The sequence below is a fragment of the Cupressus sempervirens genome, chromosome 10 (genome assembly GCF_028749045.1).
Source record: "Cupressus sempervirens isolate cs-2001-9-10 chromosome 10, ASM2874904v1, whole genome shotgun sequence".
Classification (NCBI taxonomy): Eukaryota; Viridiplantae; Streptophyta; class Pinopsida; order Cupressales; family Cupressaceae; genus Cupressus; species Cupressus sempervirens.
The window spans coordinates 522,301,154-522,445,332 of NC_143127.1; the positions used below are offsets into that span (position 1 = coordinate 522,301,154).

At 35.6% G+C, this 144,179-nt stretch overlaps 2 protein-coding genes across 2 annotated transcripts; one reads left to right on the plus strand and one right to left on the minus strand.

Annotated features, from left to right (window-relative positions):
• The first annotated feature begins 64,879 nt into the window (after positions 1 to 64,879).
• Positions 64,880 to 115,929, plus strand: LCR (Galactose oxidase/kelch repeat superfamily protein). The gene is made up of 2 exons (XM_089803728.1): positions 64,880 to 65,332; positions 114,379 to 115,929. The coding sequence occupies exons 1-2, from the start codon at positions 65,241 to 65,243 to the stop codon at positions 115,604 to 115,606; spliced, it is 1,320 nt and encodes a 439-aa protein (XP_089659854.1). The 5' UTR covers positions 64,880 to 65,240; the 3' UTR covers positions 115,607 to 115,929.
• Positions 80,798 to 86,010, minus strand: LOC149534945 (uncharacterized). Its single transcript, XM_089804728.1, has 2 exons — positions 85,684 to 86,010; positions 80,798 to 85,527 (listed from the first exon to the last, which is right to left on the minus strand). The coding sequence occupies exon 2, from the start codon at positions 84,269 to 84,271 to the stop codon at positions 83,801 to 83,803; it is 471 nt and encodes a 156-aa protein (XP_089660854.1). The 5' UTR covers positions 84,272 to 85,527; positions 85,684 to 86,010; the 3' UTR covers positions 80,798 to 83,800.
• Positions 115,930 to 144,179: the final 28,250 nt, after the last annotated feature.

Below are 144,179 nucleotides of genomic sequence, written 5' to 3' on the forward strand. Positions count from 1 at the left end.
TGTGTTTACCCAGCCACACAAAGCTAACAGAATAGATAGTTTGATCCCATGATGAAAGGTGAGAGAGATTTAGCATTTGGCAACTTTGTACTGGCCAACACTACAAGTTTCAGCATCACTCGAGATGGTGTCACAAAATTAAAATGGAATAAGATTTTCAAAAGTGAGAGATTATTGTAGGTCTCTACAACATGGTCCTACAACACCTAGAATTGCATCCATACCTCACACGAGCTCCAAGATATGCCCCGTCAAAGATCGTTTCCCTATGGCATTCAATAACTCTTAGGGACATTTTGGTTCGACGTGCTTGAGAATGTTTGAGTGCTCAATGGGATTGGATGAGCTTAGGGCTAAGGTTTACTTGGCCACTCAGAGCTAATAGAATAGATAGTTCAATCCCATGAAGAATGGTGAGGGAGATTTAAAATTTGGCAACTTTGTACTAGCCAACACTACAAGTTTCAACAGCACTCGAGATGGCATCGCAAAATCAAAATGGAATAAGATCTTTAAAAAGTGAGAGAGGTTATTATAGGTCTCCATAACATGGTCCTATAGCACCTAGAATCACATCCATACTTTGTACAAGCTCCAAGATATACCCCCTCAAAGATCACTACCATATGGCATTTAGTGACTCTTAGGGATGTTTCAGTTTGGTGTGCCTGAGAATGTTTGAGCACTCAATGGGACAAGAGAAGCTTGGGGCTAGGGTTTAGCTAATGGAATAGACATTTTGATCTCATAATGAATGGTGAGGGAGATTTGGTAGTTGGCAACTTTGTACTGGCCAACACTGCAAGTTTTAGCATCACCCGAGATGGCATTGCAAAATCAAAATGGAATAAAATCTCCAAAAAGAAAGAAAGGTTATTGTAGATCTCTGAAACATAGTCCTATAGCATCCAAAATCACATCCATACCTTGCATGAGCTTTGAGATATGCCCCATCAAAGATCACTACCCTATGGCATTTAGTGACTCTTAGGGAAATTTTAGTTTGGCATGCCCAAGAATGTTTGATCACTCAAAGGGATGGGAGGAGCTTGGGGCTAGGGTTTACGCAACCACTTAGAGCTAACAAAAAAAATAGTTCAATCCCATGACAAATGGTGAGGGAGATTTAGCAGTTGGCAACTTTGTACTGGCCAACACTACAAATTTTAGCATCACCCGAGATGGTGCCGCAAAATCAAAATAGAGTAAAATCTCCAAAAACCAATAGAGGTTATTATAGGTCTCTACGACATGGTCCTATGGCACCTAGAATTGCATCCATACCTTTCATGAGCTCTGAGATATGACCCATCAAAGATCATTGTCCTATGACATTTAGTGACTCTTTGGGACGTTTCAGTTCGACATGCTCGAGAACGTTTGAGTGCTCGATGGGATGGGACAAGCTTGGGGCTAGGGTTTACTCAACCACCTAGAGCTAACATAATAGATATTTTGACCCTGCGATGAATGGTGAGGGAGATTTGGCAGTTGACAACTTTGTACTGGCCAACATTACAAGTATCAACATCACCTGAAATGGCGTCACAAAATAAGATCTCCAGAAAGAAAGAGATATTATTGTAGGTCTCTACAACATGGTCCTATAGCACCCAGAATCACATCCATACCTCATACAAGCTCCAAGATATGCCCCATCAAAGATCACTGCCCTATGGCATTTAGTGACTAGGGACATTTTGGTTTGGCGTGCCTAAAAATGTTTGAGTGCTTAAAGGGATGGGAGGAGCTTGGGGCTAGGGTTTACCTAGACACCCAAAGCTAACAGAATAGACATTTTGATCCCACAACAAATGGTGAGGGAGATTTGGCAGTGGAAAACTTTATACTAGCCAACACTACAAGTTTCAGCATCACCTAAGATGGCATCATAAAATCAAAATGGAGTAAGATCTCCAAAAAGTGAGAGAGATTATTGTAGGTCTCCACAACATAGTCCTATAGCACCCAGAATCACATCCATACCTCACACGAGCTCCAAGATATGCCTCGTCAAAGATCGTTGCCCTATAACATTTAGTGACTCTTAGGGATGTTTCAGTTCAGCGTGCCTGAGAATGTTAAAGTACTCAATGAGATGAGAGGAGCTTGAGGCTAGTTTTTACCCAGCCATCTAGAGCTAATGGAATAGACGGTTTGATCCCACGATGAAAGGTGAGAGAGATTGGTAGTTGGCAACTTTGTACTGCCTAACACTACAAGTTTCAGCATCACCCGAGATGGTGTCACAAAATCAAAATGGAATAAGATCTCCAAAAAGAAAGAGATGTTATTGTAGGTCTTTGCAACACAGTCCTATAGCACCTAGAATCATATCCATACCTCACATGAGCTCCAAGATATGCCCTATCAAAGATTGCTGCCCTATGGCATTTAGTGACTCTTAGGAACGTTTTAGTTTGACATGCCTAAGAGAGTTCAAGCGCTCAATAGGATAGGACAATCTTGGGGCTAGGGTTTACCTAGCCACCTAGAGCTAAGAAAATAGATAGTTTGGTCCCACGACGAATGGTGAGGGAGATTTAGCAGTTGGTAACTTTGTACTGGCCAACACTACAAGTTTCAGCATCACCCGAGATGGCGTCACAAAATCAAATGGTATAAGATCTCCAAAAATTGAGAGATGTTATTATAAGTCTCTATAACATAGTCCTATACCACCTAGAATCTCATCCATATCTCACACAAGCTCCAAGATATGACCCATCAAAGATCGCTACCCAATGGCATTTAGTAATTCTTAGGGACGTTTTGGTTCAGCATGCTCGAGAATGTTTGAGTGCTCAAAGAGACAGGATGAGCTTGAGGCTAGGGTTTAACTGGCCACCCAGAGCTAATAGAATAGACAGTTTGATCCCACAATGAATGGTGAGAGATATTTGACAGTTGACAACTTTGTACTAGCCAACACTACAAGTTTCAGCATCACCCAAGATGGCATTGTAAAATCAAAATGGAAAAAGATCTCCAAAAAGTGAGAGAGGTTATTAAAGGCCTCTATAACATGGTCCTATAGCACCTAGAATCACATCCATACCTCGCATGAGCTTCAAGATATGCCCTATCAAAAATCACTGCCCTATGGCATTTAGTGACTCTTAGGGATGTTTTGGTTCGGCATGCCCAAGAACATTTAAGTGCTCAAAGGGACAAGATGAGCTTGGGGCTAGGGTTTACTCGTCCACCAAGAGCTAATGGAATAAATAGTTTGATCCCACAACAAATGCTGAGGGAGATTTGGCAGTTGGCAACTTTGTACTGGCCAACACTACAAGTTTCAGCATCACCCAAGATGGTGTCACAAAATCAAAATGGAGTAAGATCTCAAAAAAGTGAGAGAGGTTATTGTAGGTCTCCATAACATGGTCCTATAACACCTAGAATTGTATCCATACCTTGCACGAGCTCTGAGATATGCCCTGTCAAAGATCACTACCCTATGGCATTTAATGACTCTTAGGAATGTTTTGGTTTGGCATGCCCAAGAATATTCAAGCACTCAATGGGATGGAAAAAGCTTGGGGATAGGTTTTACTGGGCCACCTATGGCTAATGGAATTGACAATTCAATCTCACGACAAATGATGAGAGAGATATGAGCAAGATATGTATGCCTAGGCCACTTTGTATAAGATATGAGCAAGTCTTTTTGAGTTTTTGGTCAAGATAGCCCAAGATTAGGTGTTTTTTATTGTTTTTTAATAGTTTGGAACCTTTTCCAAGTCCTAGAATTGAAATCTAGTGAACTTTGCCAAAGTTACACTTTTTGTGCAAAATTGCAAAAGTTGTTTAAAAATGCAAATCTAACTAGAAACCTTCTAACCTTTGAAAAAATGTTTCACATGCTTATATACCCAAGCATGGATAGTTAAAACTTCCCAAACTTCCATTTGCAACTTTTTTGCAAAAATTGCAAAAGTTGCTCAATCAACTTTGTGAGCAAAATTGCAACTTTTGAGCAATTTTTGCTCTTTACATATTTAGGTCAAATGGGTCCATCTAGGACTATTCTAGAACCCTAGTTAAGATTCCTATGACCTATTAGATAACCAAATACCTTAGTTTCCCATGAATATTGAAAGACAATGAATAAGCAATTAGCTACCAGCTAAAAATATTTCAAAGACATTGAAAACAAAATATATTATTCTTTTAAGAAAAATGAGGTACTGATTCTAAAAATAAGATTGATATGATTCCCATCAGTCGCATGGCCAAGAACTACATTTTTAATATAGTGACCAATAGTTGACCTCACTTCCCATGCCTTCTCATTCCTATGGAGGAAAGCTTAATATATAGAGGAATTGTAGTTACATCTATTAAATATACAAAGGAAGATATAGAAAACCTACTTAATGGAGAGATTAATCTAAGAGAAAAGGACATTTCAGAAGAAAATGGTTATCTTAGTGCCATCCAGGGTATGCCAATTACTTAGAATGAAGAGAAAAAACCTACAGCTACTGGGAAAGAGTGCACATATACACAGACACAAAAATTTTAGATAGAGAAGTAACAAGTGCTATAGAATTGTCCATGGAGCAATGTGAAGTGAAGCCTCAAATTGGCTCATTAGTAGGTAAAGAATTTGGTCATGCACTTCATTCCAGCACCATAGATGTTTCAATTAGAAATGCCTATTCATCAACGGCCTTGCATTTATAGGACTTGGGAAGCCAAGATACTCAAGCTAGGCATAATCCCTCAAAGTTCTCATCAAAATATATTAATGATCTTAACAAAACAACAAAAAGATCATTGCCACCTTTAAATGGAGACTTGAGTTTAAATGGAGATTGTCAGTTCCCAAACATGTCCCAATCAAGTAGATGACTGGTGTAGGAGCACCCATTCTAGACTCATCAAAGAAGGCACCTAAGGATCCTAGATAGTTCACATAGGATAGGTTGTGATGCAATAGTGCACGATGGAAGCTTCTAAAAGGCAAGCCACTAAGCAATTAGACAAGGTTGGAATCCTTCAAATTTCCCAAAAAGATGGTTGAGTGCTAGGACACTTATCAAAAGCATCAATAATGAACTTATCATAGGTTATCACAACCCAAACAAGGCAGTGAACCTAATCACTAGGTTTGCCTAAGTTCAAAAGGACCAAAACAAAAGGATTCTCCAAAAGCCTAATAAGAGAACATACCCACAAACATGAATGAAAAGAGAAAAATGACCATGGAATGGAATACAAACACACCTTAGACCTATTAATGTCTATATACAACAGATAAAGTGATTTTATTGTGTTCAAACAACAATGATATACAGTTACATCAATTCGCCATTGAAAAGGCTAGAAGCCCTTCAAACTGTAAATTGAACATAATATAAAAAAACCCCACCTGAAGACATAGTTTAAAATGAGATTCAAACACCCTTTTAGGACATATAAAACATATGTAAACCTCACAAACTAGAAGATACTAGAAGCCATTGTTGTAACAACGTTTGGAAAGTGTTAATAGGCCTAATTAGGTTGTAGTTATACTACAGGTACCCTTTCACACATGCCAATCTATAAAAAAATTATCGAAACATCTAGGGGCATGTGAAACAAGTCCAAATCCAAAGCTATAGACCTTGGATCACTTTGGAGCAAAAATTATAGTGATTTTGGTGAAATGTTGAATGGTGCATGTATGCAGCAAAATTCATTCCTTGCTTGGCCATCTGTAAAACCTACAAAATCATGAAGTACACTGATAGGGCTTGCATTCCACTAAGGGGCATCAAATTCCCATGGTGGAAAGTGCTAAAACAACAAGGCCCTAGGTGAAACCCTTGGTTTAATGTTGATTTCTAGGCACCTTCAGCAAAACTTGAATAACTTGCAAACTACAAAGGATCAAAACATGAAACCAAGTGCAAATGAAATTTAATTCACCCCTCTAACTCTTGGGGTCATTGGTACATGTCACAATGTCCATGCCAGTTTGTACAATGCTATGAAACATGAAATTTTGTAGGAAAAATAGGTTATTTTATTGATTTCTTGCCAAAATAAGTACATCATACCTATCACCTACATGTAAAGGCTAATATAGGTTTTCCCCAATAGTTATAAGGTTTTGTTGAACCAACTAGCCCTTTGGGGAAGAGATTTTGAAAGTTTAACAACTTTTTAAGAAGTTGCTCAAAAGTTGTCAAGCAACTTTTTGAGCAACTATGAAAAGTAAGACAATCAAACTAAACTTCCTAAAACAAAATTGTTCTAAACAACCCAATCTACCATGGAAACTAGTACAATCTACAAAAACAATGTCAACAATGCCTTAAAACTCAGAAACTCAATAATTTTGGTTTCAAATATCATGTTATAGCATGTTGACCGTACACAATCATATTAACTTCTCTCATTTTAGGATTTGGAAAGTCTTTATATCTCCTCCTCCTAGGTCTTTCCCCTTCATCCTTATGGTTTGCATCGAACTCCTTCAAGTTTTAAAAGGCAAATCCATAATTTTTTGCAAAATTAGTACTTTCTAAAAAATGCAAAATTGCAATATAGCAACTTTTGGATTTTTCTTGCTTGCTCTTCTTAACACTTCTAACTTGTTACTTAGGCTATCCCTTAGCAATTTCATGCTAGGGACCCTTCCCTAAGTAATGACTCATCCCTTAGGTTACTCATTGCCCTATGGCAATGTATACTTTGATTTTTAGGCCAAAATAGTGACTCTTCTAAGGACATTAAATGACATCCAATACCCTAACTACCACACCTAGGCCCAATGACCCTTATTCTACTTACAAGGCTCACTTGGAGCATAACACAACAAAAATGAAAAGGTGAGGCCCATATGATTCAAGGTGCCCCTACACCACTCTCTCTCTCTCTCCCCCTCTCTCACTATTCAATCTAATGAACTAATTGGATCTACTCTACATTTTAATATCTCAAGTATTGCATCGTGGTCTAACTTGCGAACTTTCCAAAGAGATTTATTATGTGGTTTTTCACCATATTTTATCAAGTGGACATTTGACGCGACAACAAGATTCGAGTAATGAAGAATCTTCTTCTCTGTTTGTCAATTCTCGAATAACCACAAGTTAGGGTTCTTCATAGAATATCATCTAAGCCATGTGCCAGTTACAACCACCACACCAATATGGTACTCTAAACATTCACCATCTATAATCAAGTGATCCAATTTTTTTTTGGCTTGGACAAAATGACACAAATAATAATTTGTCCCTTTCTTCATTGTCTTTAGGTGCAATAATAGCAAAAACATGGCCTGTAGTGATAAATGTACAAAATGCGCAGTCAAAGTCAATGGATGAATCCATCTCTACCATTTCTAGTGCTTGTAGGTGACGATAGGTGTCAATTAGGTCCAAAACCTATATATCCCATTTTTCCACCCATTTAGTCGACTCATAGTCATCCCATTTTTCCTCTACACATGATGGACAATAGAATGTCATTTTTCGTATGTGGATACTCCATGAACCTACATCAAAGCTTCTAAAAGAATGCAACTCACTTGATCCTGTTAGTATGCAACAATCTTCATATGGTGCAATTTTAGTATTATCTATCAACCAAAAAAATCTATGAACCGTAGACTCACCTTCCTTACTTGGACCCATTGTAGCGTTACACAACTGGATGATGAATTTTTCATCTGTCAATATTGCTCCATCTTTGTACTTTAGCTCTTCACAAGCTAAGGCTCTTTTGATGCATGTGCCTGCACCATTGTGCTCTCCCTTTCCATGAATAGCCTCTCTGAAATTCTACATATATTAAAATCTAGACAACCTATGTATCCTGCTCAACCAATAGAACATCTATGCATTCTTGAATTTAGATGTGTAATTTTTTGACCAAATAATGTGCTGACGATATAGTATGCCCCTGTTAGCTAAATTTCCATAAAATAATTGAAAACAACTATGTACAAACTCTGTAGAATGTGATAAATCATTGCTGATGTAAAAATGGTACTCTGTCAAAATCTTCCTGTCATCCTCTGTACTTGTAGGTGAATGCATGAATGTTATGTGAACAAATATGGAAACCTATTGAGAAGTATAATACTTTTCTTGCACCTCATTTTTTGGTTGTAGTGTGTAGTTCTCTGTGAAGTCTACAATTAAAACAATGGTATCCAGTGGAAACGTATCCTTGCACAACTTGAATTGCAAATCCAACCATCGAACTCTATGTGTAATGCCTTGCATACTCGTAAATAATCTTTTCACGAAGAATCTTCATGAATTCATATACTGAAATCTTTTCAATGACTAAATCACATCTTTTACCCTGTCTCCCATCTTTTAGAGCATATGTCACTGTCTTATATTCTCCGTAATCTATTATTTCATTTCCAATTGCATGTGTACTATCCATATGTTCACAAGTTGATAAAAGTTGCAAAGAACCACAAAATAAGCATGTACCATCCAAGCATGATGTCTTGTAAAATTGTTGGCCATCTCCTATTTCACATAAAATGTTGGATATGAATTCCCTTAAATATTTAGGTGGCTCCTTCATGTCACAATCCTACAAAACAAACTTAGAATGCAAAAACACACATATATGCCTAAAAATATCAAAATGGTTAGAAAATTCAATATGTATCCTACAACAAGAAGTTGTGTGTGTGTGATTTATCTTCACATAAAAAGGTTTACCCATCTCAAAAAATCTTTTACTTATTCAAATTTGAGGATACATACCAATAAATTTTGCAAAAAATTTGTTGAGATAATAGGTGTTGCACACATTGCATAATATTGTTATTTTATTATTTTATTTTATTATGTAATGTTGTATCTAGATGGATGTGCAACATGTAAAGATTCTCATGAAATATTCTTGATGAGTTGTATTTTAACATTGTGATAATATTTCATGTAATTATTTAATATTGGGAGAAAAGGATTAAATGCCCAATATTAAATGTGGGGTCAGTGGGTTAGGTAGTACATGGTTCTAGCACATGGTTTATGTAATACCACTTGGTGGTTTTGTGGGACTTGCTACTATATAAGCAGCCACAAGGGTAGTTGTAGATAGAGTAAGAGTCACAAAGAGAAGACAAAAGGCAAGAGTCAAGCGGGACAAGGCTTGACAGGTTAGCCAAGGGAGCATTTGTGAAGGTTGAAAGCATGGCATGGGATGTGTGGATTCATGCTTGTTCACATAGTTTGCTCGGTTGTGGCTATGGCCATGAAGGCTTCCATGGTTGTATGGCAATGGTATTTTTTATTGAATAATACATGGTGATGGATGCTTTTGGAGGCTGGATTTTTTCTCTCAATGAGGGTTTCCCAGGGTATATCTTGTGTCACAAATTTGTGGGTATGTTGTCTACTCTCTTGCATGTGGATTTTAATTCTGTATTTATTTCATATCTATTATGGGTTATGTGGAAACGGTTATATTCTTTGTTACCAAGTTTCCTTACAAGTGGTATCAGAGCTATGGTTTTATTATTGTAACCCTAGATTGAATCCATAGGAATGCATGAGAGGATAAAAGGAAAGGGCAAGATATATGAATGTTTTATTGCAGATTTGAGGGTTTTGGATTTGCTGTTATGATGGGATGTTAAAATATTTGGGTATGTGAAATTGTTGGACAAGAGGATTTTTTCGGATGTTTCATTTAAATGAGGGTTTTTTGGGGGGTAGCTTGCAGAAATGACCTCCTAGGTAAAAACAGACCTCACCATTGGATCTGGGTCGACATTTCCATAAATTTTGATATATAATATGCCCTAGTTTGGCCATGTTCAGAGGAAATGAAAGAGTTTTTTGGTTTCAGTCTATGATGGCCATCAAATTTAATCCCGTCAGAATTTTCGTCACAAAAATAAAAAATAAAAAATGAAAAATCGTACTGAAAATGGTAAAAAGATTGTCTTAGTAAAATGGCCATAACTTTCTCTCAGAATATCGAATTTCAGAGTTCTTACAGGCGTTGGAAAGCTAATTCAGAGCACTACAAGATGGTGTAGGTTTGGTTCTATAATTTTGAAATTTTGTCAGGTTTTAAGAGCCCTAAATTCAGATGTTATTTATTTTGAGCACGGATTAGGGCATAACTTGGGCATATGGAGTTGAATTTTGGACTTCAAGTAGTCAACAAAAAGCTCTTGGAGAGCTCTACAGATTGGTTCAGATTTGGTGCAGGTTTGGCATGATTTATGTATTGATCTAAACTATTTATAGATATATTTTAACTACGGTAACATTGTGAGTTTATGGCATTGGAAATTTAAGATTTGATGTCATTGTATACTCAGTTCATATTTCAGATTGGTCTCATGATGATATGGTTATCAGTGTTTGGTTTGGATATGCATGATGACTTGTTGGCTCTACAAGTTGTGTAGTGTTGTAAGCGGTCTATACTTACAGGTTGCATTTATAGCTTGGTTATGGGTTGTCTTTGCCCATTGATCTTCATTATTGATGCATATTCAGATTGGTGGCTTGGATTTGGGTTGTCTATGCCCTAAGTCACATGATTTACTATTTTCTTCATATAGAAGGGATGAGATGTTGTTACTAGGGACAGACATGGTGGAGGATTGTGGTTGACTATTTTATGCTGACAGGTTGGACACTTTGAGAGACAGATGCTCGGTTCATGGATGTGATCATGGTGCCATGGATTTTGGCATGACATGATTGGATATAAAGGTACATCCTTGATGTTCATTAGCTTGGATTTTTTGATTCAATTATGGTGGTATATCTTCTTGGTTGAAGATCATGGTTATTTAGTTTCTTTTGAGGAGCTCATGATGTGCACTTTGAGTTCTTTGATGGTTTGATGCCTTGGTTGATTCTCATGATTAGAGGATGGTTTTTTCATCATGATGTCACAGATAGCTTGGATACACAGTTTAGTGAGAGCTTGTGACAGTGATGGGGTGACAGTGCAGGATTAGTTCCTGGTTTGGTTTGGATCTTCAAGTAGGAGATGGATTTTATGATGCCATAGGTGACTTAGTACCATGGTTGAGGGAGTTGTTGGCATTGATATATTCATTGAGTGTTTGCAGATGTTGGAGGTTTGTCTTAGATCCTGTTGCTGCAAAAGTGTCTTTGACATTTGCATGGTGCACTTGTTATCTTCATGGTGTGTGAAGATGGTTAGATCTTGAGGATTCATGGAGTTATTGGTTATCTTCATGGTGTGTGGAGATGGTTCTTCATGGTATGTGGAGATGGTTTTCTTCATGGTGTATGGAGATGGTTGCATCTTGAGGACTCACAAGGTTCTTGGTAAAGGTGTGGTTTATGCTTTTATTTGGCATGTTATCCTTAGTGTGAGGATGGTTTTATTATTATGTCATAGTATACTCTTGATACGCGTTTAGAGTTGTGACATGTTATAGTATGTTCATATGGAGCATGTTATCTCTTTAGTTGAGATGGTAAGATCATGTTGTCATGTTTATGTTCCTGAGGCCATGGTTGGAACTTGGACATTGATCTTGGTTTAGTTTTTTGGTATTGAGTACATTGATCATAAGCTGGATACTTCATGATATTGCTATGTTGCATTTGGAGTTGGCATGGATTGATTGGTTACAGATGCTCATGGATCCTTAGAGACGGTGGTGACACTGATTTCTCTTGGATTAGAGAAGTAATTGTTGGGACGGTTGATGGTTTCAACAGGAAGTCTGAGGGGCAGTCACCTAATATGGACTTGAGAGGAGATTGTTCTTAGATGAGTCTTGGTTGGAGAGTTGGGTATCTTGATGAGCATTCTCATTCCCCACTCTTGGTCTACTCGGCGGTTTGCTATTTGAGAGGTATAGCCCATTATTTTCTCTCAGTTGCATTATATTTATGCTTGTCTTTCATGGATATGGATCTTGAGCTATGGTACATGAGTTAGTTCTGGAGGGTTCATTTGAGAGATGGTTTAGCATTGGTTATCTCCATGTGCATATGTTGTTATGTTGGTTGAGTTTGGGAGATGGTTTTATATTGGGCATTTTTTTTGGATTAGGAATGGTTATTCCTTGGTTTAGGAATGGTTTATTGAGTTTGATCTTCTTTTAAGAGGCTTACATCCATGATTAGTTATATGGTATGGTTTGGGTGTTGTTGAGGCTTCTTGTTGGAGTTTTATGGAGGAGATCATACTCGCACAGTTTACATCTAGAGGTGTGTGTAGAAGGACATAATACAAGTTATGATTTGCATGGTTTCTCTGGTCTTGGTTATCTTCTTGGATGTTCAGTTTTGCCTACATTGGATTTGAGATTATTAGAGATTGTGATCACTGGTTTGTGTTCATGTATGTCATGTGAGAGATGACATGGTTATTACTTTATCTCTTTCCTATGTTGGTTGTGGAGAATTTGGGAGACTATTGGAGACTTGTTATGAGAGTTGTTCTTGTAGGATATTAGTTTATGTATTGTGGATGTCCTTGATGCTACATGGATTCACTTCTTTGAGATGTTGTGAGTGGATTGGTTATAGATTTGACATTATCTTTTGTAGTGGGAGCTTCTTGGTATATATGTGGCGGGTATTGCTGTTGAGGCTTGTGATTGCAGGTTATAGATTGGATATGTTGGTGATATAAGATTCACTTGTTATACCTTTGAGGTATGGATAGTTGGATGGGTTTGGCACTTATTGTGGGTGTTATTTCAGCTATGAATATTTTGACAACTACGGATACATGTGATTACCTTTGGATTATTTTATTTGTGCTTGGCATTTCAGTTGGTACATGATTTTATGATCTTCTAATGCGACAAGTTGGGTGGTTTTCTCTTTGGATGGCTTCGATCTATGTCCAATGGCAGTGGCATAATAGGAGGTGAGATCATTCATGTTCGAGATGCTGGATACTTTGATTTTGTTGTGGGTACCAGGATGGAGCACTTGATGTATTTTGATCCATGATGGTGGATGTGCTGGGAGGGATTGTTCCCTTGTTCATTTATGTGGCTACAAATTGACCCTATGCAATGTATACAACAAGTGGGAGATTGTTGAGATAATGAGTGTTGCACACATTGCATAATATTGTTATTTTATTATTTTATTTTATTATGTAATGTTGTATCTAGATGGACGTGCAACATGTAAAGATTCCCATGAAATATTCTTGATGAGTTGTATTGTAACATTGTGATAATATTTCATGTAATTATTTAATATTGGGGGAAAAGAATTAAATGCCCAATATTAAATGTGGGGTCAGTGGGTTAGGTAGCACATGGTTTATGTAATACCATTTGGTGGTTTTGTGGGACTTGCTACTATATAAGCAGCCACAAGGGTAGTAGTTGTAGATAGAGTAAGAGTGACAAGGAGAAGACAAAAGGCAAGAGTCAAGCGGGACAAGGCTTGACAGGTTAGCCAAGGGAGCATTTGTGAAGGTTGAAAGAATGGCATGGGATGTGTGGATTCATGCTTGTTCACATAGTTTGCTCGGTTGTGACTATGGCCATGAAGGCTTCCATGGTTGTATGGCAATGGTATTTTTTGTTGAATAATACATGGTGATGGATGCTTTTGGAGGCTGGGTTTTTTTCCCTCAATGAGAGTTTTCCAGGGTATATCTTGTGTCACAAATTTGTGGGTATGTTGTCTATTCTCTTGCATGTGGATTTTAATCCCATGTTTATTTCATATCTATTATGGGTTATGTGGAAATGGTTATATTCTTTGTTGCCAAGTTTCCTTACAAAATTGTGTCAAAGTTGAGTCCAAAAAATATTTCACATGTGGGTCACGATTTTGGCTACCAATCCTCCTTCCTATAACATCTCTTTGATTAGGGGAAACACATGTGTTATTTTTTCAAAAATCTTTGATCAATGATTTGAAAGCTTCACTAATTTCTTTATCCTTTTGTGGTAGTCTACTGCTAAATTTTTATAACTCATTTTTGGTTGGATATTCCAATCTTTCACACCTTAGCATGGCTCTCCTTAGAGTACCTCTACTGATTTTCAATGTTTTTCTTGTCTTTCTCATGAGTTGAGCTTTATTCATTTGGGTACTTACTATTGTCAATGTAAGTACTCATCTTGTGATATTACTATCTTTGATGTGTGATTTAGAACCTACTTTGTCATAAGCACTCATTAGATTCTCTACAATGTTTTTTTCATTTGAATTGTCCATCACTCTTAGCCCAAGAATCTTTATGGTAGGCCTAAATTTAAAATTTCTCATCATTTCAACAAATAATTGGTATTGATGTGTAATATTTAATTCTTCAAAGAATAATCTCCACATACGATTAACTTTTCATTGACAAGTACACTTGCTAATCTTGGCATTGATTTCAAAATGTTACTGTCAATATCAATCAAATATTTTGGTCTTCTAAAATGAATTCTAGAAGGTGTTATAATCTCTTTCATTCCCTCAACATTTTGAACATCAACATAAGGTTGAGTGTTTTGCATACCTTGAACCGAAGATGATGTGCCTTGGCAATAAGATGCAAAAGATGGAATATCACCTACTTGATATGTTGATGTTGTGCCTTTAACATGACATGATGGAGTGTGTACATCATCGGATATACAAATTAGTGTCTCTTCAACATGAGATGATGCTATGACTCCAACATTGGAAGATGGTGTAGCTTCACAATTCAATTGTTTTCTTGAGCATAACAGTCTCATTCGTTCTCTTTGTCTTTCCAATTCTTCCTCTTTGTTTCTTTGAATCAGTGGTTCTTGTTCCTCTTCAAAAGTCAATTCTTCATTATTGTTTTACAATTTTCTTTGTTCACATAGTAGTTTCATTTTATCTCTTTTAATTTCCAAATCTCTCTCCCTCTCTTCCATTGTTTGAGTTTTTGGTTTCTTCCTTGGCATGATGATGAATTCAATATGTCAAATTATTCAAACATTTGAATTACTTACAATTTATAAATTACAAATCATTCAAATACATATACAAATTACAATTATTTCAATGAATACACAATATATATTAAACAACTTGTCAAATTTCTAACCATTTCCAAATAACAATTCATTCAAACATACAAATTTCAATGAATTCACTATATATTAAACAACATGTCAAATTATAATCAAATTTGCCTCTATATAACAACAAAGAATATTTAAAAAGAACTGCACTAACCTTTTTTATAGAAAGAATATTAAAAAAGCCTTCAAATAGTGTTTGCTAACTTCCAACAGCATGAAACCCATGTTTTATGTCAGAACAATAGAATACACAACAGACAAAATGCAGAATACGGATCAGTAAGGACCCAAACTTGTGTTATGACTTTTTTTGGTGTTTTCATATAGTGCATACACACTATAAAGTGCGTACACACTATAGTGCATACACACTATGTGAAAAATAATCTCTCCCTATCCCACCATCCCCATCCCCTAGTCTCTCTCAACTCTCTCTCTTCTCTCATCCCCTCTATCGCTCTCTCTCTCCTCTCCCATCACCTACTCTCTCTCTATCTATCTCCCTCTCTCACTCCCTCTCCCACCGCCTACTCTCTCTCACTCTCTCTCTCCCATACCCTACTCTCTCTCTCACTCTCTCTCCTTTCCCATCCCCTGCTCTCTCTTGTTCTCTCTCTTCTCCCATCCCCTACTCTCTCTCTCTTAGGTTACTCTCTCTATTTATCTCCCTCTCCCACTCCATCTCCCACCGACTACTCTCTCTCACTCTCTCTCCCATCCCCTACTCTCTCTCTCTCTCTCTCTACCATCCCCTACTCTCTCTCTCTCTTACACACACTCCCATCCCCTCTCTCTCTCGCTCTCCCTCTCACGCTCCCTCTCCCACCACTACTCTCTATCTATCTATCTCCCTCTCCCACTCCCTCTCCTATCCCCTACTCTCTCTCTCTCTCACTCTCCCTCTCCCACAACCTACTCTCTCTCTCACTCTCTCTCCCATTCCCTACTCTTTCTCTCCTCTCCCATCCCATTCTCTCTCTCATAGACACACACTCCCATCCCCCCTCTCTCTCTCACTCTCCCTCTCCCATCACTTACTCTCTCTCTCTCACTCTCTCTCTCACTCTCTCTCTCCCATCCCCTGCTCTCTCTCTCTCTCTTACACACACTCCCATCCCCCCTCTCTCTTTCACTCTCCCTCTCCCACCACTACTCTCTCTATCCATCTCCCTCTCCCATTTCCTACTCTCTCTCCTATCCCCTACTCTCTCTCTCTTGCTCTTCGTCTCCCACTCCCTCTCCCACCACCTACTCTCTCTCCCATCCCCTACTCTCTCTCTCTCTCTCTCTTATACACACTCCCATCCCCCCTCTCTCTCTCGCTCTCCCTCTCCCACTGATACTCTCTCTATCTATCTATCTCCCTCTCCCACTGCCTCTCCCATCACCTACTCTCTCTCCCATCCCCTACTCTCCCTCTCTTGCTCTCCCTCTCCCACTCCCTCTCTCACTCTCTCTCTCCCATCCCCTATTCTCTCTCTCACTCTTCCTCTCCCATTGGCTATTCTCTCTCACTCTCTCTCTCTCCCACCATCTACTCTCTCTCTCACTCACTCTCTCTCATCCCCTACTCTCTCTCCCTCTCCCACCACCTACTCTCTCTCACTCTCTCTCCTATCCCCTACTCTCTCTCTCCTCTCCCATCCCCTACTCTCTCTCTCACAAACACATACTCCCATCCCCCCTCTCTCTTGCTCTCCCTCTTCCACTCCCTCTCCCACCACCTACTCTCTCTCTCACTGTCTCTCTCGCATCCCCTACTCTCTCTCTATTACACACATTCCCATCCCCCTCTCTCTCTCGCTCTCTCTCTCCAACTCCCTCTCCCACCACTACTGTCTCTCTATATCTCCCTCTCCCATCACCTACTCTCTCTCTCATCCCCTACTCTCTCTCTCGCTCTCCTTCTCCCACTCCCTCTTCCACTACCTACTTTCTCTCTCTCACTCTCTCTCTCCATCCCCTACTCTCTCTCTCTTGCTCTCCCTCTCCCACTACCTCTCTCACTACCTACTCTCACTCGAGTAAAAGCATAGATCTGTGTCACCATTTGTGATATCAAAACCTATTTTGGTCAAATTTCATTTTTCTATCAAAACTCAATTTTTTTCAAAAACTAAAAATACCCTTTTATAGATCTCAGATTCAATATCATTATTATATAATTTTTTGAGTGTTTTGATTAGTTATAATATGTTATAATCTCAAAGTATTATAAGTTGATATTTCAACATTTTAGAAGATGCTCCCTCAAAAAAGTAAATCATATCAAAAAAATTAAAAAATTATATTTATCTCTAGAGGAGAGAATCCTCTTCATGAATGTGTATTTTTTTTTCAAGAACGTATAGATTTGATAGGAAAGTTTTGACAAGAGGAAAAAACTATTGGATTCTGATAAGGTTGAACTTGAGTACTTATAACAAAGAAAATATACATAAAAAATAATTATTTCTTTTTTTGTGCACTAGCTATACATGTCATCTATAAGATATTTTTAAATCAGAGCAAAAAAATATGATTTGCATATACTTGTTTGACGGGAACTACACCCTATATTTTTTATAGTTAAAAAAGGGACTTCAAAAAAATAAAAATGAATAAATTCTTACTCAAAAAAATTATAAAAATTATAGGCATAAATTTCATCCAATTCTACACATTTCATCAGTTTACATCACCTTCATATTTTAAATACAAATACCATTTTTTTTGTCACTAATGTTGAACTGTCGCATTCTGATATCACGTTTCTTTATAAAAGGTGACACAAATTTGTGCTTTTACCCACTCACTCCCTCTCTCTCCCACTCCCTCTCCCACCGCCTACTCTCTCTCTCTCTCACTCCATCTCTCTCATCCCCTACTCTACTCTCTCTCTCTCTCTCTCACTCTTTCCCTCTCTATGCTCTCTCTCCCATCTCCTACTCTCACTCTCTCTCTCTCCCATCCCATACTCTCTTTGCCACCCCCTACTCTCTCTCACACTCTCACACTCTCTCCCATCCCCTACTCTCTCTCTTCACACACTCCCATCCCCCCTCTCTCCCCCTCTCCCACTCCCTCTCCCACTGCCTACTCTCTCTCTCTCTCTCTCTCTCCCATCCCCTACTCTCTATCTCTCTCTCTTGAGCTATACTCTCTCTCTTCTCTCCAATCCCCTACTCTCTCTTTCACATAGACACACACTCCCATCCCCCCTCTCTCTCTCCTCTCCCATCCCCTACTCTCTCTCACTCACACACTCTCATCCTCCTCTCTCTTTCTCTCCCTCTCCTTCTCTCTCCCATTGCTTACACTCTCTCTCCCATCCCCTACTCTCACTCTCTCTCTCCCATCCCTTACTCTCTCTCTACCACCCCCTACTCTCTCACACTCTCACACTCTCTCCCATCCCCTACTCTCTCTTACACACACTCCCATCCCCCTCTTTCTCTCTCTTCCTCTCCCACTCCCTCTCCTACCACCTACTCTCTCACTCTCTCTCTCCCATCCCCTAATCTCTCTCACTCAAGCTACTCTCTCTCTCTCCCCTCTCCCATCTCCTACTCTCTCTCTTTCATAGATACACACTCCCATCCCCCAACTCTCTCTCTCCTCTCCCATCCCCTACTCTCTAGATCTCTCACACACACTCCCATCCCCCCTCTCTCCCTCTCCCTCTCCCACTACCTACTCACTCTCTCTCCCCCTCTCTACTCTCCCTCTCTCCCATCCCCTACTCTCACTCTCTCTCCCATCCCCTATTCTCTCTCTCTACCACCCCTACTCTCTCTCACACTCTCTCCCATCTCCTACTCTCTCTCTTACACACACTCCCATCCCCCACTCTCTCTCCCTCTCCCACTCCCTCTCCCATCACCTACTCTCTCCCCCATCTCCTACTCTCTCTCTTTCACACACACACTCCTATCCCCCCCCCCTCTCTCTCTCTCTCTCTCTCTCTCTCTCTCTCTCTCTCTCTCTCTCTCTCTCTCCCATCCTCTACTCTCAATCTCTCTCTCCCATCCTGTACTCTCTCTGCCACCCCCTACTCTCTCTTACACACTCTCCCATCCCCTATCTCTCTCTTACACACATTCCCATCCCCCTCTCTCTCACACCCTCTTTCCCATCCCCTACTATCTCTCTCTCTCTTGGGCTACTCCCTCTCCCCTCTCCCATCCCCTACTCTCTCTCTTTCACACACACACACACACACACACACACACACACACACACACACACACACACACACACACACTCCCATCCCCCCTCTCTCTCCTCTCCCATCCCCTACTCTCTCTCTCTCTCTCACACACTCCCATCCCCCATCTCTCTCCCTTTCCCACTCCCACTCCCTCTCCCTCTCCCTCTCCCTCTCCCATCACCTACTTTCTCTCATTCTCTCTCTCCCCCTCTCTACTCTCTCCCATCCCCTACTCTCTCTCCCTTCTTCCATCCCCTGCTCTCTCTCTCTCTCTCTCTCTCTCTCTCTCTCTCTCTCACACACACACACACACACACACACACACACACACATACACACACACTCCCATCCCCCCCCTCCTCTCTCGCTCTCGCTCTACCTCTTTCCTTCCCTCTTTATTGAAATTTAGGTCTTAATAGTGTGTGCACACTAAAGAGCGCACATGCTATTAAGACCCAAATTTTAAAAAGCTTTAAATAGAGTGTGCATGCTATAGTGCACACATGCTATTTAAAGCTTTGCATTCTATCAAGCTTAAGGCTTGGTTTTGCCTTGGAGATCCAACCCAAAACTTTGGAGTCTCTAAATTGGTTTTAGATGTGTTTTTCTGCAAACATACAAAAAATGATTGATTTTTCTTATGTGCTCTCCTTCAAGTTTCCTCGTGGTTGAGCATCAATAAAATTAGGTTACATGACATTGTAGGTCTTTGTGTTAGCTATAAAACCATATAATTTTTTTTATTTGAACTATTTCAAGCCTTTCAACTATAATTTATTTTGAATGTATGTCCATTTTTTGTCAAAAACCAACATGTACTAATGGGGCTACAGATTTAAGCTCGTTCATCGAATATTGCAAAAACTTAGTTTTTTTAGAAACTAGACTCCATTCTACACACTTTGAAAAAAAGAAGTTTTGATTTTAAATTAGTTTTCAATCATTTCTAGTGGGAGCACATAGATATTTCATGTGTTTGGGATGTGTCCAATTAAAAAATTCATTAAAAAAATACACATTATAAAATTACCCAAAAAAATTGGGATAAACTACACAGTGTTAGGTAACTTTTGACAAGAGCAATTAAAGAATTTCAAAAAAAAAGTTAAAATTTTAGGGGGGCCACACTTTTTGATGTGTTATATTTTTTCTCAATAAACGATACCACTTTTAGTGGCCCCCTTTTTTGAGCATCTAAAACTAAACCATTTTGAAAAGAAATAGTAGTTTAGAAACTAGATTGAAAGGACTACTACTTTTGTTTTTGTCATATCTTAAAATTTTGAGCGTAACTATCTTCAAATTCTTGTTGAATTTCAGAAATTGCTAATTTCCGAAAAAAGGTGTCCACTTATACCCCCCTTTTGCACCACAACTTGGTGCATTTACCCCTAGTCTCTCTTTTCCTTTAGGTGATAAGCCTATATTATCCAAAGATTTCCACATCCAAATATTCTCTTTGTTTACTTTATTTATTCATTTACAGTCTTCTACCTTTATCCCCCATTCATTCACAAGTATGTTTTTAATATTAACTAAGATATTGAGTCTATCTAAAGGGTGGTAGCCATCCCATGAATCTTCCCAGAATAATGCTTTGTCTCCTTTCCTAAGTCCCAAGTAGCATATTTTCTAATCATTAAGTGAAATTTTAACATAAAATTTGAAGCCTCTAATCCTTTGGGTGGATTCCTTGTTCTCAAAAGTGATAATGGATTAGCTACATTCAACTATTTATCATATAAGATTTTGGCCCATTTACTATCTCTTTCTTGGTATATTCGCTAAACTTGTTTGGCTGCTAAAGCTTCATTTTTCCAATTGAGGTTCTTGATCCCTAATTTGCCAAATTATTTTGGTTTACAAATCTTCTCCAATTTGATCAAGGATTCTTTCTTTTTGTCTTTTGTTCCCTTCCAAAAGAAATTTCTGAGTTTCCCTACTACTTTTTTGTTAATGTTTTTAAGTAGTCAAAGACACGACATTTGATAAGTAGGTATAGTTGAGAGTATTGCTTTGATTTTTGTTACTCTACCAGCTTTAGTTGACCATTTCCCTTTCCAGGCCTTCGTGTGTTTGTCATTTCAATCTAAGATATTTTCTCATCCTTTATTTTTCTTCTCTCCTTTTTCTAGATGAATTCCTATACATGGGAATGAGCCTTTCTTATATCCCATATTATTACAAATATAGTCTTCCATTACTAATGATGTATTGAGGAAGAATATTTTTTATTTTTCAGTGTTTACTTTTTATCCTAATGCTTTTGTATATTCATTTATAATTTATTTAAATTTTCTAGCTTCTTCCCTTAAACTAACTCTTGGTAGAATTGTGTCATCAACAAATTGTTGGTGTGTAATATTGGGAATGTTTTATGTTACCATTATTCCTCTAATATTTCATTCTGCTTGATCTTTCTTTATTGATCTCCCAAATGCTTTAGCCATGATTATGAATAAGAAAGGGGAGATCGGGTCCCCTTGTCATATTCCTCTAGATATACTAAAGAAGCCTTCTGGTGTGTCATTGATAAGAAGTGAGATTTTAGGAGTTGATATACACCAAAATATGATACTAATCCATTAATTCAAAAGTCCAAAGACTTCTAGTGTTTTACAAAGAGGGTTGTAGATACACTTAGCCATAGGTTGTTGACTATACAAGAAGTGCAGATTAGGAGTGTGGGGATTGAGAACTTCAAGGAAATGTATCTTGATGATCCAGACTTTGCTAAGCCTTATAAGGTGTATACTGATTATAATAACCATGTTTATCATGAATACTTTGATTTTATATTGCAAGAAGGCCTCTTGTTCAAAAGCAAACTGTTATATGTCCCAAGGGGCTCTATAAGAGAAAATCTCATACAAGAGAAGCATAATGGTGCTTTGAGTGGGCATTTTGGAGTTCATAAAATGGTAGATTTGATCCAAAGGTTCTACTACTAACCTACATTAAGTAGTGATGTGAAGAAATACGTGGAGTGTTGCATTGTTTGTCAAAAATCCAAGGGAGTTTCTGCCAATACAGGGTTATACCAACCATTTCCCATTCCTCAAAGGCCTTGGGAATATTTGAGCATGGACTTTGTGGTGGGGCTACCTTAAAAAAAGAAAGGCTATGATAGTGTCTATGTCATTATGGACAGATTCAACAAAATGGCTCATTTTGTGCCATGTAAGAACACACATGATGCATGTGCTATTGCTAATTTTTTTTTTAGGGAGGTAGTAAGGACACATGGACTACTTGTTAGCATTGTGTCTGATAGGGACACTAAGTTTATGAGCCATTTTTGGAAGACTCTGTGGCATAAATTGGGTTCTAACCTTTCATTTGGATCTGCCTACTAACCTCAAATGGATGGGCAGACAAAAGTGGTCAACAAGAGCTTAGGGAACCTCTTAAGATGTTTGACCAAGGAGTATGGTCAGAGTTGGGACCACATTATTTCACAAGGAGAGTATGCTTACAATGATACTATTGATAGATCTACTAGGAAGAGTCCTTTTGAAGTGGTTTATGGAGTGCATCCTATAGGCATTCTTGAGGTAAGGGACATGATGGCAAGCGTAGAGGTCAGTATAGTGGTTGAAGACTTTGCTCTTTCCATGAAAGAGGTTCACGACATGGTCAAACAAAGCTTGGAGAAGAATACAAAAAACATGAAGCAAAGGATAGATGCCAAGAAGAGGGATGTGCAATTTGCATTTGGGACTATGTCATGGTCCATCTTAATAAGCATAGATTATCCAAAGGAGAATCACACAAATTACAAATGATGAAGGTGGGGCCATGCAAAATATGGTGCAGGAGCACCTAGGATAGGTCACTAAGAAGAAAATAAGGGTCTAGGAGTCTAGATAAGACATAATACCTAGTAGATAGAAATAAAGAGTCATGATTCATGAGTCATGACCAATGTAATGCATGAGCCGAGGAAATTAGATGTGATGAGGCATTTAATGTCAATTACGAGAAAAAGGTTGATTTAGAGGGAAAAGTACACATAAAAGGGTAGGTAGACATGGTAATGGTCTAAATATGGTCTAAATACCTTCCATGTATGTTTTGGAGTCATAAGGTATAGTCCTACCAAGTCTAAGATGCAAAAATGCAAAATTGTCAATTTTGCAAAAATTGTAAATTGACAATTTTGCAAAAATTGCATATTGACAATTTTGTAAAAAGTGCAACTTTTTTTTTCAAAGTTGCAAAGTTGGTTAAAAATTACTAGGAGGTTACGAATGAGTGAAATTTGGTTGAGTTATATATAAAATGAGTATGTAAGGCCCTCCAAGTCATTTTTGTACGATTGAAAATTTTGGCATTGTACAAAATCATACATTAGAACAACAAATTGATAGCAGTTGGAATGAAAGTTGGAGCTTTGGATTGATACATGATTGAATAAGTTTTTTTGTTTTTCAATCTAGTTTCTTCATTTTTTCTACTAGTATTTTTTTCTGGTTTGAAGTTATAAACAATCCATTGGTGTTCAAAATAAATGTTTTGCTAAACTATGTGCTAGGCAGACTTGGCAAAATGGTGTCTACCAGCATTCCCCATGGTTGAAACCTCATGAAACCTTGAGGAATTCTAGTAGACATATTGTATTATTTTTGTTAGAAAATATAGAACCAAAAGTGTAGGGCCAAGCCCATTCCTTGGAAGCCCTAGGCGAGACTATGATGTACTCGGCTAGAAATTGAGCCAAGGAAAGAAGAATTCTTGCAAGGGTACAATATTTTGGTTGGAATGGGTGTTATGGCATGATAGAGAATGGAGTGGAGTTAGTATGTGTGCAAGGACAAGCATCCAAGATCCCTAGGGATGGGGCAAGAGTGGTTTTGTTGTTGACTGGTCCAAAGGGCTATTAAACCCTAACAAACCCTTAAAAATAGGGATAGGGTGTCCAGTAGAAATTGGGAACCTAAGGCCCCAAGAATATTGAAGACCTTGGAAAAGGGTACTCCAATCTAGAATTTTTTTGGAGCATCCTTGAGGAAATTTTTTTAGAAATCTCAATTTTGTCCATTGGGAGGGCTAATTGAGAGCTATTGGGCCTAATAGAGAAATTGTTTGAGTTTGAAGGGATCATATAAAAACCAAATGAATGGATTATGGGATATGGTTGTGAAGAAGTCTAATACACCCTAGGAAGAGCCTCCAACCCTTTCAAAATAAAGTCACTCATTAGGGAGGCCTATAATGAAGTTTAAGTTAATGAGCAAGCTTGAATAGATAGGTTAGCCTAAGGGAAAGTTGGTCCTAGTTGATTAGGGGTAACTTGTGTAAGTAGGGAATATCTAAGGGTTTCTATTCACTATCTATGTTACCCTAGACTAGTCCTCTCAATCAGAATACATATCAAAATCACATGGAAACATAAAGACAAGTGTTGAAATACACATGAAACATCCATAACATGAGCCAAAAAGGAGAAAAGTGTACAATGCCATAAATCGAATCTAGTATCTCATATATAGTGATGAATCTTGTACATGTACAATATGGGATCCAAAATCTAGATAACTATCTCAAAATATACATCAAAAGTGCCACAAGGGCATCGACCTAGATCTAACCCAGACCTATGACTGAATCCCTCCCTCATGAGTAGCCTATACTAGCCATGGAGGGGGTGCTTATGTCTTATCTGGGGGTTGCACTACTCCTTATGATCTCCCTACTCTCTCTGAATAGAGAGTCACCTCCTACTAGAACTATAGCTATGTATACTCCCTGATAATGTACTCCCTATCTCTCAGACTCCTATTGAGCCTCTACCAGATCCTCTTGCAAGGATCTCTTTCACCTATCAACCTCTTCTCTAGCATCCACCAGCTGTTGATCCCTCACTATGATAGTCATTTGCAACTATTGAATCTTTGCCTCTAGATCCTTAAATTGAGCATCTTGAGGATTCCCTATATGAGCATCTTGAGGATTCTCTCTCCCTCCACCCGCAACTGCCTAATCAGTTTCTCCTCCTCCTACAAGGATGTCTTTGTTTTATGTTGCATAGATCCAACATGGTAATAAGGTGTTATATATTTTATGAATATTTTTAACCCCCTTGACACACAAAAATCATATCAACACTCATGGTAAAGAAAGAACAAAGTAAATCCAAACATCTAAACATACTCGGCATACTCACTGTGTCTCTGTGACATGGCACTCGAAGGATGCGATACACATCATTTAGTTTAATTATTGCCTGTTTGATGGGTAGGTGAAAGGTGTTATGCTCTTTATGGCACCTCTTTTCTAGCACTATTAGAATGTCATGGTTTTCCCACATATTGGGCATCTACAATAACTATACAAATTCCATGGTCGTCGATACTCTCCCCTGCTTAGCATCTTAAAAGCATACTAATCTCAACTCCATAACCTTGCGGGCCCTAATGATCAAACCCCCCAAAAAAATTCACAACCAAACCATGCAAAACACATCACTATGTACCATGATGTATCAAAACAAGATCATAAATGCTTCTACTCCACTGTACAAGTGTGAAATTTGAACTAAACAACCAACAACATGAGAAAAATGCTCAAAACAACACTATGTAATACTTTTTTCTATTAGTGTGTGATAATTATGGCTATATTGTAACATGTGATACTTTACAAAATATTTGTCTGATACTTTTCAATTCTGTAATACTTCACACCATATCATCTAATGGGTGGTGCTCATACAATAGTTTTTCCTATACTCGCACAATACTATATTGATACTAGAGGTATCAAATGATAGTTTAGGCAACTATCATGTGATACTTCTAAAGTATCACATGATATTTTACTAAAAACCTCTTAAACCTATGAAAAATTAACCACAAATGCTATAAAAAAAAAAAGATCCGAAATGCTCAAAAAATTGAACACTCACTAGGGCACCATACTCTGGAGGTTGGTTATGCAATTGACTATGCTCAAAATGGTGTCTATCCATTAGAATACCTCCATGCACCATTTTTGCACCATTTTTATCTCTCTTAAATGCTCAAAGTTCTCAAATTCACAAGAAGACAAAATGAATTGAAAATGAACCTCAGACCCCATATATAGTCTTCTAACCCAATTTTGACCTAATTTTTTAACTCCTCAAAATTGAACAAAAATTGCACCTTGCTTTACGGATCAAAACTGAAATCTGAGTTCATCTTGATGGTAAAAATTGTATATTAAAATTTCTTCCTTCCTCTATGTAGATGCTTGACCTTTTGAGGCCTAATTTTTTAATCTCGTTGGGGCATCATCATTTCTTCATTCCTTCCTTATTTCTCATTTCTTTCATTCTTCTCATTCATTCTATTTCATTTATATTTCATCATTCTTCTTGTTTTGACCTAATTTAAATGCTTTATCTCCTTGTTCAAACTTAGTCAAACTGGGGCATACTATCACTTCTTAGTGGTCACTTAGGTTTTTAATAACTTATCTATCATCACAGACCTTGACTTATCTTGATTTTATCATATTTTCCTCATTTTTGCATCTCCTCTACCTCATTTCAATTTTGATACTAAGGGGGCAAGAATATTCCATCATCACTACAAATTGTTTGCTATGGCTATCTATTTCTTAGGAGCATATGCTTAACCTTTCCATTTGCTCTTGATCTATTTTCTTACTTTTATCGACATCTTAGTCCTCATCTCAAGTTCTAATATTGTCTTTCTCTCTCCTAGTGTCCATTATTATCGCTAATAGACTGCACATTTAGGATTTGCTATCTCTCTACACTTCATTCTTTAGAGTCAGATTGCTTTACCACTTGCTTGGCTTCTTCATTCTTTGACATAATGTGTTCTTGGATCGATCACACATTAGTCAAAGGGGGGCAAATGTGATCACCCAAAAATGGTCATTTTGACTATTAGCTCCCTTCACAACATTTTTGCTAAAATTATTAAATCATGTATCTTGATCAAATCTTCAAAATTCAATTTATTTGATTTTATCCTATAGTTTAACCACTACATCCCATTTTAAAAATTAAATAAAAGTCTTTTTGTCTCACATGGAGACACAAAATTCAACTCCCCACCCTTGATTAGATCCTCTTGTCTCATGATCTCCACTATTTGTACTTCTTTAATAGGGAGAGCTCTCTCCTCATCTAAGGATCCACTCTTTGTGTACTATTGTTATGCCACAAGTTTTTCTAGGCACGCTTGGAGCTTTGGAAGATCTTGTGGCCTCATACTCATATTTGCATATCATAGTAGTTTAATATCATGTTTGATTAGTATAGTTTCTTTTATGCATTAAAATAGCACATCTAGTTTAATTAGATGGCTTGTAACACTCCCATTTTCTTGTTAGTTTAAATTTCTTGCATTCTATGTAGTTTAGTTGCATTTTGCATAGCATCTCATATTGGTTCTTGGACATTATTATCCTTTCTCTTGTCTTAGAATCTCACATCTCATGTTGTTTTTGCAAGGTGTTGTATTCTTATACTCATTTGAGAGCCATTGTATTTCTATTTGCATCCTTTTGCACGTCATGACTAGGGAGCTCTAGGTCAGCATTTGAGGCTCTCAATCCATGAGATCAAACTTAGAGAAATGCACTTTATAAGTGTACAATGACTATCATTGCCTCTATGATTTCAACACCAAAGCATAGTCTTCAATGCAAGTTTCTTGTTAAGAATCTCATTTGTCCTACGTATAAATGATGAAAATTTGAGCTTGTGTGTGATATTATTGGTCTCAAGTCTCTCTAGTACTTTGATATTTATGCCCATGTTTTCTACAAGATGATTCCCATCAACCTTTCAACCAATCAACACAAAACATTCATTCACCACACAAGCCCTTCAGACCACCATTACATGTTGGGCCTTCTTTGGCTAGGGTTTTGAACTTGTTCGCCAAATTTATCTAAATTCTTCAAAATGATCACAATTATATTATTTCTATCACTGAGTATTTTACAAATTTCTTCAAGGCTATTCCACTTAATTATACAATGGGAAAATATACTACATCATTTGTCGCTATGACATTCCTCAAGACATCCTAACTGATAAAAGATCCTCTTTTACAAATAAAGAGGTTCAAAATCACCCAAAATTTTCTCATCCAAAATTTTCCCCCACTAAAATAGTTAGACTAAGTCTACAAATAAGACTATCTTGAAAATCCTTAAAAAGAATGTCAATAATGTTGGTGGTGATTGACACCTTAAACTCACTCCTTCCCTTTGGGCCTATCAAACCTCCATCCATAATCCCATATGTGTCACTTGATTTCGCTTAATTTTTATGCTAATTATATCCTTCCCATCGAAATTGAAACCCCTTCCCTTAGAATCTCTTTGAAGAATTTGATGTCTGAAGAAGAATACAAAGTTTTCTTCTTGTAAGAGCTACAACTCCTCAATGAGAGGTTTTCAATGCCTTAAACTACCTTTATGCATATCAAAATTATCTACACTTTCAATTTCACAAGAAGGTAAAGCCTTGTGAGCTTGAGTTGGTGATCTAGTCCTATATCATAGAATGAAGAACCTCCAAAACCAAGAAAATAAAGGAAAGTTTGAGCCTAACTAGCTTGGACTATTTATTATTACAACTAAATTTTGCTTAGGAGTTGATCAAAATGCAACCTTAGAGGGATATACTCTCCCTGATCCTATTAATATTCAACACCTCAAGTGCTTTTGTGAGTGATTTACAATAATTTATATACAAAGAAAATCAACAAAATCCCTAAAATTAAAAAATAAAAATCTAAAAACATCAGAAATATTTTAAAAATTCAAAAATAGTATAGGAAATTATTGAAGAAAGTTTAAAAAGAAGAAAAAAATGCTGAAAAAATTATCAGTTTGGTGAAAACTTGGTAAATAGGAACCTTGGTGATATAAAAAGAAAATTGTAAAAATACCAAAAAAAAAAAAAAAATCAATGAAAAAGAAAAAGAAAAAGAAAAGTGAAGAGAAATACATTGTCCAGCAGTAAAAACTTGGAAATCAAGCTCTTTGGACCTACCTCAAGTATCATGTGGAACAAATTTAGATCCATTATCTATCAAGTACACTTATCCCTCTTACATATTCTTTCACTTGTCCTATGTTTATGTAAAAGTCATATCTAATTCACTTGTTTTAGCATTCACTTATCACTAGAGTCTATGAGCAACCACTCTCACTTTTTCCAAAAGACCTCTAGTCTATGGGATAATCATTCTATTAAACTTATATAATAAGGATCCCAAATTGAACCCATGAAATTGAGATCAACCCCTTTAAACTAAATTTTAATAGTGATTGCATAAGTTCTTAACAAAGTCAACATAGAGATTAAATGTTTGAGATGTTGTTGTTAGAGTGGGGTTGTTGTTACACCAAACAACTGATCTATCAATGCCCAATAGAACCACTCAACTTATAGCACACAAGAGGTGATTAAGCCCTTGTTACAAATCTTGAGGGGAGCACTAAACAAATTTCCAACATTCTCCCCATTAGCGTTACCTGAAGGTTTGAGGATTCAAACCTATGACTAAGTTTTGATATCAATTGTTATAGTGGGGTTTTTGATGCACCAAAAGACCGATCTATTAATGCCTAATACAACCACTCAACTTATAGAACACAAGAGGTAGTTAATCCCTTGGCACAAATTCCAAGGCAAGCACTAAACAAATTTACAACAATTGTTCCCTTCACAACAATAGCTAATGAATACCAACTTTGACAAAAATATATATAATAGCTTCCCTTCATGATGCTTCCTTCCTAAGAAGGCTTATGATAAACATCATCACAATACCATTAATAGAAAGAACTACAAACCAAATGATTTTTTTGTAATGAGGCCTTCTGTGTTAAAATATAATAACACCTAGATTCACCTTATCAAGACCTCTTTTGATTAGGAGAATATTGTTTGGGGCATTTCAACCCATAAAATTCTACATAAGGAGTTTCATTTCTTTCAAGAAGAGGGATAACCTCTTCCCGGTCTAAGTTTTCTTTGACCAGCTGCACTTCTAGCCTCCACAAATAGTCTTTTTTGATTTCCAACCACACTTTTGCTTCTCCCCCACTTTAACCTTTAGATCATTTGCATCTATTTGATGATAAAGATCTTTTTTTCACATAACATTGAATTATTTTAGTATATATTATAATTTTCTACACCAAATATGCAAGGAGATTAAGGATTTGTAGGGTACCTTAAAAGTTTGGTGGATTTGAGTGCTTGAAAAGTGAGGCTAGCCTATGACAGCAAAGGATATGCTTTAACAAGTCCATATTTTAATGATTTGAGAAGTTTCAAATGATCAAGGATAAGGTGGATGAACTTTCATTTGAGTTTGGAAGCATTGGTAAATCATTGTATTGAAAAACCCTTGTTTTTAAGGCTTGTGTGTGAGGGTGTTAGGGCTTTCACACAAATTGACATTTTGGGTTGAATTTGATTGTGGAATCCTTTGATTTGGGACCAAAAAAAGACTATAAAGAGTTTCATAAATTAAGGACAAATGTTGAGAGTATTTCCTTTCTAAAAGTGGGTGTTTTGGGGCTTAAAAATAGAGCCTATAGTGGAACAAGAAGGTATGGTCCAAAACAATCATATCTAAGTTTTTGATATGTTTTGTAGACCAAAATAGGTGTTTGAAAATTTAAAAAAATTATCAATTTTTTTGGGAGAGTTTTGAGAAAATGGTTTAAAATAGCTTTAGGAGGGTTAATTGGGGGCTACTAGGTCGAATAGGTGAGAGTTGGAGTTTTCTATCAAAATTAAGGGATAGGGTTATGAAACATATTGAATCACTTTGAAATAAGTCAAAATAAAAATTCTTAAGCATTTAGAACCTTGGGATAAGTTTGGTTTAATATTTGAGTTTCTTTAAGCAATTTAGTGCCTTAAGGACAATTAGACAAAACTAAGAATACATTACATTTTTTAGTTGAAAACCTAAGAAGCCCTATAACTCCTCATCAGATGCAATGATTGCAAAGAGGATACCAAAAGGTAAAGGTAAGTATGAAAGAAAAGTTTCCTTGAGATATTTTGCATGTAATAAGATTGGTCATTTTGCATCTAGATGCCTAGAGAGAGCTTCTAAACATGAACTAAGGAAGTACAAGCCTAGGTATAAGAAGAACTTTTATTGTGCTACTAGTGATGGTGTTACTGGTGATGAAATTGAAAAGATTGAGGAAGAGAATGTCTTTATTTATATCAAGGATTAAATCCCTATATTTGAAGAAGAAGCCTTGGTTACCTGAATTGAGAAGAAGGATGAATGGATAATAGGGAATGGATGTTCACACTATATCATAGGATATGTCAATACATTAATAAATTTTAATAAGCATGATGGTGGTGTTGTTAAATTCAGTGACAAAGCATAATTTTTTGAGTGGTGAATTTTTGGTTGATAAAGGTTACAATCTACAATTTAAGGATGGAATGTGCACTACTAGAACTGACTCCTAGATTGAGATTTCATTTGGAACAAAAATCGAAGTTAATGTATTTCATTTGAATTTAGCAAAGAATAGATGTTTGGTTGTGAAGATTGATGATAGTTGGTCATGACATAAAATATTTTGTCATGTAAATTTAGAGAACATTACGAAGACGAGTACTACTAATGATGTGAGAGATTTATCAAAGTTGATAGAATGGACTATGGAAAAATAGACAAGAACTACTTTCAAGAGAAAGACGTATACTTTAACTAGGATTTTAGATTTGGTTCATACAAATCTATGTGATCCTACTAAGATAAGGACTTTTTATGGTGAGAGATATCTCATTATATTCATTGATGATTATTCTAGAATGACATGTGTTTTATTTTTGAAGGAAAACTCAAAATCTTTTGATAAATTCAAGATATTTAAATCTAAAGTTGAGACTAAATCTAGAATAAAGCTAATATGTTTGAGATCTACCATGGTGAAGAGTTTACATATGGAGAATTGAATGCAGATTGTGAAGATCATAGAATAAGGAGACAAATTTCAACCATAAAACTCCTCAGAAAAATGGGATAGTAGAGTGAAGGAACGAAATAATACTTGACACTTGAGGGACTATGATGTTGGAAGAAAAAGTGCCTTAGATGTAGTGGAGAGAAGCTATTGCTATTGTATTCTACACATTGAACAAAGATCATACAAAAAATGGAAGCAGAAAGATACCTTATGAGCTATGGTATGGACATATACTTATAACTAAGTATTTTTAAAAATTGGAAGAAAGTGTTACATTGAGAGAGATGATGACATAGTGTATTTTGATCATGTAAGTGATTAAGGAATATTTCTTGGATTCTACTAAGAGAAGAGCCTACTAATACGATAATCAGAGGTTAACAAACTTGTTGAGGGTGCTAATGTGAAATTTTATGAAAGGTTTTAGATAAAGAGAGGTTATGCAGTAATGAATTAGATGACAATGAAGATAGTCTATTACATATAATAGAAGAGTAGAATTAGAAACATAATAGAGAACATGAAGGTTTGGTTGAAGAGACTGATAATGGAATTGAAGTTGATGAGTCTCATGCCCCTAAGAATCCAAGGTATGTAAAGCTTAATCATATTGAAGATCATATTATTGGTGATAAGAATCATGGAGTTATGACTAGATGAAAGATTGCTAGAGATGAGATTCATTTGATTTCACAAGTTGAACCTAAAAGTTTTAATGAAGCCTTCAAAGATAATAACTATATTAAAGCTATGTAAGAAGACTTATATTATATTAAGAAAAATAGAACATGGATTTTAGTTCCTAAACCTAATAATAATAAATGTTATTAGAACTAAATGGGTTTTCCAAAACAAGGTGAATGAAAATGGTGAAGTGATTAGAAACAAAGCTAGATTGGTTTGCAAAGGATGTTCACATATGGAAGATATAGATTTTGATGAGATGTGTGCACCCATTGTTGGAATTTGAGTTGTTAGAATATTTCTTGGTTATGCTACTTACAATTTTTTTAGGGTATACATTAGATGAATGTTAAATCAACATTTATAAATGAAGATCTTGAGAAAGAAGTCTACGTCGAACAACATGATGGATTTATTGTAGATAATTAGAAGGACATGTTTTACCAATAGAAGAAAGATTTATATGGATTAAAGTAAGTTCCTAGAGCCTGGTATGCAATATTAGATAAATGTTTATTAAAGTTTGGATTCAATAAAGGTATTTCCAATGGTAATTTTTACTTTAAAATTAATTCTAATTACATATTGATTATTGAAGTTTTTTTGAATGATATCATTTTTGGTAGTGATGATAAGATGAGTTTAGATTTTGTTACAGAGTTACAAAAGGAATTTGTAAAGTCTATTAGAGGAGAGATGCAATTCTTTCTTGGTTTACAAACTATATAAACTAACACAAGGATTATATACCATAAAGAAAATATTTGAAATAATCATCAAACAAATTTGGTATGTAAGACTCAAATCTTGTTGGAAGACTAATGGTTACAAGATGTAAATTGACAAGGATGATAGATCTCAAAGTACTATTCATACCATATAAATATCTATGATTGATGGATTGCATACCTAACTCATATAAGATCTGACATATCTAATGTAGTTGGAATTGTAGCTAGATTTAAATTTAAACCAAAGGAATCACATGTTTCTGCTATTAAATAATATCTAGATACCTAAAGGGATAACAAATTATAGTATGGTAAAGTTGATGATTTTGCACTTCACATATATACTAATGTAGATTGGGCAAGAAATAGTTAAGATAGGAAGACCACTAGTTGGGGATCACTCTTCTTAGAAAGAAGGTTAGTTTCTTGGTTTTAAAAAAAAGCATAATTGTATTTCACAATCTACTATCAAAGTTGAGCATGTTGTTGCTATTGTTAACTATACACAAGTTATTTGGATGAAGAAAATGTAGAAGAATATGAGTTATATATGATGAGCTAATAATTATTCATTATGATAGTTAAAGTACCATAAATATTTCAAAGAATCCTATGTTACATTCAAAGACAAAGTTTATTTCAATCAAGTCTCATTCCTTAAGAGAAGGTTAATGAGAAGAAAGTGGAGCTAGAGTATGTGATACTAAGGAATATATTGTTAACATCTTTAAAAAGCCCTTACTGAAGGATGCCTTTGAATATCTCAAAAGTATTCTTGGGGTGATGTAACCTCCTTTTTAGAATTAATTAATGCATGATGACATCAATCTAATGGTCTTAATTGACTATCCTACATCTAAACATTATGTTTTGGGAGTTGATCATAAAGGGGAATAGTTGAGTAGTTGAGCACAACTATGAAAAGGAAGAGTTAAACCTTTTCCATTGATGTCAAAGGGGAGGAGAGAGAGAGAGAGAGCATAATAATTATGTAATTATGAGAGAAATAGTTATTAGAGAGATATCTTGGACAAATATATTACTTTGTGCATAGAAAGATTTTCACATGACATGTTGTCATCAATGCCAAAGGGGGAGATTATTATTAACAATTTTTGTTGGGGATGTTTTTTCATTGATGTCAACATATATGTCTATTAGACACTATTTCGATTGATGAACAATACATAAAGAGTTTCAGTGAAGATATAGTTTATTGTACCCAAACCTATGAACCTTATGGGATGATTTTTTGTGAGCCTATATGCTATGTTTTCATCACATGTGTTTCAGAGTTGATCTAAGTTATGAATTTTTTTGTTGAAGACTAGTTGCAGACAGTATTTGCCAAGAACTATTCTAGAGAAAGGTCTTTGCTATAATTTCCAATGAGTTTCAAAGGATAAAACTTTTGGTCTGTGATTTAGGCTACATCACGAAGACTCAAATTTACATCCACCTATATATATTTTCTTGAGCATCTGAGAATCAAAAGTCAATTTTCTCATTGGACAGTGAAAAGGAAGTTATTTTGTGGCCAACTCAGTCAAGAATTTTTTTGATTAGATTATTATTCTATAAATTGTTGGATGATAGCATGCCATTTGAATTTGTCATGTATTATATATGTGTTCTAGCCAACACTTATAGAATCTCATTAGTTTTTGTAATTTATTTTGTAATTAGGTCCTATATTGAGCTTACCTAATATATGTTAAAGACTTGTATAAAAGACTAAATTTGTTGTAAATTCAAGAGTGGCAGAGCATACACATGGATGAGATCTAACAAAAAGAAAGTGATGATCTAAAGCCAATAATGGAAGTTTGGATTAGAGACAAAAATAAATAAATCAATTAAGAAGTGGTTTGAGAATAATATGATAATTTACTTCAAAGGAACTATATTGGCATAGTTGATGCTTTCAGTCAATTCATCTTAAGTGAATTATTATCAACACTGAATTATTATTTATCTATTTGGATTACTGTCTAATCACAATTGTTTCCCTTGTTGTAATAGAGTAATGAGCTCCAAGAAAGTGCTTGAATGCATTTGCATTCCTCATCTACCTTTAACATAATATTATATGTACTAGTACATCATTTAACAAGATCGACCCCCATTGTAGTCTTTCCCTTAACTAATTTTCCATGCAAAAAATCTCGCAATTTATGTTGTGGTGTTATTGCTTTGCTTTGCATTTAAGTTTAGAGATCTATTAAATGATGGATCATTTAATATTTTGATTTAGTCATGATCTATTCACCCCCTATTGGCATTATGATGGAATGATCGGTGAAAATAGAAAGGAGATATTTGGTTAGTTGTCATTGATTCATGGCAATCAAGGTATAGGTATAATTGTGTCATGCAATCACATGAAAACTATTATTATGGTTATCTTTCACTATAGTAATGACCACAACCTAATTGGTTGATCAGTAAGAAAGATTGGATTGTCACAATTACTAAGATAAATAAGAACACTTGAGTTCTTGGAGGTAGGTAAAAGACTCTAGATTGATGAGTGGTATAGTATGGGTGATCATGTTGGGTGGTGTGATTAAGATTATAGGTTATGGTAAAGATGACTTGGAATTATTTGAATCGTTGGGAAAGTGCAATACAGAATCAAAGCAGTGCACTAGAGGAAATAAAATATGTTTGACTACCTTGAACAATTGACAAGAAAGATCTTGATGAAGATTGACATGGTCATGATAAAATGTATTGGGACATCGAGATAAGTGTGAAGAAACATGCAAGTGGATTTAACCTAGGCAAACCTCAATAAACCCAAAAAAATCCTTACACTGCAATATACTACAACGCACTTCCAACACTAGGATTTAACCTAGGAAAACCTCAATAAACCCAAAAAATTCCTTACACTATAACATACTGTAACATGAAGGATACTTTATTATGGAAACATAATTCCAATGGGTTTTTCTTTGTTTCTTCTTTGTATGTCAAAGCTTTTAAGGAATATCATACGCCTTGCTAGGCTAAAGCTTGGTATAAAGGAATGACCCCTAAAGTTAATATTTTTTCTGGACTCTTTTGTAGGATAAAATTCTAACCACTGATAATTTGATGAAGAAAGGTTTGAATTTTGTCAACAAGTACTATCTTTGCAAGGAATCACAAGAGTTAGTTAATCATCTGACTATTCATTGTTCTTATACTAGAAGGATATGGGAAATGATATACGGTTTGCTAGATTTGGTTTGGGTCGCCCCTCTTACTATTCAAGAGTTCTTTAAAGAATGGAAATCTCCCACTTGTAATACGTTGATTATGAAGCTTTGGGATTTCATCCTCCCTTTTCTTTGCTGGGGAGTGTGGAAGGAAAAAAATGATAGGGTGTTTAGGGGTAAGGAGACTAACTCTGTCCAATTTTTCTATAAGATTAGGTATCTGGCACTTGAAAATATTAGGACTGTTGGGAAATGGAATCAACCTCAAACTAAATGGAAAGAAAAAGTGATAAAGAAATGGAATTTGGAAGGGTTAAGTGTTTCTCGAAATGGGAATAACCTTAGGAATCTGGCTAGGTGGGATTACCCTCCTTAAGGCTGTTGTAAGATTAATTTTGATGGGTCCTCTAATGGCAACCCAGGGATAGCAGTTGTAGTGTCATCATCAAAAATATGAATGGGGACAGTTTGGGTGTGATGATCATCCCTATTGGGGAACAAACGAATCATGTGGCGAAAGCTAGTGCTTCTCTCTATGGTTTTAGCTATGCCAAGAGTATGAATTCAGACAAGATTGGTTAGAGGGGGGCTCCCTCAATATTATTATTTGTCTTAATAAAATTAACAACCCTTATTGGACAATTCATAATATTATTTGTAAGGTCATTTGTTTAAGTAATTCATTTCAGACTTGTGTCATCACTCATAACTATAGAGAAACTAACCATGTTGTTGATTGTGATGCGAATGTGGCTTGAAAAAGTGATGAGAAGCTAATTTGGAATCAAGATGATAATATCCCTTTCGAGGTAATATCCTTGTTTGAGTATGATAAGATGAGAAGTAGGCAAAATGATTTTATTAATGATGAATAAGGCAATAAGGATTAAGTATGACTTGGGTAGAATTGGGGTGTTGCAGATTATGATTAGATTGGTAGGGACTCTTCATTCATTGCCACACAGATTGGGGAAACATTTATTTATCAATTTTCTTTGCTTTGATATCGACACCAGGCTTCTCTTTCTGAATGTGTACCCTAAGATTGTGAGAATCTACAACAGATTGAAGAAGATGGGAGGAAGAAGAAAGAGGATCGAACCAACTAGCTGTAAGGATTGGAAAAAGAAGATGAAGATTTGGGAAATTCTAGAGCAGGGGAAGTTTATGGGTTTTATGGAGAAGCTTAAGGGTAGAAACCCTTCTATTATCCACCAATTCATTAAAACCTAGAAGGATGGGAGCATTCTGGTGGATAATCAAAGAATGGAGGTTACTGAGGACATCATTACAGAAGCTACGGGCCTTGACACAAAGGGGACCAACTTTTACAAAAATAGGAAGCTTTCAGATCGGGTTGTGGAGGAATTTGCAGAAATAGCAAAGGAGTAGAACAGATTGGTTAAAATTGGTAATTCTTATTTTAGCCCTGGTTTTATATCTCACCCCTAGAGGTTTGTCATGTTCATGGTTATTGAATACTTAACTTTGGATGGCCGCTTTGCTAAGCTATTTAGGTACCATTTTATGTTGGTAAACCATTTTAGGCATAGGGTTAGGCTTAATCTTCCCTTCTACCTCAGGCAATCATTAGGTAATACAATATTAGCTATTTAGAATGATCCTAAGGGTGATCATGCTTGTCACGAGGGTTTAATGGTACTGGTTATGAACCTCCTTAAATAAAAAAAAGTGGATAGACCTCGTTGTAGTAAGAAAACTATGGAATATGAGACAAAGGGGAGTGAATAGGATGAGGGCTTTGATGAGGACACAAAGGATGAGGTTGTAGAGATTGAGGTTAAGAAGAGGAAAAAGCTTGAGCCTAGAAGCTTGTTTGGGAAGAAAAGGAAGCATAGGGAGATTGATTTTGAAATGGATACAGATTCTAAAGAGGAGCTGGAAGAGGGGAATGGGAAAAGTGGTATTGCTAGTAAGGTCTCTAAAAAAAAAGGGGAAGAATATGGCCAAGTTTCAAGCATACCTTCTAATGATGAACCTTTGATTAAGAGGATAGAGTGAAAAGGGAAAAGGTAGATGCAAAAGTGCTTGAGGAGACTAAGTAAGAAAGAGACAATGTAGGCGGGGATGAGGATGACCTTACTCATAACAAGGTCAATGATGACCAAGGGTTTTTGAAAGGGATCTTTGGAAATCCAAGGCTTATGAAGAAGGACGTTTATAGTTTGTAATAGTAGATGCAAGACATTTTAGGAGAATTTGACCAGCTCAACAAATCTACAAGAGGGGAGAGAACTCTGGGACAACATATTGATAAACTTCCCAAGGTGATTGGTAATGCTAAAGAGGTTAAGAATCTTATGAAATGTGTTCCATCCCTAGAAGCCAAGAATAGATCTTTGGATCAGCTGATTAAATATTTCCATAAAAAGTAGAATGGTCTGGATAATAGAGTGGTTAATATGGAAAAGACGGTTAAGAAACTGGCTAATCAAAATCGAGCTCTATTCTAAAGACTATGGCAGGCAACATTAACACTCTCCTAAATAAATTTGAACAAGGGAAGGTCAAGGTTCCAAAGAAGTGAAATATGACCAAGGACCTAGCAAGCGCACTAGGGACAACTCGAAAAAGACAGAGGGTGTTGAAGCCAAAGAAATGGATGATCTGAAGGCCTCTGGAGAAAACATGAATATCCTTGCAGACCAGGCAACGAATCTACTGAAGACCCTGTAGATGTTTTTGTGTTGTCTTTTTTCTTTCTTTTTTATGTCTTTTCCAACTTGTTGTTTTTAGCTACTTGTTTTAGTTTGTTCTGCTCTTTGTTGTTGATGCATAATTCTTCTAGGTTTCTAAGCTTTTATTTTCTTGCTCTTATGTAAAAGGTTTCAGGTCCTTTAAAACCTATTTTTAATCAATCAAAACACACTTCCAAAGCTAGGATTTATCCTAGGAAAACCTCAATAAACCCAAAAAAAATCCTTTCTTTTTTGTGTGTAAGTGGCAGGTCCAAAAGAAAAAAAAATAGAAGTAGGTTGAACAAACAAAGACTTATATATTTAACTTTAAAAGATTAAAAAGTAGGGTCTAATTCACCTTTAGTAAAATTGATAGAAATACTTATGACGACATTTTAATGGAAACATCTAATAGCATCCTGGTACCAAATATACCAAATCCATACGCTAATAGTGCTCTTAGGTCAAGGTCACCCCAAGCGACATAGTTTACTTGATTTTGGCTCATATTCTATAAATAGGTCTCTTCAAACCTCTCATTTCCATATTTATCTCAATTTTCACATACCTAATTTTTAATTGCACTACACATGTTGAAAACACTAGTTTTCTCATATTTCACCCTAGATCTAGAATTTGACTCACATAATTTTAGCATAATTTCCAATTCTCTATGAGGATGGGTGAATTGACCTTGTACTCAATCTTTTTAAGTTATAGTTGAGGTTGATCCCGATCCACTCTCCTAAAAAGTAATTAAAGTATGAATAGGCCTAGTTCCCTAGTTTGCATGCACAAGATAGTGAATCTTATTTTCCCACATTACAATTTCCTTTACTAATGACGTAAAAATGACTAGTTCACTTATTTTTTCAATCAACTTAAGTGAAAATAACCTCTAAACACCATCTATCCCATGTCACCACAAGCATTATTGTTAGAGCCTCTCATATAGTTCCTATCAAGATTTGTGGTGATCATAGAGAGCTAGGTGGTGACCATACAACTACTATTGTCTACCCATTTGTATTTTTTATTTTTCCTAGCCTTTCCATCAAGTTTGAGTATATTTATCTACCATAACATTGAATTTTAAAAATAATTAATCTTTTGAAATCAAATTCATTTTGTCTTTGAATTTCTTAAATGTTTAATATACTTGGAAGAATGTTGTTACCGATCATTATGATCTAACTGTTAATGTTTTAGCATCAGTAGAAGTAAAATGATGCTTATTTGATCTGTGTTTATGTTTTAGATAAATTGTTATTATTGATTCTTATATATATAATATATATTATATATGTGTAATATTATATATATATATATATGTGTGTGTGTGTGTGTGTGTGTGTGTAATATAATATGTATTATATATATTATACATTATATATAATAATATTATATTATATTACATATATGGTTAATATTATATATATGTTAAAGATGAGTTATGCATATAGTTATTTATAACATGGTGATTAACTATAGAGACATCTCTTGAAGAGACATGTCTCCTCCTCTCATATTATACATATATGAGAAATCTGCATTTGGAAATCATCAATTACAATGGCAATGTAAGTACATTTGCAGAAACGATCTCAGTTGCTTCAACATGGTATCAGTGCTTACTGCAAATGTATTAAAGCCTTAAAGAAATAATGAGATTATTCATAAAAGAATTATCCTGGATATAAAAGATCCTGCTAAGAGCTATTGTAGCTGTCAAATTTCCTAGCAGATTAATTTCCCTAGCTCGAATGATGTTGTTTAATCCCATGGAAGAAATATTTATTTTTGATGGATTTAAATTATACTAAATATAGTTGTACCAAAGGTATTTGTGTACACAAGTGTCACTTTTGTTGCTCACAATAGTTATTCGCATTATTTGTGTTGTTCATGACAATCACTCTGACATGGCAGCAGTTATCTTGAACCAACATGACAACTAGACAAGAAATTGCATCTTTCTAAATGAGAAATCACCTAGGATAATATCACTACTTCTCAAGTGTTTTCAAATTATAGGCTTGATATAATGAATTAGGTTTATCTTAAGCTAGACTAGTAGAGGTAATCATGGGTGGATTTGAAATTTGATAAATTCTTTGATGTTCTTTCTTATTCTCCATGATGTGCAACAGTGTGCATAATTCTCTTTCTCATGCATTCGATGACTATATTGTATCAAGTGTAGGAAGTGTGGATGAAAAGCATACTATGTTTTTTGTACTAAAAGAATCACAGTCAATTTATACTCCTACGAAAATTTCAAGAGAATTAAAATACTTTTAAAAAAAGGAGCAAAGGCATGCATTCATCAATTCACAGACCTATAGAGGCTTGTTGAGTAGAATCATTACTATGATCGTGAAGAATGGTTCAATCATTTTGGTACTAGATTGATAACTCATAACCCTTGATTGCAACATTAACTTTTCTATCTTCATTTGGGACTTGAAGGAAATTTAGCATGGGAGGTGAATCAGATCACTATTTTAAGGGAGAAGCACCCATTACAATTTCAAATACAAGGAGAAGCATTTAAACTTGTATCAGAGGAAATAAATGTGTTCATGTTTATAAGTCTGGCCAGAGTTATTCTTCTTTTTAAAGATAACCTATGCATGTCCTTCAATCCCCATTAATTTGCACCTAGTATAAAGAATCACATGAAGGAGTATTTAATAAGACCATGGCCACCATTCTGAATTAAACACTTCCATTTCATTGCCTCAAGATAAAAGAATGAGCCAGGTTGGGGAAATATGAAAGGGGGTGATGTTGGCAATTTGAAAATGAATGATAGGTTGTACCCACATTAATATAACCACACCCAAGTAGGTCAAAAACATCGTTGAAAATGAATGGTCAAACCTCTGAGGACCATATTTCAACATGACCTATTAGCATGGACAGTACACCAACATAGCATTGCACTCGAGCCTCGATTAAAGGTTTATGAAAGTTAAATTGAAAATTTGACGTGGTCCACACCACACTAAGGCAAAGAGAGTCATAATGAAACAATGTAGAAAAATCACTATCAGTCATAAATGAATACATTACGTGAGTGTCATCGAAGGGCAAAAGAAATTGGTATCGGTGGTGACAAAAATATACACTATCGTTAGAGGAGAAGCCATGTCAACACAGGCTGAACAGAAGAATGCAATAAGGGGTATGTGGTGTACCTCCAATGCCTTGAGATTCAGGCCTCAACCTCTACAAATCAAAACCTCTAATGACACATTTCCTCAAATGAGTAGAATGTTCTTTCAAATTTAAGAACAAATTATATTCTCTTAAAAAGGGAACTTTGTATGAGTATGAATCTCTTAATCTGCATGGCATTAAACAATAAATATACACCATCCAACAAGAGATCCTACTCTATAATGAGGACAATTAGTCAAGGTAAGTATACTTAGTCGAGGTAAGTATGATGGTAAATTAATTAAGGTTCTTTTCATATTATTATAAAGCATATACTTTAAGTCTTTTGTATAATTAATATGATATGGTTTTCTTTGGTAAGTAATTTTTTTATTATTATTTTAATATCCATATCATATGAGATGTTATAGTTGAAATATATATATATATAATTGGTAAAATATTATATTTTATAATTTGATATAATGTTTGTTAAATTTAAAGAGATTCATTATGAGAGAAATTAATATAATAATATAAAATATATATGAAATGTATTATTATGAAGTCTACTATTTTGGGATTTTATAGTTGAAAGCATATATAACATAGATGAGATATTAAAAGATGGAATATATGCATATTATAAATATATGTCTAGAATATATATTTAAGTTAGATATTATTTATCTATATTGGAATGATCTTATATTATTATGAAGAAATATTCTTGAGTATTATATTAATCTCTCTCTTATTTTTATATTATAAGAGTTATTTGCCTTGTTTTTATCCCTTCGAGAATGTTATTTCAGGAAAAAGAGGGAGGCTGATATTTTAGGCAACTTTGAAAGAGAAGGAGCAGATAGATCATATGATTCAGTCAATCTTCGGTGATCTCGATCATTTTGATTCAAAGGGAGTAAACCATGTTATGATGGAATCTTCAATGATCGATTAATTGTAACAATAAAGAGGACTATAATTCATTCAATTATGTGATCTTAATGGACCTACCCCTTGTGTACATAATATGAAAGTACAAGTTGGAACCTAAAAAGAAGTATTCGAATTTGATCTGATGTGAAAGTGTTCAATGATATACGAGTGGTAACTTTACATTGTGGGGGGAATAATAGGCAATGTTTCATTCCCACTTGAACCATCCTTACAAAAGGAGATATTCCATGATCCTCATGGGCAGATAAGTACTTGTATCTTTTACATTTATCTATTCATTTAATTATAATTCTTTACATACTATAAGGGTCATTTGCTTTGATCTTTTCCTTTATGTTGAGGATATTCTTACAGGAAAAGAAGGTCGGTACTTCAAATATGCTACCAAATATTGTGCAAACTAAATCTAATGATAGTAGCTCCAAAGACCCTGATAATCAAGAAGGATAAAGTGTGGCTCTTGATGCAAGTACCTTTGATGATTGAGATTATGAGATTCTTCTACATTAAGTAGGAGTATGACACTTCTTCAAAGACAATGCTAGAGCTTAGAAGATTAATACTCAGCGGGAGTCTATAAATCCATGTGGGTGACTACATGATGTTGATGGGCCTACTCCTACATATATCACGAGGGAGTGATGACTTTGACAGACATCCCTGGGAAAAGAGAGTTTTCGAGGAAGTAACAAGAGGATCTGACTTCTCAGGATCGATGTTCAGAGGGAGAAATTTTTGAGATGCAATTCTTTGTGGATGATATCGTCTCTATGAGGAGAAGTTTTAAAGAAAAACTTGGTATGATTAATTGTAATGACACATTTTTGAAATAAAATATTTATTTCATTTGAGTTTATGCCTCTATTGGTTACTTAGTAGTATTTGATATGTAATGAAAGGTGACAATCTTTCATGGACATATTCATTTGTAGAAAATTATTGACAAGGTGACGATCTTGTAAATAATAAACCTATTATGAGTATCTCTAGACATTGCTTAAGTATAAGTAGAGATTATATGGGCTTCTCTAGACATTGCTTAAGTGCAAGTAGAGATTATATGGACATCTCTAGACATTGCTTAAGTGCAAGTAGAGATCATGAGTAACATATTATCATGGACATCTCTAGACATTGCTTAAGTGCAATTAGAGATCATGAGTAACAAACTATCATGGACATCTCTAGACATTGCTTAAGTGCAAGTAGAGATCATGAGTAACAAATTTTCATGGACATCTCTAGACATTGACTAAGTGCAATTAGAGATCATGAAATTTTATATATTCACTATGGACATCTCTAAACATTGCTTGAGTGTAAGTAGAGATCATAGGAAATATTTTTTATGATACTGTTTCAAATGACTAGAGAATATAATGTACATTGTGATAGTATTCATAATGTGGTGATAACAAGATGAATTTTGTTATCTAACTATAACTGATTCATGTTGTGAAGATTATATAAAGTTATCAAGTGTTCTACTTTGAAATTCAAATGGTATTTTACTTCTCCCTTGCTAAAGAGGGAGTGTTAATGTTTTAGCATCAGTAGAAATAAAATGATGCTTATTTGATCTGTGTTTATGTTTTAGATAAACTGTTATTGTTGATTCTTATATATATAATATATAATATATATTTAATGTAATATGTATTATATATATTATACATTATATATAATAATATAATAATATTATATTATATTACATATATGGTTAATATTATATACATGTTAAAGATGAGTTATGCATATAGTTATTTATAACATGGTGATTAACTATAGAGACATGTCTCCTCCTCTCATATTATACATATATGAGAAATCTGCATTTGGAAATCATCAATTATAATGGCAATGTAAGTACATTTGCAGAAACGATCTCAATTGCTTCAACACTAACCAACATAAATGTTTTAGCCAAGATTTTATTTTATAAATATCAATTAAATATTGACCATAAATATATCCATATAACAATCATTGGATGAGCTACACAATTTTATTTTTGTATTTTGAAGGCTATAAAGGAGTACATTATCATTTTAGATGACCACGAGATTAGATTGACCATTAACTCATATAATATTGAGGAGTCTTGTACTATATGATCAAGTAAAACTCACATGAACCTTTGATTTCTTGACGAGGCTCATATATCATTAGTTATGAATTCTCAATCAAAGAGGAAAGCAAATAAAAGGCAAAAACTAGTGAGAATTAACAATCTTTTGGACTCATAAGATTAGAAGTGCTAAAACTTAGTAAATACAAAGAGAAATAATTAAAACAAATTATAAGTATGTGACTAGATATAAATACCAAATTCTAATAGTATAAAACGCACAAGCATAAAGTTGTCATTCAAATATACATCAATTGCTTATCGATTGTCATTTTAAACTAAGGTAGTTACATTCTATTGGTTCTAAAAATATTAGATTGGAAATCCAAGAGTTTTACCAATTCTCTAATAGGATTACTTAATTAGTTTAGGTCAACAATCAGGCATAACCTCATGATTCAATTTCCTTGACTTGGTTCTAAGTTTTTCTATAGCAAATTTAATCTTTTTGAGTTCTTAAGTTGGCAAAATCCTTAAACTCAATCAAAATAAAAGTTATATGGATGCTTTGGGATAACTAATTATAAAAATAAAATTTAGAATGAAGGAAAAAGTATTTATGAGTTATAGATGTGGCAAAATATTAAACTTGAAGACCTCAAACATTAACCCGCTTCCATGAAATTAAATGCAGGCCAAACCCTTATCTAGCCTTGGGAAAATTGAGTCGAACTTTCTCCAAACCTTTATATACAACCCTGAGAGATAGTGCTATACCATCCACTACTTTAGAAATTGAAGCTTCAATTGATAGTACAACCCTTAGTCTAATTGAATTTAATTTCTTTGGGAAAATCAATCAGACAACATTTCATATGCAAATTCTGATAGTCAAAGTCTTGTATGAAATTAACTTATTCACCGTTTGTAGTAATTCATTTTAAAACCAATAATTATAACCAATAGTCACAAGGGATGAGTCTGAAAATACTTTGAACTTCAACTTTCAAAATGAATAAAGAAAACACAGCCCTTACATTAAATTTGAAAATAATAACAATAAATATGTGCTTCAATTACAATATCCATTCTACCTAAAAACAGATAAACTTCTACTCATTTTCTCTGTGACCTACTATGCTTCTTTTTTTCACTGATCATATTGTTAATACTTCTCTCACTTGTAACTTGTATTTATATCCTCTTTATGTGGAAGATTTGTATTTATATCCTCTTTATGTGGAAGATGTGACTTTTCAAATGAAAAGTCATATTATGCTTCCTTATTAATCAATTGCACCTCTTGGTAAAATAATTTTAATTATTTTTGTTTGCAATGTTAATTATGTTAATTATCTAGGAACTTAATCTCCCAACGAGCTCTTCACAGGTGGATAAATAATTTATTTGACTCTTTGTAGACTGCAAATGCTTTAAATCATCTACCAAATCAAATTCATAAGCATAAGTAAATAGTGAAATCAACACTCTTTCTATCGTTAACTTCACACGTAACCTTAGAATTAATAGCTCCTCTTGTTACTATGTTCTTCGCATCTATAGATACACCGATGTCTTCTATGTAAGGATAAGTATTCATAGCTCATAGCGCACACAATTATAGAGTTGTAGCATCCATTAACATTAGATCATTTCTTCCTACATCTTCATGTGGAAGGATTAATCTGACAACATATGCATAGCCCTTGCAACACTTTAATGATATCACGACTTCTTGTTGGAATTCAAAAGTAATATTTTGTGAGGCTTAGATAGAGAGAGTGCTTATATTTCAGTACACTTCAAGTATGATTAGATATATCTAATGAATGAAGAGTTGAAGCATTTCTTCTGAAAAACATATAAGAGTAATTCAAGAATTTACGAGTTTGGAATCTAGACATAAACCTTTTCCAAGCACAATATGTAATTGTAGTTGTAATCACCTAAAAATGGTCATCTAGACTATTAGCCCTCTTTTCAACATTTTGGCTAAATTAATTTAATCATTTACCTAGACCAAATTGCTAATAATCAATTTATTTGATTATAACCTATAGTTTGACTATGCTATCCTAAGTTCATTATTTGATTAAAAGAACATGTCCCCTTTTAATTAAATAAAAGACCCCATTCTTCTAACCCACTTAAAGTGCACACATAAAGTCCTTTTTCTATTTTACAATTAAAAGAAAAGGCTTTGTGACTTTTGTCTTATATGACAAGTCAACTTATATTCTATTGGTTGATTTGTGTGTGCACATATCTTTTAAACCGCTTAGAATTTGGTTCTAAAATTTTGTTTGCAAGTTACGTATATGCTCAAAATGTCTCAGTCCAATTTTCAGAGCATTTTGACGTGATTTTCGGAAGTTATGATTTTTTCTTTATTTTTCATAAAAAGCCATTTTTGATCGCAAATCAGCGCGTTTTTTGGAAAAACTTACATTTTCAGAAAGCTTTTTGAATTCTAATGGGGGTTCTTTCTTTGTGTTTTGAATTTTGAGATCGTATTAAGGATAAAAAATTCGATTTGATAAATTTGGCCTGTTTTGACAAAATCAATCTCTAGGGAGCAAATGAAGAGATTTTTTAAAATTTCTTGCATTTTTGGAAAGCTCTCTGATTTTTAACAGGGGTCTCTTTTTTTAATTTTCATTTTTGGATACGAAATCATAGCAAAAAAGTCCAATCTTGTTGACTAGGTCAAAACCAAAGAGTAAAAATGAAAGCATTTGTGATTAACTTGCACTTTCTTTGCATGTACTTGGTTGGAGGATAAATTAGATTTTTGAAGCAACTCACCACTTTTTATTGCAGATTTTTATGTTATTTCACACTAACTTTTGTTGCTAACAAATTGTGATTTCAGGTTGCCATCCTTGTGAAAAAAATTGAAACATTGCATAAAAAGAACGCATGTCAAAGCTTCAAATGCACATGGGCTACTAACGATTGTTTGCAGGGCTGCCCAAAGCATAAAAACTCAAATTTCTTGCTTTTTTGTTTTCATGTGTGGCATTGAATAATTGTTCATTTTTCATAGGCACATAAAACTTGTGATTGGAGTCTTTTGGTAATAGGAGAGTATGCTCTTCACCCTTGTGGTGAATCAGAAATCTTGACTTGCCATTTGGTTTCAAAAGCAAGGGGTAACTAAATCTTCTTGGTGTGTTTGGGAGAAAATGATTGGAATAGGAGAGTATGCTCTTCACCCTTGTGGTGAACCATAAATCTTGACTTCCAAAATTTGATCCACTTTGTGTAGTTAGAATCCTTTAGAGGGCCTGCTCTCGGACAACCTGAGAGGAACGACCCAAGTGGGAACAAGCCGATTACCTGGCTCTTCCAACCCACTATAAACTCAAGGCTATCAAGGACATAAAACCTTGGTAGACGTAGTGTTTATCTTCGTCTAGTGTGATCGCTTATGGGATTTCAACCATAGGGAGATCACTAGGCAAGAATGCTTAAGGTACTCTTGTGATCGCGAGATCGGTTACTCATCGCAAGGTGAGGTGTCCCGTAATTGGGAGCAAGAGGAACACTATGAACGGAAGCCCGATCTAAAAAATCTAAGTTAGTAACTACCTTTTTTAGCTGCTCAACTTCTTGGTGCAAGGATTGATCCTAGTGGACTACCCGGATCACCCCAAGATTTTACACTCACCATATGTGTTCTCTTGGTTGTGCTTATGGCACTTCCATGACAAAGCCAATATCTCTTGTGGGAAACCACTTGGTGTGAGGCAAAGGAGCATCAAGTGTGGGCCAAGTTGTTGAGTAATGAACCATGACTTCTAGGTAGATATTGCTTGATGTGTTCTCGAATGTGCTAGACCTATGAAAATCTTTTGAACATACACATGACGATAGTTCTAGGGATTTCTTTTAAGACATCACATATGCTTGTATCGCGCAAGGTTGCTTTGTCCCTTGCTTGATTGTTTGAAGAATACTCCATGTGTCACTATCTTACTTGGAAAGAAATTGCTTTTGAACATCAAACTTGCTATGCTATCAACTATTGTCAAACTTTGTCAACCAAGTCAAAACATCAAATGCAAACATTTTCTTGTGTTGCTTGCTAAGGGTAGTCTCATAATTTGACTTGTATTTGCTATGTCTCTAGTGCTTAAACATGCTTAAAGTGGCTTTTTGGTCTTAGTGCTCTTGGTCTTTTTGTCTTCATGGTCTATGCATGCTTGCTAGTTATCCTTTTGCTAAAATGGTTGCCTTGATTTCTTGACTACACTCTTGGGTTGGAGAGTTGTTCACTTATCACCCCGCTTGCTCTATCTATTTGGCTATTTGGGCATCTTGCCTAGCTATTGACTTGAGTCATTCATGTCGTAAGTTTCTTGGACATATTATTTGACAAGTCACTTTAATCTCTCTCTACTATCTTGGCAAGTGAACACTCTACCTCCTATAGTTTCAACATCAAGTTATCTTCTAGGCTCTTTCATGCTTGATTATCTATCTATCACTATGGAATTCAAATCTTGTGCTACCAAACCTCAATTGAATCTAGATGATCATGATATCCTCCATGTCACTAAAGAGTTTCAAGATCTATATGTGCAATACAAAGAACTAGAAGAGACAAATGATCTTCCTTACCTTCATCTCTCTAAGCGCATGACGGAAATGAAGTTTAAACTTGAGAAAAGGTTAGAGGAGAAGATTGCATCACTACATGAATCTTCCTTAAGGTCTTTAAATGCATGTGAGTCACCTTCTTTGAAGTCATCCTCTTCTTCTAGGTCTACATGCTCTACTTCAAGACATCAAATGTCTTCATCTTCTAGATCTAAAGACCTCTTTAGAGAACAAGCAAGTGATACCTCCTTTGAGCCTATGCTAAAATTTCATGATGGACCTATCTTTGACCAAGATAATGATGAATACATGGATACATACCATTTACTTGAGAAACAACAAGAAGATCCTAGACATATTTTTGAGAGGACTTTTACTCCCTTGGAACATTCTTATGATGACATTTTGCAAACACTTCTTGAAACTAAGCTCATCATGTTGCCTAAGTCTAGCTCCTATGGGAATCCTTTCTTGGATGATTATTGTGCTTATCATCAATCTAATGACCATTCTACTTTTGATTGCATTGAGCTAAAACATAAAATCCAAGATCTTATGGATAATGGAATTATTGGAACCTCTAGTGACTCATGTGCTGAGGATACTTCTCTTGAGCAAGATTACGTTGATGAACCTATGTCTAGTAGTGGCTCCATTACATCTTCCACTTCTTCCAACACTCATGCATCTCCCAACACTTCAAAGCTTTCCAACATGCCTCCATCAATTAAAGAACCTAATGCTTTCCACATTGACTACGTGTATCCTCAAGGGCTATCTCTAAAAGAAACTCAAGCTAACCTTCACTTGGCTGCAAACCTTTTCCATGCTACTAATCCTAAACATCCTCAACCTTCATGCACTATTATGCCTAATCCAAGCACTACTCCATTCACTCTTCATTCTCCCTTGTCCTTCGAAGTGGCTCCATGTCAAGAGGACTCTGAAAAAGAAAAAGCTATAAATGTCAAGAAAGATCAAGATCAAGCACCCTTCCATCTCTTTCAAGATTTTTCCCCTCCATATTCTATATCTTGTCCACCTCCTAAGTATGATGAAGATACCACTTCCATCATCTCCCTTGAGCTTACTGAAAATTATGAGAAAAGTTCTCTTCATATGCTATCCAAAGCTACTTGTCAAGATCAAAGCATCCCCTCATGTTCTACTTCTCCATATCCACTTCAAAATTGTGCTCAAGATTCAAGTGCTCCTATTAAAAATGTTGCTCCTGTAAAAGCTACTCATGAGTCTATTGATGGCTTTGACCACGTTGCTCACTCTAAAGATGTTGATGTCCCTTTTCACTATCCATTTGCATCTCCTAAGTCTATCCTTGGTCCTTATCCATCAAAGCTAAAGCCTTCAAACCTTCCATCTATATTGGGACCTTATGTTCCATCATCTCCTACATTTTCCACTCCTAGCTCTCTCGTCATACCTCAAGATCAACAAAGACACTCATCCTTGATGACTTTTCACCCATCTATCCACCTAAACCAGTCATATCAGCCTTATTCATCCACAAATCCCAAGTTCTTTGGAAGTGAGAATAAACATAAGAATCCATTGAAAAAGAAATATCACTATGTCCCATCTAATCGACATGTGAATGCTAAGAAGGAGAATGCACAAAAGAGACCACAAAGGTCCACTACTCAAAGAGCTAAACCAAAGAAAATATGGGTTCCTAAACCCATTATTGAAGAAATGTGCTTTGAAGTATCCGAAGGAAAATCTAAAGCTATATGGATTCCCAAGTCTCTTTTAAAAGACTTGAATATTGAAAATACTTCAAAGTTGACATTCAATCTTTCAAAGGCTTCTATTCCATCTTCTTCCAAAAATCTTCCTAAAAATATCCCAAAGCCTTCCACTCCACTTTTTTCCAAATCTTTTCTACCACCTCATACATCTAAATCTCAAGCTATTTCATCCATGATTCCTCCATTATTCCAATACCCTTCAATGTGTGTGTCAATGTTGATCTTGTCCAATATTTCAACTACCTTCATGAAATCCTCTAAAGCTTACACTTACTTTCTATACATGAACTCTTATTCTCCATATACTCTTCCTACTACCATTTCTCTTTCATCACCCTATCAACATCTTTGAGCATACCTTTCTATGGTCTTGGCTTATCATGACTTATCTTTTCTATAGGATCACTATCTACATTCAAAAAGCTTGAGCTCTTTCTAAAAATTCAAAAAAAAAAAATGAAAAAATGAAAAAAATGAAAATATGCCTTGGTGAAAACCACTTCTTGTAGCACCTTGGTAGCAAAAGTAATGAGAAATAAATTTATCCTATGGTGAAAACTACTTCTTGTGGCGCCTTGGATAAGTACCATGATGAAAACTTGGCAAATAGGCATCATGCGTAATTCTTCCATCATCCATCTATCCCCTCTTCTCTCTTTGATCTTGACAATGTTGAGCTATCTTTGCATATTGGCTATCTTATCCACGAGATTTTCTATTGTGCTCTCCCATTCACTCATAGCCTCTATCTTGAGATTTATTCTTATTGCTCTATCCCATTGCTATCCTAGCTAGTTGACCCCTTGGTCTTGATCATAATAAATGAAACACGATTCTCATATGTCTCTTGACATGGCTACTCTTTTGGACTAGACACTTTATTCTATCTTTCTCATTACTTCCATTGCTTATCCAAAACATGCTTCATATGACTATTTCACCTCTTTCCCTAGCTTGGGTACTCTTGAGGAGTTAGTCCTTGAGGATCACTTTCACTTGCTTCACATTCCTTTCTTATGCATTATTGCTTATCCACTAGCTTGTTTCTCCATCGTGTCCTATACCTTGCTAGACATTGGGAGAAAATGATGTGATCTTGCTTAAGAACTAGTGATCTCTAAATTATTCTAAAAAATCCAAAAAATCATATATGATGCTGAAAAATCCTAAAAATCAAAAAATGTCCTGAAAAAAAGATCTTCTTAGAAAACCTAGCAATAGGCACTTTGATGTATCACCAAAAAAATCAAAAATTGAAAAATACAAAAAAATTGAAAAAGGTTCTGAAAAAATCTGTCAAGTGGTGAAAACCTAGAAATAGGCACTACTTGAAACCCTCGCACCTATGTCTATCAGTCTCAATCATCCACTTCGCTACATATTTCCTAGCTTGGAATTGTTTCTTGTCCTCATCTTGGGGGCATAGCTACTTAGCCTATTGAGGTATTCTTGTGCATTAGGGTTTCTTTGACAACTCACAAAATAGTGTTTCTCAACACTTCCCCCCACTTTGACATCAAGTGTTTTTTAACACTTTACAGATAGTTTACCTACGGTCTCCGATGTCGCGATATTTCACTATCAGAATCAAGTCTGGAAGAAATGGCCAAGTGACTTACACACACGCACTTTAACACTTAAACGACTGAGCTATGCTAACATTTATCTACTTTGTGTGCTGTCTATGATGATTTCTTTGCCATGTATTCCCTCCCTAATAGTCTTTCAAGGATGTCATTGACTAGAAGACTGGGGGCATGGGACATATTTTCTTGATTTCTGCTTGTGGGTATACTTTTGTTTGTCTATAGTGTTGTAAGCATTCATGCTTGTCCTATTCAACACTTTGACTTATAAATGTATCATCCTTGATTGTTTTGCAAGACCGCACTCAGGGTTTATCCTGGCGCTTATGCCTTGATACAGGTGTAATCTTGCTAAATTAAACTTAGGGAATCTAATCATGTCGTTATCTTGACTTACATGTCTCTGATGCTTAGATTGGATTTCCACATACCTATCTAATATCGATCATATTCATATCCTCATAGTTATACTAGTGATGGTTGTATGATCTCATGATGTCCCTAATAAATGCTCAATGATGAAATTAAGAGTCTAAATGTTATGCACTTCTTGCCAGTAAACCACTTTGCATATTAGCTTGCATTTTAGGTTCATTTTCTAGCTTAGTCTTGCATTCTTGCATATGGGGAGAGCTCTCTCTTCATCTTTTTGTGGACATATCAGCTAACTCCTTTCATATATTTCTTTACTTTCTTCTTGTTCATGTCTTTTCACCTTCTTAATCTTTCACTTCATCTCTTTTCTATCTTATCATCACATTATATAAATTTTTGACCTCTTCAATAATTTCAACATCCTAGATTCATTTTCGGGATCGAAATCTAAATTCGAGTTCATCTTAATGGTCAAAATCACATTTTAAAATTTTACCTTCTTCTGAGCAGTTAGCTGACCTTTTGAGGTCTAATCTCTGAATCATCACTGGGGCATCTTCATTTCTTCATGTCTTCATCATTTCCATACTTCATATCTACTTAAATTCACTATTTCATGTCTAAAATCACCTTTCTACTCATTTCGACCTTATTTTTATGCTATATCCTTCAAGGTCAACTCTAGTCAAACTGGGGCATTTTATCAATTTCTTATAGTCATTCTTGGGTTCTAATCATCTATCTGTCATCTTGGACATTGCTATATTCTAATTTTCTCATTTCTAGCCAGTTTTTGCATCCCCTTACCTCATTTCAATTTCGATCCCGAGGGGGCATAAATACTCTATCACTACTTAGGAGCATTTGTTTGATCTTCTCACTTGCTCTCACTCTATCTAATTTTCTAAGTGTTAGTATTCTTCTTGAATTCTAACATCATCTTCCTAATGTTCAGTACTACTGCTATCAGGCTGTGCATTTAAGACTTGCTATCTATTTCTGCATTTCATTCTTTGGAATCAGACGTCTATATCTATCACCGCCTACTTGGCTTTCTATTTTCTTTGACATAATGTGTTCCCAGATCGATCACACATTAGTCAAAGAGGGGCAAATGTAATCACCTAAAAATGGTCATCTAGACTATTAGCCCTCTTTTCAACATTTTGGCTAAATTAATTTAATCATTTACCTAGACCAAATTGCTAATAATCAATTTATTTGATTATAACCTATAGTTTGACTATGCTATCCTAAGTTCATTATTTGATTAAAAGAACATGTCCCCTTTTAATTAAATAAAAGACCCCATTCTTCTAACCCACTTAAAGTGCACACATAAAGTCCTTTTTCTATTTTACAATTAAAAGAAAAGGCTTTGTGACTTTTGTCTTATATGACAAGTCAACTTATATTCTATTGGTTGATTTGTGTGTGCACATGGATCACTCTTATTTTTGAATTCCACTGTTGATCATCCACCATCTTCATCTTGATCTCCACCATCCATACATCTTTAAAAGGGAGAGAGCTTTCCCCCTCAATAGATCCATCTTTTGAACATTGTTATGCTGCAGGTTTTCTAACAGGTTTTATTTGGAGCTTTGTGGAGAACTTCTCTTCCTTGTCTACATTCTCTCATCCATGGCATTTTAGCTTAGATTCATGTTGCATGTTAGTTTAGCTTCTATTTTGCAATAATCTCTCACATAGCTTAATATTTGGATTGTAACACTCTCATTCATATTCTAGCATAGCTGCATTTGACATTCTCATTCTAGCTTAATCTTCATTTGCATTGCATCCTTGAGGAACTCCTTGGGACATTTGCATTCTTGCATCTTGTCTTTGGAACCTCCCATTGCATGGTTTACTAGCAAGAAGAGTATCTCTAAGGCTCATCTGAGAGCCCTTGAATTTGAAATACACTCTCTTGCACTCCGTGGATAGGGAGCTCTAAGCCGGCATCCAAACATTCCAAACTCATGGAATCGTTTGGATAGAAGGGTTTAGAGTGGGACACTTTCGAGTGTACAGTAGTAAAATAGTACATAGACGTTTAGGTTGGAATAGATTTATGAGAAAGGAATTTCATCAGACCAATTCATTATGCCTGGAAACTTTATCTCAACCTTATGTATTAAGAATTGCAGCTTTGGTCCTTAAGGCTCATACTCATTATTTTAAAATACGTATAAGTGTAGACTAAAAATTGAGGATCCATAACATTGTCCAAGTGGAAGAAATTTCTAAATAAGAGTTCAATTGAGTGTATCAAACATTTTGTGTTGTAGCAAAGAAGCACTCATGCATGATCAACAATCCATTTCTTTTCCTTACCTTTATAGATAAGATTCTTGATCTCATTATTTAGGTCAAATTCAGCCTTGCAAAATCATGGTCATAAAACTATTGTATGCAAACTTTGCTTTATATTTATTTACTTATAAGCCTTGAAAGTTATCTTTATTTATGTGCTTGAGACTTCAATATTATTTTATAGAATATAAATTTATAAATTTCATGACTAAAACAATCAATATCATTTTCTGTAGGTATTCACTTTCAATATCTTTTATTTATTTTTCTCATTTGAGCTAGGTTCTAGATATAATGGATAAAATATTAACCTTCAAATCCAAGAAGTGATATTTCAATTCAATTGTCCCATGATTATCTAGTATTGTTCATGTTGATTCTTTCCTTGAGGCACTGATATTACAAGTATAGTTTAGTGTTGATAGTTTATGACACACTCAATCAACATGAGTTCTAGTCTAGTTGAGAATTTGGTGAAGAACTTAATGTACTAGCTTCTCAAAGCTTATAATAATTCACCACGTGATTTTGTGACAAGCAAGAATTCAACACAAGAATAGTTAGATGATTTTTGTAGGCAAATGTTATTGTAGAGGATAGCTCCCAATATAAATATGTAATAAAAGATCAGGTATGATTATAGATGATGGAATAAAAAGCTAATCTTGCCACTAATCTCAAAGATCCTCATATGCTGAACTAGGGTAAAGAGATCTTTGTTTTCAGTAACAAAAAAGCTCAACTATATTATTCTTGATGATCTCATTCTTAAATAGGGTCAAATGCTTTTTCCATTTTCCATTTTTTCCCTTTTGCTTCCAAATTAAATAGGTTTGCTAATTCTTTGGAGGGAGGCTTCACTTGAACATTACACACATTATTTTAAGTTTGTATATTTTGTTTTAATTTTGATTACATATATGCTTTTAAAACACAAAATATTTTACATACATATAAGACCTATTGCTCATGCAATTTGGGATCTCATTTTGGTCAACCTTGTGGGAAGCTTAGCGTTTAAAGGACTTTAATGTTTTGGGTTCAATGTTCATGTTAGCCCTAACTAATAATGCTATGAATGTGCATGAAAGAGTCATATCACTTGATTTATTATCATTGACGTCAAATCTTAGTTGATTAGACATTATGATAATTCAATAGAGTGTCATATCATTTGACTAATGAAGAGGATTTGAAGAAAAGTGTGTTAATGAGTTAGAGTATTGATACGTATAGTATTCAATGAGCACTTGAACGAGTTGGACAATGATAATGCAATATTGGTTGGATTGTTTTACAATCATGTAACGCAATGAGCTACACAAGGTGCACCGAGCATCAAGAAGGATTATAGTATTCACTGAGTGACTACAGCTGTTGCCGAGCTATTGGCAAAGTAAAACTGAATTTTAGTGTTAACTAAGCAAGTCTAGTGTTAATCGAGTGATATATTTCCTGAGTGAAATATTATGTTCAATGAGTAATTGTTGGAAGAACAAGTTGAGGAAAATAGAATATGAGACCGACTTATGATGAAAATAAAGAATGTTTGAGATGTTCAAAGGCTAAAGTTAAAGTTTGTTACAAGATCAATGATTGCAAAAATATAATAAAGATCTGATGATGAAGATTGATTGAATCAAGATATGGATGAGCACAAAGTTTTATGAAAGTTCTATTTTCTAAGTGTCCAAATACATGAATATGAGATAAAGGAATTGCGTTTAAGAAACAATAATTGGAAGGATCCGAAAGCATGAAGATTACTATTTAAGGAGATGTTTGAGGAAGTTTTTGGCTATTGATTGAATGTTGAATGGATGCAAACTATTGAAGGAGAAGAACATAGCAAGGTGAACCAAGTAAAGTAGAATGAAGAGTAGATAAAAAAGTTAAGTGAGAAAATGAAAGAGTGAATCGACCAGTAAGATATTAGAAGAAGGAGACCAAGTAAGAACATATATTTGAACCACAAAGATAGTGCTATACTTAACAGATCATTTAACTATTACTTTTTAACCATTGTAGCAGATAAAATCTTGTAATCGATAAACCTAATAAGTCTGTAAAATCCTATATGGTAACATCGATTAGTGGTGTTTATAAGTCCTTTAGAGCATGTCTCTCTTTAGACATGATCAAGGAGTGAACAAGGTCTAGATGATCTTTTGGTTAAAATCCCCTAACTAGGTCACATTAATAATGTGTACATAAACCTTGAACAGGGTTGGCTCCTAGCAGAGCTCACTTCATAAGAGTGAAAATTTTGGGTTGTCCATCCCAGGTAGTTTTTCCCTTTATAGGGTTTCCACGTTAAAAATCTTGGTGTCAAATGTGTGAATGCTTTTGTATTGCAAGTTTTTTATTTTTTGATCGGTAAATGGCCAAGGGCCTTGATGAATTTTATTAATTAAAAGAAAAGATTACAATAGCTTAATTCCATTCAAACGGGCACTGGTAGGAAAGAACGGAAAAGAAAACCTCCAGTGTAGCCCGAGATAGATGTCCTATATTATTACATTTTAAAAGGGGCATACCTCGGTGAACTCATTTTAAAAAAAAATAGATTACAATCAAAATAGGGGCATACCCTTGGTGAATTACATTGTTTTAGTGTATTTTAACATAACTTTTGACAAATAATGCAAATTTATTTGTCAATCCACCTGCTAGCCGACCGATCTTCCTAACTGAGAGATTCCTTCTTTTAATCTTATCACTTGAAGAGGTTAGTTAATCATATTGAGAAAATAAACCATCCAACCATGGACTTTGGAGAGATTATGATTAATAATTTAAGAGCTAGTTGTTAATATTCATAAAAATAATTCAAAACAGGAGAATAATCCTTAATTATTTTAATGAAGAATGCCATCAAAATAAATACTAAGATCCTACTACATGGCTAAACCAAAAGAATTTAGAAGAACACATAGTAAATTATAACCTTTGATTATAAATCCTACTCTCTATAAAGCCTAAACTAAAGATATCGGCCGCGGAGTCATAAAATATCAACATGACAAAATCCTCCATATATGATTAACTAAGAAAGCCACTCGATGAAGCATCTATGCAACAACCAGAGGGTGTTAGAGCAAATAATCGCCATAAAACATGAAGCCATCAAAACCCTGGAGAAGCATAGATCAATCTTAGACAATTTACTGGTCTACTGACGCTCTTAGAGATGGAGATAATAAGAAACCGCTCAAATCAATTAAAAATTTTGTTGAATTTTTATTGAAACAAGACAAAGAATAGGCTTCCCGCATCATCAGATTAACATAATAGAACGCTAGTCAATATGAAATTTATTATTAAAAAGGGGGAGACTAGAATTTAGCACGCTAGAGTACTATTAAACAAACATATATAGCCTAGTTTCAACCTGTAGGAGAGGCCACATATATCCTGAGAATTAAAAAAAAATCCAAAAACGAATTCCTGAATAAATCTAAAGCTATCTTTAACTAAGCATGGAAAGCAAACTAGTTGAGAGATAGAGCTAGTCTTAGGAAGCCAAACAAACCCAAATTTGATTGTTCATTAAACCCCATAGTTGATCCTGACAATCAACTAAAAATGAGAATGTGAGAAAATGCCCAGTCAAAATAGCATCCACTGGAGATAAAACCATTCTAAGTGGAAATGCAAGGCAACCTTGGCAATCCCAAGCCGCACCATGGCATAAATGAATCCACATTAAGGAGACTAAATATACCCTTCTTTAATTCAAATACAAATTAAAATTGAGCTTAAATTTGAACGAGAAGTAAACATAGATCCGGGCCATATTAAGAAACCCTACTTAAGATTAATGCATCTGTTCAAAGATATTAAACCATTGCTAATTTAGCTAAAAATTTGGAAACCTTATAAACATCCAAAATTAAACAGTGACCATAGAGGAAAAAGCAGAGAATAAACCCAAAAATAGAGTACTAAATATATAATTTTATTCACATATTAAAGAGAGTCTTAGGGTTTTAGACGTATGAAACAAGACCTATATACAAAAGATCTTAAACATAGAAAACTATGGAGACGCTTATGAGCTTAGGAAATTACAATACCAAAATCTATGATGCATTACTAATTGACCCAAAATACTAACCCTAAATAGAAAAAACCATCAATCATGCCAAGCCCCTTCCTCGCTTCTAGTAAACCATGATCACTTCTAGGCTATCATTAGGCTGTTCCACATAGTAGTTAGGAGGAAACTCAAAATCCACCTTGGCTTTGTTGGTTTTCTCTGCATTTAGAGTGCAAAAGTCGAGGTCGTCAAGGTTATCGAATGTCACGCCTGGCTGGATATAAGCATTGAAGATGTGAAGATAGTTGATAAGCCATTCCTTGCTTTCATCGGCAATTATCCCTCACCATCGAAGAAGAAAATGGAGGCTGGCCTCCATTTTAGGCCACTCAGGGTAGAATGCTAGGCCGTCATGAATTACCAAGGAAGGGCAACGATAATTGGTTTCCAAATTTGGATGACCCACGACCAGCTTCATGTATTTTTCTAGTAGTGGATTCTGAATTTTCCATCGATACTATGCACCACTTGTTCTAGACCCTTGCGCTAGGTCAGAAAAAAAAAAGATCCGGACACAATCTAATAATATCTCCCTCCTCCACTTTGGCTCGGACCAAGCAACCAATGAAGACCTAATGATATCACTATTGGTCCACCAAGTAACTGGTAATCTAATACTCCTTCCCCTAAAGCTTGGCTAATTACAATTTGGGAAATACCATCCACAGGGTAAAGGATTCTATTCCACCTCTCAGGTTTTACTGAGCCACAGAATGCCATGGTTCGACTTTCAAAGGTATGAAACAAGTAAATGTTCGAATCCATGCTTAGCGGGAGGGTGGAAAATGAAGAGAGCTAAAAATGACGCCCAGAAATAGGAGCTAGAATCATCTAGATGTAATAAGAAGTACTACTGGCGTGACGTCATCTGGGGGAAACCATGAGATGTCACTTAATTACAGAAAACCATGTCATGAGTGAATCCCTAAAACGGGTCATAATTACTTGACACTCAGAAAGGCCTAAAATGCTAAGACCATTACCTAATGATGATACTAAAGGGAGAATAGAACATGATTAAAATATACTAAGAAGAGAGTACTACCAAAGCTAGCCAAGTTTAGATAAAGACTATAGAGGGATAAGAACATAAACATAGCGTACTAATAAATAATAGTAAATACGCATACTAAGAGATAGATATACTAGTATAATTATATAGTCTAGTTAATTAAAGCGAGAAGATACAAACCATAGGATAAAAATAATACTATAGAGTCTAAGCACAAGAGAAATTAAATAGACTGAGATGCACCTTCATTGAATAGCAAGGAGTTGACTCCATCCACCTCGAAATTTGCTAATTGGTCTGTTGTTTGATTGCCTTCCTTATAGATGTGGCAGATCCTGTAATCTTCAAACTTGTCAATTAAGACAAGGACCTCCTCCAATTGAGAATTGAGAACCCAATTAGAAGTAGAACATTTTTTGATAACATTTAAGACAATTTGGGAGTCTCCTTCAAAGATGACTTTGTTTAAATTAAGCATGAGACATAGTTGAAGACCATGATAAAGAGCTTAAGCTCTGCTAGGTTGTTAGAAGTAGGTTTGATCGACATAGCTTTTTTTCTATCCAACACCTAGCTTCATCATTAATGATACATCCGATGCTAGCTATACTAGGATTACCACAAGCAGCTTCGTCAAAATTTAATTTGACCCAACTAGTTGGCGATGGCTCCCATCTGCAATTTTCCCTAGCCTCTTTACTCTTCTTCATGTAAAATAGGGGAGGATTGATCAAATTTGACCAATGCTTCTTCATTTTCCCATCCCAACTCCAGAAGGATCCTTCCTCTAACTGAATATTCCTAAGGTAAGAGTTAGAGGTTTCCACAATACTGGCTTCTATTTTGGTAATTAGTTCTTCAAGTTTGAATTCCAAATTGTGAAAAATGTGACTGTCCCTTTTCTTCCAAATTTCCCACATCATGATCGATAAAGAGATATTCCAAAGCTTGCTATAAACACCCTTAACCAAAGTCATGGGCCAACCGTTAAGAAGGTCAAATAGAGACTTTGGGAAAGGGGTAGACCAACCTAGCATGTGCTTGAACCATTCCCAACAATATTGGGAAAAGGGGCAATTAAATAGAATGTGATCTGCATCTTCGAAGTTTTGCTTATAGAGTACACATCTAGATGGCCCCTATATACTGAATTTTTATAGCCTATCCATAGTTAGGATCCTATTTTGGGTAGCTAACCATAGAAAGAAATCGGCTTTTGGAAGGCAAGACAGATCCCAACAAAGCTTTAGTGGAATATCCACTGATTCTGAATCTTGAGAATCTAAAATAACCCTATAACCATCTTTAACATTATAGTTACTATCCTTAGATGTTGCCCAAATTAATATACAACACTTTTCTCTATCTGCTTAAGTTTTCTTTCTCTAAGAAATTTTTTGAAAACATTAACTGACTCAACATCTAGGCCTAGACCATCTAGAGATTTCCACATCCATTTGGGAATCCCATCTATATACTCCAGAGTCTTATAATCCCTAACTTTGTTACCCCATAAGTTGCTTTTGTGTTGCAAGTTGATTTTTATGTTATTTACATATTCCTGCAACTCGGTAAAAGCTAAGTAAATGATAAGTTTTATTATTGATACTTGACAATGCGAAGAACAACAAGTTGATAGTTTGAAGTAATTAGTTTGAAAGAGCTGATTGCAAAGTTGAATGAGATCACCGAGTTATTGTTATCAATGTTTATGAAGTTTTAATTAGTATTAAAGTGTTAGAAGGGCATGTAGGATAACTGGACATAACTGATTCACCCCTCTCGACCTCTTAGTTATCTAATAGTTCATTGTTGTTTCCTTTAAGATTACAATTGAATAATTTATTTAAAAAGAATTTTGAAACATTTCACTATTATCAAAAAATGCCATTTATGTTACAAACGTTACATATTTGTTAGGAAAACAATGGTCTTAATGGCTTCTCCTTTAAAAACCTCATTTTTTCCACTTTGCAAAAATGAAAAAATAAAACATTACAACTATTCCATCGCCACACATTTTCATAGCCACATCAAAGAAGCTCACAAATAAATAAACGCATTCATAAAAAAATCTAACCAACAAATCCTTCACTTCATGCACTGTAAAATAAATGAAAAAAATGTTGCTTCCAAATGTTTTGGAGAATACCTTCTTTTCCTATATTTTTGGAGATTATTAAATGATTCAAATTTTTAGAGAGCATCGTCACTATAAATAGGACATTTCAATGGTAAAAAGTGGAATGAAATTTCAAATTAAATTTTAAAATATTTTGTTTCGTTGAGTCAAATAGTTGAGCATAGATACGAGGCCATTGCATTTATAGGGTAGATGCCATAGGGTAAATATGTGTTTCTTAGGAGGTAGAAAAGACGATGGAACAATCTTCACCATCTTCTGATGAATACCCCACAATGTATAATACACAGTTGATGTTATTCAAGTTGCTCGAGTAGTCTTGGTTGTATATCCTTAGCTTTGACCAAGAACCACACAGATGTTTGAGTCACTCAAGTAGACTTGGTCGTATATCCCTTGTTTCGACTCAAACTACAGTCACTTGAGCATTTTTGGTTGTATATTTCTTGTTTCAACTTAGAACCATACAATTATTCAATTCATTAGAGCAATCTTGGTTGGATTTAGGAACAATCTAGTAACAATTGAACCAAAAGTGCCTGATTTACTCTCCTTCATCAAAAGAGCAATAGTTCCTTTAGTACTTTTACCACTTTCTCAAGGTGTATCACATCTTTACAAATTCTACATCTCTATGCTAATGCATTGGAGGTTGCTGAGGAATCATTTGTTTCTCAAAGTGTTGAATTGGATGAGCATATCATTGTGTCAAAATTCCTAGGTGTTTAAATATTGAATATATGAGTATATGTGGCGGGATATAACACTCCAAAAGACTTCACTCTTGGAATTAAAGGGAAAAGAGTTACTCAAGGGTGGACAATTTGAAGAGTTCTTGTAGACTTGTATTAGTATAAGAAGAGTTTTGTTAGATACAAAACATTCATATAACCCTCATTTTAACTCAAAGCTGGCTGCACACATACTTTTGCCATGAGAAAATTTTTTTGTATACCTTTTCTTCACAACACAAATATATCTTCCTTAGATCATGATACACCTAGTATACTTTTAGACTTAAATAAAAGTTATTCAATACGAAAAAAAAACCTCTAAAATAACTACTTAACTTAAAAAAAAATAGAAATATTATTTATACACCAATTATTTGAAAAAACACAAAACAAAAACAAAAACAACATTAATAATAATAATAATAATAATATTTAGAAGAAATCACATGTAGATTTAAAATTGATCTTCTTTTTCAATGTTGGGGGTACTTAATGATTTTAATGATGGCATCCGCTTTTCCCCCACCTGACCCCATCCCATCCTCCTTTACTTTCCCTTGTTAATCATTCAATTCTTGCCCTCCACGATGTGGTGGTGTTGATTACTATCAAAAGAAAAATAGAATGCTACTCCCTCTCCCATCTTTCTTTGGGATTCTCCCAAATTTAAGCCGCTTCTAAAGAATGTGAAGGTATTAGATTAACATCAAAGTGGAGTTTGCTCTTCACCATCCCATCCACTTGGCCGTTTCGATCCCATTAGCAAAGCTCTTGGCGTATACGGTATACGAGGAGGCGAGAGGGGGCCTTTTCTGCGTTGTTAACAGGAGGATGAGAATGATTAGCCTGGAACCCCTGCCTCTCTGCCCTCAATATTCATGAATTTATAAAATGTAGGGTGTAGTGCAACAAAGATGAAATAGGAACACGGCATAAGCATGGAGAGCGTTGCCATACTCAGGCAGCTCCTTGGACAACTGCACGAGCTCTGGGATGTCTATGGTTCCGCCTCTGCCCCTCACAACCACAGGTAGATCTCCATTCTTCCTTCTTCACCTTTGCCAAACACCTCCTAGGTTTCCGGGAGGGGACCACTGCCTACTTTTATCATGCATAGATGAATTTTAAGGAAAATGACTTCTTCCTGAAAGGCAGCATTTTCTGGACAAGATCAGGTGATTTTGAGTTAGGAAACAACTTGTCTTCATAGTAACAGAGGGCATGTGGTTTTCTATTTGAACTTTTAAGATGTCTCAGACAACAAGCAATGTGTCGGCTGTTCAAGCTCTGGAGTCGGTGTACTGTAGTTTTGCTTTTGTGTAAAAACAATCCGATGTGGCATATGATAATTTGTTGGACGGTCGGCATGTTATTTGTTATTTGGGGCATCTAAAGCTCCTATGAACAACCAATATGCTGGCATATATTTTTGACCTGATGGAGCTTGGTGTAAGTTTGGTTAAAAGTTCCAGTTCAATCAAAAGAAAGCTTGTAACAAGTAACAGCGTTTCAAACTTTATTTGATTCATTTCAAGTCGATGCTGGAATATACTAATCTGTACTTAATAGTTGAAGTTATCGAACAAGCCTTTTTTTCATTCAGACGACGGGGAATTCATGGTCTGCTTGACGAGTTTGTGTTGAACTATGTGTGTTTTACTCTTCTGATCGAATGGTGGATTGATTACTTGGACGCCATCTCATTCACCACTTCTAACCGCTATCGATAATTACCGACAAATGCATTTACTAGTTGAGATTAAGACACTATGCTATGTAGCTAAGCTTGTAATTCGGCTATTAAGTTTGATAATTTCTTAACCTCAAAGATCTTCGTATTCCCTGAAACCAAAGAAATATTTAACCGGACATTATTGATCCAATACTCCAATAAATATAATTAGATTGATGTTCATCAATGGTTTATATTTTCACAGGTTTAATTTGCGTTCTAAACTAGTTTTAACTGGAGATTGCGGTGACAAAAAAAGTGCAGCGTATGACATTTCATTGCTGGTGCTGTGTTATCCTCAAGATTAGAATAACCTAGTGACCATGATAAGAGTGCGAAGCACAGTAAGTGCATAAATCCTTACAAAGCAAGCTCTATAAATGTTAAAAACTAGGCTAATAATTGTATTAGCAATGCACTCTTAAATAGAGTTTATAGATGCTATAATAGCATGAACTAAAGTAAACACTAAAAACTCCTTGGTCCTAAAATAGGATTTACTATAAAATAAAAATAATAATAAGATTAAAATATAAAAATAAACAAATGAATAATAATACTTTATAATATGATATAACTACAAGAGAGTTTATCAGTGAAGCCCGGAAACTCACACACACCCTTCCCCCCCCCCCCCCACCTCCAAAAAAAAAAACCAACTACTACTTGAAGTACCCGTCCCCGCATTGGGTACTTGGAGTACTGGAATATCCCCACTGCCATTCAGCAACCATGTTGTCACCGGGACGGGTACTTGAATACCCCTTTTCGAATTTTTATTTTTTAATGATACTATTGGGTATGTACTATGTTACTATGTTGAATGTTCAATTGTTCTGGTTCGTGTTGCAATTTCGCTATGTTCAAGTATTTCAATTTGGTATGTCATATTGAAACATCATTTCATAACTAGCATTTCAAGTTCTATTTGTAGAGTATACAACAGCCCTGCGTGCCCTGGCCCACCCCCCACCATACACCCACCATCCTGAAATGGAGGCCTTTTGTCCCCCCATCGTGGGAACTTGTCCCAGCATCCCAGCTTCCTCATGTACCGCAGCGCCGGTGTTACAATGGAGTTTATTGATTTCAGAAATAAGATACAAATTATCCATAATATTGTAATCATGAACTCAGGCCCTATCATTATCACTTACGGTAAATGATGAACGTAGGTTGTCTCCATATGTTGCTGATGTCCTTGACAACTGTTAACTCGAGATTACCGTGTATTGGCAGAAGCTGGGTACGTCTATCTACAGATACACAAACTCATCAAATCAATAATTGAAGAGTCTCTATGTTTGATAATATAAAACATGGAGCACACCTTCAATCTAAAGACCTCCTTGCAGCTGTGAGGATTGGTTACCATATGGCATGGCAAATCCTTTAGAGAAATTGTTATTTATGGATGGTAAATTCATAAGCAGCAATAATCTTTATTCACAGCATATTGCAACTTCAGAGACAAATCAATCACTCAGCTTCGGAAATGATTAGTGGAGTGTGTCAGCATGTAAATTCAGTTGTTAGCAATTATTGATAACATAGTCGATCACTTTTAATCTACAAAGTATCTACAGCAGGGTGACTATAAGTTCATGATACCCAATACCATGGGATAATGATGGAGTGAGTCCATCGAGCAACATATGTCAGTGGTCATGGTAGCTTTCAATTGGTGATAAGCCTACGTGATACAAGATCATAAGTAAAGGAAACACTTATGAATTAAGTCCTACAGATATAAGTGTAGCAATCAAGGCGTGGCAGGATAAGGAGTAAGAACGATGATATAAAGAATATGATAATTTCTGAGGATGTCAGAGACTTCTCATCAAACACTGAGTAATAAGTAACAATATTCTAGTCACTGTTTGTTATGAGAAGAATATCAACAGTAGTGATTATCATAAAAGCAGCAATTAAACATAAATTAAATAATATGTTAACTGATGTAAACGAAGAGTATTTTCTTGAAAGGAAGTGCCTTATATACCCAATGGGTGTGATTCAATACATACCAGATAACTTTTCATATGGAGTGGGATGTCCTTAGGAGATTGGAAGATATACATACATACAATATTGAGAATCAATTCCTTTCTCAGGGCATCATGGAAGAATAGGAGAACATAAAATATATCTGTTACTTTTCACAATGACGAGATAAGAAAGAAAATGAATCTTCAACTATTCTGGCAAGCATTGTGGGACAGCAGATTATGCTGTAACATATCTAGAATTAGATATTGATTCATATAATATAATATCTGATTGATTTTAGGAATTGTTGAAGTTTGTAGCTGCGATATAGATCTTTATCTTTGATAGAAATATGTTTGTTATGACCGTTATAGTCATCTTCAGCTGAAAGAGATATTTGTGATTATATTGAAGTTTATATTATGCAAAATGACATGTGTCATATGTCATGCGAAGAGGCATGTGTATGGAAATGTAAAGTGTTAAATATAAGGAAATATGAAGGATCTTATTTTTGGGACTCAAAGAGACCTTTGTGTGATAGGTGAAGAGTCTTGTGCAATCTATTTATATGATTGCTTGGTATTTTGTAAATCAATCAAGTGGAAAGCCATGCACTTGAATATTTTATGATCAATAGAAGACATTTTTGTTGGTGTGGCTGGGTTTTTCTATTCCAGTGGAAGGGTTTTCCCAGGATAAATGTTTTGAGTATTGTTTATGCTCTTTTATGGTTGTTTATCTCTATTTCTATGCTAAAACTTTAACATGGTATCATAACCAAGTTAACAACAATATAAGAGATAGCTTTTGGATATTAGATCTTCAAAGCTGTTTTTATTGTTTGTGAGTCTCTCTGTTGGTGACGTTTTCCTAAGCTGAAGTTTTTTTTCGCTTGATTCCTTATGATAATATGTTCTTCATTCTTTGTCGTCTGCCAAAAGTTTTTTTTATTTGGGCGTTGTTCCCTTTTCTCAATTTGGTTCCTCTGTATTTATCTGGCATCTATGTCATAACATCATTATGTTTCTCCTAGCATTCTGGATATTTCGGCCGTTTCTCCCTTCACGTTATAGATTGACAGTGTAAATTTGAAGCTCATCAATTCCCTTTATGCATCATTTGTTTTTGGATTCTTGGCATCGATTCTATGATTCCATTATTGCCATGTTATCTTGTATGCTTTGTTTCTATTAGTTCCTTTTCTATTCCATCTTTTGTTCGTTCTTGCCGCTTCCTTGAGACCATGCATCCAATCTTTGTATCGTTGGGAGTCTATTGGTGTCTCAGTTGATTCATCCTCAATCATCTTGCTTGCCGGTTTTCATATTAAAGTCAACAAGACTCCTTTGGAGGCGACCATTCATTTTTCACGGTTGTGTATTTCTTGTAACTTTTGATGGCATTGTATTGTATGTCTTGTATCATTTGACAGTTTTCATATACTCGTTTATCGGAAGTCTCCAGTTGTTGCCGGAAACAGTTTCAATGCCATGGGAATAAGAAGATGAATTGGCTTGTTTTATTGCTATTGTCTATTCTTGCATTTTGACAATCTTATTTCATTCATCATGGGTTGCTTATCTATTTGTGACCGTAGAGTCTCATATGACGTGACTGCTGGGTCAATATTTCTTATATGGCGTCATGATCCCATTACAACAACCTTTCTTGGCTTTCGTCTTTTTTTTGGTAGGTGCTTTCCTTTTTTGCTCATGTCTCTTGTAGCATGCAGTGAATTATGGAGTAACAAAAGTACATTTATTGTAGCTATATTACTTGTGAGATTGGTCAAGTTGTTTATTGAAGGGTTTAAACTAGTATCGGTTGCATCATAATAGTTCTAGTTTTATTTATTCATTTTAAAATCTGATTTGTTCTAGAATCTAAAAAAAAACTTCTCAAAAATCAAGATTTGTTTTAGTCATGCCAAAAGTATATGTGGGTGGTTTGGTTTATCACACCACTGAAGAGGAGCTGGTATATGAGTTTCATGCCTTCAGAGTTCTTCAAAGGCGTGACAAAGAGGAGGAGGCAACAATCAAGTTTGTTTGTCTATTCTATAGATGTCTTTTATTTAAATATGAAAGTTCAATATTTCTAGGCAATAAACAATGTTATTGTGTTTCTATATATATATGAGCATCAGAATCACTTTTGTGTATAGAGATCTATATGAATGGTGAAAGAAGTATGTATGGACATATCTTGAGATGCTAACTAATGATTTTAGTAGAGATGACTACAACTATTGAATGTCACCAACATGGAGATAAGTTTGAATTTTGACAGGAATTAATACGTTTTTAGTATTAACATTTATAAAGTGAATGCAGGATGCAACGACAATGATCCTTAGGGGAAAGGCTTCATTAGCTACACTGTGTGTGTGTAGAATTTTATTCAAATAATGGACTAGCATCAGCATAAACAACATTAGTATCAATAATAAAGGGCTTCGGTATGTTATGTGAGGTTATTCTAGGAGATCTCATTTTCTCCATGGTAACACATTTTGTTCATATAAATGCTGGGCTGCATATTTTATGTATTCGTGTTGAGATCAGATTTCAAAAGGATAAATATTCTATGTTTTATGTATCTAACTGAAAAGAGAGTATATCTTTCCTTTGATCTCTATGATTAGTGAATCTTATGAGTAGTTATAAATTTCTTTTGGCTGCAGGGTGTAGTGGGATAATGATAGATTTTGCAACATTATTTGCAATCTTGGTGGCACATCATCTTCATTAAAAGAGGAAGATCATGTTTAAAGAAAGACTATTCAGCTTCAGAGGGAGGTTACATGATGGAGTGAGATGTCCAACCCCTTGCAAGCTTAAGATTATTTAGCTTCAAAGGGAGGTTACATGATGGAGTGAGATGTCCAAACCCTTGCAAGTTTATGCAATAGTCAACCATATTATTGTAATGATTAAAGATGTCCCTACCAAGAGGGAGTCTCTATTATTAAAGATGGTCCTACTGAGAGGGAGTCTCGACTATTAAAGATGTCCCCGTTGAGAGGGAGTCTCTGTTAAGAGAAAATCTCAGTGACCAATGCATTCTTCTTTGGGAGAAGTTTGAGGTGAAAACCCTCATTCCACTCTCTACGAGTGGGTATGGTGGACCACCTTCTGCGAGTAGGCATGGTGGAGATGGATTTTTCTTTGGGAGAAGTTTGAGGTGAAAGTCCTAGTTCCACCCTCTGCGAGTAGGTACGATGGACCACCCTCTATGAGTAGGCATGTTGGAAATTCTCTTTGAGAAGTTTTGAGATAAAAGTCTTCGTTCTGCCCTTTGCAAGCAAGCATGGCAAAAGTCATATATGTGATTCCATTCTATGTGCTTATGATGGATTATGTTATTCTAAGATAACATATGTGAATCTATCATCTTTGGTTGCAGCTATGTGTGCATCCTTGACTAAAGATCTCTCTCTTGCTAAGAGGGAGTGTGAAGTTTGTAGCCGCTATAGAGATCTTTATTTTTGATAGAAATATGTTTGTTATGACCAGTATGGTCTTTTTCAACTGAAAGAGGTATTTGTGGTTATATTGAAGTTTATATTATGCAAAAAAACATGTGTCATATGTCTTGCGAAGAGGCATGTGTATGGAAATGTAAAGTGTTAAATATAAGGAAATATGAAGGATCTTATTTTTGGGACTCAAAGAGACTTTCGTGTGATAGGTGAATAGTCTTATGCAATCTATTTTTATGATTGCTTGGTATATTGTAAATCAATCAAGTGGAAAGCCATGTACTTGAATATTTTATGACCAATAGAAGACATCTTTGTTGGTGTGGCTGGGTTTTCCCTTTCCAGTAGAAGGGTTTTCCCAGGATAAACGTTTTGAGTGTTTTGTGTATTGTTTATCTCTATTTTTGGGCTAAAACTTAAACAGGAATAAGAGGCCAATAAATACATCTTATATTTATTTATCTGATAATAATAATGAAATTGAAACTAAATAACTGTTATATTTTATATATGTATTTATATATATTTGTAATACATAAGATAATAATATATATCTTATTATTTCTTAATCATTCGCTAATGCCTTTGGAAGGATAGGTTGGTTTGTATAGGGAGAGGCTATTATGATAATAGATAGTTTCTATTATTATTAATTATTATTTAATGATTATCTATTGTAATCTCCTGTAAATATTAGAATGTTTCAAATATTTATTTTCCTGTATGTACAATAGAATGCTTCTATTCATTATGATTGTTTCATAAGGAAACATTGTTTATTCTTGTGTATATATTGATCTCTTGATCATTGTTAATATCAAGCGAATAATTCCAATTTCTTCGTAATATGGTATCATAGCCAATTCTTTGAATTTTTTCGAAAAATATTATAATTTCTTGTTCCAAATTATCAGAGCAATATTTTTCGAAATCGTTTTCTGTGATATCTGCTTCGGCTAAGGTTTTTCTTGTCTGCAACTTACGGCCATTTTTCTGCAACTGCTGTCTGTAATTTTCTGGTAAAATTGTGCCCAGTTTTCATGTGTTTTTGCAGTCTGTTCGTGGTCATTTTTTCCTGCTAAAATAGCTGCCCTTTTTGCTTGTTTTATGGTCATTTTTGCTCTATTTAGTGACAGTCTAGGGTTTTTGAAACTCTCAATCTCAGATCCGCACCCAGAGACTGTTTTTTCTGCACATTTCTGCCTTTTTTTTGGTCATTACTTCGTAATAGAGGCAGAGTAACTTCATCCCAAATTAGGCGACTCCAAGTGGTGGTATCCAACAGAGGTTTTAGGGTGGGATTTCCTGAGTGCTGTGATTAGAATATTAGCAACTGTGCTCTCTTTGACTGACATTGGTAGCCTATCACAGTTGCTAATAGTCCAATCACAGCACTTAGGGAATCCTGTCCTAAAATGTCTCTGTTGGATAAGTGTTTTATATTATCCATGTTTAATGTTTGGGATGGGTTTAAAGAGCTGAAATTTCTGGGTTGCTAATTTGACTTTTTCCATTTTTGCCCACATTTTAAACCATTCATGTTTATCTTTAGCACGCTTCATGCAATGTGAAGAAACTACTGCTTTTGATGAGCCCACTAATATTTGCATATGCTTAGGGGTGAAGGGATAATTTTTTCGTGTATTGGTGAACAACTAAGCTTTATTAAATAGAGAAGAACTTTTGTGTGCTTGGTTTTTTACACATAAGGGTTTCACAGGTTTCATTATCACATAATAAATTTTGCTTTCTGTTAATTCTGAAATTTCTATCAGATTGTATGCATGTTAGATTTTTTGAATTGGTTTAACAAGCTACTTTTCTTTACACTCTCATAGGTACGGTTTTCTTCAATAATTGAAGGCTCTTGGGAAAAACATCTATTGAAATAAACCAACCACCTGTCTTAGGTTAAAAGTTACATTCTAATCATTGGAAGATCATAGGCATCACAACCAACAACCTATCACAGGTCCTTGTGTCTCTTACAGGCATGGATTGGCTTCAACAACTGAAGCATGGGCATCACATCTTCTGAAACCTTTTGACAACTCCTCTTAATGTACCAGTGCTTTCCATCCACAGAAATCCTGGAAAATACCAGGTTCTCCACTCTGATACCATAGTAAATTTTCAGACCATGCTAAGCAGGTTCTATACTTAGAAAGATAAATCCTAATTGCTAGGAAACCTAAACTTGATAAATATTATTGAACTTTTGATTATGAATACAAGACTTTACAAACACATTATCTGAAAAGATATATGCTGCAGTAGCTCAACACGAAATTTAATCAATATGAATCATTCATGTCCCTGCCTTTATTTTATATATGAATGCATGCAAAATGCCACTTTCCAAGGAAAGCAAAAAGCTAAGCAGGCATGGAAAGAAAAATAACTAACTTTAAACCTTTGAAGGTGGAACAATAATTAGTGCATTGTTCAAATAGAAGCTTCTCATACAAGGTGCCTTGTCTAGAAAGGGAACAAAATCAGTGCCTTCCTAACTTGCAGCAACACTTCTAAGCTAAGTTACCGATTCAGATGCGGATTTAGAAGCTGATGTGAGAAGCGGATATGGGAAGCATGATTTTTATTTGGATGAGGATGCGGATGTGTATGGATGTGTCTATATACATATACACTTGACATGCCTCTTTATTAAAAACTTACATCAAAATAACAAACCCGCCACGTATAAAACGCCGCAGGCCTTAGATATAGCCGTGCGGCCTTAGATAATGTGTTTATAGATAATTGTATTTATAATATAAGATTGCTTAATATTAATATATATAATACTACTAAATATTATTAATATTTAAAGTAAATTACTTATTTAAAACTAGAGTTGCACCACCTTGGGGGATGGGGGGATGGCGGAACAAGGGGACAAGTTTTCGTGACGGGGGAATAAAGGGGCCTTAATTTGGGGATGGTGGGGGGATGGCAGCGGGACGACGACGGGGGACGGGAGGGGGTGTGTATATATATATACATATAGTACTTTGAATGCTAGTTATGAAAAAATGTATTGAAATATAAGCTATAACGATGTAAAAGAGTAAATACTTGAACATTTGATTGAATTGGAACATCGAAAATTGAACATAAATAGTCGAGTCAGCAAATAGTCAACATCGGGACGTCCCCCATCCTCGACGGAGGTGGTGGAAACTGGTGGCACCACTAGGGACGGGGGGACGGAGTCCCCAAGTCCCCGGCGTGTCCAAGTCTCCGAGATGTGGGGCAAAAAGGTGGGGGGGGACGTGTCCCCGTGTTACTATGTTTAAAACTAAAACAATTGTAAATATATCTCTACCATTTGGAAGAATGCGTTAGACCTATACTGGCTGGGTAATGTCGGTTCCTCCATTCCAAAAAAATGTGAGTACTCAGAAACTATATATTGACCAAAGACTTACTGTGTGAACTTTGGTTCAAGTTTTAGAAAATGCGTGAACAGATGGGTAATTACAATAAAAGACATAACTCAGAATATAAATGTTAGCAGATATATTGACCAATCTGGAGATGCGTATGCAGAAAAAACAATGTCTGATAACATTGTGAGTACTCATGATTATGATCCCCAGATTTGAGCAGAAAACTTTGAGCAGGACCAATCTGGAGATGCATCACAATCACAGTTGATCTCAGCAGGATTTTGAGTGGGAGACGTGTTATGTAGTCCATTGGTTGATTACATGCATTGGGATTTAGACAACCATACTGCACAAAATGTCTTATCTCATCCATTGTGTTGAGCAGAACATAAGACAGAGTAGTTAAACAGTCGTTCCGCCCTGCATGCATCCTGCCGGCATCCATATGGCTTCCGGACGCACCAGCTTCTGTATCCACCCTTGGCCAGGACGAATCGGTAACTTAGCTTCTAAGTAATGGTGTGCCTCTATTACAAGGATCATTACTAATACTACCATGTCTTCATAAAAGGGTCCCTTCTCTGCACAGAAACAGAGGCGAATTCTGCCATTTCTGCTGTGCTATGCTGATGCTGGTCTTGACTGTGGCCTTTACACACCTCAATAAAGATTAAGGTTGTTGCTGTGTTCACGAGTCTGCTTAGGTGTAGCTGCAGTGTACTGCTTGACTGTCGAAGGAAGAACACCTTTTAGAGCAACACAGGTAAAACTCCAATAGAAATAGAGATGAAGGCTGGCATTGCTGCTGTGCCATGCTGATGTTTCACTTGACTGTGCCTTTAAAACACCTGCATACAGACTAAGGCTGCTGCTGGGTTTTCTTATCTGCAAAATTAGCCTAATGAAGAGATGAGTTCAAAAGCAATCAGTGAAAAAGAAAGACATTTCTAGGAGGATAACTTTGTAAAATGTTAGCATGATGGAATTCATGATGGGGGAAGAAAAAATTGAGATGTTCTCCTTTGAAAGAATAATGTGAGAGACTATATGGATTCCTGAGACATTTCTATGAAGCATTCTGACACCTCATTAAAAAGGAGCCATTGGAAGTCAGCAAAGAGCATTCAAGGAACAAAACAATGTCAAAATAAAGTAATACCACTTGGATGATTCCTTATCTGAAAAATTGTGCAGGTGGAAGCCATGTACTAGTATTGGTCTAGAACAGTATGCAAATGATCTTAGCATTTTGTGGAAACTAATTGTCAATAGAATATAGCTGCCTATGCCCAATCTAATCTACTGATCATGCTTACATATTTCCTTTTAAAGGCAAATCAAATGTAATCTATAATGGGAATTCAAGAAATGCCACATTTCTCAAAGACTAAGAAAAACCTGAAGGTTCTAATCAATAACTAAACTTGACATGTCTAAAGTGTTTGATTGATGCAGTTTAGTGTTAATCATCATAATGTTACAAGATATTGGTCTTAGATGCAGTTGTGAGTTATCATAACATTTTGGTCAATTGAGATGTAGCCACAACTTTTATCTTCAAAGTCACTCCTAATGGGGAAAACTAGAAGCCTTTTTGCATTCTTACTAGGCCGCAGGAAAGGGGACCCATTGAGTCCATATCTCTTCATTATAGTGGGATGTAACTTTAACAAGCCAATGGAATCAGGAGGAAAATGTGTGGGTTGCCACCATTGAAGCTGGACAGGTTGTTGGAATTGGAATAGAGATAGAGATTTCTAGTTTCTGGTTTGCAGATGTCTTGTTATTTCTATACACTCATACTCCAGGAATACAAAATCTAAAAGAGTTGCTGGCCAAATACTTTGCATTGAGACAACAGGTAAAGACTGTTAAACAACAATAAAGAACAAAAACAAGAACATAAGATGCAAGACATTTATCCCTTTTTGCATTCTTACTAGGCCGCAGGAAAGGGGACCCATTGAGTCCATATCTCTTCATTATAGTGGGATGTAACTTTAACAAGCCAATGGAATCAGGAGGAAAATGTGTGGGTTGCCACCATTGAAGCTGGACAGGTTGTTGGAATTGGAATAGAGATAGAGATTTCTAGCTTCTGGTTTGCAGATGTCTTGTTATTTCTATACACTCATACTCCAGGAATACAAAATCTAAAAGAGTTGCTGGCCAAATACTTTGCATTGAGACAACAGGTAAAGACTGTTAAACAACAATAAAGAACAAAAACAAGAACATAAGATGCAAGACATTTATCCCTTAAGACCACATCAATGATACACGATTCCCTTAAGACCACCTCAAGGGATACATGATTCCCTTAAGACCACCTCACAATGCTAGCTAGTAGTGCCAAGTAGATCAGACCCGAGTTAAAGGTAATTACTTCATTTGATGCAAGAGGTTTGTTTCAAGTGTGATTGTGAGAATGCGAAGTTAATTGATTAAAACTAAATGCAAGTGTGAGTTAATTAACCATGAATTAAACAAATAAACAAAATTACAAAGGTGTTTGGATTATCAAAATTGAAAGAATTGAGAATCGCAGACAAACTATGAAATTCATGGGCTTATTGCCTTGGATAAATGTGCGGCCCAGAGGACTATAGTGCGACACGCTGGCGTCTTACACAGGCAGAGTGGATTTGAAAAGATGCAAAACCAGAAACTAATGTGTGAAACTACAAATAAGGTAAATAAATAGAACGCAAATGGATGAAACTAAATTTTGACGGTTAGCAATGTGTTGAAAATAAGTCCTTCAAACACTCAAGCTTACAATGAAGAAAACTTGCACAACGCAATGGAAATGTTTGTGGTAGTTGAGAGGCTTGCCTTCATCAAGCCCTCGTTTTGGTATTTCCATCTCCACAGACGATCGATAGACGTGGGAAAAATGGTGATAGATAAACGATAAAAGAGATAATATGAAACAAATATAAATGAGAACTAAGATGTAGATTTATGCTCAAAGACACAAAGTAATGGAAGTAGAGAACTCCCCAAATGTGAGAAGACTGGTCATTTACAAGTAGTAGAGCCAAATAGAAGAGCTTGAGAGTGTAATAGTGGTGAACCTTCAACAAAAGTGAAGTGTGGAATGCAAATTGTTGGGTTAAGATGATTGACAATCTTCTTGGTGATGAGCTCATCGAGGATGGAACTGCTCGGAAGAAGAGCAAACCTTTTGACTCTGTAAATTTTGCTCTTATGGTCAATATTCACAGTGTGTATGAACTTAAAACATACATAGAGGCAAAATGAATGCTTGAGTGAAGAGGCTATGCAAACCGAGCATCAAAAATAAAACATGGGTTGTGTCAGATCTTCCTTCAATAAAGAAACCCATTGGCAACAAACGGGTCTACAAAGTCAAATACAAAGGTTATGGTACTTTAGATAAGTACAAGGCTCATCTTGTTCGCTATGAAATTGATTGTGTAGAGACCTTTGCTCCAGCTGCAAAGATGAGCGCCATTAGATTATTCTTGCCATGTCAGCTTAGTGCAATTGGAATGTCCACTAAATGAACGTCAAGAGTGTGTTTGTGAATGGTGAGTTACAGGAAGAAGTGTACATCACACAACCTCTAGGATTCAAGGTTTAATAAATAACACCATGTACTCAAATTGGTGAAAGCACTTTATGGTATCAAAGAAGCTCCTCAAACATGGTAATTGAAAATTGATAAGTATCTCATAGATCAAGGTTTCCAGAGGAGTCTCAACTCAAATTTATGTGTCAAGAGTAAGACTATTGGCAGTGATACCATCATTCTAGTTATATATGTTGACGATTTGATTATGGCTAGTTGTTTTAAATCATTGATTCAGTGAATCAAACATGATCTCTATTATTAGTCTTTTGTCATGACCAGCGATGGATTCCATTTCTGCCTAGGTGTCGAAGTTTGACAGAAGTCACATGACTTCTTCGTCTCTCAATCTAAGTATGCAAGGGCTCTCCTAGACAAACACAGAATGTAGGATTGTAAACTGGTATCTACACCTGTCGAGTTTGCTCTCAAGTAATTAGCAAAATTTGGTTCTCCTGTTGAAAATGAATCTGTATGAGACAGTTAGTGGGAAGTTTGATGTATCTCACTGTCACTAGACCCAATCTGACCTTTACAACGATTTACATATCTTGCTTCATGAGAACTCTCACTCTAGATCATTGGGCTGCAGCAAAACACATACTATGCTATGTCAAGGGTACTCCCATTTTTGGTATCCTCTATGGATGAACTAAAGATGCTTGACTCATTGCTTACACAAACTCGGGTTGGGGAAGCTTTGTTGATGACAAAAAGTCTATTTCCAGGTATGTCTTCAATTTGGGCACAAGTGCTATCACTTGGACTAGTAAGAAGTAGCATGCCGTATCCCTTTCCTCAACAGAAGCTGAATTTCATGGAATAGTCAAAGCAGGTTGTGAGGTAGTTTGGCTTCGTAGGATGCTTTCGACATCCATATGTCTCATGAGAGCCCTTCACCTCTCTTTTGTGACAATCAAGGGGCCATCAAACTTGCTTTAAAGCCAATCCTCCATGAGTGCACAAAGCATATTGACATTCATTGACATTTTATCCGTCAGCTGGTTGAAGATGGGTACATAAATTTACAATTTGTTCCTACAACTGACCAGGCTGCTGATATTCGTACCACGTCCCTACTTCCAAAGAAGTTTGTCAAATTCAGGGGGCAGCTGGTGTCTTTGATAAGTTGACCATTAAAGAACTTCCTTAAAATAATCTCTCTTAAGTTATTTTATTCCTATTTTAATTGTCACTCCTAGATTTTATATATATCCTATACAATAGATTCTTTCTATTATTTGTATGTTTCTTTCTAGAAACATCTCGATTGTAAACTCTATGAGAACAATTCATTCTTTGATTATCCACTATTTTACCAATCATTTGTCTAATACAATTTGGGGGATAATATATTATTCTCAATCACAACAATGAAAAGTGGTGACTCAGTTTTAATGAAAGGTGGTGACCCTTTCACCAATAAAGTATTAAGGAGATTGCCTTCCAAGCAAAAAAGGGAGGAGCAGTAATAGAAGAGTATTATTTTGATTTTGAGAGCAGACTGAGAAGACCATTTGATAAAGGAGATTGATCTAAAAGATCCACCTGATATGAGAAATCAGAGTTCAGATATTTATCCAACTAATCTCATTTATTCGAGTAAGAATTACCTCTCTAACTACATTTTTACTCCTGTTTATTGTGGATTTGTGAATTTAGGGCAAAGTATGAGGTGATCCCAAAAAACAGGTTACATATCTTGCTTCATGATAACTCCCACTTCAGATCATTGGGCTGCAGCAAAATGCATACTGCGGTATGTAAAGGGTACTCCTGATTCTGGTATCCTTTATGGACGAACCAAAGATGTCCGTCTCATTGGTTACACAAACTCAGGCTAGGGATGCTTTTTTGATGACAAAATGTCTACTTCCATGTATGTTTTCAGTTTGGGTACAGGTGCTATCACTTGGACCAGTAAGAAGCAGCATGCCGTATCCTTTTCCTCAATGGAAGCTGAATTTCGTGGAACAACAAAGCAGGTTGTGAGGCAGTTTGGCTTGTAGGATGCTATCTGACATCCATATGTCTCATGAAGGTCCTTCACCTCTCTTTTGTGACAATCAAGGGGCCATCATACTTGCTTCAAATCCAATCTTCCATGAATGCACTAAGCATATTGGCATTCATTGTCATTTTATTTGTCAGCTGGTTGAAGATGGATACGTGAATTTACAGCTTGTTCCTACAACTGATCAGGCTGCTAATATTCTTACCAAGTCCCTTCTTCCAAAGAAGCTTTTCAAATTCAGGGGGCAGTTGGTATCGTTGATAAGTTGACCATTAAGGAAGGGTATTAAAATAATATCTCCTAAGTTACTTTATTTCTATTTTAATTATCACTTTTAGATTTTATAAATATCCAGTACAATATATTCTTTCTATTATTTGTATGTTTATTTCTAGAAACATCTCAATTGTAAGCTCTATAAGAACAATTCATTCTTTGTTAATAGATTATCCACTATTTTACCAAATCATTTGTCTAATACAATTTGGGGGATAATATATTATTCTCAATGGCAACAATGAAAGGTGGGGATTCAGTTTTAATGAATGGTGGTGACCCTTTCATGAATAAAGGAAATTAATTGCCTTCCAAGAAAAGAGAGGAGCACTAAGTAATAAAAGAGTACAATTCAGATTTTGAGAGCAGACGGAGCATGTTGTTGGTAAATTCTATATTGTAGCCGATGAGTATAATTGTATCTGAAAGGGCGCGTGATGGTTGAGTCACCCCTTTGGGAAAATGTATGTACATTGTCCGTAGGGACTATTGGGAGATCATCATCATAATCATATTGTAAGCATTGGAGTGCATATTGAGTATATGAATAAAGTATCTGCTCTGTGTTATATCTTACTGTACTACATGTGATAAGTATTCATTTACCTTGTATGGTAAACATTTGGCACTATTGCTTGTCGAACCTGTAACAAAGGAAGTGTTATGAAGATTAATGCCGAATCAGCTCAATAAGTATTAATTTTAGATAAGCATAAAGTATTAATTTTAGCACAACACAAGAAGTATAAGCATGAGATATGCACATCACAAGAAGTATTAATTTTAGCACAACAGGCGGAGCGCAGACAAAAGCTTTAGCAACTTACGAACATTGAGGGGGTGAAGGAGCACAGACGGAGGGAGTGCATTCACCTAGCAGACCGAGGAGTGTTGAGGAATTGCTCGAAGAAACTCGACAATGATTGAATTTGGTGGAAGAGAGAAGGGAGGAGTTCCTTAACTTGTATATGTCTAGGATAGAGAATCCGAATGAAAGGGAAGTAACTCGCACGGCTCGAAGTGTTGAAGGAGCACGAGCATAGAGTAAACTCTTTGTTCCCGATACACCTGACAAACGAATACAGACAGAGAATCAAACAACTTCGCTTGAGGAGGATTTTCTCTCACTAGGTAATGCGGTTGTCCAAAGTAGATCATTGTACATAGATGCGTATAATCGGCGATGGATTTGGAGAGTGAGCAGAAAACGAGCAAAAAGAAGCACAAATCGTTGGACTAAGATTCATCTTCCGAAAGTAGCAGCAACGACGAAGAATCAAGTAAGAAGGTACGAGCGTTGTAGAAGGATATGCTACAGATAATGGAGGAGTTAAAAAATTTGAAAAAGAATCCAGACTCGGTGAAAGGGGAATTGTGGTGTACGGACTGTAAGGAGGAGGGCCACACAAAGTGCTCTTGCTCGAAAAAATAATTTTTGCAATATCTGCCAGATTGTGGGACATTCCACAAAAGAATGCCCGTTCAATATGAAGACGAAGGGACACTAACAAGTGTTACTGACACAGGAAGTATCCACTATAGGAGCAGGAACAAACAATGACGCAACATCAAGAGTATATTAGAACAATAACCGGCACGGATGAGGTGGTAATTGTGTGCTTAAAATGTGAACACACTTCTATGAGTCATTATATCCAAGATTGCTCAAGAATGAGGTTTCAAATGGCGGCTCATAGCTCTCTATTCATAGAGTGCAAGGGTTTGTAATGAAGGCTTTTAGTTTTGACCTAGTTTGTGCCCATGCAAGTAGACCATAAAATGAGAGATTCAAAGATCAAAATATGAATGCAAATGGAGATGAAAGCTAATCTATATGATAACAATGCAAAACAATGCAAGATCTAATCTATCAATGTAAGATCTAATCTATGAAAGCAAGTTCTAAGCTAATATGAAAATGCAAGGATAGATCATGATGATAGAAGTCATGGATGCATGAGAGAAGAAGACAAGAAAATAGAAGTTCTCCACAAAAAGTTTTAATGCTCACACTCTTCTAAAAATTGCTCTCCAAACCTGCAGTATAACAATAGCCTAGAGTGTGTGTATGTAAAATGAGGAGAGGGCTCTCCCTTATAAAGAAGATTGGACGATTAAGAGTAAGAGGCAAAAAGATTTAATCAAGGGTGGAGAAAGAATGATTTGTGTGAAATAAAGATCCACCAATGAGAAAATAAGAAAAGAATTAAATGAAATCCCACTTAGAAATATGTGCATTTAAGTGTAGAGGAATTTTTAATTTTTATTTCCTTTTTAAGTGGGGATTTATTTAATTAAAAGGGAGCAAGTTCTTTTAATTAAATAGGAAATATTCAATTAAATTAAAAGAGGGGTTTTTCTCTTAATTAATTAAATATGGATGAATTATTTAATTAAAAGAGGTTTTCTTTAAATTAAATGGAGACTTATTTTATTTAATTAAAAGGGAGATTTTCTTTTAATTAAATAAGATTGAGGATAAAATGATCAACCTTAGAAAATATTGAAATAATCGAATTTGATCAAGAGAATTGATTTGAATTGATTTAATAAAATATTGCAAACCATTGATTCAAGAAATTAATAAATTGATAAATTGAATAATGGGGGCCCATAGTCTAGGTGACCATTTTAAGGTGCTTACAATCATAGTTGGAAAACTCGCCAAATGCAAAAACTCGCCAAGCCCCCCAAAAGTTTAATTGGGAAAAACTCGACGATTTAAAAAAAAAACTCGAGAAAAACTCAGGAACCTAAAAAACCGCTGAAATTCAATTAAAAATACATTCATTTTGCAAAATTTAATGAGAAGATGCATCTAATAAGTTAATTAAATACAATACAAAAGAAAGAAACGAAGTTTAGATATATATAAATGCATAATGCGTACAAAATTGCATTCTCATGCAGAATGCTCATGGTAGGAAGCAAAATAGTAAATTACTAAATAGTTTCAATCTATCAAACTAGAAGTAAATACTAAAAGTCTAAATACATCAATACAATGTGACAATGTCAATCACATCTTCCTCTTTCCATTTGCACTAGCAGGAAGCTGAGGGGGTCTAGTCCTAGAAGAAGTGCCCCGCATTGGGATAGGGTGTGAGCTGCGTGACTGTGAACTCTGTGGCTGTGCCCCCTCGCTCAACGTCCCTACTGACTGGCTCGACGTCCTAGAAGAGGATGCATCTCCTCCTAATGGTAATGCCTGATCCTCGCCTGAATCATCATCATCCTCGTCCTCATCCTCAATGTCATCCATAGTGAACTGAAAATCAGTGTTAACCTCCCCCTCCATGGCTTGCCTCTCCAAATCAGCGATCTCATTTGGTGTAAACAATGGACTTGGCTCCTGTGCTGTCCAATCAGAATAAGGATCTATCTCATCTAGAGCAAGCGGACCAGGTAGTTTTAAGAGCTGTGCCTTTTTTATGCACAACTTAAGATTATATTGCACATAAACAAGGTCATTAAGCCGTTTTTGAGTCATTCTGTTTCTTTTCTTTTTATGGATGGACTCAAATAAGCTCCAATTGCGCTCACAATGTGATGAGCTACAAGGTTGGGATAGGACTCTGAGAGCGAATTTCCTTAAATTGGGGGTATTGCCACCCCAATTTGCCCACCAAGCATCTGCAAAACAAAATTAAAAAAGTTATAAAGCAATTAAAAAAAAAATCAGAAGCACAACTTATCAATTAACAAATTTTTAAAAGTTTGACGCTTTACCTGGTGCTTGAGTAGATCTTGCTCTCTTTGCTAGCATAGAAGAGAACAAAGGACCCCTTGATTCCACATAGATTTGTTGTTCGGTCACAATAAGGTCTCTCTCCTCTTCACTTGATATCATTCTCTCAATGCATTTAGAGAGACCTTCCATGACCTCTCCATTAGGATCTGAGTAGGAATCATCAGCCCTAAAACAAATAGAAAATGATATCAAGCCTTACTACACAACCTTAAAAAGTAAAGTAAAATAAAGACTTATTAAAATCCCAACTTCAAGGACAATCAATTATCATAGTACCTGAATTTGGGATTGAGGAAGTAGCCTGCTGCATGAATAGTTTGGTGGAGCATATTGTTCCACCTCCTATCAATTATTTCCCAAATGGGGTCAAATCTGAGACTATCCCTGTGATAGTAACTTCTAACAGCCTCTTTCGTCCTATCCATAGCCTCATAAAGACCTCCCATTGGGGATTGCTGCCCATCACATGTGCGCAAGACTAGAACCAGGGGCAGAGACATCTACATTTGAAATTTGAAAAATACAAATTAGTTAATAACATATTAAGTTATGAATTGATAATGAAACTTGAATAAACTAAAAATATAATGAAGTTACCTCCACAATCTCCTTAGCCTTTGCAAAAAAGCTATCATCAAAGACTATTCGTGCCACGGCCTCTCCTTTGGGCTTCTTTGAGTAAGGTGAAGCAACCCAATCAGCACACACAAACATTTGCTTCAAAGCCAATATGTGGTCAAGAATACTTTGCAACGTCAAGAAGACCGTTGCAAACCTTGTCATAGCAGGTCTCATCAAATCTCTGCCTATAGTGGCTTTTCTCATCAAACTGAGAATCGATGGGTGATTATAGATATATTTCGTGACTCGCCTAGCATCTTCCACAACTGGACTCACCCAATCAAGTTTTCCTATGTCCTCCAAAAGAAGGTCAAGGACATGTGCTGCACAAGGTGACCAAAAAAGTGTGGGATGCCTCTCTTGGAGGATTCTACCTAAAAGATTAGCAAAAAATCAATAATCAGTAACAAACTTTCCATATTTAGTATTTACAAATTACATCAAATCTAAATTGAATAATACCATTATCCATAGCATTACATTCATGATTCATATTGATTCATCATTCAAATAAAAAAAAAAAAATCTACCTGCTGCCACATATGCTGCTGCATTATCTGTGATTATTTGCACCACATTCTCTATTCCCACCTCCATGACAACATTCTCCAACATTAAAGCCAATGTGGCTGCATTTTTCACTTTGTTGGAGGCATCGACAGAGTTCCAAAACACCACATCATCTTTGCAAGCAATCAAGAAGTTAATAATGGTTCTACTTCTTCCATCTGTCCACCCATTAGATAAAATGGTGCAGCCATACTTCTTCCACTTTTTCTTTTGGTTTTCTATCAACAATGTTGCCCTACCAACCGCTTTGTCAAGCAACCTACAAAATTTAGGTGTAATATTAAATAAAGTGCAAGTGTTAGTAAAAAATTAGGAAATAAGTTATAACAGTTAAGATTTAAAATATAACAATGAACTAAAGTGAATCACAATTATTTACAATTACTAAATAGTAAAATACTAACCTTCCACTCATATCCTTGCGATTAGGCGGCTTGTACCCTTTGCCTGATATTGTCATTGCATTCACCATATTGACCCAATAGGGACTATCAACGACATTCATTGAGATATTGTTGAAAAACCAAAAATCAGCTGCTGCAATATCAGTTTGCTCATGCACCTCCTTAAACCATGCAGTGCCCTCTAATGATGGTTGTGCTCCAGGTGTGTTCCTGGGCACAAAATAACCACCTATCTCTGATGGGGATCCGGATGGTGATGATGAAGAAGTAGGAGATGTAGAAGAAGTGGAACCGGTAAAAGAGAAATTTTGTTTGCGGATCCGTGGGCCACGAAGAGATCCTGGTATGTTCTCAAGTGCTTCTTCTTCCTCTTGCATATCAAAAGGAGCTCCTTTTGATTCAACTATGGCTGCCCTCATAGCTAATTTTGCCTTCTCCCTATTCAATTTTTTCTCTTCAGCAGCTGCAAGTAGGGCATGGATGAATCTTTTTTCATCATTAGTTACCTTGAGACAAGGATTTGAGTCATGTTTCTTTATGCTTGCAAGGTGGTATTTGAGGCGGTTTATGCCTCCATAAATAATTCTCTCACAGGGAATGCATATCACCTTCCCAATATCATTTGGATTTGGAGCTTCATAGGCATACCGCCATGCCTTATCTCTTGCATTTTTAGGCCAAGTGCTTATATATCCAGATGGGCATGGTGTTTGTGGTCACTCTTCTTGCGGGTTTGTCATTTTTTTAATGGTTGACCGCTGCCCTACACATAAATATATAGAAAAATGAATAAACAATGTTAGAACTTAGAAGCTAGGGTTTCAAATGATTCAAAGTTTCAAACTTCAAACTTCAACCATATCCTTAGCAAACAACAAACTTCAACCATATCCTTAGAAGCTAGGGTTTCAAATGATTCAAAATGATTTTAAATGATTTGAAAACATTTACAAACAACAACAAAAATAAAAGAACATTTGTTATAAAACTATAAAAAGTTTTCAAACTATGATAAGATGAACATACCTGGAAAGAAATTTGTCTTCTAAAATCGGTTAGAATCCTCTACAATCCACTCAAATCTGCCTTGAACCACTTGCAATCAGCCAAGAATGCCTCCAAACCTTCTTCTCTTCACTCCTCAAGGCTCTAATCAATGCAAATACAAGAAAGAATGAGAAAAAACACATTCACTACCGCTTTAATCCGTCACAGGCCACGGGCGAAAATCTCACCAGTAAATCACGAGTTTTTATGAAAAACTCTCCGAGTTTTTCACGATTACTCGCCAAATACTTGGCGAGTTTTTACCAGACTGCCGAGTTTTTAATTCGGCGAGTTAACTGGTGAAAAACTTGCCGAGCTAGGAAACTCGGCGAGTTTTCCATCTATGCTTACAGTAATAATAATAGTAATGGAGGCCGGAGTTGGATACAGTATGACTTGAGTGGATGACCGATGAGACAATGCTGTGCATGCAACCTCTAGGGGCACTTCTCTGGAGAATGTACCATGAAGGAAACGCTGTAGTTGCTATGTAGATGGTGTGGTCCAAGAGACCACAAAGATTCGAAATGGCCTAAGTAAGGGGTGAACTTGTTAAGCATTGAAGCATGTGATGAGGAGATACTAGCCATCACTTGCGAATAAGCAAAGAAGACAATGTACCCAGATGCAGAGGAAGAAAAGAAGAGGTTGTAGCAAGCACGGACAAAGCTATAAAAATAAATAGAAACGGAAAAATTACAAACAAAAGACACTGCCGACACCTCAAAGAGTAACTTGGCAGAACAAAATATTATGAGACAGGTAATGCAAATGTAAGTTCCTATGAAATTAAATGACCTTACAATGCCTCAGTTGCAGGCAGCGATACTAAACATGACACCATTCCTGAAAGCAACAGAAGAACAGGGAAGAATGGCAGCGGAGCGACTGCAACAGACCCAATGCTACTGGTACTCACTACGGGAAGACATCCAACAGTAGTAGAGATGGGTATCCTGGGGACCGTACTCACGGACACAATCATAGACGGAGGGTCAGGAGTAAACGTACCATTGGAGGATATATGTAAAAAGTTGGGACAACTTACATTATGGCCACCTAAATTTCAACTACTCATCGCTGATCAACACAGAATCAAGCCTTTAGGGACCCTGATGGCGCAGCCTATAACCATTGGGATGCAGCCATTCTTGTTGGATTTTGTGGTCATACCATTAAAAAGAAAAGGGTATGATGCCATCTTCGGACAGGGTTGGATGGTACAGGGAAAGGTGAAGCATGATTGGAAACAAAATACTCTGTCCATGGAAGGCGGAGGTGGGAGATTTATAATTGACCTGCACACACAGATGGTAGGTGAGGAGGCAACATCATCGGATTCCGAAGGTGAAGGCGAAGGTCACGTTAAGGGGAAGAAAAGAATGGAACCAGATGGAGTATTGAGATTGGAAGGAGGATCAAATGATGATGATGTGGACTTGGTGAACGGCTTACTTCATTGGCAGATGGAGGACTACGAGCTCTTTCCTAGCTGCAACATGTTAGCAGTCGAAAAGGGAAAAGAAGGGAATAAGTTTTCGAAGGAGTATAGCGAAGTGAAGGAGGGAGAAGCACATGTAGATGAAACGCTAACGCATACGTTCAGTGATGATAAACCTATAAAGTATGAAGAGCCTACTGTAAAAATGATGAACTTAGGAGATGAAGCCAATCCCAAAAATATCTTGTGGTAGATGATTGGAATCCAGTCCTGAAGGCAACAACGTTCAAAATATTTATGGAGTATAAGGACATGTTCGCATGGACGTATAAGGATTTGAAAGGAGTAATGTCGGAGTTATGTGTCCACCGGATATCGTTGATAGAAGGTGCAGTGCCCGTATGGAAGCGACTGTACCGGATGAACAAAAATTATGCCGCACAGGTTACTGATGAGATCGATCAGATGCTAGGAGTAGGAATTATTTTTAGGGTGGAGATGAGCGAGTGGGTATCACCAATTGTGATATCTCTGAAGGACACCACCCAGATTAGAATATGCGTAGACTTTTAGTGCCTAAATGCAGTAACAATTAAAGATCCATTTCTGGTACCATTCACCGATAGCATTCTGGAAGAAGTTGCGGGGCATGAAATTTATTGATTCATGGATGGGTTCTCTGGATACAACCAAATATCCATTGCCGAAGAAGATAGGCTGAAAACAACATTCATAATGGAAGATGGAGTATATGCCTATAACAGAATGCCGTTTGGATTGTGTAATGCTCCAACAACATTCTAGAGAATTATCTTACACATATTTGTTAAAATGTTTGTCAAAAACTTTAAGGCATTTCAAGATGATTGGTCAATTTTTAGCACAAAAGATAAACATATAATAGCACTCGGAGAATGCATGGAAAGATGCAGGTGGGTGAGACTAGCACTGAATTTGAAGAAGTGCAGGTTCATGGTGCCACAGGGGAAGCTATTAGGACATAGTCTGCAAAGCAGGGTTGAAGACGGATCTTGACAAAGTTCGTGTACTTTTGGATATGCCACCATCGTTAGATGTATTAGAAGTAAAATCGTTCCTCAGACATATTGGATACTACCGGAGGTTCATCAAGAATTTTGCAAAAATATCATGCCCGCTGGACAAATTAACATGCAAGGGTGAACCTTATAAATGGAAAGTGGAGTAGAATGAAGCTTTCGATGGATTGAAAACAAGGTTGGCCACAATGATCCTAGCTTATCGAAACTGGGATAAGCAGTTCATGTTGATGCATTGAACTATGCAATTGGAGCAACATTGACACAAACAGGTGACCACAGATTGGATCATCTAGCATACTTTGCAAGTAGACTGTTATCTAAAGCAGAGCAAAATTACAGTACGACAGAACGAGAAGCACTCGGAATGGTGTACGTAGTACAAAAATTCAGGCATTATTTACTGGCGACACTGTTCGTATTTTATGTGGATCATCAAGCGTTGTTATATCTTGTGAACAAGTTGATCATACAGGGAAGGATAAGTAGATGGCTATTACTGTTGCAGGAATTTACATTCAAGATTGTGGTACGACTAGGAAAGAGTCATGTAAGTGTGGATCACTTGTCGAGGATAAAATCACTAGAGCCATCGGAGGGGGTCAACGATGATTTTCTTGATGTGCAGCTATTTCAGATTGTTGTACTGCCATCTTGGTACACGTGTATTAGAGAGTATCTCTTGACAGGACGGTTTCCTAGTGAAATGACGCCGAACGAGAGGAGGAAACTGGTGCTAAGGAGTCGGATGTTTCAATTGATCAATGGTTTACTATATAAAATGGGACCATTTTGCGGCGGTGTGTTCTAGAAGGGGAAACACCGAAGGTGTTGAAGGAAGCACATGAAGGACTAGCAAGAGGACACATGGGATTGGATACAATTGCACAGGAGATACTTCTGACAGGGTTATGGTGGCCAACCGTGCACAACGATGCAAGGGAGTGGGCTGTTGCCTGCGATACATGTCAGAGAGCTGGAAAATCATTGAAGAGAGACTTCATGCCTTTGAATCCTTCACACGCGTAGGAGTTATTTAAAAGGTATCTGAAAGGTACTATTGGCATGGGAATCAGTAAACATCAACCTTCATGGATATTCTCATTCCGATTGGGTAGGCAGCCCTACTGAACGTAAGAGTACTTCTGGATGTTGCTTCAGTCTAGGATTTGAAATGGTTTCTTGGTTCAGCAGAAAACAGCCTTCAGTTACATTAAGTTTTACCGAAGTAGAATACATTGCTTCTTCCTTGGGTGCTAGAGAAGCGATATGGCTATGAAAGTTGTTAGTAAATTTGTTCAAAAGACCTTTGAAGCCCATTGTGAGTCATTGTGATAATCAAAGTTGTATCAACCTTTCAGCTAATCCAGTTTTCCACAATCATTCCAAACATATTGAAATTCCTTACCACTACTACATTAGAGATATGGTGGATCGAGGAGTCATTCAACTAGAGTACATTAGTGCTAATGAGCAAACAACAGATCTCTTTACTAAGCCTCTTCCTAAAGTGAAGTTGAAATACTTCAGAGAAAAACTTGGTATGATTAAATTGTAATTTTGAATATTGAATTTAAATTTTCAATTCATGTGAGTTTTTGCTTCTATTGTTGTTTAGTTGCATCAGATATGTAATGAAAGGTGACGATCTTTCATGGACATATATATTTAGAAGGTAATCGTTTGTAAGGTGACGATCTTGCAAATGATAGGCCTGTTATCATGGAAATCTCTAGATATTGTTTTAGACAATTAGAGATCATTGATAATGAATCCATTATGATTACTCTAGATATTGTTTCAGACGATTAGAGATCATAATATATGTTATGATAGTGTTCATAGCATGGTGATTTTAATTATTCGACTAGTCACTGTTTTAGATTGTTAAGATTAGATAATGTATTCAAATATTCTATTCTGAAATCTATTAAAAGGGTGTATTACTTCTCCCTTGGTAAGAGGGAGTGCTGATTTTAATTATTTGACTAGTCACTGTTTTAGAGTGTTAAGATTAGATAATGTATTCAAATATTCTATTCAGAAATCTATTAAAAGGGTGTATTACTTCTCCCTTGGTAAGAGGGAGTGCTAATGTATAGCATCAGTAGAAGTATGATAAAATTATGTTATGTGAATTATGTTCATTAAACGTATGCTTATATATATATATATATATGTATATAAGTGAGAAATTAGTGTATCTGCTGTTTGAAATCAATTGAGGCACCCTACTAACAGTTAGGTTAGTATGGAGGCATTGGTAGATATTCAGATAAACTGCAGCCTTCTTTTCTGAGGAATTGGGACATAAAAATAATAAGTTAGCAGAGATTAAAGCTATTTATAAAGATATACAAGAGGTTCTCAAAATTGGGTGGCAAAAATGCTAAATTTTGAACAAGAATACATGAATGCAAAGATCAGAAACTCAACCACAAAAATGACATGAGCAATAAAAGCTTATCTTGAGAAAACCCTCCACTTGAGGGTGAAAAACGCAGCCCACAAAAATGGTGCCTCAATTGATTTCAAACAGCAGATACACTAATTTCTCGCTTATATATATATATAAGCATATGTTTGATGAACATAATTCACATAACATAATTTTATCATTACTTCTGCTGATGCTATACATTAGCACTCCCTCTTACCAAGGGAGAAGTAGTACACCCTTTTAATGGATTTCAGAATAGAATATTTGAATACATTATTTGATCTTAATACTCTAAAACAGTGACTAGTCGAATAATTAAAATCACCATGCTATGAACACTATCATAACATATATTATGATTTCTAATCGTTCGAAACAATATCTAGAGTAATCATTCAAATTGTATACAAAATTCCAGAAAATAATTACAAAGGACAATTCGCCTGCAGTTTAAATCTCCATGCCTTTAATAATAAACAAAGAACATTTTATTTTATAATAAAATAATAGAATTTATATTACAAAGTCATCATAAACTCCTTATCCCTCCATACAATAAAATAAATATAAAATGCTTCTCAGAGTTTATAAAATGTTTGAATATTTCTTGTCTTTCCTTGGTTTGGTTTCTAACCTTATTTATATCTTTATTTGGGGCATGACTTTTCAAAGTGAAGAGTCATATCTAGATAACACCCTTTCAAATATAATTACATTAATTATTTCCTTTTTATATAATCAACCTTAAACTTCAAAAGGCTCGATGGAATAAGGAGCTTAGTTATTTCAATACTTTCAACCTTCATATTATGACATTTATTTGCCAATTCGCAATATCTCATTTATGGTTTCCATTGAAGCCGTTTTGGACCTCAGATTAATCTTTTGTCTTTGATATTGTTCATATTAATAACCTGCGATGGCTTCTCAGTCTTCATTGCGTATGAAAAATGTTGCCATGAATGAAAGGATGACCTTCGATCAAGACGCTGGATCTTCCTTCTTACCGTTATTGCCATTGTGTATCTCAGTCATTGTTGACTTCGTGGCTTGTCTCAGCTCGTCTCAGATTTCATCGTCCATCTCCTGAAGCAATTTGTAGGCTTGTTCTGGTGCTTTCCAGCATGCCGTCTTTGCATAATGAAGACTTCCAGTGACTTATTTCTGGCGCATACTCAAAACATTCATTGTTTGAGAGATAGCATCGAGTTTTACTAGCCTTTTGTTTGTAGATGCACACATGGCATGGACATTGGCGGCACATGATAATGGTTCTTGAGTGAATCCTGACAGTATATGGACATCTGAGAAATGTCAAGTTTTATATAATTTAGTGCCAGCTCCCTGCGCAAACAAAGATGGAATATGGTGATTAGCTGATGAACTGTTTGCTAACGTTTTTTATCTCTCTTGCCTTCATATTTTTTGGGAGCCAAAGCTTCAATATGGATGACAATTTCTCTTCATAATTTGCAGTACTCTTCATGACCTTTATTTAAAAGTATTTTTTGGAGCAGAATGAACTGAAAATGTTCATGAAGTAACATACAACAGTCTATCATCTTCCAACAATTGTGATGTTTTGATTTCATGGGAAAACAAAAGGAATCTCTGAACCCCATCTGTGATATGCATATTCATCCAACATATATAGACTCATTTCTCTTTCCAAAACTAGAATATTGTTGTATATAGTTTGAGAACTACATGAACTCTATTTTTATTCATACTGACCCAATTATCTCATCATTTTGTTCACTGTGCCTTGAACAAATCAAACTCCCTCAATTTCATTGCTGTAGGCCTTTATGTTGCTACATAATGTATAAATTCAGTATTCTGTGCTCTCTTCTATGGAAGTTCCATTTTCCCAGAATGCATCCTGATTTTCGGCCTATTTCTTCTTCTAGTAATCGATGCCATTTTTGATCAGAAAAAGACAACTTGGTTTTATTTCATCTCTTTAACAAGTTTAGTGCTAAGCATAACTTTTTTGTTATTTCAATGGAGAGAAGAACCCACGATTAGTTTTTTTGGCAATTTACAAACAAACAATTTTAATAAAATATTTCGGTTTCTCATTTTATTATGTTCCACTTTGTGTATTCCACCATCCGTGGAATACATTCAATGTACAGAAATGGCTCATATTTGCATGTAAATTTCACATCTGCCCAGTATTCTAAAAGGGGTATGTAAACAAGATCTTTTTTGAGGTGAGTAAACTTTGTTGTGATCTGAAGATGAGACATTGATCTCCAGCCTTATCTCTTAAATTTAGACAAAAATGGAGCTTCTAAATTTGGGCTCCATCAGAATAGAGCAATGAAAAAAAGAAAAAAGAAAGTAAAATAAATAGGACATTATATAGCATTGTACGACATTGAGAGGACAGTGTATGGTGGCAACAAAAAAGGAAAGTAAAATAAATAGGACATTATATAGCATTGTACGACATTGAGAGGACAGTGTATGGTGGCAACAAAAAAGGAAAGTAAAATAAATAGGACATTATATAGCATTGTACGACATTGAGAGGACAGTGTATGGTGGCAACAAAAAAGGAACACTGTACGACCTGCATATAAAAAGTACCATATGAGCACAACAACAAAACAATTAGCAAAGGGAAGGAGCACTGTACGGTACAGAAGTAGGAGAGCAGAGCAACTGTACAGCCAACAAAAGGAGATTTGAGAAGAAATAGACACTGTACGACAATTTGAGAGGAGGAAATTAGGCATCACCAACAACATAGTTGAGGATACCGCACGACACTCTTAAGTAGGAAAAGTGGCTTGTGGGAGCAGGCAATGTCACCGTATATTGTAGACCGTACGGACAAAAAGATTGGCTACAGAAGAACATCACCATACGACTATAGGGGGAAGTGAACATCATACGGCCTTGAGAGTAACCTATAGCAGAAGGATTGTCGTACATTGTACGGTAGGAGTAGCATAGAGCATGATCACATGCTCCATATGACCCATATGAAAATTGCAACATAAAAGCCAACCGTACGAACACAATACTATAGACAAGAGGAAGCGTACGGACACAAGAATGAATTAAGGTGCAAGTTCCATGATATTATATACCATACAAACTTCAAAAGAGAATTAATGTTGTCTCTATACGATTGTACGACATTCACAAAGAGCAGGAGCACCATCGTATGCTATTAAGGGAAACAAGGAATCACCATACGGTAGCATAAACAGGAAAACAACACCATATGGTCACCGAAGTTACTGTACAGTGTATGGACATAGTAGCAAGGTAAAGTGAAATCATACTCAAGGTACAAATAAGCAAATTTGGAGGTTGTGTACGATCTTGGCAAAGAAGAACACATCCGTTCAAGAGCAGTGAAGGGAGGAGTTGTATAGATGCCAAAAGATAGTAGAAGAAACCTTCAAAATAAGTTGTAAGTTGTACGGAGGTATTTAGCAACTGACCTAATGGTTTGTGCTCACAAAAAGACAAAAGAGGTGACAGTTATGCAATCAGCTGGGAAGAGGGCTTGGAAAAAGAAATTGGAAGAAGATACAACAACTGCAGTGATGAATAGGAATGTAAAGACTTTGCCATCCGGAGTACATGTAGCAGGAGGCACAAGTACAAGACCAACCAAAAAGAAAGGGAAGCAACTAGCACAGTCGGTTGCAGCGGATAATCCCACAGCATAGAATGTTACATTTGAAGGGTTGAATGGAGTAGAATGTAGGAAGTGGTGGCAGGAGACGCTTGATAATCATCCAGTGAAGGCCAACATTCGAAAGGCACAGGTTGAATGGGTAATACAAATGCCTGTATTCTATATTCGAGATTATGAAAGGTTTTTTCGCCTCATGATAGAAACGTACAATAGGTCCTCTCGAACCAGTATGTTTGCCTATCTTGGATGCAACTTGGTAATATCTTTTAGATTGACGGACTTCACATGGGTATTCGGGATATGTAGTCATGCACAAGGGGGGAAGGAAAATAGACAACAAATCGAAAAAGTTGAGTCGGGAGGTAAAGACACAACTGATACAACTGGTATGTGGGGATTTGACATAGACGGAGCAAGAAGCTCCCACGAACATGTTGAATGGTAGAGGATTGAAGAAATCCAATGTTCAGGAAGGGCATTGGCGTTGTCTTATGGATGTAGTAAAAAGTTGCTTCACAGGATCTAGCAACACTTCAGACATTTCATTCCCATAGGTGGCGATGATGAATGGGACCTTGAATAGAAGAGTGTACAATTGGGCTATATTGTTGGTAGAATGGATGTGTGAATTTATGACACTGCAACACAAGACGTTCTACATGCAACATTATGTCATTGGGCTATTCTTGGAGGCAATGACGTAGATGATTCCCAACAATGCACTAGAAGCCAAACCAGGACCACTCGTGCCAAGTGAACCCTTGATCATGCAGTGGAGGCATCTCGATACACTTGGTAGCAAGACTATGGTCGGATAGAAATGACCGAGATTGGACAACAGAAATATTGACAGTGGTCTCGAGGAGACTTCTTCTGAGGAGAGTGAGACCGACAAGGACGAGGAGGTAGAAGTAATTACAGCTACACCATTGAGATTTCCACGACTTGCACTCTCAGCGATGTCACACTTGGTCCCAGTAGGTATACACGACATTCCAGGGTTTGGCTTGTTCAGATAGACAGTGGTGATGACTTTGGCTACAGTTGCGATTTAGCCTGTTGCAGAGACACTATCCATTCCAGAGGTAATGATGGAGCCTACTCGAGAGGTTTTGCTAGCTATACCAGAGGCAGGGGTCGGGGTGCTAGTACCTAATGAGGGGATGGACACTCAGGAAGGAGTGATGGAGATACCAACAGGCGAGGGTGTGAGGATGTCGGGTGTTCATTTGGATGTAGTGGGTTTAGATGCAGTGGTTACGGTGGATACAACATTGTTAGCATCGCTTGAGGAGCCAGACAAAAAGAGCAAAACCTAGAGGTTGAGCATGTACCTAAGTATGAGGTTTCACCGTACACTAGCACCTCGAGCGACATACCTTCACACACCTATGCGAGAAGTAGCTCTGGAGGAAGATCCTCTACAGGCACAGGTGGAGGAGCATCAATCGACACAGACTTATGGACTACCACATAGCGCTGTTGAGCGAATGACAAAAGCAGTAGAGAGGGCTATGGGTGCTTAGCAACAACCCCCAGTAGCACCAGAAACAGTGACGAGAGAGGCATTCTTTGCTGGTATAGCGACTCTAGTGACTCGGGCTCATCAAGTAGTGGCCTCTGTAGAGATACAGGCCTTGGATTTAGTGGTAAAGGAGTTGGAGAGAGTGATATCCTTCATGAGATTAGGATGTTCGACGACCTTTGCAATTTGTTTTGAGGAGCGAGGATGGCTGAGTGTGGAGATTGCAGAGATGTGCTAGGATTGGGCCACTATGAGAGATCTAGGCATGGAGAGCCGAGTAGAGGCTTTGACTCAGGAGATAGTCGAGATACACATGGATGAGTATTACACCCTTCGTAGGAGCCATGCAGACTCGGTAGCAGCGGAGAGGGTTCGGGAGGACTCTGCTACCAAGCTAGCTGCGGAGAGGGCAGCTTGGGAATCCGAGAGGGCAACATTGTTAGCCTGACAAAGTCAGCTATAGAAGGTGGAAGCGGAGAAGGAATAGTTAGCAATAGAGAAAGAGCGGGTGTCAGAGGAGAAAGAGAGAGAGCTTGGAGAGATTGCTGAAATGAAGTAATCAACTTTGGAGCTTCACATGGAGGCTGAAGCAGAATTGAAAGTACAGAAGGAGCAAGTGTCATGTCCCCTTTCTAGTGACATGATTTCCACAGTAGATTTGCCTATCATCGACTCTCATAGGCAAATGATTTTGGAGAGAGAGTCATCTTATTGATCAATTGGTCGTAAATTGCTCTTGGAGAGTTGTAGTTGAGCCTGCATCCAGTCGAGTTGGGCCTACATGTTATAATTTTGAGTTGAGATTGCACTTTTATTTTATAAAGTTATTTTATAATAAAGTGCATTATATGAGATTTTATAAAGGATGTTTCTAGAAGTTCCTAGTGACTTCTTAGAAAAATTAATAAATTGAGGGCTGGGGCATCCATTTGGATAGGCAGATTTGAGGATTCTACTTCTATTCATATTGGAGCAATTTGTAGTCATTTGGTCTGCAAATTTTCATTAGATCTTTGGGAACGAAAACTCCCTTGGATTTACATAACTGAGGTAGTGAAATATCTTCTGAAGGGTTGCTCATTGGAGATGGTATTTAGCCATTTCATGGTGGATTAATCTGAGAATTGATTTTGAGGGTTTGAAATTGATTGCAAAAGGTTTTGGAAATTCATCATCTCATTGGAGAATCAGTTTAGCAAAATTTGGAGGTCATTCAGTGCATTTCCTGAGAAGTTCAAGCCAGGGCCTGGACTCACATTTCCACTCATAACTTCACATCCCGTTGGAGTTTGAATTTATGCATTGGAGGGGTTATGTATTAACCCTAGGCGTTTCAGAACATACCATTTTCGGCACCCAATATTAAGCAAATTATTTTATAGCAGGGTCATACAGGACAGTACAGTACCAGGGCCTGGGTCACAAGTTTGCTCATATCTCACAAACTATTCAGAGATTAAATTTATGCCTTTGGGAGATCATCAAACAACCCTAGGCATCCCTGTTTGGGGTATTTTCGGCAGCTATTACCTTGCATAAATTTCAGTACAGGTGCCGTACTGTACGACCTGTACCAGGGAGCTGTACGGCAGGGGACAGAGCTGCTGTTTGGGGTGCAGAACTGACACCAATACATCATGCATTTGTCAGCAAACAGAGACAGCGATTTCCAGGTTTTTGGTGTTTGATTGGATGTCAAAAAAAGATAGTATAAAATTGCATATGTTCAGTCCTTGTCATAACAGTCTAGTATCTGCTTGAATCAGTCACTGTTATTCATCATTTTCAATTGGATTGTTCTAGTTAAAGAATATTGTTAGGGCTTGTCATTACCATAGTGCATTGTATTGAAATCTGAAATGGTCATAGTTGTAACAGTCCATTATACTTTTCAGAATGCAGTCATTTGAATCAGTCCGTAATAGCATATTGTAATCAGATTCTCTAAATATTGTTATTGGTACTGTTATTGTTAATTGTATTTCATTGCATATTGGTATAGTTATATCAATTACACCTTGTGGATTTGTTGCTCAACAACTATAGCCCTGAAACACTACATTTCAAACAAACAATCAGTTGCATGCCAAGTGTTTGACGGATTGTCACAGTTCAGCATTGAGGGTTTTTAGTGGCCTTTATAGTAAGGGTCACTACAGCAAGTGTATAAGCTATGAGTAGAGCTGAATGAGCTTAGAGCACGAACAACTACTACGCCAAGGACGCATCCCTCTTCTTAGTGTCTAAACATTGATGTAATTAATTTTTTTAGTGTATTTGAGTTTTGTTGTAAGGGTTGTCTATATTTTGTCGTCCGGAGACAACTTAATTTTTTTGGGGGGATGATGTTGTTAGTAAATTCTATATTGTAGCCGATGGGTAGAATTGTATCGGAAAGGGCATGTGATGGTTGAGTCACCCCTTGAGAAAGTATATGTACATTGTTCGTAGATCTTACTGTACTACATGCAATAAGTATCCGTTTACCCTGTACGGTAAACATAGCAGACCATTTGGAGATTGATCTAAGAGATCCATCTGATATGAGAAATCAGAGTTCAGATATTTATACAACGAATCTCATCTTATTTGAGTAAGAATTACCTCTCTAACTACATTTTTGCTCCTGTTTCATTGTGATTTGTGAATTTGGGGAAAAGTTTGAGGTAGTCCCAATAAAGGAAATCACACACGTGTGTGTGGACCTGACCTTTTTTTCAATAATAACATTTGTGCAGTCACACTCATCAAATGACAAATGTAAATAAGATAAAAATTAGATTTCGTAAAACTAGCGCTTGCATCAAGCTGCAAAGTTAAGCCAATAGGTTATTATGCGTAAGTTAAATATATTTGAAAAACTAATTAGTTAAATATGTTTGAAAAAATAAATAGTTATATGAACATGTTTTATAGAATATCAGTAATGATTAATTTAAATGGATAAATATTTCGAACCAACACCCAAAATGCGGATCCATTATATCGTGCAAACAATAAAGAAGAGCAGTAATGTTAGCAGCATGTAACAGATGGTGACCAAAGGCAGAGCAAACTGAAGGGAAAACGGACTGTCAAATGCATTACTTTGTGATCCCATTATGATGGCAAGCAGGCCCATATATAGTTTCCCACAGAGGTGTATCTGAACCAAGTGACAAGAATGTTTGTAGAGGTTAGGCTGCTGGATGCCACGGCAGCTGCCCTAATGGTGGAAGCAGCTCCATGGCCAAACTTACAGTTAAAAATAACTGTATAGGACATCACTAAATTACTTCTGAAATTGAAATTGGAAAAATAAAGATGCAAAAACATAAAACATGAAATAAGTAAAATAAATAAATAGAATCATCTCTTTATATATAAATTTTCTATTGAATCATCTCTTTATAAATAATAAAATTCAAAAGTGCATAAATTGAATATTTTCTATTGAATCATCTCTTTATAAATAATAAAATTCAAAAGTGCATAAATTGAATTATCCCATTAAAGATATTTCTCACCTATAATACATAAGTCAAACAACCTTTACATGTATAAAAAGAGTTGTGAATCGTATAATTTTTAGTTGAAATTACTTAAGTGTGGTCTTCTTTATTACACAAAACATAGTTACAGTGCAAGCTTGGTTTTCACCAAACAAAGGCTATTTCACAATATTCAATACGTTTTTCCATGAGTATGAGCTTCAAAATTGCTTGGCTGCCTGGCAAACACGGTCTGTTTTAACTATGTTGATCCTATTGTGACGTCTGCGTTATAACTTATTTTCAGCACAAAATTTGACTCGATGCTCCCTCTTAGATGAATCAAATATCAAGGCGGATGCAGTGAATTTTTTCTACTGATAGACATGTTTTTTCAGAAATGATAATAGCAAAGAATGCTTTGCTGTTTGAAAATTGTAAAGTTTGGACGAATCAGATTCCGATATTTCAACAGTCTGTAAAAATCCAGAAAACCAGCGACTGGAAAATCCGCCATCAGAAACAAGTCAAATGCAATGTGAAAACAAAGTCCAGTAAATAACAAGTAGCAGTGCGAGACTTTTCCAGCCCGTTTTGGCCCAATGTAAAAGCCTATCTGCTAACAAATATTATCAACTACAGCTTGGCTCTACATGTCAGAAGTAAACACATTTTTAACAAATCAAAAAAATGTGTACATTTAGAGCAATATGCAACCTGTAGGTGATTTATGTAATAATATAATGAAATCAACCTTTTTCAATTTTTTGTTGATGCAAGATCACTTGTGGATGGAATACTCCTCGAATGATATTCGCTTAGGTTCAAAACTTGCACAAAGGTTTTTGTTTTTTTTATCATTAATGGGCCAAAGCCAAAGGAGTGGTCTGAGTACCTAATCTACCACAGAGAAATCCTATTATCTAGCTATCTTTGGTTTTCTTCCATCTGATTTTATCATTAATGGGCCAAAGCCAAAGCAGTGGTCTGAGTACCTAATCTACCACAGAGAAATCCTATTATCTAGCTATCTGTGGTTTCCTTCCATCTGATTATGTTAATTTAGCAATCATATCCTTTTACTATCAGATTTTAATTACTTTAAAATTGTGGACTGTTATCCTCTCTTCTTAATCAAACATGCATATTGGAATAGACAAATTACCAAGTTTTCTCTGATTTATTAATATGCCAAGATTGCCGGACCAGATACCTCCCCATCACTCATTTATAGTCTTTATAGAACTATCAAAACTGTGAATAGTGTAAACTCCTCTCCTATATCATGCAAACATGAAGAAGAGGCAAATTACCCAGTTTCCTTTAATATAATGCCTGAAGTGCCTAACCAGATCTCTCCCTTATAACCATTCTCACATCCATTCATTTGTGGACTAATTTAAATTTACTTCTTTTTAAACTTACCAATAAACATTATTTCTTATACATCTAGTTTCCTCGAATTTCCTGATTGCAGAGAGTATTGAAAACACGGGAAACCATCTAGTTTGAGAAGATCATCATACGTTTGCAACAAACTAGATATTTCAAACTCCCAAATTTCATCTGATTTATAAAATTGCCATACCAGAGACCTCCCTATTTCACATAAATTCATCCATACATTCTTTTACTGAATCTCAAAATCACTGTAGAGAACAATAAAAACTATGAGCAGTTGAAACTTCTCTCCTATATAATGCAAACATGAAGAAGAGGCAAATACCCAGTTTCCTGTTATATAATGCCGGAATTGCCTAACCAGATCCCTCCCTTACTACCATTGCCACATCCATTCATTTGTGGAATAATTATAAATTCGCTTCTCCCTAAACTTGTCCACAAACATTATTTCTTATACAATGAGTTCCTCAGATTTCTTGATTGCAGAGAGTGCTGAAAACAGGGGAGACCATCTAATCTGAAAAGATGATCTGTTTGCAACAGACCAGATGTATTTTAAACATAAATCAGTCCACTGACACTTCTTTAAGCTGCTAACCGAAACATATAATCTGTATAATAAAAAAATTTTGGGCAAGTAACCGAAATACCCTTGCATGACTTGGTCTATTAAATTTAATATAGCTCTATGCCCAAAAAATACTATAACTAGCTAAAAACCCTATACAAGAGTAGATTTCACTACATAGAATACCAACCTAACTGAACTACACCTGACTGGAGCAACTGTAATTACATAAGGATGGCCTTGCCTTTCAGGTCCGGGGTGACTGCACTTACTTGAGCAGATGCTGAAGAACTTGGTTCTGCATTTTTGCTACGTGCTACTGGTTGAAGGCCTGATGCCCTCGATTCCGAACCTTTCTTCCTCATCACTTTAGTCAATTCCATCCTCCCTTGTGTAATTCTTCAATCATTATCCTCCCTACATCTTCCAAATTCTCATCAGTTTGAGCAGAAAATTTATATTTCATAAATCTCTTGATAATGGGTTTTCAAACTTCAAAGAATCCAAGGTCTTCAATTTCCAAGATTGGGATTCTAGAAATCAGCTTCCCTGCAATGGCTACAACTTATAATTCTTGGGGTGGGGAATTGTCAATTCCTCATTGATGTTATCCAAAACTTTTATCAAGTTCCGCAAGAATATCTTTATCAAACATTTTCATACAAACTTCAATGGTGTTTTTGTCTTTCTCCATACGCAGAGCCGAAGCTACGAAAATGACAGGTATATATGTATAGACCTTGTATCTGTAATCAGTGTAAATAAATTGACCCCCTAAAATCTTTTCAATTGCCCGGACAATGGGACTATGTTTGAAATTCATGATTTTTCCTAATCTCTCCTTATCCTTAGTTAGGAATGTCATTTGCTTATTCGTGGACTTAAGCTGAATGGGTGAATCCATGTTTCAAATATAGAGATTACCTGTGATTTGGTACTCGACAGAAGTTTAAATGCAAGCAAATGCTTTCATTTTGAGCTTAACAATCTATTACCTTTCTTGGGTGTAATGATAATCAATGCTCAGTCTGGTATGTTCTGTACGCTTGTTTTCTCGTAGTACTTGCAATGGTTATTTTCTACCAACTTTAATTTTGATATATGAAGCCTACTAAATTTGGAGCTTTACTAATTCCATTTAGTTTTACATGCCTACTTCATCCTACTGTGATGCATTTATTGAAGTGTGTGATATTACATTCTGGATGTTATTTTATGATCTTTAATATGTTTTTAACTAGGTTTAAACACATGATTACAGAAATTTGAACTACCAATTCTATTCTGACTCAGGTGCCATATAGGTGTTAATGTTGGAAGTTGATTTCTCTTTTTCAAATTTTCTTATCCTTTTTCTTATCACCTTATCATAAATTTTCAAGACCTAGTTTTTCATATATTACTCCATCTAGTCCTTTGTTAGCAAGTCAATCTGCGCCCAGGTTTGCCTCCCTATATATATGATTTATAGTGAAAATTTTATTTGAGTAACTCTTATCCTCCTAGATGATTTATAGTGAAGGTTTTATTTCACTATCTCTATTGATCTTCCTAGAAGTGCATTCAATTACCAATTGGGAGTGGCCCCTTTCCTAATAGCTTTGACAATTAATGCCAAATCACCTTCTATTTCTACTTTTTTAAAATTTATAAATCCTTGCATAAAAGAAGACCACCTGTTATATCTGTCATCCCTGCAACATTATTTGTCTAGCTAAACTGTTTTCTACAGAATCATCCTAATTGTATATGATGCATCCTAAGATTCTATGATTTCCCTCTGGAAGTTGCATCAAAATTTAATATAAACCAACCTTGGTTTGTAATTGACCATTTCCTTTGCAGCCTTTCTTGTTTACTTGTATTACCCCTTTTCTTTCCAAAAATGGGTATCTTTAGACCATACCGCCTATTTCTGATTCTGTCTTCCCAATTAGTAAGTTTGACATCTGGTTGTTGGTAAGTTGCTATTCTGCTATTTGGAACTTCAACTTTGGCAGCTTCAATTTTATTTGTCAGATTATCCCATTCCATTGTTTATCTTGAAAAATTCTCCAATTTCTTTCTTTCTATATTTCTCATATCATTATAGATGGAGCAATTACCCATAGGATTCCATATAGACTTGATTTACAAAGACTTAGGCATAAGTCATTAGGTAGAACAATTGACCATCCTAATTTCTTACATAATCATGTCCGATAGTTTTGTGTGAAAGGGCAATTGATGAATAGATGGTTTACTGTTTCTTTTTCTGGCTTGCGAAGGGGGCATCTTGAAGTGCCTTCAAATCCTAATTTTCTAAACCTGTTTGATGTCAACACCCGTTTTTGTAATGCCACCTTATTAAACATGTCTGCTTTGGGTAGACACATTTTATTCCAACACTTATGTATGTGTATTTCAGTTTTTGGGTTTTGTTGATTTTGTAACACGTGTGCATAACCATCCTTGGCATTATAATCACCTGATTTAGCCTCATTCCATATTAGTCTATCCTCCGTCCACTCTCCTGATTGTTATTCTTCTTGCTTATAATATATTATTGATAACTTCTATATCGGCTCTTGGTAGAGGTAAATATTGAAGTGATTTCCATTTCCAACCTAGGGAAGGGCCTCCATTTGGCATTTCAATATTATAGTCTTTGACGTCAACCTCCACTGGCTTTCCAATAAATCTTTTTCTCTATTGCTTTTCAGAATATTATCTATTGTTGTATAACCTCCCTCGGAGTCAGTCTAAAATTTTGCTTATTACCTTCATCTACATACCATGTAAGTTGTTTGGAGATGATATTTATACAACTAATTATGAAGTTCCAGATCCTGGATCCTTCTGGCAGATTTGCTGTTCTAAATATATTAGTTGGATACAATCCTGATCCTTGTACATTATCCATACCACTTTCACCCCTAGAGCCTTATTTTACCCAAAGGTTAATCTTGATGCATGATGCTTTCTTCTATTATCTAAGAGCTCAGAGCCAAACAATTTGCTACAGATAGTAGCTTAAATTGATAATATATTAACAAAAACCATATTCTAGTACTAGTCTTCAAGCAACATTAGAATAGTACTTCGCTTTTCAACACTGCTAAATTCTCAAAGGATTATGCCAACTTTTGGTTGCACATATCAATGAGATTGACCAAATTTGAGTGGAGAACTGCCTGAGTTTTCCAAAATGTATGGTGTTTCCTTTCTAATCTTGACCTATTGAATCTTACTCCATTCAAGACATATAGGGATCTAGTTTTATCATAGATCAATGGAAGGATAGAAAGGTTCATTTCCCTCGAGTTGAAGCGATGATGGATAGAGCATTCGTTAAGAAGGCACCGAGGAACTCAGTAACAAGAGGGTACAGATTGATCAGTTATATCTCTAGTAGAGTTTGCACTTGAGAGAGTTTAGAGCATTGGGTTGTTTTACCATCAATGTGGTCGTTGAAAAGTGGAAATTGCTTGTAGGTGGGACTTCCCCTAGTGGTAGAATCAAAGACATCGTCTAGCTGGATGGAAAAAGGTGATCTTGTGTGAAATATTTTTTAGTTAGCTTTTAAAATTAGTTTACAATTATTTCAGAGGGATTCACATATTACAAAAGTAACTTCAATTTAGGTTATTTAAGTTGTTTTAGGGTTTGAAATGTTTTCAAAGGAGTTATAAAGTAGTTACAAGTTATTCATGGCTCACAACTACCTGGTTGATTATAAAGGGGCATTCTCCTTCATTTGTACATATCTTTTCTAAAGGTCAAGAAGTAAGGATCACAAGAGCGAGTTTATGCTTGTAAGATATTGTGAAGCTATATACACTATACTTGCAAGGTTTTGAGGCATCATATGGTTTACTTTTGAGAAGTTATACAGGTTTGTGGATTATTTGTTTTGTTTCTGCAGGATTTGTTGTTTGTTGCTTAAAAAAATCAGTCATCGACAATTGCTTCTTTATTATATTTCAGGTGGTTTCACTTTTCTTATAGATTGGCACTACGAGGAGGAAATCATTGTATGATTTATCTGTTTCAAAAATCATATATATATATATATATATATATATGTTAATATACTCCATTTTGGTTAGTTATAGGTTTTTAATAAAGTAAAACCTCCTCAGAATAGAGTTGGGGTTTAATCCCATAAAGTTCCCCTTCTTATTTTCCTTGACAAATTTTAGGGTGGCATGCTATAGTGTCAAATGTCAAACTGATATGGTATCATGTCCAAATGGTGGCATTTTTTGTTGTTGTGCATGCTCCACGTGCCACATAGGCATGGTCTGACTTCGGAATGCATGTGCAACATTGTATTGGGTTGCATTATGCATGCAAGCATTGTGTGCAAAGTGCTCATTGTAGTGCTATGTGAAGTTGTGCAAACTTTGGGATGTCCATGTTGCCCAATATGAGTGAACTGGTGAAACCAGTGCATGAGGCTGTGCTTGGATCATTTATGCATGTAGTAATATTTCAACTTTCAGCTTTTACATCCAACTGTTATCAGCTTGAAGATTTATTACAAACAATACCAGATCAATAAATGTGGAATTAGAGACAATTTATCTCCTAAAATGTTGTACTACCTATGGAGGAACTTTTAATAGCTGAGAGATGCCACTTTTGATATTCCTCAGAATATTATGCAGACCCTTTTAACACTCAACTCTAAGACATCCCGTGCAACACTTGACCCTAGAGGACAACCCAGACACAAAGATACCTCAGGAAAAGGATGAAAAGGAGATCCCATGTCTTTTCCATAACTTACAAAGTTTGTCAGGAGCTTTTTGAATGGAGGAGCTTTTTTGTCAGGAGTTTGTCATCCTGACAAGGAGGATCTTTGTTAGGAGCTTTTTGCCACTCTGGGTACACCATGTGCTTTTAAACTTTTACTGTTGCATCTATGCTCCAGTGTGATGGAGAGACATCCTGCTTCGAACGCCTCAGATTTGGTAAGTTGGATAAGGATCTACCAAGACAAGACATTTCATTGGTGGTTTTATTTATAGAAAAAGGGCAGTGCTCATCCATTCAGATGATTGCCAAACGTCTTTCTGTGTTACATCTTAAGTGTGTTAATATTCCCCTTATTACATTATTTACCTCCAAAAAGACTACTAGGCTGGAGACATTTGCAAATTAATCATTTCTCATGTAATAAGAAGGAAAAGACTGTGGATTATACAAATCCATGTCATCACAAATATAATTCTGCATGTTAACTCCATCTATTGTAATTTGGCAGGTCTGCATTTGTTCGTCTGTAGATTTGATCTCTTTTTGCCCCTCCTGCAGCCGCCTTATGTGATCTTACATTACTCTAATATCATCATCTGTTCTCCTCATTGTTTCGTTTACGTCCATGATTCCTTTCATCTTGGCACACTGATTCTTTGTTTTTTCAATGAAGCCTTGAATGCAACCATCCCTATTTTTAATTCTGTTACTATTGGTGCTTAATGCATGGGTTGAGTAGGATGGAATGAAGGTGTAGACAACTAAGTTTCTGAGGTATTTGATTTGTCTGAGACCATCATTTTGGGTCTTAAAAATCACAGCTTCACAATCCTGGAGTAATAGCCTATCTGTAAAGTTTCTAAAAATTCTGATCAATCAATACTGAAATAATGATTTAGGTCTTGCTGAAAATCGATCTCATTCAATTCTGGGCTAAATGTTATTGTTCAGGAAGTCTGAAATGAATTCTGGAAATTATAATTTTATATCTGATCTAAATCCTTTGGAGCAGATTGCTAGAAGAACAGACTTCGGTAATTGTGTCTTCTATTTTAACAAACATATTCCTATTTATACATAGACCAAGGGTCTTGTCTTTCCAAAAGATACATCCCTTCTAGTTCGGCCTTCCATGAATTAATCCCTTTCTCATAACAAATTGGTGGCCTTTATCAGTTAACTAATAGTTAATTATAATCAACTACAATAGTTATCTTAAGAGGCATATAAGTATATCTCATAAGATGCCGATTATGTTGCTTGGAGAATTATTTATCATGAGGCAAACACAAAGAAACTTATATGCATATTGGATCTGTCTGATCGAGAATATCAGAACATTGCTATTATCAAGTTATAAGGATTTAACACTGTCCTCAAGGTCAGGGGATTTGTGTTCAAGGATAGTACATGGGCTCTTCAAAAGATTATGAATGATTAAAGACTAACTTTTGAGCGTAGTTACTCTTTCCTTCACTTTGAGGAGGGTGTTCCTAGATGCATTCTTAATAAGACACTTGATTAAGATGAATCATGACTGAAATAACATCAGCTGTACCCAACACACACTATGACTAGGCCAAAACCTAGTAGCTAACTGTAAAACCTTTTATTAAATTGATAACTACAACTTTGCACATTCACCTAATGCTAGCAACAATACATTATCCCTACAAATGAATCCACTCAACATTTATACACAAATTTAAATTGTAAGCATGCATGACATAATTTTGTAATAATTTGGGCTGTTTGAGGTTGCTTGGGATGTTCGTTTAGTTATAACATTGAATCATGGAAGCATGTGTAACTCTGATCTTCTTGTAACCTATTGATGATAGAGGCATGATTAAAAAAAACTGTTTGGTTCTTCACCTCCTAGATCGGTTGCCTACTCCATTGGGCATTAACGTCATAGTTGAGAAAGAGGATGGAGACTTGCTTGCAATCAGTAATGGAACAAAGCCTGCAAATGCATACAAACTGATGAAACAAGGAAACCCACAAATGAACATTCTTAGTTATCTTAAAGAGATCAATAGTAACTCACATGCAACAAAAGAAGACCATTATAAAAGAATTTGTAATGCTTTAGAATACCGGTCAGTTCATTTATCAAATATTGCCACAATGATGCTAACAAATATGGCAAGTGAGAAACGACTAGGTTCGGAGCCCCTCTTGAGATTTTATAGCCTACTATGGAGACAGATTCACGAGCAAAACTTTGCTCGACTACCTTTTCCTCTGAGCTATAAATATACCACACCATTGGGAGAGTTGGGCCTTCATCATTTGTTGCCCCAAACCACCTTGAGACGCATACAGTCAAGGAATTAGCTCAACAACCAACAATTGTTGCAATGCATTCTGGTAGCCTTTGTAAGATTTCAGAGATTACACAAAAGTTCTGCAAGTCAATTCCTATCAATGGGCCAGCATGGCGGTCTGTAAGCTAGTCCTTTGATCTGTCAGTGGATAACCTGGGATAGTAAAATGCCATTCCCTTGTTCAAATGAGTAACCTGGTACTTTACACAGACTAGTGGTAGGTAGGTTTATCTCTTTTTTGCCATGATGAGGTAAATTAATATTGGCGGACATCAGAATTTGACACGCCATGAATATTCCCTTGAAAATCCTCAGAATGCTATGCACTGCCCTTACCCTTATCAATCAATTTCTTGCAATGCTTGGATGCCAAGGGGGATCTAGAGTATGTGTTGATTTAAAGCATGCTTTAGAGGAGCCAGAGTTGGAATTGTGTTGTAGGGTTTAATAGAAAATTTTCAATTATAAGGCTAATCTTTTTCCACTGCTGATTTTTTAATTAAATACAAAAATTTTCCTATCTCACTGTTCATGATTTAATTAAATATACCAATTTTTCGTATTCCACAATTTAATGGACTAAATATCCTGCTCTTTTCAGAATATTTTAATATAACTTCAATTTTAAACTTAGTACCTGTTATTCTTCTGAGGGGATGTTCTTGTAGTAGCTTGAACTTTAGTAGTGATCTGGGTCGATAATCTTTGATAGCTTTGGCTATCATGTTTTACTTGATACTCCGTTTTGCAATGTAAATTAAAATAATTAGGAATAATTGAGAAATTTTCATGAACTCACCTGGTAACACACATTAATCAGCAAGAAGTTTTGAATCGTAATTGTAGCTGAAAAAAACAATCTTTGTGCTACAGTGTCTTTGAATCATAATTGTAGCTTCAAATTTTTCAGGGCTATGTGATTCTTGTAATGACATTAAAAAATCAACATATTTAGCTTAAGGCCTTGAATGAGACCCTCATTGAAGCTTCGTTGATGACTGGCTTTTCCTGTGCAGCGAGCTGTTAAAAATTTTTAAGTTCAAATTTTCGAAGAAATCAAAATTAGGGATTATATGTTCCACATTTGCAATTTCAGGTGACGTATCTATTAACTCCTAGTTGCACACATTCATAATCTATGATCTACCACAAAGCCCTAGCACCTACCATGTGCTAATTGAATTGGAGAATTAATAGGAAAGACTGACAGCCATTGATGGATGATTCTATGGTCATTGTATGGATCCCACTCAACCTTCCTTAGATTTATTGCATTCAATCAGAAAGTACCAGTTTTATGATTAACATTGTGTAGAACTTTATGATGAGAAGATGTGCAACCAGGGAGAAAATTCCATGTCCACTTAGCTAAAGGATCACATGCGAAGGCTAATGAATTATTTCCTTTTGAATGCCACATCAGTACCAATAGGCTTTAATTCTGGTAATGTTGATGAGTACCGGTGGAAGAAGGACACCAAGACTGCCATTATAGCTCAAAGAGCTACAACCATCAAAGGATCCAACAAGAAACTGCCATGTCTCCTCAATTGCAGATTGTGAATAATTCAATTTACACTGCTAGTTCATTCTTTAATGGTTAATTTTGATGTTGGCCAACCAAAAGCGTCCATGTCAGCTCAACCTTAAAGGCAATCATCCCATGCAATTGTCAAGTTAAACAGCTATGAAATTTCTATGGATCAATATTTACAACTTTAGATGAGCTCTAAATCTGTAAATAGAGGTTACCTGATCATACGTTGCTACAAGATTTGCTCTGTACCACTGAGTCTGGAGGCAAGGCACCTGAAATTAGGTCTATAGTCTTGGATGTCACATCCAGTTTCTGCCAGATTTGTGATGCTTTCTGGGACTTGGGGTCATTGTCAGGTGCTTTGAGCCTAATTAAGAAAAGAACAAACAAAACAATAATTTCTAAACCTTGAAAAACCAAAAAGAAACACATAGCTAGGGCTTAATTACTGCTTAATGGCTTTGGCTCTTGATTTTGAATTGTTTGAAGTTTAGACTATTGGAGCTTGGTTAGAATTTAATAGGAATATTATTGAAAAAAGGCATGTGCCACAGAGGTCCATATGGTCTCTAGGGCTTTAGTTTGGGCTTGGCAGTGGGGGCCTCGACTGTTGCTAAGGTCTAAATTAATGTGCTTAGGGTGCAGCCCTGGATCCCATGAGGGGAGCTGCCCCTTGCAGATCCCTGCTCTAGTTTTTAAAAGCAAAAAATAAAATTATTGTGGACCATGTTGGATGGTAAATCATTTTCTTTTCATTCTCTGGAGTTTTCCCAGGAATCTTAGTATTCAAATTACATTTATACTGTGTCTCTCAATCCTGATCTGGAGTAATGCTACTATGGCTGTAACAGCATATTGCAATTTTTTCTGAGATATGAGCTTCACATTCAACAGAGCTACTGATGTTGGGCTTGGTCATAGAGGATGCTTTCTACCATAGTTCATGACTCCATGTGGTGATCCTTGTTTTTGATGCCATGAGTTTTGAACACCTTAAACCGGTAATAGTTGTATATTAAAAAATGTTGTTTCCCTCATCTCTAGTGCACATTTGTAGTCATTTTATTGATATATAAATCTGTATGTGATCAAAGTAGCTTCTAAATGTCTAATAGATAAATTTATCATGTCTAAAAAGTTGATTTAAGTGTGGGCGATAAAAGTTCTTTTCCTTAAATATTTTATATTTCATGTGTGATTACAAGTAAAAAATCAGCCTGCCGAGACTGAGTCTTTATGATTATGGATGCATGTAAAAATGTAAATTTTTAACTTACCAACTTGGTTGAAAATGCCAAAGATGACCTTTATGATAAGAATAAGGTTTACTTTAACACTTTTGTGATCCACAATAATTAACTGCTTAGCTAATCTGTTAAAGCTATGAGTAAACAACAGACCTAGGTCAAAATTGGAATGTCAACCGCCAACCCCATAAGGAAAGACTTTCAGATATTAGCTGAACCCAATGTAGGGACAACCAGAAACATTGAGGCAGATTAATAAACTCCAGTGATGAGCTGCAGAGGAAATTCAAGATTAATGCAAGCAGCTCAGGCCATTTGAGAAACTTGATTTAGGATGAAATGAATAAGATGAATCTGCTGCTTTAATATGCATCATGTGGGTCTCAGTGTGATCTAAGGTTGTAATTTTTATGTATTTTTTAATAGTTTTTTCTGTTTTTATTTTTGGTGTAATTATAAGAAAGCACATGATACATATCCAAAATCTTGATTCATCACCTATGAATGTAGACTTGTTGGGAGTGAGTTGTGTCATCTCTGAGCCTTTTCTGTGTAGTCATCACATGGTTTCCAATTCACTTTTAATGAGTACTGGACTTGAGAATACTGGGACAATGACATGATTAATCACAAACAGATTTGACAGCTTGCAGTTTGATTATAATAAAAATCAGGTGTACTAGCATGAAAACCTAATTTGGCTACTCAGGTGATTCCGTGACAATGAAAGAAACTGAGATATGAACATTAGTCTTGATTTCTCTCACAAAATTGTAAACTTCTGCATCAGAAGCTTCTCCTTGTTTTCCTCTTAATAATTGACTCAAAGAATTTCATCTTGGAATATCGAGTTTGATTCAGTAATCTGCTTCATAATCTGAAGGACTTCTACCTCGGTCAATTTCATTCAGCATCATCACAAGCCCTTGTAAAGTATCTCTTCATTTGAGCACGAGTGATTTCAAGCATTATAAATTTATACATATTGTTTTCTTTAGAATTTGTTTTTGGTTGCGTTGAATGAACTTCAGAACTTATGCAGTCCAGAGGGTTTTAGATGGTCATGTGATGTTGAAATCTTATAGGCCTATCAAATGGCATTTGAGACAGATGACAATTTTAAGGTTAGTAGATATTTTATGATCTGAATTTAATAGATGTCCCTCGAAAAGTGACTATTGCAAGAATTTTTATAATAGATAAAGTATTATGATCAAGTAATCTACATTACTCTTTCTTTTACACATAAACCAGTATTTACTTCTATTGGAGCAAAGTTAAGTAATCTACATCTTTTGTCTGTCTGTCTATATTGTCATCCTACATCAAGAGAACACATGGGTGAACTTATTATGCTTATATTGTGATAACATTGACTTTGTGATGGTGTTGCAGGAAGAATATCTGTATTGAGTTTCAGATTTTTGGATTTTACATTTACAAAATCCATTTGTACTGTTCTATGCGATGTATTTTCTAAATGATTGCCTTCCCATCTGCTTTTCTCTTGTTTACATGTTGCAACCAATGTATCCTGAAGACTATATTGCTTGTTACTCAGAAATCACAAATAATAGCTTGTAGGTATTGTATATTCAGATGATTCTAGTAGATGGGATTTAGCTTATGGTAACCCTTGTATCGTGAATGATTTCTTTTCAAGAATCTTGCTAAAATTTTTCTAATATGATACAGAAAAAATAATCTTACGTGTTTAAATATATGATTTGGGATGATTACTGTGAGACTGGTTTCCCTGATATAGCATTCTTCTAACTTACAGGAGGTATTTGTTAGATCTGGAGCATAACTCTGCAGATGAGGGGTGTAGTGTTGCCAGGGAAATTAAATCTGGTCGTTTCAAGATGACTGAACTGAAAGCTCCACCTTCTAAAAGATGTCGCAGGGAAAAGAGCCATGAGCAGTTGCCTACTGATGCTGTAGGTGTTATGGAGGAAAACATTTGGAGAGAGTTTCCGGAGGATCTTCTTGAAAGAGTTATTGCACGGTTACCTATTGCTGCTTTCTTTCGTTTTCGTTCGGTATGCAGAAGTTGGAATTCCTTACTCAATTCCCACAGCTTTTCTCAGCAATGTGCTGAAGTGCTGCCTAAGTGTCCTTGGTTTTACACCATAACACATGAGAATGTAAATAATGATGCAGTATATGATCCCTCGATGAAGAAATGGTATCATCTGTCATTGCCATTGTTTCCACCAAAAATAATTATATTACCAGTTGCTTCAGCTGGAGGGCTTGTCTGCTTCCTTGATATAGGGCATCGGAATTTCTATGTGTGCAATCCACTTACTCATTCATTCCGGGAATTGCCATCGAGATCTGTGAGAGTGTGGTCACGAGTGGCTGTGGGAATGATTCTTAACCCTAATGGGGCTGGATATAAATTGTTGTGGTTAGGATGTGCTGGAGATTATGAAGTTTATGATTCTGTAGAGAATGCTTGGACCAGGCCAGGAAACATTCCATCAGATATAAAACTTCCTCTTGCTTTAAATTACAGGTCTCAGGCTATTACAATTGATAGTGTGATGTATTTTATGCGCACAAATCCAGATGGTTTAGTTTCATATGATATGGTAAAGAGTACTTGGCAGCAACTTGCAATCCCGCCGCCATTGTACTCAATGGATCATACTCTTGCAGAATGCAAGGGTCAAATTATGTTGGTTGGATTGCTGACAAAAAATGCTGCTACATGTGTCTGTATATGGGAGCTTCAAAAGATGACACTTCTATGGAAGGAGGTAGACAGAATGCCAAATATGATGTGCCTAGATTTCTATGGTAAACAGGTACGAATGATCTGCCTGGGGAATAAAGGTTCGGTTTTGCTATCATTAAGATCTAGGCAGTTGAACCGCTTGGTACTTTATGACATTTCTGGAAAGCTATGGCATAGGGTACCTAGTTGTGTTCTTCCTCGTGGACGCAAGCGGCAGTGGATTGCTTGTGGGACCTCTTTTCAGCCATGTCTCAGTGCCTCAGTTTGATGGTTGCTTTTGTAGTTAGTTACAGGGTTTTGCTGAATTACCCATACTAAATTATACTTTAATTCTTGTGCTTGAGATGGGAGAGGTCTGATTTATGATGAAAGGTGCTCTAGCTTTCAAGCTGAATGATTTATAGCAAATATTATAAATGCTGAACACCAAGTTGCTTTAATGCCGCAGATGTGAACAATACTATTTTCCAGTGGTCTGTCTGGGCCACTTTTCAGATGTGTCTACACTACTCTTAATTCTTCATTTGAAAACAAATTACTTTTGAAGTCTATGAAGCAAAGCGCAGACCATATGGATATCAATTTTATAAATCTGCTCTAAGTGTGCATGCATATGAGAGGGATTTTAATTTATTCCGAGAAGTGTTCTTAAATGCAACTTCATTATGAGACACTAAATGCTTAATTACCAATAGTTTGTTGTCAGTTCAAGTAAAAAAGGAACTTAAAAGGACTAAGCAGATTGATATTTAGCATGGCAAGTCTTTAACTTGCTCTAGTTACCGGAAATTTAGTATTCATTTGAACTATGTCTAGATCTTTTAACGGAGATTTCCTTCACCCTGAAAACTGAATTAAAAATAGTTAGCAGATAGGAATGCTACTGAAATTTCTCACAATGAGATGCTTTAGTCCAAGGCCCTTTTTCCCCTTCTGTTGGAAGACATTTTTGCTTCTGTAAGAGATGAAATTTCTTCATGCCTCAACACAGAGGACTGGCTTGTCATTGGCTTGGGTTTGTACGGTAAGGATACAATTTAATGACAATGTTAAAACCAAATTCGTTAGATCATTTCATTACATCATATTGATAAAAATGCTTCTCTTTCAGATAAGTATCTTGGCAGCTGCATAGCTTTGAGGATAAGTTTGCTTATAATATTGACTACAATATCTTTCATACTGTGAAGCAAAAATACACATTCTTAAAGTCCATTGCTACCCTTTGTTGCTTAAAAAATACATTGGGGATTGAAGTTCTGTGTTTATTGCTTGAATCTTATGCTTGGCATCTACTCATCACCAGTTTTCTGGGCGTTTATACATTCTTACAATTCTTGAATGATACAATGTTTGATCTAATTGTTTGAGTTTTACTGCAAGCGCATTCCATTTTTTCAAACATTAACAGTACTTTTCATCTACATATCATATTTACGTTGTTGATTACAATCTTTTTTGGTGCAAATGTACGATTTTAGGCACGTTTTTATGAGTCTTACGATCTAAAGTTATTTCAGTTAGCTCTTTGTTGGCAGGGTAAATTGAAATAAATTCTCAGGGATTTGCTTATTGTACTTGCTACCTAGTTTACAGACTGGCACATTTTATTGAGATGCCAAACCAGAAACTTCAACGAAATCATTAACATCCAGTTACTCCGTAAGATGCTCGTATGGAATATTATGTAATTAGATCCTCGTGATAGATAAATAATGTCTAGAATGTACTGTATTTTCTATTGTCCAAAAGTGATTAATAGCATGGCAATTCAATTTAAACTCACCCTGATAGTTAATTGAATTCATTGTTTTCAACCTAAAATAATGAAGATAATTGGCACTTATCACATTTTATTTTGATTGAAAATTGCCATTTATATTTGAAATGTTACATATTAAAGAGCACTAATTGTATAAAAAATGTAGAATGAGATCTCATCTTGGGAGTTGCAATGGTTCATACACTCCAAAAGGGGGTTGACTGAATATCAAAATTTACCGAAATTGAGAAATGATAAGTAACATGAGCTAAAATTACACTAGTGGAGATTCCAAGGGCACAAACAACTAAAAATTTAGTATGTATATATTTATATCTCAAAGCTAACGGTGGTGGAGTTGATAATCTGAGTTGCTTTGCCAACAGTGAGTGCCATGGGGATTTGAAGTTTCCAGTTTGAAGTCTGAAGTTTGAAGTCTATCTGAAGCAACCATCAAATGGATTTGCGTTAGGAATGGGCATGCAAGTTGTTTGTTTTAGAAATGATGAAATAGCAAGAGTTAGGTAGGGGTGCTTATCTTGGGATAGAGGTGTTGAAAACAATTATTCAATTGTATATTGTCATTGATGTTACACAAATGTTACACTCTAATCGAGCACTGCCAGTTGTAATTGAGTTGAGAAGACTCTAGTATCAACTGAACAGAAGTTTAAAAGAAGCCAAGTTCAGTGATCAAGTGCAAATCGAGCTAGGTCGGTCATTGAAGGATTCAAGTGTTAACTGAGTCAGGTTGGTTACCAAAGGGGTTCAATGTAAGCCGAGTCAGGTCGATTACCAAGGAACTTAGTGGTAACTGAGTGACCTAGTTTCAGTATCAGTCGACCTACAACAAAACAATTTTGTTATTTTATTTATGTAAGCGGACTTAGTGGATGTTAATTGTTTGTTTGTAAAGGTATATAAGCCAACTTGACATTGAGCTTCATGTATATGAAAGGTCAAGTTGTGGATTGAAATATGGAAGTTGAGGAAGAAGATAAGATGCGAAATAAGGATATCTGATTAAAAGTAAAACATCCAAAGAGTTGCAAAGATTATTCTGATCAGGGAGGATCTAGAGGATAAGCCAGAACGATGATTTGAATCTGCAAATCAGTTGCTTCATTAATTAGGTCAATCATTGTTACTCTCTAACAATTGTAGCAGTGTCTCATGTGATCATGTTATTTGCTTACTGCTTTATCTTTTTGCAACTAAGTTACTTAAAGTTAAAACACATTAATATCTCAAGATTGCTTTGTTAACCAAGTTACAGTGAATATCTATTTCTAACCGCACTGTACAAAGAATTGAGTTAATAAGAAGTTTGTATTGGCATCTAAGGGTTTTGGAATTGTTTTAGTGGTAACTGATTCACCCCTCCTATCTTAGTTACTCTTATATTTTGAACAATTGGTATCAGAGTTGTTGGTGCTTGCAAAAAAGGTTTTAAGGACCTAAGCTAAAGATCAAGATGTCTTATAGAAGAGAAATTCCTAAGTTGAACAGAGACAACTTCATAGCATGGCAGGAACTCATGAAGCTGTATTTGGGAACCATTGGAGATACATGCCTAAGGTTCTTGGAGAATCGGTAGAACCAGTATGTGTCACCTCCCAATCTTTTGACTGTGGATCAAATTGTAGATAGAAAGAATCACAACACAATGATGATTGGCATTGTTTCTGCTCTCAATTATTCTAAATTTGATGAAGTCAAAGATTGTCCTGCTACTCCTGAAATGTGGAATAGGCTGCAAAAGATCTATGGAGGAGATGACAATGAGAGTGCCAAAGCAAACACTCTTAAGAGGCCAATTTGATCAGATGAGAATGAAAGAAGATGAAAACATTGCCAAATACAATGAAAGAATCAAAGCAAGTGTGAGTGCAATTAGAGTTGCAGGAGGAAAAATTGATGATGTGATAGTAGTCAACAAGGTATTAAGAAGTCTTCTTCCTATTTATGCAATTAGAGTTTTAGCTATTCAAGAGATGAGATGTGATCCCAAAAATGATATAACTTTGGATGCACTAGTGGGAAGATTAACAACTTTTTGAGTTAGATAACTTTGATAAGTATCTTACTGGATCTCAGAATATAGAATCAACATTCAAAGCCAAACTAACTTTTGTTTAAAAGAGAGGAAACTCAAAAGGCAAACAATTTGATAGTGAAGAAGAAAAAAAATCAGATGATGACCTTGAAGCTATTGAAGCCCTGCTTGCAAGAAGGTTACCAAAAGGCAAAGGTAAATATAAAGGCAAAATTTCACTGATTTGTTTCTCTTGCGAAGAAGTTGGTCACATTGTTGCATGGTGTCCAAATAAGGAAAACAAAGATGACAAGAAATTCAACAAGTTCAAAGGAAAGAAAGATTTCAAAAGTAAGCTATAAAAACTACAAGGACAAAGGTAAGAAATCTTGTTATATTGGTAAGATTCTGACAATGACGATGAAGATGAAATGGTATATATTTCTATTAAAGATGAGTCAGATGAAGAGGATAATGTAAAGATGACACTTATCTCTCATGTTAACAAGAACGACACATGAATAATAAATAGTAGTTGTTCTCATCACATGATTGGTGATAAAACTAAGTTTGAACACTTGGAGCACTATGTGAAGGGAAAAAAATGCAATTGCATTGACTGATGAACTCAAATGTGACAATGCTTTTTGGGTTGAAGGACTAAGGCACAATCTTTGAAGTGTGGCACAGTTGAACAACATTGGATACAAGGTAGAATTCATGAATGGGAAGGCTAGGCTACTGGATGGTAAAGGAAACCTAGTTGGAACTGGCAATCAGAAAAAAGGTAATCTATTCTATCTAGATCTCATTGGAAGTTCATGCTTTTTGGCACAAGTAGAGGAAAGTTGGCAATGACATAAAAGAACGTGCCATGTAAACTTTGACAATCTGGTCACTATAAGTAAGAACAAAAGAGTAAGAGGTGTTCCAAATCTGAAGAAACTTGAAATGGCCATATGCAAAAAATGTTAGATAGGAAAGATGGATAAAAGTAGCTTTAAAGTAAGAATTACAATATTGAAGAAGTCTTGGAACTAGTTCACACAGGTCTTTGTGGACCAATAGGTATAAAAAGCTATAGTGGAGATAAATGTTTCATTTTGTTTGTTGACGATTATTCTAGGGTGATGACAATAATGTACTTGAAGGATAAATTTGAAGCTTTTCAAAAGTTCAAGTGTTATCTAGTTAGAGTTGAAAAAGAAACAGGGAAGAATTTTAAATGTCTAAGATTAGATAAATGAGGAGAATTCATCTCTAATGAATTCAATAAGTTCTCCAATGAAAGAGGAATCAAAAGACATGTATTTGCACCTAGTACACCTCAACAAAATGACATAGCAAAAAGAAGGAATAGATCCATCATGGATTGTGTAAGAACACTAATGATAGAGAAAAATGTTGCATCCAAATACTAGAAAGAAGTAATCAGCACAACAGTTCATACCTTGAACTAAGTTCAACTAAAGAAAGGTACATATCATACACCTTGTGAATTATGGAATGACTATAAACCTAATGTCTGTTATTTCAAAGTATTTGGAAGCAAATGTTATATCTTGAAAGAGACAAGGAAAGAAAAATTTGATGCAAAAAGTGATGAAGACATAATTCTAGGCTATTCCAACAAGAGCAAAACATATAAATGTTTGAATCTTGCTAGTCACAAAGTTGTAGAAAGTGTATATGTAAAAATTGATGAGTTTGCAGAAAAGAGTGAAGAACAAAGCAACAAGGAACTTGAAGACTACATAAATTTTGTTTACTTTGAGCCTGATACTTTACCAAAGGTACAAACAAATGTGATTGGGCAATAATAGACAACATCACTTCAACAATCAACACCACCCAAGTCACCTAAGTCTGTACAGTTCAACCTGAGTTGCAGCCAGTGTAACTCGAGTTGTAGCCATTACAACCCGAGTTGGAGATAGTTTGAACCGATTCCCAAAAAGAGGAATCTAAGTCAAACTATGGGAATTGAGTTTTGGCTAGGGGAAACAAAGCAAAGTTTAGAGTTTCACAAAACCTTTGAGCATGTGAACCAAGTGAACCGAATCCATAATCTAAAAGAAAGGAATGTGTACTTGCTAGATATGTTAGAAGGCATCATGCACCTGAGCAAATAATTGGAGATTAGACAAAAGACACAATGATAAGGAACACATTAAAAGGTACATGTGTGCTTATTGAATTTGAACTTAGAACTGTTAAAGATGCATTGAATTTAGATAGTTGGATAGAGGCAATGAATAAAGAGATTGAGCAAATTGGAAAGAACAATACCTAGACTCTTGTTCCTAGACCCAAGGACAAAAATTTAAAAAAAGGTGGGTATTTAGAAACAAATTGGATGAAAATGATGAAGTATCAAAGAATAAGGCAAGGCTAGTGTACAAAGGATATGCTCAAGAAGGTATGAACTATGGAGAAACATTTGATCATGTTGCTAGACTTGAAGGGGTCAAATTACTGCTTGCATATGCTGCATTCAAAGCATTCAACGTGCATCAAATGGATGTAAAATTAATTTTCTTGAATGGAATTCTAGAAGAAGTTTACTTTGACCAACTTGAAGGTTTCATTGATCCAAATAAAAGAGACATGGTCTGTAAGTTACACAAAGCTTTGTATGGTCTGAAACAAGCTCCTAGAGCATGGTATGAGAGGCTGCATGGGTATCTGGTAAAGATTGGTTTTTGGAGAACCGATGATAACAATAGATTGTATATTAAAGAAGGACCACAAAATAAGATATTGTTAGCAAAAATTGTGGATGATATATTATTCGCAGGTCATGATGACTTATGTAAATCATTCTCTGAAGAAATGAGGAAAGAATTTGAAATGTCAATGTTTGGAGAGATAAAATTATTTGTTGGTTTACAAGTTCATCAAATGAAGGATGACAATTACCTTAGTCAAAATACATCAAGGAGAAATTGAAGACCTTCAAAATGGAAGATTCCAAACTAGTTAGAACACCAATGTCTACTTGACACAAACTATCTAAGAATGATGATTCAAAAAAGGTAAATCAGACTATCTACAAATCTATTATTAAGAAGCTTCAGCATGTTGTTCACACAAGACTTGATATTGCATTAGCAGTTGGTATAGTTGCAAGGTTTTCTGCAAATCCCATAGAAAATTAAATGATGGCAGTAAAAAGAATTATGGGATGTCTAAAAGGTACTCAAGACTATGGCCTATGGTACAAGAAGGAGGAAACCTTGCGTTGAAAGTCTTTACTAATGCAGATTGGGCTGGAAGCATTGATGACATAAAAAACACCAGTGGAGGAGCATTTTTCCTTAGAAAGAGGCTAGTGTGTCATGGACCAGTAATAAGCATAATTGCATCTCTCAGCCTACAATAGAGGCATAATATGTTGTTGCAATAGTTAATTGTTCCAACACAGTCTTGATCAAGCAACTTGTTGTTAGGAATAAAGGAAGAAATCAAGGACCCAGTGGTTATCTACTGGGACAACACAAGTGAAATCAACCTATCCAAAAATCCAATGATGCACTCTAAGACAAAACACATTGCAATCAAGTATCATTTTCTAATAGAATTAGTTCAAGATAAAGAGGTTAGATTGGAATATGTGAACACAAAGGAGCAGGTTGCTGACATGTTACCTAAGGATGCATTTTTTTTTATCTCAGAGGAAAGCTAGGGGGCCATTCCCCTATTTGATGCTCACTAGAGTACAAATTAATGATGCATCAACCAAACTGCATTGAAGATCTATCAAGTTGATGCAAAGAAGTCAAAGCTCATTGCATATGAATCACTACATAAGGTACATTATAAACTCATTATATCAAGTCTTTGGCATTTGATGTCAAAGAGGGAGAGATTGAATATGTCATGTTCATATCAAAAGAAAAGAGGGAGAACTTGATCAAATGGAGTCTGAAGTTAAGATGTTAGAGGGAGAATCTTAGAGGGAGCTATCATGGATGAAGAATCAGAATGCAACTAAAGATATTATAAAATCTTATAAATCATTTTAATTGCTCTAAGTTTCATTTGCTTATGACATGTGTTGCAATTAATGCAAAAGAGGGAGATTATTAAAAATAATTATTCAATTGTATATTGTCATTGATGTTACACAAATGTTACACTCTAACCGAGCACTGCCAGTAGTAACCAAGCTCAGAAGACTCCTTTATTGGCTGAGTAGAAGTTCAAAAGAAGCAAGTTCATTGATCAAGTGCAAACTAAGCTAGTTCGGTCATTAAAGGATTCAAGTGTTAACCGAGTCAGGTTGGTTACCAAAGGGGTTCAATGTAAGCCAAGTCAAGTTGGTTACCAAGGAACTTAGTGGTAACTGAGTGACCTAGTTTCAGTATCAACTGACCTACAATAGAACAATTTTGTTTATGTAAGCCGACTTAGTGGATGTTAATTGTTTATTTGTAAAGGTATTTAAGCCAACTTAACATTGAGTTTCATATATATGAAAGATCAAGTTGTGGAAGAAGATAAGATGCAAATAAAGAAGGATATTTGATTAAGAGAAAAACATCCAAAGAGCTATAAAGATTATTCTGATTAGGGAGGATCTAGAGGATAAGCCAAAACAACGATCTGAATCTGCAAATCAGTTGCTTCATTAATTAGGTCAATCATTGTTACTCTTTAACAACTATAGCAATGAATAAATCTCTTAATAGAGTTGACTTAACAATCATACTGTAAATTCTCTAACAAGGTGACATTTCTAGATTAAAGTGTCTTAAGACCTCTAACAAGGCCATTCATAATAGGGTGATTCAAATCCTTTAATAGGGTCACACATAATAGTTTGTTTTGTAGCCTTTAACAAGGTTGGCTCCAAAAAAGACTCACTTCAGAAGAGTGAAAAGTTATAACTAGTTGCATTGGTGGTTTTTCCAAATTGGGTTTCCACATTAAATCTTGGTGTCTCACATGTTCATGTTATTTGCATACTTCTTTATTTTTATGCAACTAAGTTACTAAAGGTGTTATAACACACATTAATATCTCAAGATTTCTTTGTTAACCAAGTTATAGTGAATATCTAGTTCTAACCAAGCTGTGCAAGGATTTGAGTTAATACAAAGCTTGTATTGGTATCGAAGGGTTTTGGAATTATTTTAGTGGTAATTGATTCACCCCTCCCCTTTCAGTTACTCCTCTTATATTTGCAACAAGAGGGTGGGATGTTTTGTGAACTCTAAGAAGTAATAAAGATAAATCAAAAGCTCGTTCAACTCCTTGAATGACAACTCTTTCCATAGTTCCACAAATGTATGCAATAATAGTTAGGCAAGGAGAATGTGGAGGCTACTATGTTAGTACAAGGGGCATTTCCCTAATTGCCTTGTAAGAATTTATAGGAGCTTCATTTGACCCACATTTTCTTTGCATGCACTCACATCACTAGCATGGCATTAGAGATCACCATTGTTTGGTTAGCCCTATAGGAAACAAGTGACTATAGAGTTGATTGAAAATAATATTTTTAAATTCCATTGCTTAAAAGAATCTCAATATAATAGATGTTCAAAACTTTATATATCTACAAATCATGGCCAACCTAGCCAATCTTTTCCCCCCTGAGAAATACCCTTTAGCTTCTTTCATAGACTCCTTAGCATCATACTATTTTTCCTATTTGACATCATTTGTGAGGGTGATAGCAACACCTTTATTATGAGCATGCTTGTTGACATTTTTTCTTGAGGACCCCAAGAAGTCTACAAGGTTTTTTCTCTTTCCCAAGTGACTACGAGCATGTCATTAACAAGGGTGAAAGGGTTACCAACCATTTTACTTTCAAAGGATTAAGCTAGGTTTTTTCATAGAGGGGCCACGTAACACAAGGCTTCTTTGGGTATTCAAATTTTGGGCAAGAGGGGAGGAGCAAGCATGTTTTGTTGTACATTCTATAAAGGATTGCCATGCAAGTGCTCAACTAGAGCATATTTTCATAAAGTGCCATAATCAAACCTCTGCAAAGTTGTGGGAGACACCCTTATCAATATTTCGTTGTAGGGAAGAAACAAAAGGTAACATTTGTTTTCGCACCCTTATTAGTTCCTGCCAACATGCAAGATACTAACACAATTTTTTAGTTTGACTAGGTCAGTTAACCAATCATCACACTGTATTAAATTCTATTGTGCTAAAACGTTATAGTTAAACATAAATATTTATTTTTAAGAATTGAAAAATTTAATTTTTTTTGACTTTCCATTTGTTGAAGCAAGCAGAAATATGATTTTTTTTCAAGAAAAATACTAGATTTTCAAACTCTAAAGCAATGGGAAAAGCTAGAAAATCTTTGAGAAGCTTCTTCTTAAAAAATGAACCGTGTATGCATGTACTTATACAATAAAGAAATGGAAACAATGGGGGCTTAAATTATTAAAAAATAATTATGTTGGAGGGACATATTAATATGAAACTAGTGGAAATTCACCACCACCAAATACACATAGGTAATATATCTTCTTATTATAATGATAGAGTATTTTGTTTTTAATTTAATTTTATTAGATATTCATATTTTTGTTAGGTTTTATTAAAACAATTAGATTAATATTATTGTGAAGTATTGTAATTAAAATAAAATTTATTTTCATAAACTAAAATTTGTTTGTATTATAATAAGGTGTTTTTATTTATTTCAGAGAAGTAGTTTATAAAAAAATTATTTGGAAGTAAATAGTTAAATTTTTTTTTTTTTTTGAAGTAAGCAATAAAATAAATCTCTTAAAACTATTGAACTTTTAATTTTCAAATATTTTAAAATTTCATTATTGGTAGATTGTTTCTACTTTTTAAATTTCTATTAGTAAAATACATTGCTTATTTTTACCTACCAAATATTTTAATATTTGATACACTTAATTAAAAATTTTAGTTGACAAAGGCAACGATTTATTAAAATTTAGGAGTAGTTATGAATGTTAATTGAGAAAAATCTTATAAATTCTTGTATTAGAACAAGAGCAACATAGACTAATGCAAGTTTCATGTCTTCAAATGATTTATTTTATTCAATTGATGTACATATATTAAAAGTTCTTCATCCCATCTAATATTCCATTTTAAGTCATAGTTAAATGTACAACTTCAGTCAACTCTTACTCTAAAATCCACCATGCTAAAGGTAGGAACTTTGGCGCTTATGCCTCTTGTCAATATTTTGTAGGGAAGACAAAAAAAGGTAACATTTATTTTCCTAACATGATTTAACAATGTGAAATAGTAACCATGCCCAATCATATATCAACATGGAAGGGTGAAATAATATATACTATAGACTTACGAAGGCATATGAAGGGGAAGATTCAACCTATCACAACCTTTTTAGAATCTTCCTTGGTTTATGCCATCCTTCTGGAATCTATCGATGAAATTCTTGTAATTGCTTGAACCCTATTTAGCAATTCTTATTCCTATGTTCTCTATACCAACAACATTGACAACCATTTGGGGAGAGACCTCAAAATGTAGACTACCCTTTTTAGTCTTTCCTTACTTCGAAGAGCTCTGGAATTTAGTGTTGATGGCATCATTCTATGCCTACATAGCTATGAAAAAAGTGGCTTTATTGTACTAGAGAAATAATTACACATAATAATTACATTCCAAATAATAATTACACCCCATTTAGAGATGGTATCCTACATAGCTATTAAATCTAAAATGTACTTGACCAATTAAAAAATTTGAGCTCCACAGTTAGTGATGTCACTTCACATGTGAGACCTCATTGAACAAAGAGTTTAGTGAAGTCACCTCACATGTGAGACTCCATCATTGAACAAAGAGCTCAAATTTATCTAGAGAAATAATCATTGATATTAGCAACATTTCCTTTAATGGAAGTGACATTTGGCTTTCTACCTTGTCTTCATTGAACGGGTAATACGATACCACGAGCATTTATGTTGGAAAATGAGTGTGGGGATCTTAGGTAGCTATTAGAGGGCGGTGACAAAAATAAGTTTGGGATTTTTTTTTTTAAAAATAGGGGGATTCTTGCTATGATTCCTAGACAATGGTACTTAAGATTATCTTAACACATTACCCCAACTAATATTACAACTCCAATTGAACAACATATAACACTTATCACTTTGTATGGAAACTTCTACTTTATTTGAAGACTCCAACTTCTTTTACACCTCAGCTCATGTGACATGTCACTTTTATTAATGATGTTTAATATCATTTGATGTAATTTTTGGATATTTGGCGAGACGTTTGAACTTATCCTACAACTTTAGTTTTGAATTTGGAAATCTTCATTACAATATATTTGTAAAGACATTCCCTTCCTTTTAAACATGCATTACCTTGGTTTGAAGGAAGATCTATAAAGAATTAATAATATCACTCATTAGATTTCTAATTTCCCAAGGTCCTTTGATTTCGTTTGTTAATATGTCTTTTATTAGTTTCGTCTGTCCCTCTACTTCCAATTTGTTAAAACTTAGATTTTTAGAAAGTATGATTCCCTTCTACATAAACATGGTCTCAACCATGTTTTTGGATTTAATGCCAAAATTCATAGTAGTGCATCAATCAAGTGGTCCTTATGATCCCCTAGGATTGCACTAGCACTCACAATCTTGAACTCCATTTAAAACACCCAACCAAAATACATTTCACCCATCCTTGTAGGGGAGGTCTTCAAATAGTGTTATGTCTAATAGTTTGCTTTATCCAATTCATTCTAGCTAGATCTTGTTAGTTCCCTATCATTGTTTTATCTCAAATTATTATAGGTTAGGGAGATGCTTAGACAAGCCAAAGGAGGCAAGATTGATACCATTTTAGTTGATGTTTACTAATCATGAAGAGCTGCTTCTAGATTGATCCTTGAAAATTTTGTTATTCCATTCCTTCCAAAGGCAGCATGCTATCATAGAAGGGATTCATATCCAAATCTCCTTAATGAAAATACGTGTATTGTAAACATGTAAAAGTTGTCCTCAGTTTACTATCAATTTTTTCATAAATTAGGTGGATCCATATCAATATTAAACAATATTCTCATTCTCCATTACATTATAACTATCATACCATTAATCATATCTTTCACTATACTATAATATTCATAATTCTCCATTAGTTTGATTAATCCATACAATAAAATATTTTGTTCTTTATATTTCTCCATTATTCCCATTAAATAAATATATTCTATTATTATTCCATTTAATGCATACATTCCTAATCCCACTCACATCATTTCATCCTATATTTAATCTCTCCCATCTCCACTTATCACATCCACCAACCACATGTTGGACAAACATATTTCAAACATTTGCAACCAAAATCCCTTGAGGACTCCTATAAATACCTTGCCCCCTCTCATTTCTAGGTATTTAATTTAGCATTGATTTCTTGCATCCATAAAGAAAAGATGGAAGCTAATTGTCAAATTGTTGAGAATGTTAATGACAAGATTTAGATTGTAACTACTTTAAGAAAGGACTTCAAGGTCACCCCTCCTATATGTAATGGGAGAAATTCTAAGGAATATGCCAAGGCATGGATAGTTAGTATGGAAAAGAGTTCTTTGTCCAAAATTTCATATGGAAATCAAAGGCAGTATGAGACACTTCTCAACTTGTTTGTGAAGCATCCACATGGTGGGTATGTGCAGGATCATGGTGTGCCAAAAAGTGGTGATGTGAAAAAAATAGAGTTAAAAAATGTCTAAAAGCATTTCAAAATTTGTTTTGACTTTTTTTCCACCCATCCTGATACCAAAGCTAAAAAGTAGGCCCAAGTCTTATCAGGTATCCAATTTCATATCGGATACCTGATATTATTGGATATCCCATATGAAATTAGATACTCGATACCTATACTGTGATTTTAAAAAAAAAGAAAAACCCAAGGGCTATTTGTTCACACTGCGTTTTGTGTTTTGAGCTTCGATATCCAATCCGTGTATGGATACATGATATATGTTAGTGATTTTTTATTTTTTTTAAAAATGTTTTCAATCAATTTTATTATAAATTTGTTAGTTTTAATTGAATTTGTTAAAATTTAGGTTTTTTTTGATATAAATTGTTGAAATTTAGGTTTTTTTAATAGAAATTATGTTTTGCAAATTAATAGGTATGGTTGGTTGAAATGATGATACTGAGGCAAGAAATACTGTTCCTCATAACCCCCACCAAATGATCTAGTGCCCCCTCAAAATCGTCCACCAAATGATCCCCTACCCCCTCAAAACCCTCTTCAAATTAAGGATTTGATATTTGAAAATCTCACCAAATTGAGGGCTTTGCGAACAACATATAATACTGTACCCGCATTGGCTCCTATGTTATCCATATTAAACACCATAGTGGATAACATTGAAACACTTACCAACGAACAAAATGCCGCTCTTCGTTGGTGTGATGAAATGCATGAGATTTTTGATGATGGGTTGGATTATGATGAGGTTGTGACCCTCAATATAAGTAAAGATGATTTGGTTGCCCTTTTTTTGAACCCAAAAATCGGTTTACCAGTCGATCGCAGAAAGCCCAAACTATCGATTAAATGGTGCACAAATGATGCCATACGTGCAAACTTTTGAGATCGTTGGTGGATGGTTTTTGATATCCCTCCACATAGCAATGTAGAGGTGCCATTTTATTTCCTTAGAAAATTGTATGTAGAAATTGTGTTGGGCCTCAAGGTGAACTATTGGAGCATGAAGCCCAACATGGGTGTAGGAGGAGGAGTTCCTCAGGATAGACCCTCTTCCTAGTGGAAGAAAGATGACACTTTTGTCCCCCCTACTTATGTCTCCCCCCTCCTTAAGTGCAACATCCTGATATCATTGCAGAGGCTAGCTCTCAGACTATTAGAGCCATCCATAGGTTGAGTAGCGTATTGATATCCTAGGCTAGGTCAGTGCTGCCTCCCCATGTTGATGATGTTGGTGTGAGTTCATCATCGACAAGCTCATCACATGTTTGTGTGCCCCATACTTACATAATGTGCAAGAATATTTGTCTAGGTCCCATAGGTGATCTTTCTGAGTATCAGTTTGTATTTGATGAGGATACACTAGACGCGCATGTAGAGGCTACAAACCCTAATGCGAGAGAGGAGGGGCATGCAGAGGCATGGACTCCTTCTGTGTCGGTACGTGTATACATTTTTTCTTATGACACATGCGGTTTAAAGTTAATCTTTATAATAGAGTAATTTTAATTTTTAAGCTATATTGACTTATACATGTATGTGATCTTCACTCATGTTTAGTTGATGACCGAGGAGGAGCTAAGATAGGTTGATGATGCCATGCTCTCAACTATTTCATTTGTCCTTGGGACATCTATGGTACATTATGTTGTGTTCTCATTATTTTTTCTATTTGATATTGTAGCATATATATGGTTTCTAATCTTTCTTTTTTCTTGCAAGTATCACCTATCCCTGGGGGACAAAGTGCAAGGGATGAGCTAGGAGCATTGACAAGGGAAAGGTAATTAAGTGCTTTCTATTTGATTAAATATTGATGCATTCTTGTAAAATGTTTGTGTAATGAAATTTAATTACATTCTTTATTGTATAGGGCGTGGCTACTGGCAATGAGCCCATGCAGATTCCATGTTGTAGATGCTTTGGCATTTCCATTCACACTAAGAGCCCCATTGTATGTATAAGTATCATTTATTTTTTATTTTCCTTATTTTCATAAATAAATTCAAAAATAATTTTCGTGATATTAACAACTAGTATTTTGTATCTCATAGGAAACTCTTAGTGCACACAAGGTTGGAAGACGGAGTTTTGTATCTTTGATGATGCAACCACTATATCTTGAGGAGGAGCCAACATAGGGAAGTTGTAGTTTGAATTCTTGATTATATGTTATAAATTTAGCATGCTATGAATTATAATGTTATAGTTTAAGTTGTAGATTCATCTGACAAACATATTTGAACATGCATAGCCCACAATCAGCGAGGTACAAGCATTGCCGAGGACATATGAGAGGACTCCTGATCGATGCAAGAGGTCAATGAGAGAGGTATTTATGATAAAATTTTAATAGTATAAATATTCATTAAAAAAAAATCATTATGCATTTGAGTAATTCAATGTTAGATACAAAGAATCATATAAATTTAGTAGTCTAACTTGGGTTTTCCTTGTTTGTTTATGTAGGAGGCATCCGATCCACCTAGTGCAGCGAGGAGGTTGCATTTTGATTATCCACTAGTAGCCTAGGATAGTATAGTTGTCATAGGATGCGTAATGAGACATTTTGAGATGGCATATGTCGCATTGTTTACAAAAATATTGATATTATACACATTCTGATGGCATGATCAACCACATTTTGTATATGGATCTATGTATTTTGATATATATTTGTGCAATTTGTCTATAGATACATGAACTTTGATATATATTTGTGTAATTTGTCTATGGGTACATGTATTTTGGTATATATATTTTTGTCATTTATGTGCACAATGATATACATATTAATTTAGTATCTAGTATTGTTCAATTGATCATGGATCATGTGCATTGTTCATGTTTATGGAATATCATTAATTTTGATCATGTTTGTAATAATCAATTCAAATGCAATACTTTGTGAATAACATTTTAACAACCTTAATTATCAAATTTGGATGCAATGTTTAATTTGAAATGCTACCATGAGTTATATCTTTTTTCTATCAAAAACTCTATAGTTAATATATGAGAGTTCACTTTTTATCATGTTATTCAGAGTAAGAAAAATAGGGAAACCTTGTTTATAGAGGAAAACCTTATTTATAGAAATGAGTGACATACATAAAACCATTATTTTCCTTGTGGTTTTAGTTTTAGATTGGATTTATTCCTTATCTTGGTAGAATGATGCAAAGCCCTTTGGTAAACCTTTAATAAATAGTAATAAGTAAGGGGATTCACAAAAAGATGGTAGTCTATCAAGGAATTGGAATGAACTCAAAGGCTTCAAAAAAGATCCATGACATTTTAGACAATAACATCAACACACTTTTAAACCTCCTACATAAGGTTCACGTAACCCCAAATCTGATTTTAAACTCCACCTTCAGCATTGAAACTAACTCTTGGCTTCAAATCTAATCTCAACACACTTAAGGACTCCACTCCTCAACCATGGATTCTATTCCCAACCGTGAACTCATTCCTAGACTCATAATCTTTGATAACTAGCCTTTCACTTTGTTACTATCCTCATACTACAACTTTTTAATTTTAAAATAACCACAAAATATCCCAACTTAAGAGGCTTCATTTTATCAAACCTTTTTAACTTGGTTCCCCAATACCATATCCATATGAATAACATCTATACATTTCTCACATTGACCAAATTACCCATACTGATCCACTTAACAAAACTTAGGATCCAAATCATCCAAAACATACCTTCTTGCTATCCTTTTTATAGACCCAAACACAATCATTCATAACTTTTGAATCATACTTCATTTCCTCAATCCAACCATCGAGTCATTAGATCACTTGACCCTTCATAACATATCAAAAAATCAGGCCAATCCAACAATGGAAAATTGAGATATGGCCTCACAAAAGCACTAATTTTTTTGTGACAAAACAATCTTCCTTTGACAATCTCATTAAAAACATGTTATCAACAGAGTGTAACAATAGAAAATGATACAAATTGTAGAAAGAAACTTTGTTTTATTACTTCTTATTTATCATAAATCGTACATTGTTGGCCCATTATTGATCTAATCAACATCTAAAGGCCCTAATAAGACATTTTCCACCCTATATAGTACTACAAACCCTATAATCCCTTACATTTCCATGATTAGCCTTCTGGGCCATATTTTGCATATAATGTAACTTTTGTGTAAATTGGCTTCATTAATGCATTCTATCATTTCACACCTTATATAGGTGTTTCCAATCTTGTATGGTCATGCTCAAACCCCTAACTAATTCTTTGCACTCATTTTCACTTTGTAAGAAAAAGTTGCAAAATTGCAACTTTTGCAATTTTGACCAATTTTTGCTATAACTTTAAATTCTTAATTAGATGAGTTCATCAAACTTGGTAAGGGGTTATCGATAGCCCTCACGAGCTCTAAATTATGACCCTCAAAAGATTTACCTCAATACACACTTAGAGCAACTTGGAGACTCTTTGGTACGGGGTGGCCGCGGACAATGGATGCTTTCTATGGTTAGAACAAGGGTGTCACTAGGGTTCACCTGCCCATCTGGAGCTAATGGCACTGACGATTTGATTCCAAGATCAGTGGTTTTAAAGTTATGGTGTGGTGCACCTATGAACTGAGGCATACTACGAATTTTGGCATCGAGCAAGATTGCTATGCCAAATCCAAATGGAATGTGATCTCTCAAAAATGAGATAGGTTATTTTAGGCCTCAACATGGCCTTCTTTTAGCATTTGATCTTTTATTAATAGCCCTCATGAGCTCTAAGTTACGAGCCTTGCAAGATCAACTTTGATACACACTTAGAGCACCTTGGAGACTCTTTGGTATGAGGTGGCCACAGACGATGGAGGCTCTCTGCGGCTAGAACAAGGGTGTCACTATGGTTCAACTACCCATCTAGAGCTAATGACACTAAAAATTTGATGCAAAGATCAACAGTTTCAAAGTTAAGTTGTGGTGCACCTATGAATTGAGGCACATTGTGAGTTTTGGCATCGAGCGAGATTGCTATACTGAATCCAAACAGAACATGATCTCTCAAAAATGAGATAGGTTATTTTAAGCCTCAACATGACCATCTTGTAGCATTTGACATTTCATTGATAGCCCTCACGAGCTCTGAGTTATGACCCTCAGAAGATCAACCTCGATATGCACTTGGAGCACCTTGGAGACTCTTCTATACGGGGTGGCCGCAGATGATGGAGGCTCTTTGTGACTAAAAAAATAGTGTCACTAGGGCTCACCTACCCATCCAGAGCTAATGGCACTAACAATTCAATGCCAAGATCAACGATTTCAAAGTTACGTTGTGGTGCACCTATGAACTAAGGCAAGATCACTATGCTGAATTCAAACATAATGTGATCTCTCAAAAATAAGATATTTTAGGCCTCATTATGATCTTCCTATAGAATTTGATGTTTCATTGATAGCCCTCATGAGCTCCGAGTTACGACCCTCAGAAGATTGGCCTCGATATGCACTTAGAGCACCTTGGAGACTCTTTGGTATAGGGTGGCTATGGATGATGGATGCTCTTTATGGTCAAAACAAGGGTGTCACTAGGGTTCACCTACCCATCCAAAGCTAATGGCGCTAACGATTCGATGCCAAGATCATCGGTTTCAAAGTTAAGCTGTGGTGCACCTATGAACTGAGGCACATTGCGAGTTTTGGCATCGAGTGAGATCACTGTACAAAATCCAAATAGAATGTGATATCTCAAAAATGAGATAGTTTATTTTAGGCCTTGGCATGATTGTCCTATAGTATTTGACATTTTATCAATAGCCCTCACGAGCTCCGAGTTACAACCCTCGAAAGATTGACCTCGATATGTACTTAGAGCACCTTGGAGACTCTTTGGTACGGGGTGGCTGTGGACGATGGAGGCTCTCTACGGACAGAACAAGGGTGTCACTAGGGTTCACCCACACATTTGGAGCTAATGGCACTGACGATTCAGTGCCAAGATCAGCGATTTCAAAGTTAAGCTGTGGTGCACCTATGAACTGAGGCACACTGTGAGTTTTGGCATCAAGCGAGATTGCTGTGCCGAATCCAAACAGAATGTGATATCTCAAAAATGAGATAGGTTATTTTAGGCCTTGTCATGACCATCCTGTAGCATTTGATGTTTCATCAATAGCCCTCATGAGATTTGAGTTATGACCCTCAGAGGATCGACCTCAATACGCACTTAGAGCACCTTGGAGACTCTTCGGTATGAGGTGGCCATGGACAATGGAGGCTCTTTGCGGCTAGAACAAGGGTGTCACTAGGGTTCACCCACCCATCCAAAGCTAATGGCACTAACAATTTGGTGCCAAGATCAATGGTTTCAAAGTTATACTGTAGTGCACCTATGAGCTGAGGCATACTGTGAGTTTTGGCATCGAGCAAGATTGTTGTGCCGAATCCAAACAGAATGTGATATCTCAAAAATGAGATAGGTTATTTTAGGCCTCAACATGAACATCTTGTAGCATTTGACATTTCATCAACAACCCTCACGAGCTCCGAGTTACGACCCTCAGAAGATTGACCTTGATACGCACTTAAAGCACCTTGGAGACTCTTCGGTACCAGGTGGCTGCAGACGATGGAGGCTCTCCATGGCTAGAAAAAGGGTTTTGCTAGGGGTCACTTGCCCATTCAGAGCTAATGGTACAAAAAAATTGATGCCAAGATTATTGATTTCAAAGTTACGCTATGGTGTACCTATGACCTGTGGCACACTGCGAGTTTTGGCATCGAGTGAAATCACTATGCTGAATCCAAATGGAATGTGATCTCTCAAAAATGAGATAGGTTATTTTAGGCCTCGGTATGACCGTCTTGTAACATTTGACATTTCATTGATAGCCCCCACGAGCTCTGAGTTACAACCCTCAAAAGATCAACCTCAACACATACTTAGAGCACCTTGGAAACTCCTTGGTTCAGGTGGCCATAGATGATGTAGGCTCTCTGTGGCTGGAACAAGGGTGCCACTAGGGTTAGTATTAAAAGTAAAACATTATTTTTTGCTTCTTAAGTTTTGGCATTGGGCATAGTGCAAGTTTGGTGTTAGTAATTTTTTAGGTCCCCCACATAAATTGTTAGATTGTGGTGATTGATTAGGGAAGCACTATACATACTTTATAATTCCTTGCTAGGGTTTAGGGTTGGGCCAAGCCCCAAGTAGAAATTTTTTTTGGGCCCTATTTTATTGAGATTTTGGGCTAACATGTAATTATTAATTGTAACCCTAAAGTAGTAAAAATACTTGTATAAAAGAGCTTTGGGTTAGGGATTATTTTATAGTAGGTGTGATGCAAAAATTGGTTCTTACGGCAGTATTGAGCTGTAAGGAATTATAGATTGTAATTAGGTTGTAATCACTGGATCATAAAATATTGGACTTCTATTTGGTGGACGTAGCCCAGGGTTTGGGTGAACCATGTTAAATCTTGGTGTCTTGTGTTCTTTTTTGTGTGATCTATTATTTTCTAATATTGGTTATATTTGCATGTAATTATTATTTCTATCCATGGTTTAACCCTAACATTAATTGCATTAAGTAAAATCATCTTTGTTTCTTACATTAAATCAACAAGTTTACATGTACAATATACCAAGTGTTTCATCATCGTTACATCAATAAACAACTACCAAAAATAGTAGTGTCAAAAATAGTAGTGTCAAAAATCGTAGTGTCAATAAAAGTATTGTCAAAAATCGTAGTGTCAAAAATAGAATAGATTTTTTTTCATTCTGCTCCTTATTTAGTTTTTTATCTTCATGCATGGCTACTCTTCATGATGTACCTACATTCCAATATCATAAGAAATGTTAGTAACTTATTGTATTAAACAAGATAATCATCGGTTCACTGAATCATTATGAACAAAATAACATAAGAAGTAAATATACCTAGTTGAGTGTTCTAGTAGGGTCCTCTCTCTATTTTAGGGTCTCTAACAATGCTTCATGATCAACATTAGTAATAGTTAAAATTTCTTTTACTTTTGGTCTTCTTTGATGCTTCAACAACTTTACATTTGTTGCTATAATAAGATACGAATATATGAGAATTGCTTCTAATAGTCTTCGAATGCAGGAATTCCATTCCTTCTAAGCATGTATGTCTGTAGCCATGTTCCAGTGACAACCACTAAACTAGTAGGATATGTGAATCCATCATCATCTGTGATCGGTTGTGCAAGCTTTTGTCTACCTCTTACACAATGTGCTAACTAATAAACTAATTTCTCATCATTCCCCTATGGTGCAACCAATGCAAAGACATGTCCTAGCTGAAGAAGATCTAATAGATGGTTATGCTCAAGCGAACTTTCCATGTCATCATTTTTGATAAAGGGTATGATAGAAAATAGAGTTAGATAATGTGGAGCCCATGTGTCCACCCACTCACTCGACTCACATTGATCCCAATCACCCTAAAAACAACTAGGACAAAAACAAGCTAGCTATCATGTCCAAATGGTCCATGTACTAGAATCAGAGCTCTAGAATGAATGCATTTTTTATGAGTCTCTCACTATAGTACAATCTAATATTCCACTTATGGACCCTTCCTCAATCAACCAAAAGAACCTGTCATGCCCATAATTCTACGAGGTAGAACACAACTATTTTTTTTTTGCAAAAACTGAAGGTAAGAAACTTAATCTATCCTTGACTTGGTGATGAAGTTAGAAGGAGGAATGCAATTTGCTCCAATCAAAGTGTGGATCATGAGTTCACTATGAAGAGGTCACCTAGTTGCCAGTTACTAAAGACAAAACTATGTCAAGTTGTTATGATTATGAATCCCTCATTCTTCTATACATTAGGGTATCTCATTTTGAGTATAGAAGAATGAGGGATTCATAATCATCCAATAATCCTATTTTTATTCTATACCTATTTTTTTATTGATTGTATTAGCAAGGAACTCTTTTTTTGTTTTAGTCCATACATTTTTCAGAACATGTAAATGCATCTACAAGCCTTATGTGAGCTTAACTTATTGGTATACCTCTCTCCATGAATTCTCTATGTTTGTTAAGATTGAATTGGTGGTAGTTTATCATTGCATTATGCATTAAATTTCTAATGCAATTAAGTAAACTTAACAATAATCAACTATCATATTACTACTAAAATCTATTTGCAATCTACACTAACATGGAGCTCAAATGAAATTCTTGAAACTATAATTTCATGTACATCAATTATTCAATATGCTTTATTGGTATCTAGTTTCATAATTCATCTATCTACAAATCTATTGTTATCAATTGCAAATCTTACAACTTTTTCAAATCCAATATTGAACATCAAGCAACTAAATTATTTTCATGAAATTTGAGGAGATAAAGATATCAAATGATAATGTTCAGTCCATTCTTTCAAGGTATAACATGATACAATTTCTTTCCTTCAACACATTCCAAGTTTAAGTAATGATAAGACACCATCAACACAATATCAAACAACAATAGAGTGGTGGAATGACAATATCAAGCTATACACAATGGAAGGACCATTTGAATACATACATTATTCAAGTCTCTCTATCTATGGACAAATGAATTGGAACAATAACTACACTCTTACAATACAATTTCTTCACATAACAAGTGGAGTTTATCTCTCCATTTTCAACACAATAATAATGAGTCTTCTCCTATTCAAAGAATAAACTTCATGAACATCAAGCTTCCAAGCTCTTCAAGTGAATACCTACAAAAGAGAGACAAAATGGGAACCATGGAGGCTCACCTCCCAACCTAGGCCTCAAGGAGGCCACCCACCGAGCTTGGGGAAACAAGGCATAAACGGTTGCATACTACACATTCACATGCCATGCATATTCACAACAATATGACAAGATTCAACACAATACATTACAACACATCCCATTCCAAGGCTTTGCACAAAGATTCAACAATTGAATCAAGTAAAGGGTGAAGGTGGGCTCTCACCATGAGGAGGATTTCCAAAGCTATGATCCACAATATACACATCTTATCATTATCAACATGTCCTTTCGAGGCTTACAACATCTTCCCTTCCACACACCTCCTTATACCTCCCAAAATGCAAGTAAGCAAGATGAACACATTTCATTGAGCATATACAATCATCTCCACACATGGGAGAGTTCCTTAACTACATGTGTGAGCCCAACTAACCCCTTCACCCAAGCATCTCTTCCCTCCCAAGGGTGAGTGATGCTTCACACCCATTATACAAAACACAAGAAATGAAAAAAAAGCAAGATTCAAGGAAGGATTCACACAAAACTTCTCACATGCAACACTCAAAAAGATCTTTTCTACAAACCTCATCTAGAATACAACAAAAATTCACCATTAAATGAAGAATACCACATCTATTCTACATACAAAATGATGAACACCATGGATCAAAGGTACCAACCTCACTCCAAGCAATGGCAATGGATACTTGTAGTAGAGCTCCTTCTTCTATTTCTCCAAACCCTAGTTGTCTCTAAAGATAGAGAGTGGCCAAGTGAGTTTCCAATTTAGCCATGCCTCTATATATTCTTCTCATTTTCGGATTCAATAAAGAATGCAATTTTTTTGGGGTCTCCTAGGTCTACTAGACACCCTAGAGGTCATTATTAGCCTCCTAACTTATAGTATTACATGGGTAGGGTCTATTTTTGTCACAAATTCACCCTAGAATTACTTTATGGCCTTCCCAATGCTAGGTAATTCAATTTTCAAAATTTCCCTTGGTGATAACCTTGTCCTCTTTACTAATTTAGGGTAATAAATCAGATTTCTTAATTAAGGCATTTAACTCAGAATAAGGTGGCCACATGATCCATCATCAAAGAACATGTCATTTCACATAACGAGTACAAGTGTCAAGTGACACACACAAAATACACTATACATCACACATGCCACATTCAAAATCTACACACATGAAATACATGCTTCACACATACATCTCATGTTTACAAAATAAATACATCACAATGAGGTTTTCGAATCTTACAAAGATTCACCTTGGCAGATTCATTTAAACATGTGTCTATACCTTGTTTCCCCATTAAAATTTCATGGTTCCTCTTTCTACACATCAAACTCGAGCATTAGTAGTCCAAGGAGTCAAATAAACATATACAACATAAGTGCATATAATAACAATAATATCCATATCAGCATCATTGAAATTAGATTTCCTTTCCTAATCTTTTCAATTATTCTATTCAAAATGTTAAGATATCAAAATCTACATATCATAAGTCATCATTATAAAATTAACATCTATTTGCATATCCTAACCATTCATCTGCATGTCATAAAGCATCATAATCAGATTAGCATTTTTCTATAAATTAGAAATCATCAGGATCAAATTAACATTTGCATTACATCAAAATATGATAATATCGTGTCATAAAGCTGCATCCATACATGTTCAAACATTTTTTACACTGTAACAGGTTCTTAGTGCATATAACAATGTAAAACACTACTAAAGCATCAAAATCAATAGACAAAGCAATCCACTATCCATCTAAGTCTCGAATAACTGTCAAAATATCAAGGTCTCAAATATCAAAATGTAAATAAGATATCCATGCTATGACAGGTCAGAGTGAGGCCTCACAAAACCTGTGTACAACTGAATCAAGAGTCCCCCCTTGTGATAATGCTGAACTACACCAATCAACAGTGCTATGAGCATCAAGAAGCTCTGCTCCTAAAATCTTCAATTGCTCCTTAATTAGAGCTCTCTTCGCACATGCCCTTGCTCTATCATATTTCCCTTTCCCATGGTCAGACTCAAAAAAACTCCAAATATGAGGCACCCCCTCTCTATGTGTATCCTACATAACTAATAAAACATGCGAGCATTCTTTAATTGACCTATACAGTTATATGACCAAATGACATGTCTATCCATAGCAATTACATAGTAAGAAATCAAAATAATTCTCGAAACAATGTTACACAAACCCGTGAGAGTGAGATCTATCATCACTCATATAAAAATGATACTCTCTAATAATCTTTTGACTATCTTTGCACTATCAGGGGCATGTCTATATGTTATGTGGACAAAAATAGCAATCTGAATTGAGTTGTAATTGTGAGATTATGTCTCATTTTGAGGTTGCAATGTGTAGTTCTCAACAAAGTCAACAACTGATATAATAGTGCCAATGGGAAAAGTCTCCTTACATATTCTAAATTGTTGATCCAACCACTAAGACCTGTGACTATGTCTTGCATACTTGTAGAAAAGATTTGTCTTAAAATTTGAAATAAAACTAGCCACACTAATTTCTTTTGCAACCAATTCACATCTATAGCCCTCACCCCTACTCTTCAATGTGTATTTCACTGTTTCATATACCTTTTTTTTACTATTGTCTTTTTCAAGATCTTGTTCGCACCCCTCATTAAAACATGTGTCAAACTTGGATAAGCCACCACATTTTGAACACTTCTAATTTAAGCAAACATTTCTATAAAAGAAACAACCATCAACTCTATGACATAAAAATTGATCTAGCAAGTCTCTTGATGATTTTGGAAGACCACTAGCACCACAATTCTCCAATATTTCTTTACTGTGCAAAGTAGAATAGATGAAGCGTAATAGCTCATGGTGCATAGAAAACTCAACATGATATTTGCAACAACATGTATTTCAAATTTTAAGTGGCACCCAATAAAATGGCTTCAAAGATTCAAAATCCCTTTGTGATATATGAATACTTGGATGACTCTCTCTAAATTGTTTGAACAACATAGTTTGACTTACCTCCAAATAATATTTAGGATGTGGCGTGTAGTCTCTAATTCCAATTGTCAACTTTAACATGTATTTAGCATTAGGTGATACTCTTGAGCTAGAGTGCCAAAATTGTGTAATTTCTTCCTTCACATCATTGGATAGCTTCTTATGAAAATGTGGAAGTCTCCCACCAAAAGCCATGTTTCATTTTGAAGAGGATCATCAATTCTCTCTCGTCTACTAAATGCTCTTCTCAAAGTAGTACAATTTACGTTTAAGCCAATACAAGTTTGTCTCATATATCTACCCTTTCTCAAATGATGACTTACCAAAGAGGTTGTAATAACCCTTCAAGAAGCTCTCTTATCCTTCTCCTTGCTATTTTTCCTAATGTTATTGAGAGCACTGAAAAGATTCTTCACAATAATGGCATTTCTTTCCAATTTTTTATTGACATGAATCTTCAATTTAGAAAGCATAGGTCTCATATTTTGCATCTTTAATAAGTGCATAAAAAGATGACATTGCTCCACCACTGTCTTGTTGTCAAAAGACATCTTATATAGTCTTGAAGCCCATAACCAAATAGTTCTTTCTGATTTTTTTTCCTTCCAAATTGGTAATAATCATTTCATCAATTTCAACTATCTATTTTAATGTTTTAGAACCTTCATGTCAATTATAATTAGGAGATATGTAAGGTTCCTATGCATTGTCATGTTCGGCATGGTCAATCATGCAATTTACATTATGACTTGGTAGCATTTCATTCTCTAAATTTTCATTCTTTAAATTTTCAATCCTAGCATTATCGTTATCAACTAGTACATTTTCATTCCCTAACTGCACATATTCATTATCCGACTCTATGATTTCACCTTCGACCAATACATCTTCAACTTGACTCACATTTAACATACCTTGTCTTTTCCTTCAGTGATTTACCCTGTCCCTTTCCCTATATGCCGCAATGTCTTCATTCGATATCTTCCTTTTGCGTTTAGCCTTTTGACGACTACTGCTCCCCATTCAGATGATAATATTGGACACCTAATGATATATTATCAAAACTTTTTAAAACATTTGTGCTCCAAAAAGTTAGTTTTCCCAAAACTTGTGAAAATGGCTCGCAAAAAGCGATGTTGTCGAGTTTGTAGTGATAGGTAATATGTTGGAAAAATAGTCGATCTAAGATTAGATACCTGATATTAAATTGGATATCCGATATCAGATCAGATATCCGATATTGATTCCAAAATTTTGGAGGGAATTATGGGCAATGTAAACAAATTTCATTAACTTACGTATGATTAATATAAATATGATTTAATTACGATTATTATTATATATGATTATTATATTATATTATTATTAAATATAATAATTTATGTTATTATTATTATAACCTATAAATATAATATATATATATATGATTATTATATTATATTGTTATGATTTTTACTATTATTATTAAATATACTAATGTAATATATCTTATTATTGTTATTATTATTATGACATATATATATGCTTATTATATTATATTATTATGATTTTTACTATAACTATTAAATATAGTATAAACAACATATATTATTATTGTTATTATTATTATTATTATTATTATAACCTATGATCCATTTGGTTGGTTATAATGTGTCAACCTATGATCCCTCTCAATCCATTTCATGATAGCATATGTCCTTAGGGGCCCTAAGACCCCTAGGGAGGCATTTGGTTGGTTCTAATGCATCGAGAGGGATCATAGGTTAATCTATGACCCTTATTGATGCATTTCATGACAACATATGTCCCTAGCAGCCCTAGGGTCCCTAGGGACACATTTGGTTGGTTCCAATGTGTCGAGAGGGGTCATAGGTTAAAATATGACCCCTCTGATGCATTGGAACCAACCAAATGTGTCCCTAGGGGCCCTAGGACCCCTAGGGATCCATTGGGTTGGTTCTAATGCATCGAGAGGGGTCATAGGTTAACCTATGACTTCTATCGATGTATTTCATGCCAACATATGTCCCTAGGGCCCCTAGGGCCCCTAGGGATGCATTTGGTTAGTTCCAATTCATTGATAGGGGTCATAGGTTAACCTATGACTCCTCTCGACACATTTCATGACAACAAGCATTTGTTGGTTCTAATGTGTTGAGAGGGGTCATAGGTTGACCTATGACCCCTATCGACACATTTCAATACAACATATGTCCTTAGGGGCTCTAGGACCCCTATGGATGCATTTGGTTGGTTCTAATGCATTTCATGACAACATATGTCCCTAGGGGCCCTAGGACTCCTAAAGACCCATTTGGTTGGTTCTAATGTGTCGAGACGGGTCATAGGTCTATCGATGCATTTCATGACAACATATGTCCCTAGGGGCCCTAGGATCCCTAGGGACCCATTTGGTCAGTTCTAATGCGTCAAGAGGGGTCATAGGTCTATCAACACATTTCATGACAACATATGTCCCTAGGGCCCGTAAGGCCCCTAGGGACGCATTTGGTTGGTTCCAATGCGTCAAGAGGTGTCAAAACCCCTTTT

Excerpts from the sequence above, each read along its gene's own strand:
- LOC149534945 (XM_089804728.1), bottom strand. The coding sequence starts at position 84,271 with ATGACTCAAAAACGGCTTAATGACCTTGTTTATGTGCAATATAATCTT.
- LCR (XM_089803728.1), top strand. The coding sequence starts at position 65,241 with ATGGAGAGCGTTGCCATACTCAGGCAGCTCCTTGGACAACTGCACGAG. Across the intron at positions 65,333-114,378 it reads TCTGCCCCTCACAACCACAG|GAGGTATTTGTTAGATCTGG; the intron begins GTAGATCTCCAT and ends TCTAACTTACAG.